The sequence below is a fragment of the Trachemys scripta genome, chromosome 6, assembly GCF_013100865.1.
Source record: "Trachemys scripta elegans isolate TJP31775 chromosome 6, CAS_Tse_1.0, whole genome shotgun sequence".
In the NCBI taxonomy this organism is placed as follows: Eukaryota; Metazoa; Chordata; order Testudines; family Emydidae; genus Trachemys; species Trachemys scripta.
In genome coordinates this window covers 57,823,556-57,960,495 of record NC_048303.1, presented here as the reverse complement: position 1 = coordinate 57,960,495, position 136,940 = coordinate 57,823,556, and the positions used below count along the sequence as shown (strand labels likewise).

Genomic DNA, 136,940 nt, shown 5'->3' with positions numbered 1-136,940 from the left:
AGCGGGGGGGGGGGCAGATAGGAGGTGGGGGCCGGGCCACGACCCCCTCCCCTAACCGGCCCTCCATACAATTTATGAAACCCGATGCGGCCCTCATGGCAAAAAGTTTGCCTGCCCCTGATCTAAAGATTAGTTTTGTAAAATGTTTATCACTTCCTTTTCAGGGAGCTTGTATTCTAAATATGTTAAGGGATTACTTGAATGCAGATATGTTTAAAGCTGGTCTTGTACAATATCTGCGGAAGTACAGCTATCAGAATACAAAAAATGAAGATCTATGGAACAGTCTGGCACATGCAAGTATTTCTTGGGGGGGGGGGGGGGTGACAGGTTCAGTCACAGAGACCCCCTTGGGACTGTCACTTGACGTGCTGAAACTACCTCCGAGCCTGTTTTCCCTGCCAGCTTGGGACTCCAGAACCCTGTCTTGTTGAGCCAGACATGCTACTTTGCTGCAGCACAGACCCAGGGTCTGAACCACGCCCCCAAAGCTGCAGACTTTAACCAAAACTTCTCAGCAGGTTTCCTATCTCTAGCACCCAGAAACTCAGCTCCCAATGGGATCCAAACCCCAAATAAATCCGTTTTGCTTTGTATAAATCTTATACAGGGTAAACTCCTAAATTGCCTGCCCTCTATAACACTCATGGAGAGAGATGCACAGCTGTTTGCTCCCCCAGGTATTAATCACTTACTCTGGGTTTAATAATAAACAAAGGTGATTTTATTCAGTATAAAAAGTAGGATTTAAGTGGTTTCAAGCAATAACGGACAGAACAAAGTAAGTTACCAAGCAAAATAAGATAAAACAAAACACGCAAGTCTAAGCCTAATACATTTAAGGAACGGAATACAGGTAAATCACACCCTCAGAGATGTTCCAATAAGCATCTTTCACAGACTAGACCCCTTCTTAGGCTGGGCCCAATCCTTTCCCCTGGTACAGACCTTGTTAATTCCAGCTCAGGTGGTAATTCCGGGATTTCTCATTACTGGCAGCCCCCTTTGTTCTGTTCCACCCCCTTTTATAGCTTTGGCATAAGGCGGGAATCTTTTGTCTCTCTGGATCCCCCCCCTCCTTCTAAATGGCAAAGCACCAGGTTTAAGATGGATTCCAGTACCTGGTGACATGATCACATGTCCTGTGAGACTTCATTACCCATTGGCTGGCACCCACGTATACAGGAAGGCTTACAAGTAAACAGAGCCATTTACAACCAATTGTCCTAGTTAATGGGAACCATCAAGATTCCAAGCCACCATTAATGGCCCACACTTTGCATAATTACAATAGGACCTCAGAGTAATACTTCATATTTCTAGCATCAGATACAAGAATGATACATTCATACAAATAGGATGAACACACTCAGTAGATTATAAGCTTTGTAATGATATCTTACAAGAGACTTTTTGCATAAACCGTATTCCAGTTACATTATATTTACACTCATAAGCATATTTCCATAAAGGATATGGAGTGCAACGTCACAGGGGGTTGTACCAAAGTATCTCCCTGTGAATATCCACCATCCAACCTAATATATTACTGAACAGATTAATCACTTTAAGCTGCATTCATTATTCATAATTGTAAAATTAAAGGGAAATAATATTTAATTTTTTCAGACTTGTCCTGTGGGTGACACCCAGGAAAGCCAACTACAAGGTGATGGCTTTTGCACCAGAAACCAACAAACATCTTCAAGTGCAGTAAGCTTCTATTTTCCTACTTATTGCTAGTTATAAGTCTGCTGTGTTACTGTACACTAACATTTAATTCTTCAGTTTTCATCATGTTTAAAATTAGTGTATTCCCTTCCTGGGAGCATGAGCCTATTGTGCTCAGAACCCTACTTGTGAGAATATAAGTTTATTGGATACTGCTGGAAGCCTGGACTTTATATTACTGTTAAAAATTTTCCTTGGGTTTTACCTGTTGAATATATACTTGAACAAAAACCTGAGATGGAACAAAAATCTATCCCCTAAAGAGCCCAATACTGATTGGTACACTTATGATTAATAGCAGTGACAGCCATATAAGCATCTAAAGGTTATTCTGTCCACCATAAGGTGAAAGATATCCCAGGCCCCAATCCAAACTTCAGTATGTAATTCCTGTAAACTTGTTTTTTCGCTCATCAGCAGTTGGTAGCTCTTATGAAGTTGCCACTCACTCATCTCTGCTTCCTTGCCAGTATATTCCATCCTCACTCTGTTCTTATGTATTTTGTTTTTGCCTCATATAAATCAGCACTGGACCAGGAGAGAGATTCTTGATGTGACGACAATGATGAACACTTGGACATTACAAAAGGGTTTTCCACTAGTAACTGTCACAGTAAAAGGAAAGAATGTCCATCTGCATCAAGAGCACTATATGAAGGGATCAGATTCTTCTCCATCAACAGGGTAATAGAAAATGAGCAAGTGATGCTCTCCGTCATAGTCTAGGCAAACTGGAAAATCCACTAGTGACAATCTATTCTGCATAGTAGTAACTGCTGTTGTTGTTCTTAAAGGAACAAAAGTTACATTTTGGTATTGCTTATTTGAAAACTGGTATAGTGTTAAGAAGCTATAACTGAGGTCCATTATAATAAGTCCATAGAAATAAAAGTGTCTTATATCTGGGCTTTCTAGGGTAATCTTCTTCTAAGTTGAGATTGGGGTAGGATACTGTAGCAAGAGGATGGCCACATTTTGTCTCAGCCATGAGAGTAATGAAGTCTGCGTAAGTCTCTCTACACCATGAATCCACATACTCCCAAGAAGTGTTCCAGAGTCAGTCACTTCCGAATCTTTGTTCCCAACATAGCAGTGTAGCTCACTACCCAAACATAGGTCCAACCTTCTCTAGAGTAGCTATTGCAATTAAATATTCTGTCACTAAAATAACCATTTTTACTTTGCAATAGGTACTTGTGGCATGTTCCATTAACGTACATTACTAGTAAATCTGACACTGTGCAAAGATTTTTGCTGACAACTAAAACAGGTAATGTCCTTTAAAGTGATTAGTCCATTTGAAGGATTAGTTACAGTGCTTGCAAAGTTTAGCCATTTTAGCTCTACAGCTATTTTGTGTGGGAGGGAGGATAAAACTGGCAGTTCTACTTTTTATTTTTGTTATCACAGATCTAATTTCAATAATGCTTTTAAAAAAGAATGGTTCACGAGGACAAGCGAATGCCAGCTTTTGGCAGATGAGATATATATAAAACAACTGACTTATATATAACCAGCTGGAAAAATTGGGTTTTGTGGTGAAAATGTTGATAGATTCCGATAACAATATTACTGAGCTATATCTCTTAATGTATTCAGAAACTATAGCATCTCTTCCTTTTACTGAAAAAGAGACCAAGACCAGCTTTAGCTATTGTACCAGGATTATTTTTTGTCCAAATTTAATGTATGAAATGGACTGTGCAAGTGCTGAGCTCTTCATCCATTACATGGTCGTCTTATCAAATAGTGTTTGAATCAATAAAGAGAGAATGGAGTTATAATTTATTTTGTTTTCAGATGTCCTCATCCTCCCAGAAGAGGTAGAATGGATAAAATTCAATGTGGGAATGAATGGTTATTACATTGTGCACTATGAAGATGATGGATGGGATGCTCTGATTAGCCTTTTAAAAGAAAACCATACAGCAATTAGCAGCAATGATAGAGCGAGTCTCATTAACAATGTATTCCAGCTTGTGAGGTAAGGCACACTGTATGAGTCTTAAAAAGGCAAATGATACAATTCATATTGTGTGTCACTAAAGCAGAAAACATTTACTCTTGTATAATTTGTTGTAATTAAATCCTTTAAACAGAGATGGGGTCAGATTCTGATCTTGTTTACAGCAATGCAAATCTGGAATGTCTCCATTGACTTCAAGGGTGTCATGTAACTGAGAATATACACTGACCTTGAGAACGTAACCATTATAATCAAAACACTGTCTGTGATACTGTGTAAGTCAATTGATTCCAGCAGCACTGATCTGCTGCCTTTTGAGAATAAGGTTTTCAATTAACCCTAAGATTTGGTGTCTTAAATCAGTCCCTTATGGGCAGTGGTTCACTTTTCACAACCCCATCACTTCAGCTCAATTTGCACTCTGGAGGGGTCTGTGTGCGACCGCTACCTTAGATACTGAACGATTTCCTGTTGCAGGTCAAGTGTTTGGCATGGCCGAGCCAGGATTTCAAGAGCTTTTGTAGGCTGAGTCTTTACCCTCTTTTGCAAGCTCCAAATATTTCTCCAAAATGTGATAACCAAGCTTCCTTTAATGACATGCTACTTTACCTCAATTCATACCTGACAGTAACCTCAACAAACTGTACAAAGTATGAGAACACAAATATGCCACACACTTAGTGACCTGAAAGAGCTGTTCCAGGCAGCAGAACAAGTGGTCAGAATTGTACCCATGCAAGGGGCTTTCTGCTGGTGCTAACCGTGCATTAATATACAACAGTACATAGATACATGAACATGTATCTTCTTTTAACACTTTTCACAGTTACACCATTTTCTAAAGAGGCTGCAAGCCTTTCCAGGCAGAGAATATGTCTCCAGCCCATACCTATGAGCTCACCATAGTCCCACTTTTGAGCCCATGAGGATGCTTTTATAGTCCTGCCCTTGTTTCGGATACATGTAGGCAACACCCAGACTTGGGGCCTACTAAACTTGTCCCTTACTGAAGCTTATGAAAGGGAAGTTTTCACTGGGAATGCACTCCTTCTGCAACACTAAAGATCACTAGCACTTCCAGCCTCACACCCTGTTCTGTAGCACAGCTAAACAGCTCCCCCCCCCTCCCCCCCCCCCCCACACACACACGCATGCTTGAATACGGGGAGGGAGAAGGTGGAATTGGATAAGCCATATCCCCTTTTCTCATTGCTGCTGAGGAAAGTGGGTGTGTGGTGGAAAATGCTCCTCCCATCTAGTTCATGCAGTACTGTCCTCCAGGGGACTGCAATCATACTACCACCATCACCACTGCAAAACAGTCAAACAAACACAAACCACAAACACCTGTCAACTCTCCCAGGTTTCCAGCTAGATCTGGGACTGATTTTAATCTCTTACTTTATAACCCATTAATTCACGTTAATCTTCACCTTCTGCTGTATCAGATACCAGAAGGTTTCATGTCTTATGTGGTTTGTTGGCCACATTTGTCTTTCAGGAGTTTGTTTCTAGGCTTTTCCATTTGTGTGATGATAACTTCAGGATTCTAAAGGAATTAAGTAGAAACTAGCTCATTTAATTTTATTTATAGTGTTTTCTCTCTCTCTCCCTCTCCCTCTTTTTCTCTCTCAGTATTGGAAAACTATCAATTTCTAAAGCTCTTGATTTATCTTTGTATTTGAAACATGAATCCCAAATTATGCCTGTATTCCAAGGTATGAATGAGCTGATTCCTATGTACAAGCTCATGGAGAAAAGGGACATGGATGATGTAGAAAATCAGTTAAAGGTAAGACAGAAAGCACCTAAAACTGGCTAACACTAAAATAGTGGCTATACCCTGTAAGCACACTTTGAAAAAAATAAATAGTTTAAATTTGGGTTTAAAATAAAATTAAAAAAACCCCACTCCACTCTACTGGCTTGCTATCAATAACTGTATTTTTTAGTCATATTTTTTTCTTTATAGCCTCTGTTTCTGTATTCATTTCCTGGCTGAAGTCAGGGAGTAGGTGGGGAAGTTGCGGTCATGATGATGTGTAGAGCTGTGACCTGGCAGCAGTGTTCTACCAGAGGTTATCCTGGGAGCCCCATCAGTCCTTACTGCTTTCTCCCTCTCACCAGAGGAGAAAGGGCTTATTTTTGCAGGGGCAATAAGGGAGAACAGAGGGAGCAGGCACTTGACAAGATGGGTGGGAAAGAGAAGATGAGCCTTTGACTGCCAGCCTGAGAATCCCAGGAGTGAGTTCCTTTCCCTGATGGCTGCATGTTTTTCTATTGTTCCAGTATCCTGGCAGGTCAGAAAAGCCTGCAGCTGCCAGAGATGTAGCCAGATCCTGGCAGTTGTATCTCTTTTGGAGCAGCCACTGTTCAATCCTCTTTTCTTTGTATGTGCATGTAGCTGGCAGGCAAATACACAATCAGTCCAAGTTCAGTGGTCCTCCCAGTGACTACAGGTATCCTACCAAGACTGCTGCCTCTGTTGTGTATCTAAAGACCATTGTGGCCCCAACACAGCAGTATCTGAGCCCTTCACAAACTTTAATGCCTCTATCCTCACAACACCCCAGTAGGGGAGGGAAGTATTATCACCATTTTGCAGATGGGGAACTGAGGCACAGGCAGAGTCTAGATCTGTAGAGCCCCATCCTTAACCTCAAGACTGTCCTGTCTGTCCTGCTACTCTGCTCTGTTTATTGTCTGATTAGTACTTCCAGACCCGGCTTTCAATTCAGCCAGGAAGGCAAGGGTTGTGAAATTAGAAGATTGTAAAATAAGCAAGAAGTGCATGTTTATAAAAAATTGGGGTGTTAAAAATCTTATTCTTTTCTCTAAGTATAGTTCTAGAGAAAATTAGATAGGTAGAATATTCAGAGCAATTCCTTGCAGAATGTTGAGATGCAATAGCTTGAACTATTGTTTGGTATTATAATTATACATTAGAAGGTGATGCTCTAGCAATTATGATTTATATTATTTAGGAAGGATGTGATTTCTTTCGATTTTGCTTGTTCCAGAATTTGCTCAGTTAACTTTACTGAACCAAATTCACCCCTGGAATAGCACTGTCTGCCCGGGAGTTACACCAGGGATGGATTTGGCCCACTGATTTTACACACAGCACTGAGTTGAATGCACTAGTTCCTATGGAGTGTAGGCCCCAATCCTGTAATCAGATTCACATGGGTGAACCTTTACATCCATGGAGATGCCCACTATCATAGAATATCAGGATTGGAAGGGACCTCAGGAGGTCATCTAGTCTGACCCCCTGCTCAAAGCAGGACTAATCAGATTTTTATCCCAGTTCCCTAAATGGCCCCCTTAAGGATTGAACTCACAATCCTGGGTTTGGCAGGTCAATGCTCAAACCACTGAACTAGCCCTCTTGGGCTGCTTTTGTATGCCTGCATGTACAGAGAGGGGAGAATTGAATGGTGGCTGCACAGGGGTCCATCCACGTTGGTCTGCTTGTAGGATCACGGTAACAGATGGTGAAGTAGTTGAACACTGAAACTACTTGTCATCCCATTATATTTAAAACTGATGAATTAAAATAATGGATGGTTGGTATGGCACAAAACCCTGATTTTCAGAGAGACAGATATGAACAGCTAATAAGTTAATTTTTGCTAAATGTTGGTAAAATTTGTAAAATGAAAATATTTAAAAAGTGACATGGGTTTGAAGATTTATTGGAGGATTTAACCAAAGATAAGTGGTTTAGATGTTGATTTAAATTACTAGTGCCAACAACAGCATAAGTAATACATTTCAAGAGGCAGTATTTATACGTAAGTGTGTTAAATAAAATCTTTTTATTATTAAATTGTTTTAGGGGTACATAGTCAATCTGTTTAAAGACCTAATTGACAAACAGTCCTGGAATGATGAGGGCTCAGTGTCTGAGAGAATGCTTCGCAGTTCCCTACTCCTGTTTGCGTGTGCGCGCAAGTACCAGCCGTGTGTGGACAAAGCAGAAGACTATTTTATGAAATGGAAGGAATCCAATGGAACTTTACGGTCTGTTTTCATAGTAAATTCAGTAGAGGTGAAGGATGAATTAATGTTTTCCCTTTTGATTTAGTATTGGTGAATTGATCTAGTAATAAAGCAGCTGCCCATACTTCAGCCCTTTCAGGGAACCAAATATTAACCTTTTTTAGTACTTTCTCATCTCAGACTCCCAATTCCCTCTGGACTGGACAGCTATTGTGTACTCACTGAGAGCTCATACACCACTTTGTACTTTGGACCTTGTTTTACTAAAGGTGAAAGGGAAAAGGGAAATTAGAGTTATGCCCCTTTGTTTTGCTTTTTTATGGTGGAGAAAGAAGGTCTGAAGGGTTTTATTTATACACCATATACTTTCAGGTCACCTGCTACTCACTAACATTTTGGATACAGGCCATCTTTGTTAAAGATTCACTTTCTCCACTCCTTAATTTAACGAGTCAGAGTTCACAGTAAACATGCTGAGATACCACCAGCAGGTCATTTAGCAAAACCAGCATTCCTGATATTTCCAATGTGAAAAACACCCAAATAATGAAACAAGACCAATTTTAAATAAAACTTTTGCCAGCCATCTTTGGGAGAGGGCTTGTTGACCAGGACAGCTCTTTCAGAAAGTGACATAGGATCTGTAACTCTTACATAGGTAACATGATTACTATTTAAACATCTCTGAATGACTAACATCTCTTAATAAAACTCTTCCTTGGCAAAACAGGATCTGCTCTGGAATGAGTCTTGAACCCCGGTCTTCTAGGTTCAAAGTAGCGTGTGCTGCCTACTGAGTCTCACTAACAATAAATACCCGGATACTTTTAGACTGAAGGCAAACTCCTCCTTTGGCAACACTTAGGAATCATGAATAGGGACAGACGGAGAAAAATTAAAGGCCTAATTCACCCTTTTGTTATACCAGAATGATTTCTAGTGTACAACTGGTGTAATGGGATGGTGAATCAGAATGGAAGTATCCATCATAATGGAAATATGAAGTAGAGTGTAACTTGGTTTCCAATTTGTTGCAGTTTGCCCAATGATGTTAAAACTGCAGTATATGCTGTTGGAGCCCAGACAATCGAAGGTTGGGACTTCCTTTTTAGTAAATACAGGCTACCTTGGTTCAACACTGAGAGAAATCAGATTGAAGTTGCTCTCAGTATTAGCAGAAATAAGGACAAACTTCAGTGGTGAGTAATTTACTGTTTTATGAAGGAAGTGTTTGTATGGGAGTGGAGAGGGAGGAACCAAACTTGAGTGAAATGTGAACTACAGCAATGAGCACTTTTCTAGCATCTTCAATGCACAGTATTATAAAATGCCTTATAAAAGAAGGGGAAGTTGCAATTTAAAACTTGACACCAGAGGCTGGTGCACACACACGTTTGCATTTTCAGCTGTCAATTGGAGAAAGGCAGAAACAAGTGACTATTTAAGCACTTGATTACCTTTTGCATGTAAAGTTACTGTAATTGCAGTGTACCTATATATTTCTTATGCATGCAAGGGGGGGTTGACTCTTAAAAACATTGTCCCTCAGTGTTTTGAGAGAGCTCCAGCCACAGTAGATACATGCCCTCTCTCCTTTTAGCATCATAGGAGGAAAGGAACATTTAGAAATGTTACAGCTACCATTTCTGCCACTGATTTGCATTGTGAAACCGAACAAGTCATTTCACTGTGCGTTGATGCTACCAAGAGGCACTAATTTTTTTTTTAATGAATAGTGCCTCAATTTCCTGATCTGCAAAAAGGGGATGATACTTATCTATCTCTCAAGACAACTAAGGTTCACGTTAATTTTGAAATTGTGGGATGAAAGGTGCTGTTAAAGTTCAAAGCATTATGTTGATTTTATTCTAGATTTCCTGAAATGGAGATAATCTTAATAACTTTCATGATGAACCTCATGGGACTAGGGTGATGCAAGTGGCTCAGAAGTCTTTTGCTAAAGTAAATTTTATCTTAAAGTAAAATTGAAATTAAGACAGTTATAGTGTTTAGCCAAGGTGTTAAGAAATGTAGTTTTAACAAAGTAACCCATCCGTCATTTCTGCCTAACAGTCTAGTTACCTTTTCCATTTCCATCCTCATTGGGGATTTTAGGATAATGGATCAAAGTTTGCTTGGTGATGTAGTAAAAACCCAGGATCTTCCACATATCCTTGTGTTTGTTGCTAAAAACCCTTCTGGCTATCATCTAGCATGGAAATTTTTGAAGGAAAACTGGAATAAACTTGTACAAAAGTAAGTTGCACAGATTGTTCTACTCAGACCCTTATGCTAGCTATATTTGACATCTATTTCTCTGTTTTAAATTAAATCATCCATTTAATAAATCTTTAGTAATTGTTTTTTGGCTTTTTCGCTAGGTTTGAACTTGGCTCACCTTCTATAGCCCACATGGTAATCGGAGTGACAAATCAATATTCTACAAGGGAACAGCTTGCAGAGGTGAAGTGTCTTACTTTCAGATCATGCATTCTGGCTGTGGTTTTCAGAGCTACCTAAGGGAGCTGGATGACTAACTTCCTTAGACTCCTTTGGAAATGCCAGAGTCTGTTTTATGTGCAGAAGTAGTTTTATGAAGATGATAGGCTTAATCACAGGTTATACCTAAGGATCATGTAAATATTGGAAGTTAGTAAACATTGAAGTAGTACTGTAGCTCCCCTGAAGCTATACAAATGCTATACAAGTTGTGGGTTTGAGGACCCTAAGCATAGCAGTATATGCCAATAGCAAGGGAAAGAATGGACCTGTGGTTATAACACTGGGTGAGCGTCAGGTGTTTGTTGCCTGCTCAGTGTTCTTGTCTCCTTAATGCCTCTGGGCCTCAGGTTTTCATCTGAAAAGTGGGAATAGGAAGGCTTGTCATTTCCGTACCACTTCTATCAAGTTTAGCCTGGCCAATTTTATTTATACACTCTGCCATGGTGCTCATCTTAGTACCTCACAAGCATTAATATGTACAGTATCTTCACAACATTCCTGTGAGGTTGGGAAGTTCTAATGCCACTTTTCAGATGAAAACCTGAGGCCCAGTGCAAAATGTGGGCACTGTTACTGTATTGATTATATTGTTAGTTTTAATCTTCGTTGAAAGCCTCCGTTTTAAATCTAAATGGAGCTTTCCCACTAAGCTGCTACGGACTCCAAGGAACTTGCTGCAGAATTTAGGTCTTGCTTGCAGCAAACGACACATGGCCTTCAATATGATATTACTGTAGGACAGGGGTTGGCAACGTTTGGCATGCGGCTCGCCAGGATAAGCACCCTGGCGGGCGGGCCAGTTTATTTACCTGCTGATGCGGCAGGTTCGGCCGATCGCAGCCCCCATTGGCCGTGGTTCGCTGTCCCGGGCCAATGGGGGCGGCGGGAAGCCACGGCCAGCACATCCCTCGCCTGTGCCGCTTCTCGCTGCCCCCTTTGGCCTGGGACAGCGAACCGCGGCCAATGGGGGCTGCGATCGGCCGAACCTGCCGCGTCAGCAGGTAAATAAATTGGCCCGGCCCGCCAGGGTGCTTACCCTGGCAAGCCGTGTGCCAAACATTGCCGACCCCTGCTGTAGGATGAAGCAGAGGTCATGTTTTCAAACAAACATTAATATAGTCAATAAATGACAAAATGACTTGTTTTCCCACAGTAACTCTGTAAAGCATGACTCCTCACATCTCAATAAGGAAAGTCTTACAGTGACCTTTGGTAGCACTTGTCTGTCATTAAAACTATCTTTTGCCTCAGTGGTTGGGACTCTCCCTTAAAACACTAGCTGGGAAGTAGTCGTTGGCTGAGAAAGGTCTGACACCTTCACTGCAATGGGGGTGTGATGTGAGGAACACAAGGGCTGAGAGCTACCATGGGGGTTTCCATGCTGAGCCCCTAGCCTCCAGTTGACTTTGCTGTAGGTTGGGATTAAAAAAGTTTCTGAAAATGATCCACTGTTGCTTACACTGATGCCACTGCTCTGAGCTGGTTTAATTGAGATGGTATTAAAAAATGGTTGCTGCTGTTTTAGCTGCCTTGTCAGCACTAGGTGCCTCAGTGTGGCAGAGCTCTGCTTTTACCAATCGTGTGAAGTTTTTTAGAAAACTGCTGTCATGTAGACAGTCACAGTAGTTAAGAGACTTACTATAGGTCACACTGGAAACCTGTAGTTTTTTAAACTTGTGCACTAGTTACTAGACTTCACTGCCTCTTACGCATGCATCAACTGTTTGTTCTAATTTTTTCTGATAGGTGAAAGAATTCTTCAATTCTCTGGAGGAAAAAAGTTCACAGCTCCGCTGTGTCCAACAAGCTGTAGAAACCATTGAAGAAAATATACGTTGGATGGACATAAACTTTGAAAAAATCAAAATATGGCTACAAAATAACATGTGAAGGATTTATTATTGCATCTGGCTTTGAATATTTGAATTTGAATTACAAAACAGTGAAAATTTCAAAAAATCTAAAGCTTTTTTGTTGTTTTGGGGTGTGATTTAATTAAAGAGGTGATGGCATGGGCCCCATTCTGTTCCTTTGTATGAGATTGACTATCAATTTCAATAGGAGTAAGATAGGGTTCTATATGCACACCTTCAATCCAATAATAAACCATCATCCACAATTGTTGAGCAATAAAAATTGGTCACTGTGGCCTGTGTAAACTGGGGATTTTGAATTCTAAAATTGGAATACTTGAATTCTAAAAAATGGATTTACTATTCTATTTTGAGGAAAAACTAATTTGTGAAATGACAGAAAATGGATGAGAACACAACTGAACTATAAATGGAACACTCCACATATGAGATGGCATAGAAGTGTGTATCCCCTTGCCACACACTAGGTACGGCTAGCAATTTCTGCTCAGGGTAGCCCAGCACTGGAATATTTATAGGGATGCTAGTTTAACATGAAGATGTATTGAAATTATGAAGGTGGGATGATTTCTTAGCACCTACTTTTTACCCGTATTTTGTGAATCTGCAGTCAGTCAATCAATCAAAATAATTTATGTAAAACACCACAAGGAATTTAATCCTTTCCTATATCAAGGTGTACAGTATTAGAGTATATATTGCAACTGTGATTAGGATTAATACACTTCAAAAGTAGAAGTGATAAGAAGTGCAGTTGAATAACTAACTTATTTTTCCCATACCTCCTCTTTTTATAATTATATGGCTATTGCTTCATGAGAGCATTTTTTAATTATGCCTTATTTGACTGTGGAAAGTGAATTACTTGCTTACCTTTATATTAAATCTTATACTCCTTTTTAATATAGAATTACATTAGAGTAATATTAGAATGTGATCTGAATCTGAAAGTTCAACAGGATCAGAGATATTTAATATTTTAGATCAGTATAATTAGTAACTTTTTGATAGGGTCAGGGTGATTTCAGTATTTGCTGTTAATTAGCTCTTCCAACTAACAAAAATGCACTTTTACAAAATAAATGTCCTTTTCAGAAGATTAACCTGTTTAAAAAGTGATTACTAAATATGACTCATTTTTATTATAACGGGGCCTGTTCTCCTATTACAAACCTAAGACAAAGAAGAAAGATGGTCAGGTGCATAAAGCATGACATCTAGGTTGCATGTTTGGCTCTTTCAGAAGTTTGTATGATCTTTACAAAGTTCTTTTCTGTTGTGTGTCTTTCTTACAGTAAAATGGGAAATGGAGAAACTGACTGTACACAAAATATTGTCAAATGCATAATCTTAAAGTGAAAACAGATAGATCTGAGGAAAAACTAGTCAGTTGTAATAAGGTAGAATGGGAAATATCAGAAACTTCAGACAGAAGTGGGATTTCTAGGTTGCTGGCAATCCTTGGTCAGGGCTTTAGTATCCTATCTGTAAAACTGGGATACTTCTGCTTACCTACTTCACTAAAGTGATGATGCTTATTTAATTAATGTTTGTAAAGGGCTTTGTGCTCTTCAAATGGAAGTGAAAGTGTTAGTGGAACACTGAAGGAAAGGCTGCTTTCTTGTTGATTATGATGTCCTTCAGTAACTGTTAAGAAATACCCTCACCATTGGTCACTGTTACTAAATTCATACTAAAGGGAATTCTGAATGTGCACCAGGGAAGAACAGACATCCACAGAATTATTGCAGTAAATATTTATAAAATTGATTTTATAACCATACCAGGAAACATGTTTGACAAGCTGTTTAAAACACAAATCTGCATATGTCAACTGAATTTTGCAGCTCTTGCAATTTTGCATTTGTAAACATTTTAAACTGATGTTCTCTCTCTCTCTCTACATGTCATGGAGAGATGTAGTTTGAAATTCTGAACTAAAAATAAATAGAAAAAGATAGTTTGTTTTAATTATTCTCAGAGTAATTGACCCCAAAAAGGAAATTAACAGAGATGCAAAGACTAACACTTCAGGGCATGTTAACCATCACTCATTTAAGAAGTGTTACTTCTGACAGTTGCATGTGACCAACATAAATTTAATCAATTTTATCTTTGAACATTAGAGTGTACAGTGCAATCATGATCCTCCAACACTATGAGAAAAAAAGTCTGTGTAGATTAGCTGCTGTATGCTATTTATTCCCTAGAATTAGCATGACCTATGTAACAGACTCTGAATTTTACTTTACAAGTTAATTAAATAGCGCTTTAGGATCTATGCACCTGGTCACCTTCTGGGAAACAAACAAAAGCAGTTGTGAAAATCCATCTCAAAACAGTATTTTACTAAATACTCAGGTTCTTAGTATTTAGAAAAATTGAATGAATCTTCAGTCTCCTAAATATGTCAGAATGATTTTTTTTTTCAAACAATTAACAAAGTTAAGTACCAGATTTTCAAAGCCTTAACTGAATCCCAGTTTTTGTCAGTGCAGTTTTGCATCTGCAGTTATTTGTACTCACAGTCTAGGTCCTTCTGGGCTGGATCCTGCAAGTTGATTTCAACAGAAGCACCTCTGTACTTGCCTGAAACCCCTTGACTTAAGTGGGGCTGAGGGTGGACCCTGGGATGAGTCCAAGTGGATCCATTTGCAGGATCTGGTCCTTAATTTTTAAGTGACCTAAACTGTAGTCCCAAAAATAGTGCTCAGTGACTTAATTTGTTCCAGTATGGCCATGTTCTGTAGTCAGCTTAAAGAAAAACAGAAAAAAAATGTAGCTAGATCTTTGGATTGGTTTTATACTCAGAGTATTAATAAATTTGTTTTTTTTTTGACTACCTGATGACTGCATTTATAGAATTCATTTTTTGAAGTTTACTTGTTAATTTTTTTATAAAATCAACTTTGTCTTCTGATGATGCTACAGGTAACGTATGACTGGAAACAGGAAGATTCAAACCCAATAATACGAACATAGTAAGACATACTAAAGAGTTTATTTGGAGTGGTACTGCCACCCACTACAGTGTAGTATACATTTTACACGTTGTCAGCAAAAATTCTGATTGGCCTTCATATTACATCTTGATAAATGGGCCATCTGAAAAACTAGCTACTTGGAGCCCTCTGCTCCCATCCTGTGAGAAGCAATTAATAAACAAGCCCATGGAAGCTGGAGGATGCAGCATCGACAACAGCACCAAGAACAACCTTGTGTTTAACTCTGCAGTGTTAGTACCAGGGAGCAGCTGCTCTAGGTCACCTATTTCCCAAGCAGATCTAATTCATGGAAGTATAGCATTTAAGTTTACTCTGCTTCTGTACCCACTTCAGTCTGCCAGAGGAAGTGGGGGGCATTGTTGCAGAAGTGATGGACTTGTGCTGTTTTGGAACTCCCATGCATTTAGAATCCATATGCTGTTACTCCTCCCCACTGAGATAGTGGAGCATCAAGGGAGGGGTGGGTGCACATCTCAAAGATCTACACTTCCTGCACGGGTGACATTTTCATCTTTGAGTAGCGTCCTAGGGGTGCTCTACATCAGCAGTATCCTAAGAAGACGGGATCCAGCACTAAAGACAGTACTGCAGAGCCAAGAGCCACATCGGACCTGATGGCACAGAGCAGGGCATAATTCTTTGAAAACAAATGGACAGAAATCCAAGTAGCTGCTCTACATACCTCAGATGCTGCAAAATTCTTCAGAAATGCTGTAGATGTTGCCTGGGATCTGCTTGAATGTGCCCCGTGGGAGGGCTGAGCGCCTGCAGACTCATAAGAGGTATATTATAAAACCTGATACCCATTTTGAAAGTCTGAGCAGAGATAGGAGCCCCTTAGATGTATCTGCAAAGGATATGAAAAGTCTAGGCGATCGCCTAATTGCTTAGTCCTATCCAGGTAGAAGCCCAAGGCTCCTCTAACTTCCTGTTGAACTATGAGGTTTTGGAAGCTCAAAAACAAAACTTAATAATGCATACATGCAATCTTTGTAAACTCCCTCTCGAAGAAATATTTTATACCCAGATACCATGAAGATAGGTAGTATACAAGAACCTAAAAAGAGAATGAATCTTCAGTCTAAGAACATCAGGGTGTTTATATTAATCAATGGGAAAAGCTAGCAGATTTTCAGCACAATCTCAACTGGGTCCTCATTTTCGTGGGTGCAGTTTTGTGTGTGCAAATATTTGTGCTCATAGGTTAGGTAATTTAAACATTTACATGACCTAAATTGTGCCCACAAAAATGGAGTTCTGCAACTTAAAAGCTGGCTCTGACTCTCTTCTGGAGTTATTTAAAAGCAAAATGAAAAAAAAAATTGTAGCTAGATCTCTGAATTGATTTTGTGTTTATGGTGTTAATATATTTGGTTTTCATGAAGATCTGATGACAGACATTTTACTGATTTTGCACAAAGCATTGCATTCACTTTTAATACCCAAAAGCCTACTTTTAACGATTTCTAGTGGACGCACTTCTGTTGTCTTTAGTGAGTTGTTCAATAATACACAATTGGAAATAGGATGATATAAACAATAGGACACACACAGTAATACGTTCTAAAAACTTTATTAGTGTGACACAGGCTCTCAATACAGACTGTCAGGTTGTCATAATTCTGATTATCCTCCATATTAGCTCTCTGGAAAATGGTTGTCTGGAACACGAGATAGATAGGACCAGATTTTGAGATCCTGGCTAATATTTCATCTACCATTACCTCACACTGAGTAGTTCCTTGAAGTCAATGAGACTATTTATAGTGTTACTCATTGTTACTCATTGTGAGTAAGGACACCAGAATCTTGCACTTATAGCACTAAGCTTTCCTCTGCTGTGAGGCACAAAGAAGGGAAAAACCCACAGAAATTGGGGGAAGTAGCACATCTACAACAGCTCACAGAATAGCCTCATCTTCAGCGTTGCAATGTGGTTGCCAGGGAATGGCTGCTCTTTGCCAGCTGTTTCCCTGGGGACTATGTAAATATAGTTCATGGAAGTTAATACCACCCCTTATAGCATTAACTTCTGCTCTGCTCCTGCACCCATTTTGTGAGTCTCAATAGAGGGTGGAGAAGCAGAGACTTGGTATTATTGCAGAAGTGCCACCCTTTCTGTTGACGTGGAGCTCCCATTCATTTGACTCCTGCTAAGTTTCAGGGGCCCCCTTTCCCTCTCTTGCAGTATGATATGACCAGGAATGCAGGTGACTCGCATTAGTATCTGTAGTCAGGAAACTCCTGGCACAAAGAGGATAAGAGTACAGTTGTGGTGACATAATTTGAGAGAGGGGAGACTCTTTTTTACACTGTAACAAAGGCACAGTCCAGACTTTTGACATTTTATTATTAGGAGTCCAGATGAGATGATACATCTATTAATTTGCTATCCTGTAAATATCTGTGATTGACCTATGATTTCTCACAAATAATTCACCCAAAAAAATACCTTATACAGCCAGCCTAGAAAGGCCAAGGTTAACCAAAACTCATTACATTCTTAGAATGCTTAATGCATTCTTTGCAATGTTAAAAATGCTAGCTCATACCTAGAGAACTCTACTGACATTTACAGGCACTATGTGGAGATTATGTGCAAAAGTTTGCAGGCTGTTTCTGGAATTGCTATTAAGTTCTTATGAAATAGACTTCTTACAAATATAAAGCATCCTTTCCCACTCAGAACTGAAGAAATTACAAAAAAAGTTTCAAAATGTATCAATACAATAACATGAATGGTTAGAAAAAAACACCCCAATTCATTCCTGGAAAAATGATATGAAAAACCTCCAGCAAATAACACTGTACAAAAACCACCCAGAATAACCTCACGCTCTTGCATTAGCTTTTGTTCTTTGGGAATAACTGTCCACCAGCAGAATGAAGACCTTTTACACTATGTGCCGATCACCTAGAAGAAAAAAAAAAGGTTCCAGAGAAGAAATTCAGTAAAACATCTGTCATGTAAAAGGAAATTCAACTTGAAAAACATAAGCCACTTTATCTGAGAATAATACACAACACAGAGAAAAGTATCAGAGGGGTAGCCGTGTTAGTCTGGATCTGTAAAAAGCAATGAAGAGTCCTGTGGCACCTTATAGACTAACAGAAGTATTGGAGCAGAAGTGGGTGAATACCCACTTCGTCAGACGCATGTGGTGGAAATTTCCAGAGGCAGGTATAAATATGCAGGCAAGAATCAGTCTGGAGATAACAAGGTCAGTTCAATCAGGGAGGATGAGGCCCTCTTCTAACAGTTGAGGTGTGAACACCAAGGGAGGGGAGACACGAAAGCTTATGCTCCAATACTTCTGTTAGTCTATAAAGTGCCACAGGACTCTTTGTCGTTTAACACAGAGAAAGAATTCCAGGAAGAAGTAATACCAAAAGTGATTTAGGTATTATCTGTAGTGTACTAATGCAAAAAGAAACAAAGGGTGGCATTGGGCTGCACATACAAAAGTGATAATCCTGTCTATGGATGAAATCCTGGCTCCATTGAAGATAAACTCTCTCACATTGGACATGAATGACACATAGATCAACATGTTAGAAGGGACTCAGAGAGCAACAAACATGATTAAAGGCTTTGAGGACAATATTATGAGGAAAGATTAAAAGGTCTAAATATACACCATATAACTAGGGCCTAGCAAATTCACAGCCTTGAAAAAGATGCCAAGGACCATGAAAGCAGACCTCCCTATGATATCTAGCTATTAGAAGGGAGTGGCAGGGGCAGGGCTTGGGGCACCCCAGCTGGAGGCTCCTACCAGGCTCCAGCTGCTAATCCTGGCTGGTCTGGGGAGGGATAGGACTTCCTCTTCCCCTGCATGGCTGCTCTCAGGGGGAGATCAGACCCATCTCCAGGTACCTCTGAAGGCAGCACAGAACTGAGAGTGGCAATCCCACAACCTCCTGTAACAGCTTGGCAACCCCTCCCCCACGACCTCCTTTTGGGTCAGGTCCCCACGGTTACACCACCATGAAAGTTCAGATGTAAACATCTGAAAACATGAAATCAACTAATTTTAAAACCCTCTGGCCATGAAATTGACCAAAATGGATTGTGAATTTGATAGGGCCTTACATATAACTAATTGATGAATAAGAATTAATATAATTGTCTGTGGCTATTTTAAGGGTGTAAATAACAAGATAAAGTATCATCAGAGTATATCTAGGAATAAAGAGATAAGAGGAAGTTACTTATCTTATAGTAACCGGAGGTTATTCAAGATGGGGGACCTATCTGTATTCCATTGTGGGTAGGTATGCGCTCCACAGCCAGAGAATTTTGAAAGCATTTTCTGTTGGCCCGCACACGCACCCTTGCTCACCTTATGCCTCTGACCCTGGAGATAAAAGGGAGCAGACAGATTGCCTCTCCAGTTCCTTTTCCACTGTGAACAAAATGGTGATCTGAAGCAGATGGCAAGGAGGGCAGGTAGTGGAATACAGATAGGCAACACACGGATCAAAGCACCTCCAGTTACTATAAGGCAAGTATCTTTCTCTTCTTCTGCGAGTGCTGGTCCCCCTGTGTATTCTGCTGTGGGTGACTGACAGCTGTACTCAAATAGGAGAAGGGTGCAAAGATGCAGATGGCTGAGCCGAACGAAGGACTGCCATTACAAAGGATGCATCAGCGGAGGAGTCAAACGCACAATGTGTGGATGGACGAGAGGGAGTGACCCAATGGAGCAGGAGACACTGAACCTGGGAAAGCGAAGATGTCCTCAGGAGGAGCGAAGGTCTCAGCTCTTCCCAGAACGTGAGGGGTCCTGTCTGCCTGAACTAGAGGAGTCACAGCAGAGACAGTCTGTGTCACAGCCATGGCAGACAAAGTCAGTACCGCAGATAACTGATGCTCTTGGTGACTGCTCTTCACTGGTGCCAACAGAGCCTAGGGTTTATGTTTGGGTGGTAAAGGAGGCACCACTGCTGCCCAGTCACGATTCAGTGCTAATGGAGCCCTAGACTTTTGGTCTCTCTTGTCATACCCTTAAGAGTTAGGGCATACTAAGTTCTCTTGCGCTGAGCTCAGAGACTTGTTCAGTTTAGGCAGGGGTTGAATCTGATTTCTTCAAAGTGCATTTGAAGGAGGATTTAGATTCATGCCTGTGAGAACGCTTCCTGCTCTCTTGACAAGACGCCAACGAGGCATACGTGGGGGTTGACTCCCTCGCTCCTGAATTGGATCTCGTGGCACGAAGCACACTTGTTGCTGAGTCAGGCAGATGTACAGGGTGGGATGAGAGGGTTCCCTGGCCTGGGTCCGATTGCGGCCTCATGGCCTTTTTATTAGGTGCTTCCTAAAGTGATGTTCCTGCCGTTTGTGCGTATGACTGGGGAAGTAATACCAGATAGCGGAAGGTGGCGCGTTGTGGGCTTTCCCAAGGCGGTGCATACAGTGTTGGTGGTTGTCGCTGACCGAGAAGGATCACGAGCAGGAAGCACAAATTTTGAAGTCCTGTGTCCTGGGCATAGTCCAGTACCCCAAATGAAGAACGGTAAGTGGGGCTCCTCACGACAGGGCGGCTAACTAGCTTTAGTGTCTTATGGTTATCAGATAAAACTATAAACACTTCAAAAACTATTTACCGATAAATAGACATAGATATGTTCACAGAAAAAGGAGAAAGCTGAAGCTTTGGACACTGGAGGTTCCAGCCTGGACCCATGTGGTGCTGAGAAGGAACTGGAGAGATGGTCAGTCTGCTCCCCACCCCCCACCACCTCTTTATCTCCTCAGTCGGAGGCATGGGGTGAGCAAGTGTGCATGTGTATCCCAACGGACACTGTTTTCAAACTTCTCTGGCCGCATGGAGCACATGCGTGCCCACGATGAAATACACCAAGGGACCAGCACTCGAAGAAGAAAGACTGTTTATATAGAATATTAGGAATAACTTTTTGACAGTGAGGGTTATTAGTCTGTGAAATGGTCTCACAAAGGAAGCAGTGGCATCACCTGAGATCTTTAAAATTAAACTATCCAAAAGCTCTTGAAAATTAATTGCAGGAAGCAATTCTGTTCTGGTTTGGAGGGAGGTGAGAGGAGCGTGTGCTAGAGGAGATAGCAGGGCTTTCCTGTCTAGGATTCTCTACAGTGAAGTCCTGCGTATTTGGTCTAAAAGTGAACTACAACTTGGTTCCAGCTGGCCTTGTGAAATGGTCTCATCTCATTAATGTAGATTGTCTTTGTGGTAACTAAGAGAAATCTTACCCAATACTGTAATATTAAAGTTTAACTTGTTTTTTGGCTCTCAGGTTTCACACTGGAGGACTGCTCCTTTGCCTAAAAAGGAAAAGTAAAACAAAGCATGGATGAGCTATAATTTACTCTTTCAGATTAGAAATTAAAATAACATAACAATGATAGATTAGAAGTGATAATGACAGCATCTAAATGATCTGCATCTGTGAGACATGCTAATTAGCAGTAACAGGGAGGGAAAAAAGGCGATCATTCAGCAAAATAACAGAGGGGTAGCCATGTTAGTCTGAATCTGTAAAAAGCAACAGAGGGTCCTGTGGCACCTTTAAGACTAACAGAAGTATTGGGAGCATAAGCTTTCGTGGGTAAGAACCTCACTTCTTCAGATGCAACTAATAGAAATCTCCAGAGGCAGGTATAAATCAGTATGGAGATAACGAGGTTAGTTCAACCAGGGCGGGTGATATGGGTCCATTTTTCCTTATTTTTCCCTATCCCATATTTTATTTTGGTATGTGTGGCTGATCTCCTCCCTCACTATTATCTTGACATCTACTGGGCCATAGCTATAGGCTATAGCTATCGGCAGCCAGACAACTTTTAACGTTAGAAAATGTCCTCCTAACTGGTAATATAAAATGTTCCTGATGCAATGCTTTTAAATCTAAATTTGCTAGTCAGTTCAACTGTTGTTAAATAAAAGCCTTGGAAAGCAAATTTCCTGGTAAAGAAAAATGCTGTTCATCACAATCACTGAAAAAATATGATATACATGATGTTATAAGTCTGGCTCAAAGGAATAAATGGATGGATCAGTTTACTAACTGGGCTAGGTTTTTTCCATGTCTAATTCCAGTTTCTATGATCCTTTATGGGTTGCTGAAAATCCAAGCAACATTTGGGTCCTTTCTGCTGTTTTGCTCATATTAAAGTATATATCCATCTATAGACATGCACTATATAAAAAATTAACACACCTTCCCTCTCCACCAAATTCATTCTGCATACGTATTTATATACAGGCACAGATTCTTTTATTTAATGATTACATAAAACATATGACCAAAGCGGAGAAGACGAGGGACTTGACCTGGGAGAATAAGGTTACTGGAAGCAGGAGAGGAGAAAGGTTACTCCAGATAGAGGAGATGAAAGAAAGGGTGGAATCACAAGTGGGAGAAGTAGACAAAGGAAGTGGGGTGAGGAGGGCAGCGACAGACAAGAACAGGGCTGTGGGCAAGAAGCTCTGAAGGTGAGAATGAGGAGTCTGAGTGTCTTGAGGAACATATGAATACACAGAGCCCACATCTACCTGGTATGCTGTATGGGATTTACCCTCTTTTGAAGCAGACACTTTTTTAAGCCAAAACAGGTCCACAACATCTCCTGAAATAGTTAAGTGCCACTCCCTTGCATACATACAAAAGTGAGTCAAACAGAACCTATTATTTGAGAACACTTTCCCCAAACTCTAATGCCCAAATAAAATGATTCCAGATCCAAGTTGCCCATCTCCACACTCATATTGTTCAACAATCCAGCCCTATCCATATTAGGACTTGGTTCTACCGTTTTAGGATCTTCAGGTTTTCCACCGTCCTTTGTGGCTGGTTTCGTGGTGGCAGCTTCCTTTCCACTTTTGTCCTCTAATCCTGACACCTGTCATCAGAAACAAATTCACTTTCAAACAAAGAGAAAGAAGAGTTACCGTCCTCCAGAATCAAATGGAGTCTAGAATATTTGGGCTAGATCCCTGTCTAGCACTGAGGAGCCCCCTTGTCTGGCAGCAGAAAGGGCAGAAGTGATGAAGCTGATTGTCTGCTGGCCTATTGTACTGGCTATGTGGCCAGATTCCATCTTCAGTACAAAGCAGGTGCACTGCACCTGAGAATCTGCCCCTCACTCCACAGACAGAAACTGTATTTTATGGGACTTGTTCCATTTATTTAAACATGGTATCCTTAGATGGCTTACTGAGGATGTATGGTATATGTTGTGCACGCATGCTGAGGAAGAAGGAGTTTTGGAAAGATAAAGAAATAAGTTACTCTCATTTAGCTTTGTTGATTACTCAAGGCAAAGAGTTCTTTTCAAGGATTAGGCGAACGCTTGAATCAGTTATAATGTGAGAAAGGGTGGTTAAATGAGTCAGGGTACAGAGTCATAAAATCAGTGCCAACAACTGTTAAGAGATCTGGGACAAGTCCAAAGAACAGCCCCAAACAACCACATTTCTTGTCCTAGTAGAAAAAAATAAGGTTATTTGGAGGAGATGAAAAAGATGCATTCTCAAGCAGTGAATGAGAACTAATAAATTAGTATTTACAGTTCAGGAATACATTTTATTTAATGTACTTAGCAATGGTTGAACTCATGTAACAAAGGGAATTTTGTTGTTTATTCTCCTATCAATGGTGGGGAGTCCTGAGAAAAGTCCTCCATCACTGCAAAGAGAGATGTAGTTAAACTTTGTCTCTGTCTCCAACCCGAGGCCAGGAGGTGACCAAGCAGCTTCCTATTGTTCTACTTTAGTCAGCGGGCCTCTCTAGAAACAGAATCACCTCCCTTTTTGGGAACTGTATCCTGCTTTGTACCCCTCAGTTTAATAGGGCATTTCTTACTGGCAGTATGGAACAAAAAAGAAATCACGTGGCAGAATCACAGTAAATGTTTTAAATGGGAGATCACTGGTACCTGCCTCTCAGTAATTGGGAGTTTATGTTTTAATCTTGAGAAAACTGGCTAACTCACAGGGGTCACTTGTGAACTGGCTCAATTTTCAAGGAGGCCAATAGAAGTTCCTGTGCTGGGCAGGAAAATTCATTTTTGACTGCTGGGACGCCAAGCTGAGTTCAGACTCTCAGGTGGTCAAAATCTCAACCATACTTGCCTCTTCCCAGCTGAGAATCCCCATACCTCTCCCACACTGTGCTCCTAAAGTGACACCCTTCACTGCTGCCAGTTCCCAATTTGACCCTGAGGCTGGAAACAAGCAGGGGAGGTGGATCACATCAGGTTGCCAGGAGTGAGGCAGGGAAGAACTGGCATGGAGACCGTGCTGTGACTATGGGAAGCCAGTGGAGAACGAAGGCTCTTCACCAACTCAGGTGATGTGATTTCTTCCGGCTGTGGGTGAGGGAGCTAGGGGGGTTATTTATCAAGGGGAGGGAGAGGTAGCAAACGGGAGCAAATAAATGGTTATAGGGGTTGACTAAATGAAGCCTAATTTAGCCAGCAGTGATCACTTCTAGAAAATCTAACAACACAGTTCATGAATCTTAGCACTCAATATCCCCCAATCACCTCAGCGTGTTCTGGTCACGTAAAATGAGCCATTTAGGATTAATCCATTTTTCCAATGATACAAAAGGCCATGAGAGTGCTGTTTTGCTGGCACAGCCCAAGTGAACTGATGGGGACAGCAAGCATGAAGGAAGTTTGACCTTCACAGTGCTTTTCTCCAATTCCAGATTTAATCCCTCGTCTCCGTCTATATTCTCCAGAGCAGCAGCATCCATTCCTATAGATTTAACTATGGCACCATCTCTATGTGCCTGACTCCCAAATGTACCTCCCTAACACCCGCCTTTCCCATCTACACAGTCTCACATCTCCACCTGCATCTCTGACCATTCCAAGTGAATGTCATACCACAATCTCAAACTCAATATTATACAAACTGAACTATTCATTTTTCATCCCAAATCCTCTTCTTACTTCTTCATCCCTGCTGTCAACTCCCTTATCCTCCCCAACAAATGGGCTGACAATGTTGATGTTGTATTTGAAAGAAATGTAATGCAAACCTACGCCTGTGGGGGTCATGCAAATATACTATTTTGCAAATCCTTCGGGAGAAAATGTCTTACCTTTGAGTGTTGTGGTGTGGGAGGAGTTTTTGCACAATTATCAAAGTCCCCTGATAGAGCATCAATAGCTGCAGAATCATCTGTAGGCTTCTGCAGTAGAAACTATCATTAGTCAGAGTATAGAATGCAAAAGGAGTCACGGGATTGTACTCTACAATGATCAACTACAGCAAAAAACCAACTGACAAAAATAAAAAAATAATAATAAATCCTTAGCACTTACACCCAATCCACAAAGCTGTTCAGACAGCATAGTTCTGTTCCCAGTGTAGCTGCAGCTCCCTGAAATCATATGGCTGAAATTTTTAACAATTGATTCCCAAATCCATATTTAAGGACCTAACCCAGTTTCCTGATTTTCAAAAAGTGCTACTATTTTGAAATCAGGAAGAGCAATTAATGCTCAGCATTTTTTTGAAAGTCAGGCTACTTATTTAGGTTCTTAAATATGCTTTTAAGAATTCATTTTTGAAAATCTTGGTCCCCATGTTCTTATTACAGTTGAAGCTGGTAGTTCGGCCTAATTTTGATTGCCAGACTGCATATGCAGCCTTAATTCTGGCATTTCTGAACTTTTCAGTACTTGACTTTACAGCTTTAACATTCTTTTAATGTAGTTTTGTATGTGTAATATCTACATTGTAAGTGTTGCCCATTTGAAAGTCTTTACTCTCACTTAAAGAAGCACAATATTTCTACATCTATTCAACAGAATTTTGAGAATTTGCAATATATAGTGCTATGAATCAAAGATAACATTGTTTAGAACAGCATTTGATTCAGAGCATAGTCAGGAAGGCATCAGTGCAGAATAAAACTGTAATGACTTTTACCTTTGGTTCTTTGGGTTTCACATCCTCTTTTGCTGTTGGCTTTACTGGTTTATCCTTAAAAAACAGATAGGATGAAATGGTTACATTTATTACATAACCCTTAGTTTGAGCTGATGAATCAAACTGAAAGTAAAATAGGCTCTTACATTCTTCACTTGACACTGCTAGTTATTATTCACAGTAACTTTATTTATGATGCTTTACTGTCCTATCCACTTCACAATCCATTTATTATACCTACACAGCCTCTTTCATCAGATTCTTGTGATCGCATGTTTTTTCCCTGCTTTAACGTCCCCCTGAAGGCCTTGCATCTCACCCTTTATCCTTCCAGTAGAGGAGAATTGGCTGGGACTAGGGTGACCAGATGAGAGACATGAAATATCGGGATGCGGGGGGGAGGCGGTTGCCGGTGGAGCAAACAAAACAAACCAACCAAGAGCCGGCGGCAGAGGAGAAAAACAAAAACAAAAACACAACCCCAAGAGCTGCCGGAGCATAGGAAAAATTGGTGGGGACTGAGCCACCGGCAGCTCCACGCCCCGCCCCACTGCACCAGCTCACCTTCGCTCTGCCTCTACCTCCCCTGAGCAGGCTGCCGCGTTCTGCTTCTCTCCCTCCCTCCAGCGCTTGCGCTGCCATACAGCTGATTAGCGCAAGCCTGGGGGGGGGGGGAAGGGAGGAGGAGGAATGCTTGGGGAAGAGGCAGGGCCAGGGCAGGGATTTGGGAAGGGATCCAATGGGGCAGTGAGGGGGCGGGGGTGGGGGCGGGGCCAGGGTGGGGATTTGGGGAGGGATCCAATGGGGGAGGGAAGGGGCGGAGTCAGGACAAGGCCCGGGCAGAGTTGGGGTGGGGGGCATGAGCCCCCTCCGCCTGTGCGCTGGAGGGCAAAATATCGGGACAATTCGCATCCCAACCGAACATCGGTCGGGACGCGGGACAAATAAGTAAGTATCGGGACAGTCCCGATAAAATTGGGACTGGTCATGCTAGCTGGGACACACTTTGTCTGGCTCCCATTTGTTGAGCAAGATCATTCACTCCCTTGGCATAGCAGTGATTCAGTAAAATGAGTGACAGCTTCACAAGACTTTATTCTGCCAGGTTCCACAAAAACAATAGTACTTATGTAATGTTTTTCATCCACAGATCTTACAATGCTTTACTAAATGAGAAGGGAATAATAGTCACGGTGATTTTAAGGCCTAAGTTTTCAAGAGTGGCACTAGTATTGTGCACCTTGTTTTGGGTGCTCAACTTGAAACACCTTGAAACACCTTGGGCCTGATTTTCAGCCACATGGATCCCAGTACTTCCTGGCTACATTGATCGCTGATGGCTGTTTGAAGTGGCTTAACCATTCTGACTTTGATCAATGTAAAAGGAACAGTCCATTTTTTTTGCATCAAACACATAATGGTTTGGGGATTTATTCTCCTATCTTCAGTGTGGGGATTTATATAGGTAACTCCAATAGATATGAGTCACTTATGTAACTTATGTAACTCCAATGGTTGCTCACACAACTCTACTGATGGGAAAACTGACTTGCTGCAGTGTTAAGATGACTGAATCTAAATTCATAATGCAGCCACTGAGGTATTTGGTTCTGTTTACCTGCTCATCTGAATCCAGAATATGCCTGTAATCAGGAGGGATTGTATCATCTCTGTCCCCAAGTTTGTCTTTGTGTTCAGATTTAGCACCTTCCTAAGAATATGAAATAAACAACACTATTACTGATCTCCTCCATTAGAACAATGGGGTCTAGTAAGAGTAATCTGTAATTTACTGCTTCTGTAATTGCGTATCACACAACAGGTGACCCAAACTAATAGATATGCTAGGATGACTTTATTAAACAGAGAATTTTTTGAGTGGTAGGTCTTATAAAAGTACCTTTTTAGATAAATGTTCTAGGAGAACAACAACATTTTTATATGCTAGAATTCAGGATCAGTGGAAATGTGTACACATTTGTTTAACCATGAACCTTGTATTTTGGGTATAAAGCTTGAAAAATTCTTGCCTCTCAACAGATATACAATTTTAATATGGTTAAAAATTCCAAAAATGACAACAGATACTATTTTCTTCAAATACATTTTCAGTTCTGCTTCTCAGCTAGATAACAACTCAACTGCTTATTAAGTGTTCAGCACATTATGCCACCACATTAGAACTCATCCACCTACTGCACTAGTTCAAACACAAGGTTAACACTCTTATAATGGCATTGCTTTGTGTTGCAGCTCCCCAGCCATGCTCAGAATGTATAAAAATGCAAGGTTCTTGCCAGCCAAATATCACAAAGGTCAGTAGTCTGTCTCGCTTATTAGTTAGGAAACAGTCAGAATTAGCTGCAACCAGAGATGGTTTTAAACATAAATATGATTAAGATTAAGATGATTAAGATCACAATTTCCTGAATACAATATGAAAGAGGGAAGCATTCATTCTGCAATCAAATCTGTATGTTTTTGTTTAGGCTGTTTTATGTGGTATTTGATTAGATATATGTATATTCTTCAGCACATATTAAAAAATAACTAGCCATTTACAGTAAAAAAAAAAAAAAAAAAAAAAAAAAAAAAGACAGTTACCTTTTTCCGTAACTGGTGTTCTTCAAGAGGTGTTGCTCATGTCCATTCAACTTAGGTGTGTGTGTGCTTGCCACATGCACCGGTGCCAGAAGTTTTTCCCTCAGCAGTATCTGTAGGGGACCGGCTCCGACGCCCCCTGGAGTGGTGCGCACATGCTGCGGTATAAGGGACGCTGCCGGTTCCCTGCACCCTCAGTTCCTTCTTGCCGGAAACTCCAACAGTGGGGAAGGAGGGCGGGTTGAGGAATGGACATGAGCAACACATCTCGAAGAACACCAGTGATGGAAAAGGTAACTGTATTTTCTTCTTCGAGTGCTTGCTCATGTCCATTCAACTTAGGTGACTCCCAAGCACTACCCCTCAGAGGCAGGTAGGAGTTCATGGATGTGTAGATTGCAACACAGCTCTGCCGAACCCAGCATTGTCCCTGGCCTGCTGGGTGATGGTGTAGTGGGCTGTGAACGTGTGCACCGAGGACCATGTCACGGCTCGAGAGATGTCCTGGATCGGGAAGTGTGCCAGGAAGGCCACCAAAGATGCCCGTGCACTGGTTGAGTGGGCTCTGACGATCCGCAGTGGAAGGACTCCCACTAACTCATAGTAGGTCCGAATGCAAGAAGTGATCCAGTTAGAAATCCTCTGCAAGGACACTGGGAGGCCCTTCATCCTATCAGCTGTAGAAAAGCTGAGTCGACTTACGGAAAGGTTTTGTCCAATTTAGGTAGAAAGCCAGAGCCCTTCTTACGTCGAAAGTGTGAAGGCACTAGTCTCCTGGGGCTTAGGGAAGAAGACTGGAAGAAAGATGTCCTGGAAAGCGGATACCACCTTGGGAAAGAAAGCCAGGTGGGGCCGGAGCTGGACCTTGTCCTTATAGAAGACCATGTACAGCAGTTCTGAGGTCAGGGCTCACAGCTCGGAGACTCGCCTCGCCGACATCACCGCCACCAGGAAAGCTACCTTCCTCGATAGGTAAGACAGGGAGCCCAAAGCCAAAGGCTCAAAGGGCAGGCCCATGAGCCTGGACAGAACCAAGTTGCGATCCCACTGAGGGGCCGGGGACCGGACCTGAGGAAAAAGCCTCTCGAGGCCTCTAAGGAACCTGACCATCCTGTCATGGGAGAACACAGTCTGTCCCTGGATTGGCAGATGAAAGGCTGAAATGGCCACTAGATGCATCCTGATAGAGGAGTGCTCTAGGCCCTAGCTTCTTAAATGAAGCAGGTAGTCTAAGATCGACTGCACTGAAGAATGCATAGGGGAGCTGCCCCGTTTGGCCACCCAGTGGGAGAACCTCATCCACTTTGCCAGGTAGGTCTGCCTAGTTGAGGGCTTTCTACTCTCGAGGAGGACCTTCTGGACCCCCTCCGAACAGGCCCATTCCTCAGTGTTCAGCCACACCATGAGGTGGAGGGACACGAGGTCGGGGTGCAAGAGTCGACCGTGATCTTGTGACAGCAGATCTGGTTGATTCAGCAGAGACCAGGGAAGGATCGCTGAAAAGCTTGATAGTGTCCCGAACCAGTGCTGGCGAGGCCACGCTGGGGCAATCTTGACTTTTGCTAGGACCTTGCTGATGAGCAGAATCGGAGGGAACGCATACATCAGGTTTTCTGCCCATGGCAGGAGGAAGGCATCTAAGAGGAAGCCCTTGCCCAGACCCCATCTGGAGCAAAACCTGTGGTACCTTCTGTTCTGCCTGGTGGCGAACAAATTTGCTGGGGGAGTTCCTCACCTCTGGAAGATCGTGCTGGCTACCTCCGGGTGGAACCCCACTTGTGATAAGAGGAGAAGTTGCTAGCAGATCACCTCATTAGGATGTTCTTGGAACCCAGAAGGCGATGCTTCTAGATGGATTCCGTGGTCGAGGCAGAAGTCTCAGAGATGGAGTGCCTCTTGGCAAAGGGCTGAGGATCGCGCTCCCGCTTGTCTGCTGATGTAGAACATTGAGGCTGTGTTGTCCGTCAGGACTCTGACCACTCTGCCTGACAGGTAAGGAAGGAAGACTGTGCATGCTCTGTGCACTGCCCTGAGCTCTTTGACGTTTATCTTTAGTGTCAACTCCTCTGGGGACCACGTATCTTGGATCTGGAGGGTGCCGAGGTGCGCCCTTCCCCAGCCGAGGTCCGAGGCGTCCAAAACCAACTCGACTGAGTGAGGAGTGCTGATGAAGGGAACTTCTTCCAGGACTTTCCTGGGGTCAGTCCACCATTGCAGCGAGGTAAGTACTGTATTTTCCCTGGGATGGTAACGACCTTTTCCAGGTGGTCCCTGGACTGGGAATAGACCGTCACCAGCCATAGCTGCAGGGGTCGCATCTGGAGTCTGGCATGGTGCACCACATATGTACATGTTGCCATGTGACCTATAGGTGCAGGGAAACCCTAGCCATGGGTCAGGGGAAACGTGGAGACTTCCGCGATGAGGTCCGTCAGTGCCCTGAATCTCTCCAGCGGCAGGAACGCCCTGGTGCAGGTCGAGTCGAGCACCGCTCCAATGAACTCTATCCTCTGTACCAGAGGTAACATGGATTTTTTGTTGTTCACCAACAGGCCAAGGTGACAGCAGATGACTAACAGCATCGTGACATGCCTTTGGACCTGGAGCTGCCCTTGACTAGCCAGACGTCGAGGTATGGGTAGATCTGGATACCCCGATGTCTGAGGTAGGCAGCCACCACTGACATGCACTTGGTAAATACTTGCGGTGCAGTCACTAGGCCAAACAGGAGGACCGCAAACTGATAGTGGTTGGGACCTACCATAAACTGGAGAAAGCATCTGTGTCCTAGAAGATGGCAATGTGAAAGTACACATCTTTCAGATAGAGGGCGGCATACAAGTCTCCCGGATCCAGGGAGGGGATGATGGAGGCCAAATAGACCATGCAGAACTTCAGCTTCGCTAGGAAGCAGTTCAAGTCTCGCAGGTCCAGGATAGGTCACACACCGCCCTTGGCCTTTGGGATTAAAAAGTAGCAGGAATAGAACCCCTTGTTCCTGTGCTCTGAAGGAACAACCTCCACCGCACCTAGCTGCAGTAACCCCTCTACCACCTGTGCGAGGAGACTCTCGTGAGAGGGATCCCTGAAGAGGGACAGGAAGGTTGGGTGGTAAGGAGGGTGTAACTGAAGGGTGTAACCCCGGGCCACCATATTGAGGACCCATAGGTCTGATGTTCTAGATGCCCATGCAGGGAGGAAAGGAGAAAGGCGGTTGGCAAAAATAGAGGAGGAAGGATCCTGGGAACAGTCCGGTAGGTCACCCTCGGGCTTACCCTCAAAACGAGCGCTTGCCTGTCTGCTTATTGTGGGTCGAGCTCGACTGAGAGGCTTGCGAAGGCTGTTGGCTAGGACGTCGCTTGTAGCCTCTGGATTTCTTATGGGGAGGCTCCTGGCGAGGGTGGCTCCCCTGACCCTGAGCCTGCTGCGGCTTAAACCGCTTGCGGGCAGGGCCAGGAACATACAGGCCCAGCGTTTTAAGGGTCGTGTGGGAGTCCTGTAGGCCATAAAGCTTATTGTCCGTCTGTTCCACAAATAGGGCTTGCACATCAAAGGGAAGGTCTAGCATTGACTGCTGAGCCTCCATGGACAAGGCAAAGAGGAGCAACCAGGATGTCTGGTGCGTGGCGATGGCTGAGGCTATGGTTTGGGAGGCAGTGTCCACCACATCCGCCGCCTGGAGTGTCGTCCTGGCCACAGATGTGCCCTCCTCCATAATAGCCCAGAACTCCTTCTTAGAAGCCTCAGGAAGAGAGCCCTCAAACTTGGCCATGGCTTGCCACATGTTAAAATCATAGCGTCCCAAGAGGGCCTGATGGTTGGCCACCCTCAACTGGAGACTAGAGGACGAATAAACCCCACGCCCAAACAAGTCTAGTCTCTTGGAGTAATTGTTTTTAGGGATAGCCCCAGGTTGACTTTGTCGCTCCCTGTGGTTAACCACTTTTACCACTAGGGAGTTGGGAGCAGGGTGGGTGTACAGGTAGTCATGGCCTTTGGATGGCACGAAGTACTTGCGCTCAGCCCTCTTGGAGATGGGTGGCAGGGAGTAGGGAGTTTGCCACAGGGCATTAGTGATCTTAGAGACCCCATGATGAAGGGGCAGCGCCACCCTGGCTGGTGCTGTGGAGCAGAGGACATTGAAAAGAGTCCAAAGGCTCCTCTAGCTCCTTCGCCTAAAGACCAAGGTTGGCAGCAACCCTCTTCAGTAGCTCCTGGTGTGCTTTAGCAACCTCCAGAGGAACCGGGGAGAGGGGACCCCGTTAATGACTCATCTGGCGACGACAAAGATGATGCTGGTGCTGTAGGGTCCTCCACAACCATTGGTGGTCCAGTAGCTTGTTCCCCTGTTCCCTCTTTGACCTGTGGGGTCCTCGCACTCGAGGCTCTGCGCACCGGAGGAGGGTGAGAGAGAGAAGCAGGTGGTCTCTCCGACTCTCCAGGCAGCCTGGGAGGGCTGGGTGAAACCCCACGGGATCCATGGGTACCACGGCACTGGCCACTGTGCCTGAAGCCATGGGGCCAGTTTCGGTTCCGACAGGATAGCCGGTAGCGGAGCTTGTCCTGCTGTCAGGGAACCTTGCTCCAAACCAGAGCTGGATCCTGAGCGGTTGCTCCTAGGTGACTGGGACGGTGTGAAATGGTGGCTCTGTCCCGACGGGTGCCGGTCACTCCGCCTGGAGTCCAATCTAGAATGGGGTCTTAAGGACCCGTGGCGCTCAACGGATCCACGACAGCTTGGAGCTGGTGATCTACGTCTTGCGCTTGATGAGTGGTACCAGGATGAGGACTGGGAGTCAGAATGGGCCTGGTGCCGGGAAGTGCCCGCAAGCGGTGATGTCCTCCTAGGGGATTGGCGATGATCCTAGGAATGGTATCATCGATCCCTCAACGGGTCCCTGGAGTGGTACCACGGTCTTGGAGATACCAGGTACCAGGACCAGTACTCTTGCCGGGGGTGCATGCCTCCAAAGGTCTGTGCCCGGTGGCCGTCGAGCTGCGTCTAGAGCCTCTCTGCCCAAGGTCCAGGGACCGAATGGGGCTGCGTTGCATCTGCCTATCACGTCAGATGTGTGGCAGCTATGGGAGGGCGAGTGCTGGCGGGACGTCCCCTGCAACGGGGAACGGTGCCGCTGAGGTGGGAACCGAATCAGTCCGAACGCAGGTTTATCCCGTGACCAGGGAACTGCAGGAGCCGGTGGAGGTGGCGGGGGGGGGGGGGGGGGGCCGGACATGATCCCCTGCGCGGCCTGCAGGGCCTCCAGCGTGGACGGCACCCAGAGCTGATGGAGGCCCCTCCGCTATCCGGGGTGGCTGGAGGGGAGCGGGTTGGTCTACATCACTCCACTGGAGCATGGGCCCGAGATCCTGACGTGGGTGGAGGGACGTGGGTGAAGAGGGATCTTCCCCACACCCAGTCTTATCCTTTCCCTTGTGGGAGGTTGGAGACCAGCCTCGCCCCGCCTTTTGGGCTTCTTGGTCAGAGCCACGGATGGGGACCAGTGCCAGCCAGTGGACGGTCCCAGTGGGGCGCTGTGTACCAAGGTCACAGTACTCAGCGCTGAGTTAGAGTGTTGCTCTAGGACTGGGGTGAGGGCCGACTCCATAAGGAGAGCTCTTAAATGAATATCACACTCCTTCTTAGTCCTTGGCTTGAAGGACTTGCAACTTTTGCACTTCTCAGTAAGAGAAGTGCCCTTCACTCATGCAACACAGACAACTGCTGTGTGGATCACTAATGGGCATGGGCCTCTTGCAGCAACCACAGGGCTTAAAGCCTGGGGACCGGGGCATGCCCCGTCCCGAAGCAAAGTCCCGTTCGGGAGCTATGAAATCTCTAACGATAGCTAAGGGATTTATAAACATTAACAGAAAGCTATATACACTATAATACAAGAGATAACTAGTTCGTACAAATGAGCAGCAACAGCACTAGCTGAAGCAGCAACAGTTCCAGCACTGTCACTGGCAGCAAGAAGGAACTGAGGGTGGGGGGGAACTGGCGGTGCCCTATATACTGCAGCATGTGTGCACCACTCCAGGGGGCGCCAGAGCTGATCCCCTACGGATACTGCTGAGGGAAAAAGCTTCTGGCATCGGTGCACGTGGCGAGCACACACACCTAAGTTGAATGGACATGAGCAAGCACTTGAAGAAGAATTTAGAGAATTCTCTTTTTTACTGGAAAACAAAGCATCCTAATTTGTTATAAACATTTTCTGTGTTAAAAAAAGATATAGCAGTTAACATACGTGTACTGTACTGTGATGCAGAGATACCAAGTTTTGGACTTGATGATTAACACATGCAAACTCTCTCCAGCCCATGGCTCATGCTGTCACTTACCAACATTAACAATATAATTAATCTATTACATCAATTCTTAATTTGTTGGACACTCTTTGGGGCAATTTATTGCAGGATATTTAATATCACTGCATACAGTACTTACTTTAAAAAATGATTTAAAAATTAGGGACCAAATTCTGCACTTATTTTTAACCTGTACAATCTTACTGGTGTCAATGGCTTTCCAGTGAGTGTATAATTTGGGCTTATTTAATGTGTCAAAAACATTTATTGTTTTGAGCTGCTAAGAGGAAAAGCTAAGGATTTAAACCAGGGCTCCTTGTTAACATTCGGAATTAAAAGCTACAGGAGGTAGATAACAGAACTGAAGATACCAGAGAGGAACTGGTTGTCATACAACCTATTTGGCCAAAAATATCAGGAACTGAAACATCCTGAAAAATCTGGCTGTGTGGGCTGATAGCTGCAGAGCAGCAGTTTTCAAACTTTTTGAGCTGAGCCCCCACTTTGAGTTGCGCCACCCCAACCCAGACAAAAAGAGGTGAGTTAGGGGGTGGAAGTGGCACTCCCTCCCTGAATCCTGCTGAGCTGAACCCCGAGCCATCTGATGTCACCACTCACCCACCTGAGTGTTCCTCTGCGCCCCCCTGCTGTAGAGTGTGCAAACATATGGACAAAGCCAGTTTGGCAACTTCTTAGGCTGCTAAAGATTATAAACGTTGTACACAGAAAATAAAAAAAACTGTGCCATGGGCCTACTCCTTCCCCAGTGAAGACAATGGCAAATCTCTCATTGACTTCAGTGGTTCAGGATTGGGCCTTTAATCCCTGCAGTTGGGAGCAGAGTTTTGCATTATTTTCTACTAATAACCTTTAGCCAACCAAAAAAATGGCAGGAAGAGCATTGAAGAATATAACACTCTATACCTAAGGAGTTGGTACAAGGTAAAGTCTCGACAAGTGTATGTGGGGGTAGGCTTGAGCACACACATCTGAAAAGAAACCCCAGTAGAACATGAATTTTTCATTTCAAGAATATCATTAACAGTCTATTAGTTTACTCTGCTATGTGATAAAACTCAATTTAACAACAGGAGATCAAAGTCACTTTAGAAATGAAGATTAGAGAAGAATCTGAAATTTAATCACAGAAATAATTGCATAGGGCCTGGATTAAATACTTTTGATTTTCTTCTACAACATACTTCAGCTCCTAATTGTTTTCAATTGTCTGGGATGGCATCAAGCAATTATGGATTCGTCACAAAACTTAAAAAAAGAATCTGAACATGACTACCCTGGTGTTTAAATCTTTTAGATTTACAATATGAAATGAATTGGTTAATTAAGCATGTAACTTCTTGAATAAAACATGCATAAATGAAGAATAGCATACATGCATACTTTATCTTCACTAAAATTATTCTTGTACTTGAAAATGATGCACCATATTCTCTTCTATGTAAAATAAATAAATTAAAAATAGACAAGGCAGACGTTCCATTTCTTTTTGGTGGTACAAGTTGAGAATATTTTAATACCTTTACTTTATCCACAACTGGTTTGTTTTCATCAGGATCAGGTTCTCTTTGGCCCAGTGAACCAGCCAGGAGGTCTAGGGCATTGTCTTGCTCTTTCCCACCCTAGCAAAATGTAAATGTATTCAAGAAAACATATGTCACAAAAAATCTTCATTTAAAACAAGGTATAATAAACACTAACTTCATCCAACACAAAGTCTACTCTGCCTTTGAAATACCATAAATAAAATTAATTGCAATGTAGTGACAACAGTTAGAAAATTATTGGATGTTCAGAATAAAGGAAAAAGATTACTTGGAGTAGGCAAGTGGAGTAGAGATTTATTTGGCATTCTGCTGCTACAAGCAAACTAATTCTAATTTAGGAAAACATCTACACTAGAAACAGTTTTAAAATGGATCATCTTAACAAACACATGCTACCTCATTCTGCCAACGGTACAACTACACAGTAATAAAAAACCTGCAGCACAAATGTGGCTGGCCTGGGTCGGCTGACTTGGGCTCGTGGGGCTTGGGCTGAAAAATGCAGTGTAAACGTTTGAGGTTGGGCTCCAGCCTGAGCTCTGAAACCCTCCCTCCCTCCCCTCTCCTTGCAACCTGAATATCTACACTGCACTACAATTTTAGCCCCACAGCCTGAGCCTGAGACTCGGTGCAGCAGGTTTTTTACTGCAGTGTACAGGTAGTTACTAAACAAGTGCCAGCTGCATAAGTTAAAATTCCCTTTCTGTTTAATGTTTCCATTAGCATTTGAAAGGTTTTTTCCTTCCAGAAAGTGCTGTCCTTTGCTTATACACGTAGGTTTTACCTACTGAAAACTTTAGCTTCTCCAGTTAAGTTTCTTTTCTTAACAAAATGTGAGCCACAGGAGTTTCTCCAATATAGTGGTTAAAATAGACAAACAGAAGTGGGAGCTTTCACTGAACCAGCCAAGGAAGGAGTTGGGGATATGTAAGAGCACTGCTTACCCTAGCCAAGGAGAGCCCGCCTCTGCTTTTAGCAGGAGGGAAAGCAGCACTCTTCCCCATTAACCCTTACTTTTCCTGCTGTTCCTGTAGAAGTGATTTGTCACCATGACACTATAGTATTCTACTTTTACTTGCATTTTCTGCCTCAACACCGCCTGCAGAGGCCTCACAAAAATCACAGAACCACATGGTCCTGCAAGGGTACACCATGGGGATCTAGCTTGTATTTTTATTTAGCTGACCAAACATAGGGTTAAATTCTGGCAGACATAAGAAGGAAAAAAAGCGTAACAAGCCTCAAAATTGTGCACATACACACTGCAAAAAAATAAGGTGAATGTATGCTCCTATTCTGGCCAAGACCAGTCCCTCTCACAGATCAATTATAAAATCTATTCCAACTCAGAGCTGAAAGGGGGCTATTCATACAGACTATTGCTGAGTCTTGCATTAACATGTCTACATACACAATCACAGCCCATGACTCCTAGGTCACATCTAGTTATGCCTTCCATGTTTCTGAAGGAACCAGAAAAGGGATGGACAACCCTACAGCCTTCATTCCTGGTGCTAGCCAGGGGGGTTTCTGGAATGTGCATATATGTAACATAAGCCAAAATTTGGGCCATAGTGCAAAACTGTACACAAAATGCAGAAGCCTAGAATTCTTTTCCGGAGAAAAATCTATCTTCTTAATAGCCAGTTTCAATAGTAAAAGATTCAATTTTACAACAGGCTCCACCTTTAAGAACTACTCTAAAAAGATCTCCTGTTTCCTTCCTCTAACAGGTTTTAGTATGACCATCCCCATCAACAACAATGAATGCTGCTTACTGAGGTAGCAGCTGGAGGAGCAGCTGAGTGCACTGCAGAAGCTGTAGTGGAGGAGACAACTTCTTCAGAGGCAGCTGGAGAAGATTTAACAGCTGTGGATTTCTAAAATAAAAAATGTTGTTACCAGTGTATATAATACTATAAACATACATAGGAAATCCCAAGTTTCTGGGATGCACAACTGTTTTATTTTCATCCGTACAGTGCTCATCTGGGACTTGATTCTTCTAACATACTGTATCTATTTCAGCCTAATTTACTCCCCTCCCCATCCCCATTAAAGGGCATAACAGTTCTCAAGAAGTCATTTAAACTTATGTTTTCTACATTCCATACCTCAAAAGTAACTTGTTCAACTCAGCCTAATAGAGTTAAACACATACTCTCCATTAAAATTAGTGGGTGAAATCCGGACTTCACTGAAGTCAATGGGAACAATCATAGTGATTACAATGGGTCTAGGATTTCACCTCACATGTCTAAATCCCCTAGATTGCTTTGAAAAGTCTCAATAATTGTGTGTTACCAACACTATCATCTGTTAAATTAGACACAACAATAAAATACACCCAATTTTTCTCATCATTTAAGAAAGCCTGGGCCTATTTTTTTTCCTTCTACGTTTACTATAAAAATCATGGAAAATACAAGTTATTTAAACAACTTAAATATAAAACAGAATAATACAGATCAAGTAAATTCAGAGATCTTACGTTAGGTGTAGCTAGTGGTGCAGACGGTAATGTTGCTGGGGAACTGTCAAATCCCTCTGACAAAGCATCCAAGAGATCACTTTCATTCATGGGCTACAATTTAAAAGAAATGACACCAGCTTTTTTATCCTTTGTTTTAATTCTGTTGATTGCCCTCATTATACCTGAATAATTTAGAGAGTCAGAATACAGCTAAAAGCTTAGAGAATAGGAAATCTTTTCCTTCTCTGTTTAATGAATAACAAATGGAAAAGTGAAAGATTTTCTGAATATTTACTCACTGACCTGGGGTTTTTCTTTAGATTTTGGCAAGAGTGGTTTTCCATCTTTATCCTACAGAGAAAACACTGTTTAACAAAGTAGTTCTCTATGACCACAAAACACAAGTCTTTTGGTAACAGTGGTTAAAAATATACAAAATGTTATTACACTGCCTCCCCCCCCCCTCTTTTTTTTAAATACAGCCATTGGTCAGGTTTTTGACTGAATTTAAAATATAGTTCTACTCTGAAAGAGAGACTCCAAAAATGTCATTGTGAACTTCCATGCTCACTGTCTCTCCATTGCCATATCAAATATGTTCAGTTTGCAAATGAAAGCCTAACTTGTAGCCAGCCCTCCATAATCACTCCAGAACTTAGGGTCAAGAAGGGTAATTTCCTAACATATCAGCAACAAAGGGTTTTGCAGGCCTCAGTTATGCCTGTGCAACTCTACTGTCATCAGATTATGCCCTTGGTGACATTTGCAAAAATTCACTGGGTTACAGCGACATAACTGATTGGAACTTAATAATTATTCTTGTGAAGCACAAATAGTAAATAATCCAATTCACCCCTCTCAGCCAGAGTTATTCACATTTGGGTGCATAAAGCTAAACCACCTTTACCTGTATTTAGATATCTAAATAAAAGTTTCCTAGTATTCAGATATGCTGATGAACCACAAATTACAATGAAGCCAATCATTATATATTACTGTAGTGCCTGAAGCAACATTCAAGAACGAGGAAAGGGGTGCAAAGAATACAGGAACATATTAAAAGGAATTACCTTTACTTCTATTAACCTGTATTCAGGAGGGATAGTTTCTTCATCTTCACCCAGTTTTTCTCGTTCTTCTTGTTTGGCTTTCTCCTAAGGGGGAAAACAAAAGTGGAACATTTCTCAACAGAAATGTCACGAGGCCTTACATACTGCATGTGAGCAAGTTTTTGACTCTCTTCCAGTACAGCATCATTGTAGGCAGATGTTCCCTTGCAAATGCAGTTTAATTATCAGGCAAAAATCTCATGCTTTCTTCTGATGAGTCTTAAGTCTGATTCTCCACTCACTTATTTCAATATAAAATGAGGAGTAATTCATTTAATTTTAATAGCATTATATTTGGTATAAAACCGATAAAAAGTAAACATGAGAGTAAGTATAAACCAACAACAATAAAAACACCCATGGGCCTTGATTCTGTTCTCTGTATGAAACATGCTGACAGCTCTGATTCAGGACTGCAAGGTAAGGCTACACAGGGGCAGGATTAGGCCTAGGGAAGCAGGGAAGGTAGCTGGGGCAGAAGACAGCAGCTTTCTGCTGGCTGAGAGTTCCCATGAGTCGGGGTAATTCTCCACCAGCTATCTTTGGCTGCTTTAAGTAATACCTGACCCAGAGGTCATAAGGTTTTACAGATTTTTACGGTTGACAGAAAAATTGTGAAGATGTCCAACAGAGTGAAAGATCCTTCTAGTAATATATTGAACCCTGTTGTTTCAATCATAGAACACCTTTACAAACAAATGTAGCTTTGTCTTTATGTTCAAAAGAAGGAGGAAATTTACTTAAATAATAAACCAGCACAAAATCTAAAATTTGGTTCCTTTTAAGGGACTAATTGATTTTTTTGTTGCTGTGTGAATGTAGAAAGGATACTGTGTTACCAAATATTTCATTCTTAAGGTATATATGCATGCCTAAAATGAATTTTGAAAAAAATCACTTATAAATCACTCTGCACTAATTTATGCTAATAATTTTGTGAAACTCTACCCCCAAGTAGCACCCTGGAATCTGCATATTCATATTGTGATATGACTATGATATGTTTTGTACAAGTATGCCTTGTGAGGTATCATTTTAAAAGTCTTGATCTGTTGAATATTAATATCATGTTGAATTATATGCACTATCATTGTATGTGAAGTTATGAAGGACTGCTATATGTGCTACTGAAATATGTTCTGAGGTTGGGAAATGCCCATAGCAGGCCTTTCAGTTGCCACAAAGGAGATCAGATAGGTGTTGATGGCCAATCAACAAGAATCCACTCTCCCAGGGACTCCTCAGAGAAGGCAAGTACGCCATGGGGACGGACTAACCCACATCACAGCAAGGATCTTTCGAGCAGCTGGAAGAAAATATAAAAAATAGGAGCAGTGACATCATCATAATGAAAGAAATACCAAACCATGATCTTGTCATGGTTATGGGATATTTTAATTCCCAGATCGGAAATGAAAGAAGAGGTTGGGAAACAATCAGCACACATACAACTGGAACAACGACAGACAATGGCACAAGACTTATTGTTTTCGGCACAAAATTCAAGTTGAGCATCTGCAATTCTTTCTTCCGATATAAAAACGTACACAAAAAGACACGGATTTCACCAAATGGCTGTCCACAAAATGAGATCGACTATATCTGTGTTAGTCAGAGATGGCGAACATCAGTGTTAGACACAAGCGTATTCAGAGGAGCGGATACAGGGAGTGATCACTATTTGCTGAAAGCAAACATCAAATTGAAGTTTAAAGCGCTTAAAAAGAACACAGACTCCGATTATATTCAATACACAGAAACTACAAGGTACGAAAAGAATACCAGATAGAGGTAAAAAAGATAGAGTTTGAGGCCCTTAAAGATCTTGAAAAAAACGAAGTGGAAAAATACTGGGATCTTTTCAAAACAGCTATGCTAGAAGCAGCTGAAAAGATAATTGGTAGAAAGAGAGGAAGCAATAAAAAACAGTGGATCTCAGAAGAAACATTGAAAATTACAGACAAAAGAAGAAAACAAAAGGCTCTAGTACTACAACATGGGACTGAAGAAACAAAGCAAACCTACAATAACCCCTCACTTAATGTTGTAGTTATGCTCCTGAAAAATGCAATTTTAAGTGAAACGATGTTAAGCGAATCCAATTTCCCCATAAGAATGAATGTAAATGGAGGGGAGTTAGGTTCCAGAGAAATTTTTTTTTGCCATACAGTACAGTACTATAGTTGGGAGATGGCCCCGCCTTACCCCACACAGGCACAGCCCACTGGCACTGGAGACAATGAGGCAGGCAAGAAGGCTGAAGGTGCTGCAGGCTAGGAGAAGCACATTGCGCAGCGGCAGCTTCCCCTACTCTGCAAACAGCAGGGGCGGGGGGGGGGGAGGTTCACGCCACCCCTTCCCCCAAGCCCGTACCCTTAATCCACCTCTTCTTCCCCCTCTCCTCCCCCTTTACTCTGCGCGCCGCATCCTCGTTCCTCCCCCCGTCCCTCCCCTTCCCCCTGCCCGCGGCAATCAGCTGGTTTGCGGCATTCGGGAGGCAGGGGAGAGAGGGGGAGCCTGCGCTGAGTCCTTGCTCCTCCTCCCTCCCTCCTGAACACTGCAAGCCAGCTGATTGCAATGGAGGTGAGGGGAGGAAGGGGAAGACGCTGATCCATGGGGTCTGCTGGTGGGCCGGAGGCGCTAGCGGGGGGGGGGGGGCATAGGAGAGCTGATAGGGGGCTGCCAGCTATGGACAAAACAGGCAGCCAAATGACATTATAGCAAAGCACTGCACAACTTTAAATGGAGCATGTTCTGTAATCGAGCAGGGACATAACATCAAAACAACGTTAAGTGAGAGGACATTAAGTGGGGAGTTACTGTACAGGAACCTTGACAAAGCAGTAAAGAAACAATGCAAAAAAGATAAGCAAAACTGGATAGAAAGTAAGGCTAGTGAAACTGAAGAAGCAGGGGAAAGAAATGATACAAGAACAGTCTACATGATCCTGAAACAGTTAACACAATATGGATCAAAATTCAGAAGTGTCCCAGTGAAAGGGAAACAAGGAGAAATTTTGAAAACACAGGAGGAACAAGAAAATAGATGCGTGGAACACTTCAAAGAAGTGCTAAACCAACCAGAACCAATTACAAGATTGGAATTTAACAATGATAAACCATTAGACCTAGATATAGATGTATCTGAGGTAAAAAGCTAAGTAGTAAAAAAAGCATTGCAGAAGCTGAAAAACAACAAGGCACCTGGGTTTGGATGGCATTCATCCAGAGATGCTCAAAAATGGAGGCGAAGACGTGGAATCAGTCATCTGTTCCCTGTGCAACAAAATATGGACGGAGGAGAAAGTGCTGGAAGAACGGACCCTCGCTATCATAATAAAGTTACCAAAGAAAGGTGATCTAAACAATTGTTCAAATTGGAGGGGAGTAACACTTCTAGCTGTCAAAGGTGAAGTATTAGCAGCAGTCCTCCTGAACAGGATGAAAGGAAAGATGGATACCACCCTACGTGAACATCAATCTGGATTTAGACAAGGGAGATCGTGCATAGACACTAGTTTCACCCTGAGGTGGATTATTTAGAACACAATGGAATTCCAAGAGAATCTTGCCATCAATTTTGTGGACTTTCAAAAGGAATTCAATAGTGTAAACAGAGAAAAAAATGGGGAAAATTGTGGAACAATATGGAATTCCAACAAAATTAACATTATGAAGGCATTCTATACCAACTCAAAATGGTGCGTTAAAATGGAAAATGGATTCAGCAAGCCATTCAGCATCAAGACAGGTATAAGGCAGGGGTGCGTCCTGTCTCCTTTTTTGTTTATGCTAGTCATCGACTATGAATTAAAACAATGCAATAGTGATACATATGGCCTAAAATGGAACAATTCAAGGCTATTTGATCTAGACTTTGCTGACGACGTCGCTCTTATCAATGAAGATGCCAACAGACTACAAAAATGCATAAACCAAGTAAAAGAAGTAATGGAGAAGATGGGTTTGATACACAATGCAAATAAATGTAAAATCATGTTAATGGGGAATATAGGGACAGAAATCAAAACTGAAGATGAGAAACTGGAGAAGGCAGACAATTTTACGTATCTTGGAAGTACCGTCACCCAAGATGGTACTAGTTCCGAGGAAAGAAGAAGAAGAATCGGGAGGGCAAACGCTGCATTTGGAAGATTCAAAAACATCTGGCAACTCAAAAACATCTCCCTCAAGACAAAACTGAATGTGTACAAAGCAATTGTTATCGCCATTACAACATACAGCAGTGGGACATGGCAACTTACCAAGAAAGAGACGCAAAAGCTGGATGCATTTCATCACTAATGTCTGAGAAGAATGTTGGGAATAACATATAGAGATAGGAAGATGAATGAAGAAGTCAGAAAAATGACTGGACAAGGCACCCTCTCACAAATAATCTACAAAAGAAGACATCGGTGGCTGGGACATGTGCTGAGAATGGAAAAAGAATGCTTACCAAATACCGCCCTTGAATGGAAGCCAGAAAATGCAAGAAAGAAAGAAAGAAAGAAAGAGAGGAAGACCGCGAATAACATGGAAACGAACAGTTCTGAATAACATCAAGCACCTCAACATGAAATGAGAAGATTAGGAGAAAAGGGCAGTTGACAGGCAAGGATGGCAAATGTGGATAGCCCAATGTGCAGCAAAGCACAGAATGGACTAAGATCTAAGGTAAAGACATCATAATTTGGCCTCTTTCCCCCCACATCTCAACACCTGAAAGATCATCTGGAAGACACTGACTTTGAACTAGAGAGATTGGACCCTCTTTCAGCCTGGGACCAGTCTGTGTATTGAGGAACTGTAAGCTGCTTGTGTCATCTAGGATGGGAGATGGATTCAAATCTTGCTTAGTGTTTTTAAATTAGAATTAAGAGTGCAAATTTAGTTTTATTTCTTAGGTAACCAACTTTGATCTCCATGCCTGCACGGGCGAGGGATGTGCTGGCCGCGGCTTCCCAACGTCCCCATTGGCCCGGGACGACGAACCGCAGCCAGCGGGGGCCGTGATCGGCCGAACCTGCCGCGTCAGCAGGTAAATAAACTGGCCCGGCCCACTAGGGTGCTTACCCTGGCGAGCTGCGTGCCGAATGTTCCCGACCCCTGGTCTAATACAATATAACTCAGGATAACTACTTTTACAAAGTGTTTTTTGAAGGCCTGGCTATTTTAATACCTTCACTTTATCCACAGCAGATTTGTTTTCTTCTGGGTCAGGCTCTCTCTTTCCTAGACTACCACACAAGGCTTCCACTGCCTCATCTGACACACGTCCAGCCTACAAAAGCATTAGATGTTATTAGACACAACTGCAGTTGTATTGACATTAAGCTGTTTCTGAAGATACGTATTCAGAATTTCTAACCACAGATTATAAACACAATTTTACTTTGCAACCAACATATATGAAAAACTCGAGAAGATACAACTATCCATATTAATAAACTCAAAAATTATAGATAGGGCCCTACCAAATTCATGGCCATGAAAAATGCATCATGGACCGTGAAATCTGGTCTCCCTGTGATAACTGGCTATTATAGGAGGGTCACGGGATTGCCGCTCTTACTTCTGTGCTGCCTTCAGAGCTGGGCAGCCGGAGAGCAGCAGCTTCTGGCCAGGTACCCAGCTCTGATGGCAGCACCACCGCCAGCAGCAGCGCAAAAGCAAGGATGGCATAGTATGGGGGGGAGGAGGTCACTTTTGGGCTGGCCTTACAGGTGGGTGACCGCCCAAGGCACCATGGTTGGGGGGCACCGTGCTCACAAATCCCACCACACGCAGACAGTCCAAGCGCTGGTTCCAGAGCTGGGGACGGGCTGAGGCACCCCAGTAGGAGACTGCTACCATATGCTGGGCTCTAGTTGCTAGTCGCAACCTAGCTGGAACATCCTCTTCCTCTGCATGGGCTGCTCCCAGGGCCAGGTCAGACCCACCTCTGGGAACCTCCCCCAGTTGCAGGAACCTCCACGGCTGCTGGCTGGGAGCCCAGCTCTGAAGGCAGCACCACTCAAGTAAGGATGTCAATACTGCAACCCCCTACAGTAGTCTTGCGACCCCCATCCCCAATTTGAGTTGGGACCCCTTTGGTTACAATACCATGAAATTTCAAATTTAAATTTCTGAAACCATGAAATTTAACATTTTTAAAATCCAATGAACATAAAATTTACCAAAAGGGACTGTGAATTTGGTATGGCTCTAATTATAAATTGCCTTTCCCCCTAAAGTGCGTCACTGAAGCACAGATTGTCTAGGACTTTGGCAGAGTGTTCTCCAGGTAGACATGATTAACAACTAGATACTTCCACAAGTTTTGATTTATATACTCCATGACTGCAGAGGTAGGGAGGTCTGCCAGTAATATAGTCTTCCTAAATACATAGGAGTGCAGTTGTTTTTTTTCATAAAATGTTTTATTACATTTATCTTTACTGGCAATAAAAAGTTCATAAACAGCATCATCTTAAAAAGAATTTAGGAAAGCATGTGAAGCACATACTCTCAAGCATAGCGAAATGATTGTCTCTTTCAAGAAAAAATGCCAGGGGTCATCACAAGAGTTCAAATCACAGGTGTCCCTTCGGAAATTCAATCTATATCATATAGATAAACCATGAAGAGATTGTTCTGAAGTGCTTGACTGAGAAGTTTGCAATAGTATCCCACAAAGCCATACTTCTCTAACTTTTCACAAAACAGCTTTGTGCTTTTACTTTAGCACCAATTCCGATTCTCTACAGGTTACTCACTGAAGTAGTAGTTGATGGAGCTGATGATTGCACAGTAGAAACTGCAGAAGAGGAGACAACTTCCTCTGCAGGAGCCTTTGCAGGTGCAGTAACTGCAGGTTTCTGAAAGAAAGAAATGCAGCGAACTTTATTAATGCACTGAAGCACTAAGCGATGAAAATCAGAAAAAGAACATGGAGATATAAACCTTTCAACAGAATGCAGCGGAGAACAGCTCATGGAGAAAATAAAAATGAGGAGATTTTTCTGGGAAGAGAATATTATGGGATACAGAAACCAGAGAACCATGTAGTTTTTTTTTTTTTTTAAGTGTTCTTCTATCCTAAAATTGTCCAGTGAAAGTGAAATTGAACACTGAATATTAAGATGATTTTTTTTACTTAAGATCAAAGAAGACTTACTTACTTTAGATGTGTCGGTGGGTTTAGATGGTTTAGATTGGGCTGCAGGTGGCGCAGGACAGACAAAGTCTTTTGAGAATTCATCAATAAGATCAGATTCACTTACAGGCTGCAATACAAAATGGACACAAATGCGGTACAAAGTGACTGATACAATTGTTTTTATTTTACAAAAATTCTAGATTAACTTGCTTGGTCAGCACCTTTTACATTTTAAAATATACTACGTAGGCATAGTTAATGAATATTTCTTGAGAAAATCCTTTCCAGAATTTGTCTAGTTTTGTAATTAAAAATTATTTTTACTGGAATAACATTCCATTTTAAAAATAGTTTACAGTGTTACCGAAAAGCAAAGTATAGCTTATTTCATGAGAGGATTCTAAGCTTTTAAAAGCAATAGCATAAATGACTTAGGCTATGTCTACTCTGTGCGGTCTACACTGACATAGCTACAGCAATGTAGCTATGCCAACCTAACCCCGTAGCATAGGTGCGGCTTATGGTGAGAGAAGGCATTTTTCCATTGCTGTGGAAACAGTAACTCCCTGAGGGATAGTAGCGGGGTCCACAGAATCATTCTTCCGTCACCCTAGCTGCATCTACACTGGGAGTTAGGTCAGCATAGCTATGGTGCTCAGGGGGGGATGAATTTTTCACACACCTGATGCCGTACCTACATTGACTTAAAACTTAAGTGTAGATTAGGCCTAACATTTAGTATGACAGCATACTATTATAACGTTTCAAGTACAGATCACGTATAGGCAATGGGAGGAATATGGTATCAGCTTTTATTAGCATTCATGTAGGTTCTTTTATTTTTTTTGATGTTTTGTCTACATTTCTTTTATCTTAAGAATAAATGTGCTTACTCAGAAAGAGCTGTGTGGTAACTTATACCTCCGGCTATTACATTGTGTATCATCTTTGAAGAGAAGGCAAAAGAAGCCTGCTTAAACTGGGGATATCACAGTATAGTCAGGGGACTCTGCAGCCTGGAAATAACCCAGCCTGGTCAGGAGGGAGAGAGACGTATGTCTCCACCCAAGAGAGACGTGACACCTGAGGCACCTCTGTGGAGCCTAGAGTGGGTGCTGGAGGCGGACCACAGTAAAGGGGGAATACAGATGTAGTTGCCCAGAACTGCGAAGCATTTCAGTATTACTCAAGATCTACCTACAGAACAATAATATTCAACTTCAATATCAGAGACAGATGGCTAGAAAGTAAAAATCAGTTACACTTATACAGTGTGTAAACAAGTGCATCTATAAATAGGGACCAAGACTGTGTAGTTATACTAGGAACATAGGAGAATAGAGGACAAAAAGGGAAAACAAAACCAACCAACAGGAAACCACCAGGATATCTAGTGGCAATCCTATAATACTGTTACTTTTCTAACCTTAGGCTTTTCTTCAGGTTTTGGCAATAATGGTTTTCCATCTTTATCCTGCAGGGAAAAACATAAATATTGTTGTTAGTTTTTTTCTATTATTATAAAACATGGCTTCCATGCCATTAAACAATTGCAAGTTTAAGTTATTTGCAATGGGAAAGGTATCTAAACACGTACCCAGGAATTAAAGAAAACAAATGAAAATACACATTCAGCAAAATCTGTGCCATATCACATTTGATGACATGCACTAACAATACAGAATTCCATGGACACAGCATTTTATCTTCATGGTACAGGGTAGGAGCAGCAGGTCTCCTCACCCCCTTCCATGGGGCCTGCCAACAAAGTGAGGCCACAGAAACTGTGACTAGGCACAAAGTGAGCCAGAATATATTTCAATACTATTCTGGCAGGCCATTCCTACTACAGCATTTAAGCTTTCATTTACAGAAAACATTTAGTCCCAGATTCTCTGCTGCACCAACTTTTCACTCAGTGCAGCAGAGAGGAGAACATCTGGGAGCCTGTTATGGCTTCCTGAGTCTCAGGGCCCATACGTGCGGGCTACAGGACCACTGTAGGTAGAGCAGACCTAACCAAACAACAGCTGGCAATGGTCTTCAAGGAACTGTATGTCAAGTGGGGAAAGTAGGAACACATCTCATTTTGGCCACACCACTGACATATTACGCCCCATAAACACAGACACCTAGGCCAGGGAAGGGATGACATAGGAACCCGGGTATACTGGCTCTGCATCATCTGAAAGAACCCCCATATCAGGGGAATTCTCAGCTGGTCAGATACCGCTGCAATACCTGAGTGGCAAAAAGGAGTCAGAACACTGCTGAGAATCTAGCCCTGAGGTCAGTCACCACTGCATTACTCCAGTTTTATGTTGGATTAACTCAATATCAATTTAAAACAGGAGATAACTCAATAGTAAGTTAGGTCCTAACTCTGTAGTCTTTATGGCTCTGAAGAAAATCTTCTGAATGTCAGTTTATTTAGGTTAGCTTCCCAGGTCTGCAATTAGACACACAAAGTCTCTGAGAGGTAAAAACTGCTCCATTCAAAATGGAATGTGCTACTACTGAAACCTAATGATGACAGTTGAAATGTATACATTGTTAACTGCATCAATATTGATAATTTTGAACAAGTCTCCTTCTCTGTGTGCGCCCATTGGTAAAATGTGGATAATACTTCTCTATTGTGTTTGTCAGGACTTCATACTACATGAATGAGCCCCACAGACATATTTATTTATAGATATAAGTGACACATCCAGTTGTAAAATGGTGCTTCTGGCACTTTCATGAGAAACTATTCCAAATAAATGCCAATATTGTTTGCAAGTCTACATGTTCCTTTCCTCAACATCCATCACATTACTCTGAGGGACAGTGGAGAGTTCTAAGTGAACCCTCAAGCTCTCTTAATGGCTCTCCATGCGTCTCTGGACCCTCTCAGCTGTCGGGCTTGGACGGAAACATTGCCTGAGGGTAGTGAGAGAATGGGTTATCGGTGAGGTGGGGGTGGGCGTGAGCCCGGTCAATAGAGGCAACCCCTACCAAGATCTGAGCCTTTTCTCACACGCCCGTTAGAGCTCGACATTATGCTGTTTGGGACCCCTCTTTGAGGAAAGCCTCTGGATTGCAAGTCCAACCGCTACCTCCTCGTGGTGAGAGTCGGTAACTGGCTTGGATAGCCAGGTGGATTGCGGAGGACGAACCCACCTCCCACATTTAGTGGGGTGTGGGATGGGGTTGGGCAGCCCCATATGGTGCCATATGGATGCCCCCCTGGTAAGGGTAGCCTCCCCCAGGTACGGGTTGACTCCCCCTGGTAAGGGTTAGATTCCCCCTGGTAAGGGTAGTCTCCCCCAGGCACGGGTTAGTTTCCCCCTGGAAAGGGTAAGTTTCCCCCTGAGAAGGGTAAATCTTTTAGCTATGGAAAAAAGTAATTTATATTTTTATACCGGATTAGCGCTGGACCGGGTTAATAACGCCCCCGCTGTTGGCTTTGATGCCCCGGCTGACAGTGTTAAATATATTAGGGGTGTGATCAGGGTCGCTGGACCAATGGATAAAATGGTGTGGACTATAATGAAGTCTCATGAGCATGAGAGTGAGAATCAAGTCCTCCCAGTGGAGCATGGAGAGGAGGTAGAGGAGAATGTTTGTGATGATCATGGTGAGGAGATTTTATCTATCTTACCGATGGTTTTTACAAGGGACACTTTTAATGATTTAACTATGGACAGTTTTAATCCAGATTTTAAGTATTTAAGTACATTTGATGATCCATATGTTAGGGAATCAAGTACTGATTTTAATAGGGATCGTAATAAGGATCTTAACAGTACTGGTAGTAATATAAATATATTAGAAAGTAGTTCGTGGAAGGATGGGGTTTTTTATTTAGAGTATCCCGTTGATAGTTTTAATTGTCCAATATGTCCCCAGATATTACCAACATTTGGTAAATGGGCCAAACACATTAATGTGGTTCATAAAAGTAAAGCCATACGAGTTGTATGTAGTAAATGTGGAAAATCTTCTCAATATCATAATATAGCTTGCCACTACCCCAGGTGCATACCCAAGAAGGCGGATACCCCAATGAAGAGCCATACGTGCTCGGTCTGTGGGCTTGGTTTTCATACTAGATCTGGATTGAGCCAACACTGTAGACAGACACCCTGCTGTGAGGAATGAGCAAAGAAAAGAAGATATGGCTGCTAAAAGTAAGATCAAAGAGGGATCGACTAGATCTCGTATATGGACTAAAGATGAGGTTGCGCAGCTTATACAGTTGGAAAGGAAATATATTGGGAAAAGGAATATAAATAAATGTATTGAGAGCGAGATGAGGACCAAAACGAATAAACAAATATCAGATAAAAGACGAGAATTAGCAAAGAAGAAGTTAGTGGTAACAGGAGATAGGGAGGAAGTGACTGAGGTAGAGGACATTAGAGTAAATATATTAGAAATTCCGCCCCCAAGAGAGAGGATTTTCCCACTAAAAGGACATCCAGAAGTGGATTTAGTGGAGAAAATATGTAAACGGGGAAAACAAAGTAGGGAGGGAAGAGAAATAATAAATAGTTTAGGGGAAATTGAAGGATTATTAAAGGAGGATTTAACAAAAGCTCTCGGATGGGCAATGTTGGAAAAATTATGTTATTCATTAGTAGAGGGACAGGACCCTAGAAATGAAAGTCAAATAGAGTTGAGGAATAAAGGAAAAGGGAAGATTAGAAAGGAGGGGAGAAGGAAGCAATTTAATGCAATTAGGAGATATGCTACAAAGAAAGCTAAGTATAAATTCTATCAACAATTATTTGATAAGGATAGAAGAAGATTGACTCGCATTATAATGGGAGAGCCAGATAAGGCTAAGTGTGCTATCCCTATGAAAGAAATTGAGGAATACTATGTAAATATTTTGGGAACAATTGGACATGGTAATATGATAGGGTGGCCATCATCCACAGAGAATGCGGATAATGATATATTAATGAGTCCGATCTCTGTGGATGAGATTAGAATAGCTTTAACAGAAATAAGAAAAGATAGTGCTCCTGGCCCAGATAAAGTAAAAGTGAGCAATTTGTGGGATATTTTTAATTTAGACTCCTTAATACTTACAAAAATTTTTAATATATGGTTTCTAAATAGACAGGTACCAGATGAATTTAAGAAAAATAGAACGATTTTAATACCAAAGACACAAGATGAGGAGGAAATGAAGAAGTTAACATCTTGGAGACCATTGACAATTGGGTCAGTTTGGATTAGACTCTATACCAAAATATTAGCAAAAAGACTGGTGGAAACAGTTAAGATATGTAGTAGACAAAAAGGATTTATATCCGCCCCTGGGTGTGAGGAAAATATTGCTATATTAGATAATTTGATTAAAGGGGCTAAACGAAATGGGAATGAAATTGCAATAGTGTTCGTAGATCTGGCTAAAGCATTTGATTCTGTGGGACACGGACATATAATAGCCGGGTTGAGAAGATTTGGTATAGATGAACATTTTATAGATATTATTAGGGACCTTTATGATAATTGCACAACTAGGGTATGGGTGGGTGATGAAGCTACTGAGTCTATTTTAATTAGGAGGGGGGTCAAGCAGGGTGACCCGTTGTCCCCAATTTTGTTTAATATTGCTATGGATCCCCTTTTAACTAGATTAGAAGTAGAAGGAAGTGGTTTTTATGTTAAGGGTAATAGTGTCACGTCATTGGCTTTTGCCGATGATGTGGCAATTTTAAGTAGCTCATATAAAGGAATGATCAAAAATTTGGGTATCTTAGAGGAGTTTTGTAAAAATACTAATCTCTCTGTTAATGTGAAGAAAACGAAAGGCTTTCATATTTTAACTAAACATAAAACCTATGTAGTTAATCCTAAGGATAATTGGCAGATAGTGTCAGAGAAGATTGAATATGTTCAACCAGGGGATTTTGAAAAATATTTAGGGGCTAGAATAGATCCCTGGATAGGTGTAGGGGGACCGGTACTTAAAGAAAAATTGAAAGATTGGAGTGAGAATTTAATTAAGGCCCCATTAAAACCGGCCCAAAAAATATTAATTTTACAGACATACATCTTACCGAAGCTATTTTATAATCTTCTTTTAATAGAACCCCCTTTTAATCTTTTAGACGATCTTGATGTGTTAGTTAGAAAAATAGTTAAAGAGATTTTACATTTACCTCAGTGTACCACAGATGGGATATTTTATTCTAGAGGTAGGGATGGTGGTTTAGCTCTCACTAAGTTTAGTGTGCAAATCCCAAATATGTTAATTCGTAAATGGAGGAGACATATTGTCTCGAGAGATGATTGGATGGACCTATCTTATCTATATGCAGGAGAAAATCTTGTGGATAAAATATTGTCATTTAGTGCAGTAACATCTCATCCCAAGAAATGGAGGGAAGAGGATTTTTTAAGATGGTCGGAACTGAGATGTCAGGGAATAGGGATAAAATATTTTAAAAATGATTTAATTAGTAATTCGATTTTTAGAAACTCTAGTAAAGTTAAATCGTCAGCGTATATCGCAGCATTGCAGCTTAGGGCAAATATTTATCCTACTAGGGAGACATTAGCAAGAGGAAGAGGAGGTGTGAATGCTCTTTGTAGATGGTGCGGTAAAGTGCGGGAGACTGTTCCCCATATCTCAGGACAATGTTATAAGACTAAGAATGCTAGGATAAAAAGGCATAATAGAGTAGTGGCTGCAGTTGTAGATAAGGTTGGTAAATTAGGGTGGAAGGCAATGATAGAGCCCCATTTGAGAAATAGTAAGGGTGAGTTAAGAAAGCCGGATATTATATTTATAAAAGGAGATACAGCAGTGGTGGTTGATGTTACAGTGCGATGGGAGGATAATGCCGGAAGTTTGGAACAAGCCCATAGTGAGAAGGTGGCTTATTATCTTGAGTTAGAGGAAGAAATTAAAAACTTAACGGGAGGTAAAAATATCCACTTCTTTGGTTTTGTGCTTGGGGCGCGTGGCAAGTGGAGTGAAGGTAATAATGATTTGTTACAATTATTGGGAATGGACAGAAGTAAAAATTTTAAGGAGAGTATATGTAGACTTGTTTTATATTCCACTATTGGTATGATGGCTATATTCAGTGACAGGTAAACATCCCGGAGTTTCCATTCCGTGTATCTTGCCAAAACTAAATTTTAGCTATTTTGGTTTCCATGCTCTAAATTTTCAAATTTTTAATACTGTTTTGAACATTAACATATTTAGTGTTATTTAATATCTGCCCTTCAATAGAATGGTTTTAACTATATAATAAATACTTATTAATGGATGAAATTCCAATTTAAATTATTAGTTTATTTATTTATTTTTTTAACTACTGGATGTGGATGCGGACTGGCCGCGTATAGTAACCAGGAAAGGGCAGGTAGTCACGCCTGTACATAAATAGGGGAAAGGGCTGGGGGGATACAGGAGCCATCCAGGCAGGGTGCATTCAGAGTTAGTCATTAATAGAGTTCCACCACTTTTTACTTTCCCCAACTTCACTGCCTGTGACACAACCACACAGCTAGTCAGACACCTATAATTTATATGAGAAAAGTAGAGATGAAAAATTACCATTGCTGGTTTCAATCTGTATTCTGGAGGGATTGTATCATCACGCTCACCAGCCTTATTTATTTTTTTCTCTTTAGCTTTTGCCTGAAGAAAAGGATACAAATATAGATGAACAGAAATTCCAGGAAAAACCACCAACAGTCCCTCTTCAATAAAGAAGATCATTCCAATCTACATTTTCTAAATGGCACTAAAGTCAGATTAAGCCATTCTATGCTTTGATGTCCTCTATGGTCTATTCATGCCAAATTTAGGTTAAAAAAACCCCATTGTTTTGAAATTAACACTAGTGTAGAACATGGCCATGATGTGTTACACTTCAAACACAACCCAAAGACACACAGCAGAGACATTAATATCACTGGCTACTGCCTCAACAGGCCTTCAGGGGGCGCAGTACAAAGCTCCCAATTTTCCTGGCAGCCTCCACCACCCTGGCCACATCAGTAGCAGAAAGAGATAAAGGATGAGTAGCAGTGTATCCCCTTCTCTACTGAGCAACCACCTGGAGACATGGAGTCCCAGCAGTGCACCCCTTTATGCCTCCAGAGTCCTTCCATGAGCTAACAAAGACTCAGCTCTTCTAGAGGCCCTCCCACAATGACTCTAGACTCTCCTGACAGTCAGCTCTTCTGACATCACATCATGCCTTCTATCAAGTTCAGAACCATCCTGGCCACCATGGATGTAGAAGCACTTTATACCAATATTCCACATGAGGATGGACTACAAGCTGTCAGGAACAGTATCCCTGATGAGGCCACAGCAAGCCTGGTGGCTGAGCTTTGTGACTTTGTCCTCACCGACAACCACTTCAGATTTGGGGACAACTTATACCTTCAAGTCAGTGGCACTGCTATGGGTACCCGCATGGCCCCACAGTATGCCAACATTTTTATGGCTGACTTAGAACAACGCTTCCTCAGCTCTCGTCCCCTAGTGCCCCTCCTCTACTTGCGCTACATTGATGACATCTTCATCATATGGACCCACGGAAAGGAGGCCCTTGAAGAATTCCACCTGGACTTCAACAATTTCCACCCCACCATCAACCTCAGCCTGGACCAGTCCACACAAGAGATCCACTTCCTGGACACTACAGTACAAATAAGTGATGGTCACATAAACACCACCCTATACCGGAAACCTACTGACCGCTATACGTACCTACATGCCTCCAGCTTCCATCCAAGACACATCATACGATCCATTGTCTACAGCCAAGCCCTAAGATACAACCGAATTTGCTCCAACCCCTCAGACAGAGACAAACACCTACAAGATCTTTATCAAGCATTCGTAAAACTACAATACCCACCTGGGGAAGTGAGGAAACAGATTGACAGAGCAAGACGGGTACCCAGAAATCACCTACTACAGGACAGGCCCAACAAGGACAATAACAGAACACCACTGGCCATCACATACAGCCCCCAGCTAAAACCTCTCCAGCGCATTATCCACGACCTACAACCTATCCTGGAAAATGATCCCTCACTCTCACAGACCTTGGGAGGCAGGCCAGTCCTTGCTTACAGACAACCCCCCAACCTGAAGCAAATACTCACCAGCAACTACACACCACACCACAGAAACACCAACCCAGGAACCTATCCCTGTAGCAAACCTCGTTGCCTACTCTGTCCCCATATCTACTCTGGCAACAGCATCAGAGGACCCAACCACATCAGCCACACCATCAGGGGCTCATTCACCTGCACATCTACTAATGTCATATATGCCATCATGTGTCAGCAATGCCCCTCTGCCATGTACATTGGCCAAACCGGACAGTCCCTCCGCAAAAGAATAAATGGACACAAATCGGACATCAGGAATGGTAACATACACAAGCCAGTAAGTGAACACTTCAATCTCCCTGGTCATTCTATCACAGATTTAAAAGTCACTGTCATTGAACAAAAAAACTTCAGAAACAGACTTCAAAGGGAAACAGCAGAACTAAAATTCATTTGCAAATTCAACACCATTAATCTGGGCTTGAATAGGGATTGGGAGTGGCTGGCTCACTACAAAAGCAGCTTTTCCTCTCCTGGAATTGACACCTCCTCATCTATTATTGGGAGTGGACTACATCCACCCTGATTGAATTGGCCTTGTCAACACTGGTTCGCCACTTGTGAAGTAACTCCCTGCTCTCCATGTGTCTGTATATAATGCCTGCATCTGTAGCTTTCACTCTATGCATCCGAAGAAGTGAGGTTTTTACTCACGAAAGCTTATGCCCAAATAAATCTGTTAGTCTTTAAGGTGCCACCGGACTCTTTGTTGTTTTTGTAGATACAGACTAACACGGCTACCCCCTGATACAGAACTAGCACCAGCACTCCAGACACCTTCAACAGCAACTAATTCTCCACTGCCTTCCTGTCACTCCCCTGCTTTGTGCGATTACTGAATATGGAGAAGGGATAAAATAATGTAAAGCTAATAGGCGAGTGGTGTTAGATGTAAAGATAAAATTCAAAACATGCAAGGATTAAATACCAAATGAGCACTAAAGTTAAGAGACATTGAATACAAAAATAACAGGAAAAAAAGTCAGACAGGAACTATTTACAAGAGAAAATGCTATTAATTGTAACTCCCCCCTCCGACCCCCAAACCTAACAACTAGAGTTAAAAGGAAAAATAGTCAGAGAAAAGACAATGGTTAGAAATATATTTAAGTGTAACCAACAAGAAGCACACCAGTCATTACTCTGTCCCCTTCTCTGGTACATTGTATCTCATTTCTACTCTCTTTGTCTGTTTTTTGTCACTTAAGTAAGTTCTTATAGTGATCTTATAGAGATATAGTGCTGATCGCTGAAAATACAGTCCAGCTTGAGAGAATGTTTAAAAGAACTGAACGCGAAAAGTAGTCAAGTTGGATTAAAAATGAACCAGTCGAAAATGAAATATATGAGATCAGATGTTCTGCCAAGAACCCAAATAACTCTTGGAGGAGAGCACATCCAAGAGGTCGACAAATACGTTTATTTGGGCCAGGAGATCAACATGCGCCACGATCAGAAAGGCGAACGGTCACGCAGAAAAAAAGCTGGATGGTGCGCAGTCAACGACATCAGGGACATCCTCCAAGGAAAGATCAGCAAAACAACTCGTGCGAATCTTTTTAACTCAACCGTGCTTCCAGAGATGCTATATGGCAGCAAAACATGGTCGCTGACGAAGACTGAAGAACATCAACTGTCTGTCACACAGAGGGCAACGGAACAAACATTTTTGGGCATTTTGCTCCGCGATCACATCCCCAATGAAATAATTAGGCAGCAGTTTGGAGTGCGAGATGTTGTTGTCGAAAGCAGGCTCAGCAAAATGCGGTGGGAGGGACATGTGGCCCGACTCAGTGACAACAGATGGACTGCAGCTATATCTGAGTGGTATCCATGAGAACTGAAACGGCCACGTGGTTGGCCTCCAAAGAAGTGGGATGATTTCCTAACAAGGAGATATGGACAAGCATGGTGAAGGATGGCCAGAGCGAGAGAAGATTGGAAGACGTATTGTGATCGGCTCAGTCTTAACTGATGAAGGACTGACAGTCTACGTAAGTAAGTTCTTTGGGGTATGGATTGTTCTCCTCTTATGCATTTGTACAACACCTAGAAAAATGGAGTTTTGGGAGCTGATACAATATAAATTTAATTATACCTCTGAGACTTCTACAATGGAACCAAGGTCTTCTTTGGGTTCAGGTTCTGGTGCCCCAAGAGTATCAGCAAGGGCATCTAGTGCATCATCACTTATTGCTGCCTGGATTTAAGAAAATGTGCAAATCATATTGTGATTATTCATAAAAAGGCACAGGGTTTACCTTACATGTGTCTTCCTCTACACTCTGCATGGAGCTAAGCAGCATGCTAGTGTGTCTGCGCTCAAAAGAGATAAAATGGCATTTTTAATTTCTGCTCTGCTTCACCACATTTCCTTAACATGAGAGGGCAGCAGATGGCAACCTCTGATCACACCAGCAGCTTTTAATCAAACTAAAAACTTCCTCAAAGAGAGGAAAACAGAGACCCCAACACTACAGACAGGGACTACTTCACTGCATGGCCTTAGCTGAACTAGAAATTACCTTATCTCTCCAGATATGGGAAGGAAAGGTCAGTTTTACCAATACAAGGAAATGAAATTATCCTGATATTAAATGCATCCCACACAACTAAAAAAAGCAAGCTCATTTTTGTAGCCAGCTCTTATACTATGTTTATCGGGCCTATGGGAGCCCTGCAGATGACTCCATAAGCAGAATTATTTGACCCATGCAGGCCCAATCCTGTAACATGCAGAGAACACCTCCTAAGAGGCTCTCAGCACCTGCAATTTCCCGTTGTACTTAATATATTCAACAGCATTTTAACTGAAGCCGAGGATGTTCAACTTCTTGCAGGATCAGGCCCACATTTTGGCATGAAGTATGTTAACTACAGATGCATCATAATAATTAAATTAGTCAAAAAAGGGAGTATCTATACTTCTTCCAGTTTTGGTTTCTTCTCCTTAGGAGGAGCTGAACTCCTGACTGAACTTGTTGACTGTGCTTGTACAATTTCTCCTTCCTCTGTTGGCTTCTGTTATGTAAGGAGAAAATGAAACATTTGGTTACTGGCAAAATTTGCAAAAAGTGTAAAAAAGATAAAGTTAAAAAATTCTCAGTTGGCAAAATCAATACCTCTTTAAGAGTTGTCTTCTCCTCTCCAGGAGTAGAAGTACTGCAGGTAAAATCAGATGACAAAGCATCTGCAATATCATCATCTGTCATTGGTTTCTAAACAGAAATTGCATAGTAGGTTATGGTTAACATTCAAAGGTCAATGGCTGTCAAAACCTAGTTTATAATTCATGTGCACTGTGTGCTTACTGAAGTAGCAATATGTATTTAAGGGGTCATTGTTATACTTTTGTCTCAGGAAGAAACACTCCTACACTTCCTCATACACTTCAGATCAAAATGCAGCCTTTCATTTTATTTAAGGTGTAAACTTATAGTGAAATCGAACTCTAGTCCAGGGATCAGCAACTTTTGGCACGCGGCCCATCAGGGAAATCCGCTGGCAGGCCGGGAGGGTTTGTTTACTTGCAGCATCCGCAGGTTCGGCCAATCGCAGCTCCCACTGGCCGCGGTTCGCTGTTGTGGGCCAATGGGGACTGTGGGAAGTGGCGGCCAGCACGTCCCTCGGACCACACCGCTTCCCGCAGCCCCCATTGGCCTGAAACGGCGAACCATGGCCAGTGGGAGCTGCGAACGGCCGAACCTGCGGACGCTGCAAGTAAACAAACCCTCCCGGCCCGCCAGCAGATTTCCCTGATGGGCCACGGGCCAAAGGTTGCCGATCCCTGCTCTAGTCTAAAGGAATGACAGTCAACCTGCCAGCAGATGTTGTGAAGGCCAAGACTATAACAGGGTTTAAAAAAGAACTAGATAAATTCATGGAGGATTGGTCCATCAATAGCTATTAGCTAGGATGGTATCCCTACCCTCTGTTTTCCAGAAGCTGGGAATGGGCAACAGGGGATGGATCACTTGATGATTACCTGTTCTGTTCATTCCCTCTGGGGCACCTGGCATTGGCCACTGTCAAAAGACAGGATACTGGGCTAGATGGTCTGACCCAGTATGGCTGTTCTTCTTATGACCTTGCTAAGCACACAGATTTAAGCATTCTTTGCCACACAAAGTACTCAAGGATTCCTGCATCCATAACTGTCAATAGCTAGTTTAAGATTATCAGGTTCAATTTCTCAGAAGTATTTGGTTAAGTTGTTTCAACTTCTTTCAGTTTTCCAAGACCATGTATGTTAATTAAAAATTCGGTGCCAAAACTCCAAAAGCTTCCCATTGACTTCAACAGGAACTGCATGTGATCAGCACCTCCTGGAATTTGGCATTTTCTCATGTCAGAAGAAGTTAATTAGAACTTTCCCAAGAACCAGATGATGACCTATTTTTACCTTTTGAGATGTAAATCTAACGTTACCTGAGGTGGTGGTTCTGTTTTTTCTGGGGGTACAGCTTGGTCATCTCCTTTACCCTGAAAGAAGAGTTATTTCTGTGGTGAATGGAAGATAATCCCACTACACAAGCAGAACTATTGCAGGTCTTATTTTGCTCACTTTACTTACCTCCAATAATTTTCTGTACCCTGGAGGTATAGAACCCTCCCGTTTACCCAGTTCTTCGATATATGCAGAAGAACATGAATCCTGCAACAAAAACAAGTAGTAAATATTGTTGTATTAAATGTTTGTTGAAACCAAATTTAAGTTACCAATTTACAAAGATAACTATATAAAATGGCATTCTACCCTGTAATAAACTGGCCTTCTCCCAGCTCACAAAGAACCCACTACCATACTCAGAATCTCTTTCCAAGCAGTTTTATTCTTCTAACACAGGCAAAATTAACAAAACCAGTTCCTCAGCCCACCCCGGGCTACAGCTCCCAGTGCACGGTCCCCTTTGCCTCTTTGTCCTTCCTTCAGGAATCTTCCATGCTCTGGTTGCTGAGCCCCACATCACCCAGAGCTTTTTCCCTAGCAGGTTCCCACTTCCTCCTCTCCTTGCGGGACTGCCTGCTGCTCCTGCTTCTTGCAACTTTCTGGCTCTGACTCATCAAGTGTCTCCCCCTTGCCCAGGTACCCTCTTTTAAATCTCATTGAGGTCAGCTGACCAGTCACAGGTGTACTGGCCCTGCTCCCTCTTCAAGGGGTCAGCCACCCGGTGATATACTCACTAATGATACTTCTGAGAAAAAAGAGAAAGTCAAGTACAATAAATGGTCAATCTCAATCTTTTAATGTAGATACAGATAAAATGTGAATTTTAGATATTTTTGGAAACACCTCTGTCTACTCCACTCTCTTACTTCTCCATTACCCTCCCCATCAACTGCGATTGCAACCTCTCTTCTCCCCCCACATCCACATTTAGAAATGAACGTCATAGTAGAGCATTAGGAATCTGAGACAATGTGACAAATAAAAAAGTAAGTAGAGAGAATTCCCTTCACCTATCCAAGCTTTTTTCTCTCCCCTTTCAGCAGCTTTGATAAAAACATGTTCTTTTGTAAATCTGTCAGACAAGCCCATATCTGGTGACCGATTCAAATAGCAACTTTTTTCCAGTTTGCTAACACTTCACCATTGTGTTCTACCGTAGATCTATAGTTGCAACATTTCTTAACAGCTAAAAACAACACTAGTATCGTGTGGGAGGCATTCCTTATGTTGTACAGAGAAATTGTGAATCTATTTCAAATGTTATGAGATCACAGGGATAATTACTCAGCCCGTATGATAACAAGTGAGGTAAAAAATTCAATACCGTAATTTCTGGACCAGTGTAGACTGGACTGGGAGGGACATGTTCTTCAGGTCCTCCTAGTGTATCTATCAGGTCATCTAAGGCCTTATCTACATCAAACTAGAAAAATAAGCAGACAGATATACAAGTTAAGGCACTGCACAGCATGTAAAGATGTATCACAATGTGTAGCATTAATGTAAGACTGCAAAGAAACAGAAAAAGACAAAAAAATAATCTCTCCTTAAACCTAACAACAACAACAACAAAATCTACATTTAGGTTATTATGCAAATACAGGAGTATACAAAACTTTACTGTTGTGCCTGTTGGCTCCACACATGCATACAAGGGAGTTCACTGAAATTTACAAGAATTTCTCACGTCTTCAGTCAACTCTCAGCAAAGGGAAGTACTCACGTCACATGAGCCTGGGATCATAGAAATCTGTCCATTACGTAGAGTCAAATCCAGTAGTCTATTGCTTGTTAATCAAATATATCAGTCATCTAGCTCCTCTTTATTTAAATCAACTATTACAAGTGACACCATCATGATTAAATTAATGTAGCTTTTATAGAAGGTCTTTTTTGTGTTATTAACCATGATAGCGACCCATTAAGATTGGCCTACAGCGAGGCAGAGATGTGAAGCCTGGCCAACTTCCAAACTGCAGGGGAGCCAAGGTCAGGATTTGGCCCAATAGGAAAAGCTAACATGCAATAAAGAACTGTTCTAGCTCTAGACTTTTCAACTGCCCCCTCTCCAATAGATGCAGTATCAGTTTTGTTTCTAGTTCTACTGGTTTAAAAGTGTGGGAGTGTGAAATTCTACTGATTTTCCCTTAATCTGATAAAATAAATAAAGATCAGATAAGACTTTGATATGGTGCAACAGTGTGTCAAAAAGCCACAATCATAAAGAGACTGATTATTTCTGCTAAAAAGGAGAGTAAGAAAATCTATGGTGGACACCCAAAATTTAGCAGAGATGCAGCAAACATGATCTTAAAGGCTCACCTTGCACTACTAGGAACTACTACAAGGAAACAAAACAATACTGAGGGCAGCTACCACAGATGGAATGAACTTCAGTGTTGTGTGTGTTTGCTTTTCCCCCAGAAGGAGGCATCTAGCCTCTCTGGTTCAATGCAGATCATTGCAATTTAGGACCTTGATGGAAGAGTGTATAAATGAGACTTTTTGGGGGGGGGGCAGGGAGAAGGAAACAGGATCCTTTGCAGAGAACTCCTGGAAACCAAAACTAGAAACCTGCTCTGAATAAGTACAAGTTCAACAGATATTAAACATTTTCAAAAGATAATTGTTTACCAGTTACCTCTCAATTTCAATAACAAGATTATTTGTAGTCAGCTGATTAATTAGTTAATATTTTGTAAAGATTTATTTTTAAAGATGAAACATACTGAAGTATTATTGATAATGTTAGATTTTGGGAAAGGCATTAAAAATTGGGAAAGTTGTGTTTTATACAAGAGGGCTTATATGTCATTATATTGTTACCTACTTTTTCAGGTGGCTTAGTAGGTGCAGCTTCGACAGCAGAAGATGGAGCTGCTGATTTATTTTCTTTAGTCTGAAAAAAAGGTGAAAATAGTGCTGAAAGCCAGTGTAAAGGCATTAGGTTAATACAAAGCAGTTGATTTGTGTTAGACTATAGTTACCTACCTCAGCACTTGGCTTATCAGCTGTCGCAACCAAACCAACAGCAGTGACTGCACCAACTGTAGCTGCAGCTGCACCAGCTGCACCACTCGCTAGTGATTTATTTTCAGTTTTAGGCTAGGGGGAAAAAGTAGAAGAGTGTATATGGCTTTGTGCTAACAATTTTAAAAAGAGAACTATAATGGAAATGTTCTATCCTAGTATATATCCTACATTACTCCAATTGTCAATACAACTTTTGTGCAAATTTCAAGGACAGAACAGGAAAAAGATTATTAATGCTGCTAAGCAACATTCTGTGCTGAAGGAAAGGTGCCGTTTTAGTGGGATTCTCTCTTTCGTTCCTTTGATAACATTGAGATAGTATAGCTTACGACAAACGACACACTGATTTCTGGTGCAGAAGGAGAAAGTTCATTAAAAGCAAATGGTACTAAAGTTTAGTAAGTATTTTATAAAAAGATTATAAAATTCTACCCAAAATGCACTAAAATAGGTAATTTTATTCTGCTAGTTTATATTTCTTCATATGCGGGGTTCACTACAAGTATAAAACACCAAGATGGGAAGCTGAGTTCTGAGTCTCTGAAATTCTCATTTACTGCAGCTTCCTCTGAAAAAACGCTAATTCACTGAACTAACCGGAGACTCAGTAGATGACTGAAGTCCAATAATAGCAGCTGGTGATGGAGAAAAAAAGATTGCATTTTACATTATGCAGTCTCAAGTCTATAACATACACTAAAATAGTTTGTACGCAGTGTTGTTTTAAACGCATTGGTCCCAGGATACTAGAGAGAGAAGGTATTTGAGGTAATATCTTCCATTGGACCAACTTCTGTTGGTGAGAGAGACAAACTTTCGAGCTTACACAGAGCCTGAAGAAGAGCTGTGCGTAAGCTTGAAAGCTTGTCTCTCTCACCAATAGATGTTGGTCCAATAAAAGATATTATCCCAAACACCTTCTCTCTCTCTCTCTCTCTCTCTAATCAAACAGTTTATTATCTACTAAAATATTTGGTACTCATATGAAACTGAATAAACCAAAATTGGTCATGCTATTTTTTAATAAGCAGTAAGTCTGGCAGCTGCTAGTTTGTACAGATTCCATGACTCTCCACAAACACTGCCTACGCCCCCTCCCAGATACACTTCAAAGTTGAAGACACCCTGGGTGTAAAGAAGCTCCTAGTAACAGAGAAACATGGTATATTCCCCAGCCTTGATTTTTTCTTCTTTGGAGGGGCGAGAGGGAGGAGTTTAGGGAATCTTCCCCCAAAACCTTCCACTGCCTGGGAGCTGCAAGGAGCAGCACAATCTGGCACAGCCCACTCCAGATGCAGATCCATCTCCCTAAAGTAAGATCTGTCGAGAAAGGGAAGCCATGAAGGCAGCATGAGAGGCTAGGAAATTAAGGAAGTAAAACAAAAATACAGGAGGTAAAATAAATTTGTAAAATCTCAGATCTCAAAATCTGCCACAAATCATGAGAGATTTTTACCCACAATTTTCTAACTCATTCCCCTACAAGTAAAACATGAAAAATGTGGGGCTTTACAGTCTTCATGCTTCAGGTGTACAGGGAATGATTTTGGCCTCACACTCCATGTTATCTAGTCTGAGTCACCGAGTCCCAGGATACCTCTACACTGCAATCAAAGGTGTGACTGCAGCTCAGGTAGGAATGCCAACACTAGCTTTAATCTAGCTAGCATGACTCCATATAGCAGTGTAGATGAGCAGCACAGACTAGCAACGCAAGTATGTACCTCAAGTTCCAGACATGCTTGTGCAGCCCAGGTTGGGGTCCATGCCACTGCCTCTACCCTTATTTTTAGCCATGGGAGCTACATTAAAGCTAGGGGGGTATGCCAGCTGGTGCTGCAATTACACCTCCCACTGCAGTGTAGACATACCCTAAATCCTAGGCAGACATCTGAGAGAAATTTACCCAATGACAGAGTAATCTGAATGTTTATTCTCCCACTTTGCTTTCTGCCCTCTTTTTCCCCTTGACCCCTCTGAATTTACTCCTTCTGTTCTTCTTTCCCCTCTCCTTAAGCTCCCAAACAGGGCTGGCTCTAGGCACCAGCAAAACAAGCTGGTGCTTGGGGTGGCACATTTTTAGGGGCGGCATGGCCGGCGCCAGAATGCCGCCCCTAAAAATGTGCCCCGGCCGCACTAGCTCACCTCCGCTGCTGCTGCCACGACGCGCGAAACAGCTGATTCGCGCACCGCTACTCGCCCTCCCTCCCAGGCTCTCAAGCCTGGGAGGGAGGGGGGGCAGCGGCGCGCGAATCATCTGTTTCGCGCGCTGTGGCGGCTCGGGGTCTCCCCCTCCCTCCCAGGCTCTCAAACCTGGGAGGGAGGGGGAGATCCCGAACGGCCGTTTCGCGCGCCGCTGCTCCCCCTCCGTCCCAGGCTTGAGAGCCTGGGGGGAGGAGGCAGGGCTGGGGATTTGGGTAAGGGGCGGAGTTGAGGCGGGGCCGGGGTAATTAAAGAACGGGGGGGCAGGGGGGGCGGCCAAAATTGTTTTTGCTTTGGGCGGCAAAAATCCTAGAGCCGGCCCTGCCCATCAGTCCTGCAGGCTGTGGGGAGTGCTGCACATCTGCATCCTGCCAGCTTCCACATTTGGACCAGTCGTTGGCACTCAAAAATCTGCCTGAAACACTCAACAGAGAAGGGAGCCAAACATCAAGTAGGGCAGCGCTCATGTATTAAACAGAGCAAGGCACACACCCTTGATTGACCCTAGGGTCCCCAATCTGCTCACGTGTTTTATTAAGGATGGAAAGAGAGGAACAAATTGACAAAGGGTATGTTTACACTGCAATGTAAGCCAAGGGTTCAGACTCAGGCTCAAGCCTAACCCCTCTTCTGTCTACACACAAATCTTGCTAATGCAGGGCTCAGACCCAGGGTCCCAATACCCCATGGAGGTGGAAGGTCAGAGCCTGAGTCAAGCCAGGACCTAGGGTTCAAGCCCTATTGCTTTACAGTGTAAATGCAGCCTTACTGGACTTGTGCTCAGAGTCTTCCAAAAGTATTCCACAATCAGACAGGAACTTGCTTTGTCCTCTGAACAGTCAAGTTTGGTGACAGGTCAAGTTTTCCCACACAGCATCATGAACAAAGGGCTAGAGCAACCACATTTTGGGAGGATGCTAGGAAGTCTGGGATAAGGGTCATTGGACTTGGGCCCACATAATGCACTGGAGACACTGGGTTTATGACCCAGGGGTCAACAGTTCCTAACCTGGGTTATAACGGAGTGTATATGCTCAAGCCCTAGGTTAACAAAACCAGGGTCTTCTAACTTGAGTTCTACTAACCCTGAGCTTACATTACAGTGCAGACATACCCAAAGAATGGCCTGAGCAGTGAGGAGTTTGCAGGGGAACGTGACAAGAGTCTCAAATGTGCAGTACTTCTGGCTTAGGCAGGCCTGCAACTGCCAGTAATTTTATATGGTTCACCTTCAAAAACATCCACGACACCTTACAAAGCTAAGGATGGCTTAAGAGAGGATCTGAAGCTTGACAGAACACCCTTATTACAGAATACCTATTAAAAGAGGCTGTTTCCAATGAGATGTTCAGTCATGTATATTCTGAAGACAATGCTTGCAACGTTATTCTCATCAGTGCTTTTGAATCAGAACATTCAAGGTATTATTAAAGTTAAATAAGCAAAATGCAAAGGACCCATTAACTCCCAAACAGTAAAGTTTTATACATGCTTAGTGTAGCTTAGACTGTAGTTTAATGCAGCACAAAAAGCTTTGTCACACATACCTTCAAAAAGGCAGTCTGTCTTTCGGACCAGAACTGTCTTTTTGTTCAATGTTTGCAGATGCCTAGCACAATGGGGTCCGTGACTAGGGCTAGTAGGTACTCCCTCAATACAAACAGACACACAAAGTAATAAAGGGCTCGCCACTTCTGCTTTACCTTTGGTTCTTCTATTGAAGATACTTGCGTTGACTTTTCAGTCTGACCGGTGGCCGCTTTTCCTGGACTAGTTTTTTTAGAACTTTTCGCTACAGAAGGTTTGGATGGGCTTTTTGCCTGTACAACCATAAATATGCTATTAATATAATAGGACAGATTTTAGTATTCTTGTGTTTTTGTTTTGAGAAAACTAACAAACCAATGAAACAAACAAAAGCAGAAGAACATGTAAATTAACTCACCCCACCAGGTTCCTTTTGCTTCTCTTCAGACTGATGTTTAGTTTGAGAATCAGCTGGCTGTCAATAATACAGATATATTAGAATATATTAGAAAATATTTAACTGTGAAGAGGTATTCAACTCAATGGATTTTTAGTCTAGTTTACTTAACATACATGTAACTTTCATCTGTTCGGATAGACAATTTAGAGACACAGGAAATTATTATTTTCTGAGTATCAGGGCTGCACAAACAAAGGAAGATACTATTCCTGCTCCAACCAGATTACACACATCCTACAGGCACAATCATGTGAACACTTATCTGTATAGGACTAAATATACTAGAAAGGGGAAAGCCATGTCTGGGAGTAGTTGTAGCCAGGCTTTAAACACAAAGAGGTCTTTCAAAGGGTTGTAAAAATATTTCTCTCAAGTTATTTATATCCTTTTTGTTAGCTATACATTCCCATTTGTTTACTTCATAGTGATAGTTTTTCCTGTAGCCTCTCAAGTAATCTCAAGGAAAGGCACAGTGCATATTCAGCTAGCTCAGCTGGCGAGTTCACACCTAGGTGCCATATGAGAAAAAGCATAGTCCAGGTTTGTGGAAATGAATTTTTCTTCATTCGTTCACTGTTTAAAGTTTGAGAGAAAAGATCTATAAGTATGGGTTATCTTTCTTTGTAAATGTGTATTTTCATCTTCAAAAATAGTAATGGGCTGAAACTTTGCATATGTCCTTGCAAAAAAAAAAAAAAAAAAAAAAAAAATTCAATGTACTGGAATCATTCTGCCTTGTTTTTACTTCAGGGTTGTTTAAAAAAAAAAAAAAAAAAAAAAATTTTTTGTTCTTTCCCCTCCCTACTGAAGGAGAAAAAGAAAAAAAAAAAAAAAAAAAAAGAAATAACTTTAAAAAAACCTGTTATTTACTAGGCAGATAGAGCTACCTATTCCTCTCCCTAGGAAAACTCTGCAGGAGAGAAAGCAGTACGCAGGAGACTATATCCTTGTGAATTCTGAGGCATCCATGCAGCAACACAGACTCTGCATCAAGTTCTATGAGCACCTCCCCCCTTCCCTGAGAATCAGTGAGGTCAGCTTTCTCTGTTCTTTCCCACCCACACATGCCCTAAAAGGTGCAGGGTGGATTTAATGCTGGTTTCTGCTTAGAAATCTGCTGGTAGAGGGGAAGCCCAACAGAGTGTCTGCTCCCCAGAAATGTGCTATGTCAACTCCTAACAGCGGAGCTCCTGTTCCAACTCATCTGCAGGCAGGTTTGTTTCCTTTCACCATATGAGAAGATGGGAGCATCTGGTCCAGTAGTGGCAGAATTTAGCTTATCATTACTAACTTCTCTGAAGAAGAACAACGCACAATGATTAAATAAAAGTAGTAGCTTACCTTTAGTGACTGTGCTACTTTTCCAGGTTCTGTTTTTGCAGTTTGTGTGCTCTAAAATATATAAAAAAATTATATTCAGAACAAAAGATCAAAAAAGCAGCTTAGTTCTTTTTATGTTTTAAAACATATTGCATATTTTATACATACACGATCACTCAAATATATCTGCATTATAAATAAATAATGCCCTCATCCTTCAATTTACAACACATGGGCACAGAACCCTGCTCATGCATTGTAAGTTACTGGAGCAGAGTCAAAACACAGCAGATAAACTCTCTCACACACACACACACACACACACACACACACACACAGCCAATGGGAGCTGTAGGGGAGGTGACTGTGGACCGGGCAGCGCACAGAGACACCTGGCCACGCCTCTCCATAGGAGCCAGAGAGGAGGACATGCAACTGTTTCCAGGAGGTGCTTGAGATAAGCACCGCCCAGAGTCTGCACCCCTGATCTCCTCCTGTGCCCTATCCCCCTGCTCCAGCCCTGATCCCCCTCCTGCCCTCCAAACCCCTTGGTCCCAGCCTGAAGCACCCTCCTGCACCCCAAACCCCTCATCCACATCCCAGAGCCCTCCCCCCCGCACCCCAACTCCCTGCCCCAGCCCAGAGCCCCCTCCTGCACTCTGAACTCCTAATTTCTGGCTCCGCCCCAGAGCCGCTCCCACACCCCCTCCCACACCCCAACCCACTATTTTGTGAGCATTCATGGCCCCCCGTACAATTTCCATATGCAGATGTGGCCCTCAGGCCAAAAAGTTTGCCCACCCCTGTTCTAAGTCATATCTGCTTACTTTATTGAGACCATGTCAGTATAGTTATACTATGCTGACAAAGCACTCCCAGTGCAGACACAGCTATACTAGCATAGCTGTGCTTTTGCTGGCATAGCTTATTCTTCTCCCCAAGTAAAATAAGGCTATATCTACACTTAAACTACTAAAATGTAGAAACTTACTACAGTGATGGGAGAGGTTCTCCCATCGCTATAGTAAATCCAGCTCCCCAGAGGCAGTAGCTAGGTCAACGGATAAATTCTTCCATCAATCTACTATCATCTCCACAGGGACTTAGGTCAGCATACTACCATAGTCCAGCCTGAGCTATATCAGTAACAGTGCAGTTTTGCCAGTATAAAAACATTTACCCTTGAGGCTTCTGCCAGCACAACTATGTCTGTCACATATCGCGTCCCTGAGCAATACAGCTATGTGGCAAATCATTGCAGTGTACACATGGCCTGACTTTTTTATTATTATTAATTTTAGGTTTTTTACTGTACTCCTTCAAAGTTAACATAGCTATTGGAGAGTTAGGTGGAGTTTTCAGTGGATCATGTATCATCAACAGTATTTTTTCTAAGTTTTAGCTGCATAATTATTGAGTGAAAGCCTGGCTCCAGTAACCATACGGCAAGTTGAACTTCAAGCCATCAGTTAGAAAACACATTTTTACTTGGAAGGTAGGCATACTTAGAGACAGAGACAAACTAATAAGGACCCACATTTTTATAGTCACCTGCAATAGAATCACCTTTAAAATAAAAAAATTGATATAACCACTTGACTATTATTTAAGCATGCAATTTGTCTACTGTAATTTTGCAAGCTTTTTTGTTTCACTTGAGAGGCATTATAAACTATTATTTAGATGTATTTGGCTTTTACATGGATTAGTTGACCCCACCGTGAAGTTTACTGAACAGTTCATTACTCAATATGCAACGATTAAGAAAAAAAAGATCTATATTAAACCCATGCACAGATCCACAATAAATTTACATGTGAAATTCTGAGGTTGTGCGTGCATGTGCACATGCATGCATCGGTGCAAGCGACACAAAGATTTTGAAGCCGCAGATTAAGGTATATAGCACCACATCATAATGTATGCAGTAAATAATCATACAAACCACAGAAACAGGGAATACTTTGGAGGTAGGAGTGAAATTTCCTGTACTCCACACTGAAAATAAATCACTTCACCTCATAGACCATATATTTTAAACATATTGATACTTTCTAGACTTTCCATGTAGTTTAAAACTGATCAAGAAGTTTTGTTTCTCAGATACATTCACAGTCTGCATGCATGCATTTACACACTACAGTATAGCCTCGCTATAATGAACCCCCTGGGGATCCAAGCCATTTGCTTGTTATAGGCCGAGGTTCAAGAGCCCTGCCACTGGGGCGGGGCTGACACCTTGAACCCTGCGGCTGCCGTGGCTGGAGCAGCTATCAGCCCCCGTCATGGCCCTGGGGCCAGAGGTAGGATCCAGGGACCAGGTTCATTATAGTCAAAGGTTCACTATTATGAAGGGCATTATAGAGAGGGTACACTTGTATACCTACCATATGTATGTGTGCATGCATACAAATACATGTACATATTCTGAAACACGCACACTTAACACCATCAATCAAGTAAATCAGTTATCGAAGCAAGTATCCTAATCTTCCAGGACTTCTGGTCCAAGAAGATTGTGTGTGTTTGTGCAGAGATGAAGCTAGAAATTTTGTTTTAACATTATTACATTATCAATCAAACACATTTTTGCCATGAGCTGCCTTTAATTGATGGTTGGAGCAATAAGGAAATACAGGTCTGTCGCATCTTACATGCATTTAACATGCGCGATTTCAGCTTTACGCTGTCGGCAAAAACAAAAGCAAAAAAAAAAAAAAAGAGAAAAACAACAATTTTAATACTGTACCTATAGTGTGGGGGGTTCCGCCCGCCATTCAACTCAATGTAATTTTGACTATACGCGGTTTTCGCTTTACGCGCTAACCGCGGAACGGAACCTCCGCATAAGATGAGACTTGCCTGTACAACCGACGTGAAGGTGTGAGGAACTAGAATTTGTTTTTGATGATTGATCTCCAAGGTGTGTTGGGCCCATAAGGAAGATTGCAATGTGAATAAGCATGATAAATGAAAGACTCGTGGTGGAAGTAATTAAGGGGTGAAAACATGCTGCTGCTGTGACTGCAGACAGAGACATAGTCAATTGTGCATCACCTGAACTTTGTGTCTCTTCCTGCTGTGAGATTGCTGTCCACTGGTCTGGCTATGGCTTGAAGTAGCCTGGTATTAAAGTACAAATTCAGGTTTTTTAAAAATGCATTTCCCAAGAAACGTAGAGAGACTTGCAGGAAAAATGAGACAAAATATTTTACTACCATTTATGTTTGTACATGAAAACAGCCTGTACTGAAACTGCTAGAGATATCTGTTACTGAGAGTTAAATTCAAACCTCTGTGCTGCTCACTTTACCAATATGTTATTAGTAACCATATGTGACAATTTTCTTATAGAGCAAGTAGTCCTTTCTCGCAATTTGATTGTATATTTACTGGACTGTTTATGTTTTAAATTCTAGGGGGGAGGGTTAATGTATTTTTTTAAATTAATATTAAACAGAATTGTTCACAGTAAAAATGGCATCAGATGTGTAATAGTTTGATTTAGGAAATAAAATCTATAGCCAGATGTGTTTTCGCTTGCAAATGCAATTTCAGCTCTTCTGGCCTGTTTAGACCTTGTAAGCAGATAATAAAAAAACATATCAGGATCCTGTTTTCAGAGTTCATCTAGGGTGACCAGATGAGAGGAAGAAAATATCAGGACATTTTGGGGGGGGGGGGGGTTGGGTTTAGAGCATGTTAGGAGTGAGTTCGCTCTTTGATACAGGTTCATAATTAATCTATCATCATCAGGAAACATCTTAAATTAGTGACGGACAAACAACGAATCTCTAAATTTATGAGTCGTGATGATCACGCAGGATTAGACAAAGGATTAATAAATTGTCCGGTTTATTGTCAGGAGTATAGTAGCTAGGTCTTGTGGACTGTGTGTGGAGATTAAGATTTATAAATTAGATATTTTGGCATCCATTGTAGCTGCGACTGTTAAAAGAGCTGAGTGACAAACATCCTTGAGGAATTATAGCATAGCACTATTTGAATTGGCAGAGGTGATACAAAGGAAAAGAAGGAGAAAATTGCTTTTTACCAAGAAATATTCTGACATTCATAGATTCATAGATTCTAGGACTGGAAGGGACCTCGAGAGGTCATCGAGTCCAGTCCCCTGCCCACATGGCAGGACCAAATACTGTCTAGACCATCCAAGTAGTTGGTGATTTTAAAGGTGCTACCGCTTTGAAAATTTTGCTGTTTTTTTGTAGAAGTTTGGCAAATGAGCTTCACTTGTTACATCAGACTTCAGACTAAATTAGAATGTTGAAGTGGATTCTCCTGTAATGCTAATAAACATAAACAGGCTGACAGTGGACTTCAACCTTAAAGTGACATGATTGAACTTAGACCTACCAGTCTGGCATTAGGGTCACATATGTATAACATTAGAAAAATCCATATCTTGTACGACACTACATTGTTCCCTACCCGATCTGGTTCAGAAAGCTGACAAGTTATTGAAATGAGCAAAAACCCTATTCTGGAGGGGAGGATTTTTGTCAGTTTCAATATTTTGATCCTGAGCAAGAATGTACAGCTAGGCAGAGAGGAGGGAAAACATCATTGTTACATTTTTTATATTACGATAGTGACCAAAAAGCCTTAATCAGGATTAAGGCCCCTTTCTACAAAGGCATAGATGAAACAGCCTCTTGCCCTGAGGAGCTTGCAACCTTATTGTTGTGCTGTGTCTTCAAGTGTAAAAGACAATAGGAAGGAAGATAGTAGAGAGGAATGAGGGTATCATTAACGAGAACATGTGATTTCACATTGACTAACTCAGGCCCAAATTCTTCATTGGGACTATTCACATAAATAAAGTTACACCTGTAATTAAGGGTTTGCAGGATCAGGGCCTATATGCATAACTCAGAGGTTCTGAAATAAGCTAAAATGTTATATTAGTATTAATTAATTTAATCCACAGTCCTCACAGTGTTTTGCATAAGAGGACAAGTGTCTTTATCCCTATTTTGCAGATGTGGAAACTAAGGTACAGATAAGTGACTTCGTCAAGGTCATATATTGAGTCAGTGACAGTCTGAAGTAAAATCCTGGTCTTCTGACTTATAAATCGCGAAGATTCATTCCTTAGGACTACATACCTTTGTTTCAGTGGGCTTCATATCTGATGCTTTTGTTGCCATAGTAGAAGGGGGCTGTGTCTGGGGGGAGAAAAATCAAAACGTTACTTCAAAACAATATCACCTTCACATAAAATGTTAAGACTATTATTAATACAGACGTTTGTATCATGCAAGTATATAGGTTTGTTAAAATTCAGGCTAAAATTCAGGGTGAGGATTGGAGATTAGGCCTATCACTTTTATTCTGATTCTCTGCCAAACTAGAAAACATTCTCCTACTCTGCTTCTCTGTGAGTAGGTAGGGTTCCCAAGGTATAATGTAGAAACAGCCTCTTCTCTTAAGTATGCTAAAAGCAGATTTCTAACTGAATATTGGAATATATAAGAATCCTGCTCTCCAATGCTGAAACATCTATGGATATATTACGTTGCCAAAAATAACATTTAATATACACTCTTAGCTTCATAGATTTTTAAGGCCAGAAGGGATCATTATGATTTTCTAGCCTAAGCTCCGATGTAACACATGCCACAGAATTTCATGAACTGGTTCCTAAATCAAGCCCATATCTCATAGTTGAGCTACAGCATATTTTGTATTTTTTTTCAGAAAGACATTCAGTCTTGATTTGAAGACTTCAAGTCATGTAGAAGGCACCAATCCCTTTGTAAGTTGTTCCAATGGTTAAATCAACCTCATTATTTAAAAACTGTGCCTTATTTTTAGCTTGAATTTATCTACCTTCAGCTTCCAGAAATGGAATTAGTATTCCAGTAACTGTCTCAAAACTGTTGCACTATTCCTATTAAATATTTCTCTGTTTATACAAACAAGAATTACATTAGCCGTCTTAGCCACAGCATTGTCCTAGGAGCTCATATTCAGTTAGTTATCCACCAAGACGCTAAACTTTATCGTGAACTGCTTTCCAGAATACAGTCCCCAACCCGGGGAATGTTATCTAAACTCTTTTTTCCTAAATGTAGGACTTTGCACTTTACGATATAGTTCACATGAACACAGTGGCAATGTCACTTTCCTCATTTACCTCTTTTCTCCTAGAAGACTTTCAAAGAAAAGGAAGAAAAATTTAAGGTTAGTCCATGGTGAATGTGTTGCATTAAGCACTTCCAAAATCTTCCAGAATTTTTCATCACAGAAAAAGATAGGACAAAATTAAAGGAAGTTTAAAAGGACACAAAGCAATTTCTAAAATTGCTTAAAAAAAAAAAAAAAAAAAAAAATCTAAATCTGTCCCTGATCCCTCCTGCCAATTTGGGTGTGTCACTGGGTGATTGATCTCTTTAAATCACACCAAGGCTGTAATTAATTCCCTGCTTCCCAGCCTGAGGGGGCAGGACTAAGAAGGGTCAGGTGATAGTTTAATGGACACCTGGGCCTTATATAAAACGGCTGAGAGATATCAGTCTGGGAGTGGAACCACAGGCAGGAGGCCAGGTACTCCAGGTGAACTAGCCTGGGAGCTCAGTGCTCTGTACTAGAGCAGGGAAGGATACATGGAACAGAACCACAGCAGCGGCAGAGAATGGTACTCCAGGGGAACCAGCCTGGGAGGCCAAGTACTCTATCCCACAGCTAGAAAGACTAATCAAATATAGCCCAAAGGGTGGCCTGAAGAGAAATCCTTGAAAGGCTGAAGAACCTTCCTTTTTTGTTGGGATTTTTACTTTGACTTTTGCTATTCTGAAAGGAGTTATGTTTGTTTGTGGGTCAGCTGGAGGGCTAAGTCACATCTCCAGCACAGACCAGTGTATGAAGAGACGGCAGGAAGGAAGGAAACTGAAGGCGGCTGGTAGTGCCACACTCAACCAGCAGAGTACACTATGCGGCAGCCATGCCCTATCACACTGTGGATTTAGTCACATTTTTCTATTTTCAAAAGACATTTTTATCTCCCTGGTCTGCTGTATAAAAGACGCACACCGAAGAGGAAAAACTGTACAAGATAAACAGTGAAACTGTTTATAACACAAAGTGTCATCGCAATGCACGAAGTAAACAAACTGAGTAAGTATAGGATTCTCAGATATTACGTATAAAATTTGTGGGTAAATATATTTTCAGCAGAAATAAAACAAATGAATAGTGTCACTTTAATTAAGGCAATAATGGAGCTATGCTGCACAACTAACTCTTACAAGCAAGCTTGTACTCCACTCCTTTTCTTATATCCTGGACATATTTGTCACAGGTTTACTTTCTCCAAATGCACTTCGGATACAACATACAACTGACCTAACTATAGAAGTGTTCTGAGTACTGTATGTAAACAAGTCCATTTTTCTCTCCAGAATGGATGCAATACAAAAATGGAAAAGTAAAGGCACATTCTGAAAACAAAATGCATCATAATCCATAAAGATGTCTACATGAAGGGTTGAAACAAATATTCCTTTTGGACAACCTCTTTAATATATCTCAGGTAACAGAAACTCCAGGGGATGACGCCTCTATATCTTGTTCTACAACACAATACCCTGAGGCAGAAGCAGATTACACATATAAAGTCACCTCAGTTCTTGATACATGACTAACAAGTATCTGTGCCACCCCATCTCATAGTAGTCACCCTCACTGTGATGTAGTAAAGACGCACATTAACACAGATGAGCACACCACCCCCAAACACATAATGCTACATACACATCATCACCACACTTCTTCTGAGTCACCTTTTTCTCACTTACAATACACAGAGAGAGTAGTTGAAATACATGCAATAAGCATTCATATCTTCCTCTCTTTTAAGCACTCTGTGTGCACACAACATTGTAATTTGTGCTAATAACGGACAATGTATTCATCAAGTGCTTTTACCAAAGGCAGTCTGTTTAATGTGACTATGCCAAACAACAGCTACTGTCTCCATCTCTTGTCAAAACACCTCACAGAACAGTTTCACTTAGTGTTGTGAATGTCTGTTTATTTAAGGACGACAGATGAAGGGGTTAATTCTTCAAGGAGAAAAGTCTGAGAAAGGACTGGCTTTGGTCTTGGTGGGTCAACAATTATGTGGATCCACTAGCTATTCCCCCCTGAAAAGGCCTGAGCGTGGGTGGCGTGGAAACCAGACCACTACCTCAGTGGCCTGAAGCACAGGTTGTCCCCCTGCTGCAGGTGACTTGCTCTACAGGATAGCATGGAGGGGGGTAGGACAGTGCTATCAGGGTCTTCCTGCTCCTTCTGGGCCATAGTGTAGCCTGGGATGCACTGAAGGACCCTCCCACCTGTGGTCCCCAGAGATCAAGGGCTTCAACTGCCTCAGGCACTTCCCTTGAATGGGTATTACAAGGCAGTGGAGGGAGATTTTTTTATCCTCCCAATCCCTGTATCACACAAGGACTTGGCACAATCTGACCCCCTTATCTGTGAGCAAAAAAAAAAAAAAAAGCATGTTAATAAATAAATATGTAAAAGTGTCATGCTTATTTGATATCTGCTAGACCACCTATATAACAAGTTGGCTGTTTAACGTGAGGCAATTTTGGATGGTTTCATTTTACTGTTCTTGATGGTGGTGTGTATGTCCATGTGTACTAGCCAACAACATGCTGCTATAAAAAAAAAAAAAAACCCTATATTCTCCATTTACCACAATCTAAACGTACAGAACAGATCAAGTTTTGTCCTCTGATGCAACACAAATGAATGTCAGGCTTGGAGATAAATATTAAAATGTTACCTAGTAACTAGCACAATAGCTGACTGATTCATGGCTTAAATAGAACTTGGAGAGGTTTTAACATGTTTGGAGGCACACCCTGTTATAGTATGAGAATATTGAGCTCTTGTTGGTCTATATCAAACAGGACACATTAAAAAAGATTACATAGTCAAACATATATGGTCAACACAAAACAGAGTGTATTTGCTTCAGAACACTATTGTTATTTCAGTATTATCACAACTAAAAGATAAGTAATCAGAAGCAGGCAAAACAAAGTGTACTCCAAGTGCTTATTATAGAGTGTAATTCTGCCTTCACTTACATCCAGGCAATCCCACTGATTTTAGGGATTTCAGTTATGGTTGTGTATCTAAGGGCAAAATTTGGGCTGATAGTACTTCTGGTAAAGCTGTTGCTGCTTCTTCTGACCTGGGGCTCTGTCATAGGCTCACTGCGTGGCCTCAGGCATGTTATTTAACCTCTTGTCTGACTCTCTGTAAAACGGGGACAACAATACCCACTTCCAAGGCTACTGTAAAGGCTAATTGGTTGATCGGTTAGTTAATATTTGAATTATATTTTGAAGGTACAAAATGCTATGAGCTAAATTTTTCATTCCACCTGAATGGATGAAAGAGATGAAAACCTGGGTGATCACCCCAGCCACCTCCATCTCGCCTTCCCTGGACTTGTGGAAACCTTTCAGTTGGTGAGAAGGGGCCAAGAATTGGACCCAGAGACAGCTGTCCCACACAGCTGTCTCCATAAACCTATGGGGATTCCCCCAAAAAGGTAACGCTTACTTAACACTATGCTCTTTTATACACACACAATTCCCACTAACTTCATGCTTCAGTTCTTCAGCCAATCACCCACAGGGGTCAGGAAGGATTTTCCCTCCTGCAGTGCACAATGGGCTGGATGTAGTCTGTGTGGGCAAGTGGCTGTTTTCTTATTCACCTTTCTCTGAAGCACCAGCTATTGGTCACAGCTGAAGACAGGTCGCTGGACAGGGTGGACCAGTGTTCTGAGTTGGTTCAAAGAATCCTCTTTCTAGATACATAGCTGGTGTGTCTTGCTTAGGGCTTGTCTACACTGGCACTTTACAGCGCTGCAACTTTCCACTCAGGGGTATGAAAAAACACCCTCCTGAGCACAGCAAGTTTCAGCGCTGTAAAACTCCAGTGTAGACAGTGCACCAGCTCTGGGAGCCATGCTCCGAACACTGGTAGCTACGCCCCTCGTGGAGGTGCTCTGCCGTGACTACACAAGCCACGTTAAAGCGCTGCCGTGGCATGGCCAGTGTAGACTAGCCCTTATATGCCCAGGGTCGTGCTCACCAAATTAGGGATCTGGAAGGAATTTTCCTCCAGGTCAGACTGACAGGGAACTTAGGTTTAAAAAAAAATAAAAAAAAAAAAAACCAACATTCTCTGAAGCATTGGGTGTGGTTTATAGGATGGGATCATGTGAACATATCTTCCATCCCTGTGGCACACAGTTTAGACTCCTAAGGACTGAAATACTTTAGTCTAACTAATTTGGCTTAAGATAGGGGTATCTGGGTGAAATGGAATAGCCTGTGATATACAGGTGGTCATACTAGATGATCTACTAGTCCCTTCTGACCTTAAACTGTATGAAACTGGGTTTTCTGAAATACATGCCCGTCTATTTCACAATGAAATTACTGGACTATGTGGAAGTCTGTACATGGTTAAATACTCAAAACAGAAAGTGATAGCAGAAATTTCAGACCAAGTACCTGAAGATTATGTAAATGAAAAAAAAGTACCTATAATATACTTCTGGATTAAAGATTGCTTACTTTTGTGGGTTTCTTTAGTCAGGTACTATGTAGGAATAATCAACATGGATTTTTTTTTCCTAACACTTCCATTTGAATTAAAGCTACATTCAGGAGCGTATCACTAAAAGAACCAACCAACAAAAAACAAACAAACCTGCAAGAGCATAAGGCCAGCACCTATCTTCTCTGTTTGACTTTACAACCTTGTATGTTATAAACAAATCTTTTTATTTGTCATGCTGATTACTGGGGAGATAATCCAAGAAAACTGTAAAAAAAAAAAATCACTGGAGGCAAAAGTTAGTCTCTTTATTACTAACTTCTGGTTTTCTGCAGAAACCTTTAGTGGTCTTCTGCTAAAATCATACCATGAGACTAATTCTGGCCCCAATTTAGCAAAGCACTTAAGTATGTGCTTACGTCTCATTAAAATCAATGGGACTTAAGCATGTGATTAAAGTTAAGCAAGTACTTAAAAACTGCTTTGTGGAACAGGCAAAGTTTGCTGAATCATGACCTTACTGGGAAAATTCCTTAATAGACATTAGATTTTGAATCTTCATATAATAATGTATTCTAGATATATTTACTGTGTTTATAATTCAACATAAACATTCATTATTAGCTTAACTAATAAACAGAAGACCTCCTTGTTAGAAAATCATCAATGTACCCAATATAATTATTCACACAGAATTCCATAAACCTTCCACAACTTTAAAGAGTTCACAAGAAAAATATTTTTAAAATAAATCGGCTCCCCCGTAGGCAATAAGAAAATCAGAAACTTGTTGTTTTGAGACCAGAGCTCACAGTCAAGAACATTAAGAATGAACTAAATATGGTAATCTGCAGTGGGCTGTGGTTTATTAAAGTAAACAACTCCAATATTTAATTTAACTAAGCCCAGAATTGAAGTTGCATTGAGACTACAGTATTCTCTTGTAACAAGAGAGGGTGAAAAATCCAAAGGAGTAGTATGCACCGAGAACACTAGGTGGAGCCCAACATGAGGATAAAACTGAACTGACAAAAATGTCTAATCAGCAAATTCCATTCTTAGTTGTGAGCACTAGGAGAGCTAACTCCATCTGGCTAACTAACCCATACTACACCACACGTATTGTATGCATGATATTATAAACAAATGCAAATACGGTGTTGTGCACATATTAGGTTCATGCTCTTACTCTGTTCTGCGCATCAAAAATTCAAATATTGAGAGTTATCTGTAGTGAATCATGCCAAGCAGATAAAGACCACTATGGTTACTAGTCCTGCATGATCAAAAAATCTGTGCAGGACTGAACTTGAAGAGGAATCTGGGGGCATTGCCATGGCCAGGCCAAGTTTAAAAACTTCCCCTTCCTGCAATTTTCACATCACAAAGAACGTTTTTTGCAATAGGTATCCTTTCAATACGGTAATGTTTTGCTAAGTGTGATCTAGCATATTCTTTTTCTTATTCTAGCCTTTTTATTGGTGAATAAAAACAGATAAGGCCTAATTCTGACTCACTCACACACACACACAGAGTCTAGATCTCTCATTCATAATTCAAGGAGGTTTTGGCCAACACAGTAAATCAAGTCTGATTTTGTGGGTGCACAGATTTTGGTCTGAGTCCGAGAACAAACTTTAAGGCCCATCCTGCAAAGATTTACACTTGTGCTCATCTTTACATACTATGAGTAACCCCACTGAAGTTAATGGAACTACGTTGCATAAAGTTAAGCACACACAGTAATCTTTCCAGCACTAGAGTCTAAGGTTGTACTTGAAATTTTACTATTTCCTATCAATGCAAATCTGGATTATTCTTTTAGAAAAGTGGTTAAACAAGAATTTAAAATGATCTGAGTTACAGTATTTCACATGTAAATACTGCTAAATAAACAAATAATAATTTAGACATCTGGTAAGGTGAGATCTATAAGAACAGCTGCATTATGAAAGCTTTTACTCTGAAATGACAACATTAAACTATTTGGTCTCTTTTCCACAAATGGGAACTCTGAATTGCAGAATCTGTTGCATCAGGAACTGGAGTTTGAACAAATATGAACCTTAAAACAGATAATGTCTGTAAAGAATTGGCTTTTTTTAGGATATTACATCTTTACCAATAGTTTGAACTCTTCTGTTGTTCTTGTTTTTTAGCATGTAAAGTACTTTGGATGAGTCGTATATTTATGCAGTAGGTTATAACCACCAATATATTCCTTCTTTTATAAAAGCTTTTCTGAGAGACATACTGCGTTTTCCCTGAAATATATTATTTTATTTAAAAAACACCTTAGAAATAAGAGATGGAAAAACCTACTTCTAAAAATATTCAATTCTAAGAAAAACTGAAATCAAAGTATATTTCATCAGGTATTTTAAATAGTGTGTGTGTGTGTGTGTGTAGATATATCTATATCTATCAGCTCTGTCGGAAATCTCAAATGGATGCCAGTAGCAAAAGTAAAAACAGTATACATTTGCATAATACTTTCTAAGTGGATTTCAAAATACAAGGATGAATCTAGAATTATAGAGAAAGAGGAATGATCTTTGTGCAGTAACTGAGCAGGCAGACTGCATAATAAATAAGAGCTATATTACGGAATATCAGATCATGAAATACACTTGAGTAGAAGAGCCACAGGAAGCTAAAAATAAACTGGCTATACAAGAAGGTCCCAATTTTTCACTCATATGATGTGGACCTATAAAAGCAACAGTGATTCAAGTCAGGCAGCTTTACGGGACAAAAGAGACAGTAAAATACTAAGTGATGTTGCATTCACTCTGCCCATAGACAACAAACTGACATTCACCTACATTCCAAGATATTAAAAATTATAAAGGAAGTAAACAAGGCAAGTAAACAGTTCTACACGAATAAGAGATTGATACAGATATTTAAGGGTGTAAAATAGATATGTCGTTATCTGTTGATAGAGTGTATTAGGAATCTGTTGAATAACTTGAGTGCCTTACTTCGCATTATTTGATTTGAAATGATTTAACTATGTTAAGGCTGCTTTATTTGAATTTATTGCACTTAAATGACTTTCTAATCTTTTTGCTAAACAATCACAGGAGAGGTACAAGGTACATAAATATGAAGAGCCTTACTGATCTCTATTAGTGTGATCTTCCTTAGAGCAACCACATTTCCACAGTTAGGGTTGCCAGGCGTCCAGTTTTTGACTGGAATGCCCAGTCGAAGAGGGACCCTGGAGGCTCTGGTCAGCACCACTGACCAGGCCGTTAAAAGTCCAGTCGGCGGTGCAGCAGGGCTAAGGCAGGCTCCCTGCCTGCCCTGGCTCTGAGCAGCTCCCAGAAACGGCCCGCATGTCCTGCGGCCCCTAGGTGCAGGGGCGATCAGGGAAGCTCTGTGTGGTGCTCCCACCCCAAGCGCCGGCTCTGCAGCTCCCGTTGGCTGGAAACCGTGGCCAATGAGAGCTGCAGGGGTGGCGCATGCGGGTGCGGGCAACGAGCACCACACAGAGCCACCTGGCCACCCCTGCGTCTAGGAGCCGGATATGCCGGTTGCTTCCGGGAGCTGCACGGAGCTAGGATAGGCAGGGAATCTTGCTTAGCCCCGCTGCACTGCCAACCGGGAGCCACCTGAGGAAAGCACCTCTCGGCTGGAGCCCGCACCCCCTCCCGCACCCTAACTCCCTGCCCCAGGTCAGAACCCTCTCCCGCACCCTAACTCCCTCCCTGAGCCCACACCCCAACCCCCTGCCTCAGTCCTGAGGCCCCTCCCACACCACAAACCCCTCATCCCCGGCCCTACCGCAGAGTCCACACCCCCAGCCTGAGCCTGCACCCAACCCCTCCACCCACACTCTGAACCCCTCATTTCCGGCCTCACCCTGGAGCCCACACCCCCAGCCAGAGCCCTCACCCCCTCCCACAGCCTAACCCCCTGCCCCAGCCCAGTGAAAGTGAGTGAGGGTGGGGGAGAGTGAGTGACAGAGGGAGTGGGGATGGAATGTGTGGGGGGGCAGGGCGGGATCTCAGGGAAGGAGGGGACAAGGGTGTTCAGTTTTGTGCAATTAGAAAGTTGGCACCCTATCCACAGTCCTGGTTTAAATTAAAAACAAATGAAAGGGTTTTTTGTTTGTTTGTTTCTTTGAAGTGTTGTTCAACTCAGACCTAAACCAAAAGGTCAGTTGTATATAAAGATTTAGTACTGCTCAGCCCTACACCTCTTCTGGATGAGGACCGCACCTGCTTAAAACTGCATTGTGATTACTGATAGTACTCTGGAAGTGGTCTGGAAAGCAAGCCAGCATGTGTCTGATGTGAACTTCATTCTCTACTCTCAGTTTATGAATACATGACTATAAACCACTTCATTTCCACTAAGTGCTTGGAGTAGAGCTAAAAATAAAATTGCATCACAGATCCAATTCTCCAAGAGACAGTTTTTCAGTATCAAATTCCGTTTGTGTTGTTTAATTGCAAAAGGTTTCTTTTGTCCTGTTGAAAGTTTACAACGTATTTCATTTTCAAATTTAATTCTTTGTGCATTTCACTCAAATTATTACTTAGATTTCCTTTTTTCTTGTCATTTTCATGAACAGTGATGTAAAAAAAGTCTTGAAAAATTGTGTGTGGCCACAAAGCATGCTGATCAATGTGTTATTTCTTAGGCTCAATCCACAGGAAGTATTCAGAGTCAAACCACATTTTAAAAGTGTTGAATCAAACTCTCTCTATAACTCCATTGAAATCAAGGGAATTATCACATAGATCATTTCTTTTTATGCTCTCCCCTAAGAGCCTGAGTCTGAACATCTTCAGGATACAATGCAAGACATTTGTTTTGCCAAGCTACTGGGTAACAGTTCTGTTGTGTCTTGCTTTGTGTTTTATTCTTTGTAATAAATGTAATAGCTACTCTAGCTGCCACAGCAAACACAGCTGTAGAAATCTGTAACAATAGTAGTTACAGAATATTTGCAAATAATCCTCAATATCAAAGCAACTCTAAACAGACAGTACTATTTTCCATTTTTTTCAACTGAATCCAGCTTCAATTAACACCTTATACCTCCAAGTATTGGAAATACCTGGTTTATCTACAGTAAAGTGATTCTAATTCATGCAAAGGCAAAAAAGTCAGAGATTACTCTGGAACGTCACTGTATAAAAGCAGGGTGGATAAAAAAAATTTTTTTTTTATATTTAAATTGGATTTTTGAGGGAAAAAACCCTATCTAAAGATAGTTTTAATTAAGATACATTATAGCTCAAAGATATCTTATCGTGGAAGAGGGATTATAAATTCTAGTTCTATAGTATTCAATATATTCATGTAACATTTAAGAAAAATTTTGTAAATGAGTTCCAATAGTTCATGGATTAGGGACCCAATTTTATGGGGTTCCACAGGCTTCTGTATAGCTTATTTAGGTTAATCTTTCTATCTACCCAATGGGACTCAATATCTTCTAGACTGAGCACTATCAGAGATGCTTAGTTCTCAAACTGTAGATTTGTGTCTCCAGAGGTAACATGCTTGTTAACGGCAAAAATGTTTTTAAATAAATAATATATATAGGTGAGAAATACCAGACCTCAACTCTATTGTCCTTCTGCAAATCTGTATACACAGAGTCAATCCTTTACCTCTCTCTAAAAGTGCAAAGTTTCAAAAAGTTCAATGAATAGAAGATTGTTGGGGGCAGACTAGATCTGGACAAGGAGAAGAAGTCTGGAGATAAATGTGAGAAGCAAGGGACATATGCTTGTTTTATTAAAATATTATATGTTTCCTGTTGAAGAAAAAAGATCTAGAATACTTAACGTTGTTTTAGTTAAATAAAACAATTTAAAATGTCTGTCTAGTGATGTTCTCCTAATATAGCATGGCAAGAAAATCCTCCAAATATTAATGATTAACCTGTTGAATTGTAGATAGTTCACCTCCCAATGACTTCATAAATATCTGCTTCAATTATCTTTGGTAAATGAAATAACCAAACATTCATTTTCTGATATAGCTGTAAAACTAATCTGAAAAGTTTTCAAAATAAATTAATGTTTAAAAAAATATAGTGTGCACCTTCTAAAAATGAAACCTACATCTATCTGAGTTGTGAAGAATATGTATTAAGGTTATAACAACCACCAACAAGAATGCACTTTTATGTCGAAAACCATGATTAAACCATGATTAAATAGAGTCTTCCTGACTAGTGATTTAAATCAAATCCACCCTGATAAGAAGTAGCTAAATACTTACTTTATTTACAAAAAATATTACAGAAATGATCGTTAACAACATCAAATATTTCAAAGTGCTTTCTGAATCAATGAATTGCAAACGGGAAAAAGAATTTACTTTCAGGAAATAAGTGTGGGTGGCCATCATGCATCAGTTTAAGTGCCACATTCAGTTGGGTTTGTGTCACTTAATCTGGAACACTGCTACGGATCAGTACAAGAAGCCTGTAACATTTCTCAAGGAGAAATTAAACAAATATACTGTATTACAGAAAGATTTGGGTAGTCTGTAGAAGCCAGAGGAAAGCCCAACAGAATAAAACTGCACACATAACTAGACACGTTAAGATATAGGTTCTAAGAGAAGTAATTTCCAACATAAACCTAGCAAATTTGGCAAAATTCAGAACTGTCAGTTGGTGTTCACAAGAATCAGCAGAGATATTTTGACTCAAAGACTGGATTTTTTGTAGAGTGGGGCAGGAGGATGTTACCACTAAGGTAACAGGAACTGCACATGTGCTAGGTGACAAAGACATCTGTTACCAAAGATGAAAAATCAACAAGGCTTCAGAAGCCATGGTTATCTGCACAGAACTTGGAGAAAAATAGCCAATAAAATAAAGTGAGAAAAGGAAGCTACTTTTGCCACTTCTACAGTAACTGTATTAGCAATAACTGTGATTAGACATGGGATCATTAGCACAGTCCAAACATCATTCATTATTAGAAGTGCTTCTTTGGAGTCATGCTTTAAAGCCTTACAAATGATGTCCTGGAACAGAGGAATTGCCATACCTGATCAGACCAACTGTTTATCTAATTCAGCAACTTGTCTCAGCAGTGGCCAGCACTAGAAGCTTCTGAGGAATGGGTACAAAACCCAGCAGTAGACAAGAGTTCTGGTTTTTGTTCACTTTAAAAAAGACCCTTAACGTTATTTCAAAATTAAGTCTTACATTTAATGTTTTACTTAAATTATGCTATAAAGTATTTAACATGTACACTAACACTGTACATATGTACACAAGTACATTTGTCTACTGTAAACACAGAAGTCAAATGTGATCACTACTACTGACTGACTAAGAATTATGCACGTTATATTGTTATCCTGTTTGCCTCAACCCATCCCAGCCTGCTTGTTTCTCTCATCCATCTATTACATCTTGTGTTGTAGACTGTAAAATCTTTGGGGCAGAGAAACTGTATTTTTTTATGCTTGTTCATCACCTAACACAATGGGATCGAACCTGGTTGTGGACTTTAATATTTATATTGTAAAATTACCTAAAGAAGAAGAAGAAGAAATAATGACTAGCACTTCCAAAAAACTGACTAGGAATTACTCTTAGCAAGAGACATTTTAAAAATCACATAATAGCTCATATGTTTGTATGTATGTTTTTATAAGATGATGGGGTCGAGACTATCAGTTCAAAGCACTTCCAACAGAAAATAATTTTAAAATAATCACCTTAGTTCTAATGATACACAGCCAGTTTATATAGTGCTCCACATGCTCAACACACTTTATAAACATTCATTACATAAATCCTCACAACATTCTGCGAAGTCTGTTATTATCCCCAAATAAAGTCACACAGCAAGTCAGTAGCAGAGCTCAGAATCTCCTGACTGCCAAACCCATGTTCATTCCTCCAGATCACACTATCTACCAGTCTACAACACCTTTGGAATTCAATACAACACTGACATTTAAGATCTGTATATCATGCCCGATACAGCCTTCTTCCTATCAGGGATTTGAAATTGCAGGGTTTCCACTAGCTGAATTTTTAAGGCATTCATCCACCAGGGGAGGGAGGGAGAGAGAGAGAGAAACATGCAGTATCCCCTAAAGAAGAAGCAGGGAGTTGCCTCAAACTCAGATCTTCAGGGACTTGCAGAGGCACAGAATTATCTGTACATTTACATTACATCTTTGCTCCTCCTAGCAATACATGTCCTGCAAAAACACTGCTGTCAGGGACCCCCTTGCAGCCACTTTCCTCCAGCTCAGGAATAGTTTCTGAGCACAGATAGGGTACCATGGACAGGGTCAGATTCAACACTAATTTACCTAAAAAAAGCCCATGTTTTTTGAGAAAGGTGAAGTAAGGACACTGTGGATAATTTATTCCCCCAAACTCCATTCCTTTTTCTATCTTCCCAGAAACAAAGCCCACCTGGAAGAGGTGGTATACATTAAGATGATGCCATGGAATTAGCACTCTTGCTTTCTGTGTCCCTCTCCCCACTCTGGACCTTGTCCCCGATATCACTTTTTTAAAAAAAAAAGCGAATTTGTTTATGAAGAGAAATTTTCAAAGTAAAATTGGTCAAATACTTGGAGTTCATTTAATCTGACCTTTAGAGTTCTGCAGTGGCTTCTCCACAATGTAGATCTAGCTATGGAGAGATCTCATGGCAAGGTGGCTCATCCTTAAGGCTGCGCTGGGGCTAGAGATAAAGGATTTCTAACCCCATGTCACATCTAACATGGAGAATGATTCTTCTTCACAGCTAAATGTTTGTGACTAAATGGTGATGTTTTGTATCAACTGGCTACAGGACAACTGATACCACCTTAGATACACCCCAGTTTGCATATTACTGAAGAGAAGAGAAACCATCTACTTTAGGAATAAAGAAAACACCCTTCTGTCTGAAAAAGTTTTAGCTAAGATATTTATGAGTAACACCTAATACTGCTAGAGAAAAATATTTCTCTATATTTTTCAATTTTTTTGTGCATTAGACAGCACCTTTGTGTAAAGTCATTTCACTATTCCCCACATAGTCAGTTAAGCCCCAGTCCTACAATTAACTTTGTGTGGGTGGACCGGTGAGCCCATGCAGAGCCCCAAAGGATGCGGTTGGTGGGCAGGCAGGAGTGGGGCATGTTACCCAGCTTCCTGTGTTATTTGTGTAGATCTTTAACACAGCAAGAGGAAAGAGAAAACCCATTTACACAAAGAGGAAAACGTGTTCGCAAGACCATAAAAATTGGCATGGGGAGGAAGGGGCAGATGTGGTACCTGAAACTATTCTTACAACTTTTTGCAACTTTGGCTAGATTTCAAGTTGACAGTATCCTTTCACATGCAGAGCTACAGCACAAGCCAAAATATGACCTAATGGGGAAATTCAACCTGATACATATGGCCAGCTCATGCACTTAAATCGCAGAGCAGTGCAATAGGCCTTCAGCTGGTCCTCTGGATAGAGATTAACTTCACCTTGAATGCACATTCAGTTATTTCTTCAAAATATAAAATATCTATGTTATGGATAGATGGCATGAAATACTTCAGTTTAGAAAGCAAATCCTCCTTTTATCTAGAAGAAAGGCTGAGAAGCCAGTAATTTTTATAACAAAGAAGTTTCCTCCCCTACGCACAAAATGTGATGAAAAAGTAGAGTTTTTAAGCAATAACACCATAGAACAAAGCTGATTAAATTCACCCTCAAGCACCTCTTTGCTAGGTAAACTTGTTTTCACTCTTTCAAAGTAGATAAAGGAGAAGTGGGCATAACACAGCAACTGAAAAACCTCACACCGGGCAGGAGCCTGTTTTCCCAACTAATCCTTTTTATTTTGAGTTTTAAACCAAGCAAAGGAATTTATGGTAATGAATCAATGGTTTTATTTACAATGAATATAATGAAAAATTCCTAAGAAATATTAGGTATAACCTATACTAAGTCTACACAATAAATCTCATCTGTATTACTATGGAAACAAAAATAAACAATTTAATGACTTTGCTTCTGTTTCTTCTGCATGGACTTATTCTGAACACTTGTGTGTTGTTATGGATATCAATACCTAAACATCCTTCAAAAAAACCCACATTCTTTTGTACAGATTACCATGCCCTGACTATGCAATATTTGGTACATTTAACAACCACGTTAAACTTTGCATTCATGCGTCAAAAAATATGGGCTTCTGACGCAAAGGCACTTTAAGTTACTAGCATGGGCGTAGTTTGGAGAGGGTAGGGAGGTGCGGCTCCCCAACTGAAAGCCTCAGGCAGGCACAGAATTTGCCCCCTCCCCCACATGGCCCATTGGCCTGATTGAAGTTGCCTCCCCCAAATAAAGAAGTCAAACTATGTCTACGGTTACTAGGAACATAGAAGCTGAACCTAAAGAAACTAGGTTGATTAAATCCCCTGCCCTTCTCTGCCTCCTTTAGAATTTAGCATATGTCTCATAAACTGTATATTTTGCAACTCTGTCCCCAAAACAAATATTCAGAAACACACAGAGAGTACAAACAGCCTTTCTATCCAGAAAGGCTGTCCCCCTGTTAGCTCTGAGCACTATGGACACAGTAGACAGTTTTAGAACTGAGTCACTGTACACTCAGCCTGTTTGGGAATGCTCCAGCCCAGATAAAAGAAACATCTCATAAGGTCAGCAGCTCGTTCAGAGCACTGCTAGAAGAGAAGAAAGAAGAAACTATATCATGTAATTAGCCTGAAGCAGAGACAAGAAGATAGAAAAGCAAGTCAGAAAACAGTACTCACTTTGTACAGTTGCTTTATATTCTAACTTCTAGTTAATTGTAGCACAAGATCCTTATGACAGAATTGTTTTTGTTTCAGCATACAGTCCTGTCCTTGGTTTCAGTTGTAATGAAATCCTGGCCAACCCCCTTTTCACTTGAGGATGACACAGCCAGTTCCAACACCGCATAGGAGGATCCTCCACCCAGCAGACTCAGTTGCTCCACCTCTCTATTAGTTTGTTGTTGGGTGTGGGTTTTTTTAGTGTGTAAACAGGCAGCTCTCTCTGTAAAGATTTCCCACAGCTACAATAACTAATCCAAAGTGAAAAAAGAAAATACTGCCTGTGGAAATACGAATGTTTGTGTACCACTGGTTTATCATAAACAATGACAGTATGTACAATGTGGGGAAAGGACAGCTCAGTGGTTTGAGCATTGGCCTACTAAACCCAGAGTTGTGAGTTCAATCCTTGAGGGGGCCACTTAAGGATCTAGGGCAAAATCAGTACTTGGCCCTGCTAGTGAAGACAGGGGGCTGGTCTCAATGACCTTTTGAGGTCCCTTCCAGAACTAGGAGATTTTTTATTTTTATATTATATATATCTATATAGATATAGATATATCTATAGATATAGATATATATATAGATATATATATAGAGAGAGAGAGAGAGAGAGAGGGAGAGGGAGGGTTAAAACTCAGCCCTGATTTCTGTGTAACTCTATTGAAGTCAGTCAAATTGCATCAGGAATGATTTGAACCCATTGTATTTTATACCAATACTAAATACTCCTTTTTCCTTCTTAAATCAATGTCTGCATTTCTGCACAGCTCCTAGTCCCATCTACTACTATGGTTTCTACAGGAACAGTGCTGACTGGAGGAATCCAATGCAGTCCAATTCACCTTAATTAATAAATAGCAACTACTATTATTGTGGACTGCTGAGGTGAGAAGGGAGGGACTCAGGAGGCAAGACTTTTAAATAATTCCAATTGAGAGACAGGAGATGGTTAAATCAGAGGGAGGGGAGGACAGGACTGGACTGAGTTGTCTAAATCAGGTAGAAAGTGGGAAAAAGAGAGAAAACTGGGGGGCAGTAAGGGAGAGGAAAGAGTGAGAAGATGATGGGACCATGTGTATTTTGGGCATATGGACTAGCAGTCAGCAGCAAATCAGAGACATAATGACTATACAATAATTCTGAAACAAGCCATGTATCAGTTATGCAAAATTCCAAATCTGACTGACTACTCCTGTACCTCAGCCACACAGCAGTTATCTGAATACTATTTGATTAATAACCACACATTGTCACTGTATAATATCCCTGTGCTCTGATTGGTTGTGACCATAAATGTAAGTATAATAAATCCATCTGCTGTACACCAATTTGGTAGTTTTAAAAGGTATTATCACAGAAAGACATCAGGATACAAGGATAACAGCAGCAACTTACTTTTTAATTTCATATCTGCTTATAAAATCAAATTCTTGAAAGTTGTGTTTTTTGTTTATTATTTATTTATTTGAAAGTAAAGAGCTTCAATGCTCCTTTCATATCAGCTTCTGGCTCATCACATGTCTGATAAATATGGAAACCTCACATCCCCAAGGTGGAGATCAACCAGAGAGGGGGAGCAAGGGGGTGGTAACCGGATGGCCTTCCCCTTTAGGTATGTCTAAACTGCAATTAGAAACTCACAGCTGGCCCAGGCCAGCTGACTTGGGCTCATGGGGCTCAAGCTAGTGAAGATGTTCTGGATCCAGCTGAAACCCACCCTCTGGGACCCTCCCACTTCACAGGGTCCTAGAGCAGAGGTGGGCAAAGTTTTTGGGCTGAGGACCACATCTGGGTGGGGAAATTGTATGCAGGCTCCCTGCATGCCCGCCCTGTCCCTGACCCCGCACTGCTCCAGGAAGCACTGTGGCCCCTGGGGAAGGAGGGGCGGAGGGCTCAGTGTGCGCTGCCCTTGCTGCGCCTCCACGTACCTCCCCCAAAGCTCCCATTGGCCATGGTTCCCCATTCCCAGCCAATGGGAGCTGCAGGGGGCGGTGCCTGGAGGCAAGGGCCTGGGGGTCGCAGGGATGTTGGACTGGCTGCCGCTGAGAGTGGTGTGGGGCCCGCAGCGTCATGGGGAGCAATCCCATGGGCCGGATCCAAAGCCCTGAGGGGCCGGATTCGGCCCGCAGGCTGTAGTTTGCCCACCCCTGTCCTAGAGCCTGGGTTCCAGCTGGAGACCGGACATCTACAAACGGAGTTAAACAGCCCCTTAGCCTGAGCTCCACAAGCCCAAGCTGACTGGCATGGGCCAGCTGCGATTTTTTATTTGCAGTGTAGACATACCCTCAAAGGCCAGAAGCCTGGAGCTGGCCAGTCCCATACAATTAGGAATACATGGCACACATGAGATGTGGGATGGGGTTTAATTAGTTGAACCAGCTTGGCACATAGGAATTCATTCCCCTATAAGGGGCAACAGGAACCTAGAGAGAGTCAACCCACAGAGACTGCTAGGAGTGAGGAAGCTCCAACAGGAAACCTTGAGTTGTCAGGAAAAAGGCTCCAGATAAGGAAGGCCTGGAAGCATTGACTTGATGGGGATTTAAGTACTTTCATTTTGATAAATGTTAATAAATCCAGCTCCAGGGAAAAGAATTGCTGAATTAGAAACGTTTATTTTGGTAATTTAATTGAGAGAGCCCTGAAAAGTGGAGACGCTGAGGCAGTGTGCTTTTGGACATAAGGGGGTGCTGGAAAATGTCCAGCCCATTCACATGGGCAAAACTTCCAAAGATAAGCCAAAGACAGTGTTGTTCTTTGCAGTAAGGTACAGAGTTCATGTGTTAAACAATTATATTATTTCTATTTAAACACTGCATAAAAATGCAGTGAGAACCTATTGTTTTGCTCCCTGCAGTCCATAGCCCCTTCTTCCACAATGGAAGATGACGATCTCTGGTATTTGCAGCCACAACTTATGTTTTTATGCAACAGGAACAGATGCTCCAAGCAGGAAGGAGGCTTCCACTACTCTATTATTCCCACAGCTTTGATATGTTAATGTTGTGCCCCCTGAACAGCTCTACTCTGCTGCTGGAAAGCGGTGTCCAGAGTTCAACAAGGGACGTTGGTACATTGGAGAAGATTCAAAGAAGAGCCACAAGAATGAGTAAAGGACTGGAAAACATGCCTTACCGTGATACACTGAGGACACACAATCTATTTAGATTACCAAAGAGAAGGTAAAGGGGTTACTTGATCGAAGTATCTACCTGGGGAACTAACATTTGATAATGGGCTGTTCTATCTAGCAGAAAAAAGTATATCAAGATCCAGTGGTTGAAAGCTGAAACTAGACAAATTCAGAATGGAAATAAGATGTAAATTTTTAACTGAGGGTCATTAACTACTGGAACAATTTACCAAGGATCATGGTGGGTTCTCCATCACTGGCAATCTTTAAATCAAGGTTGAATAATTTTTTTTTCTTTAAAAAGATATGGTCTAATTCAAACGGAATTATTTTGGAGAAGTTCTGTGCCCTGAGTTATACAGGAGGTAAAACTAGATGATCATAGTGGTCCCTTTTGGCTTTGGAATCTAGGAAACAATGCTCCAGGAGGCAACATGACATTGACAGGTCCCTATATGCCACAGCCCCACTATTTGCTAAAGAATTTATCCCTTGCTACAGAACAGTGCCCCACAATACAAGCACTCTTTATTTGTATTTATTTTAAATGTTTATAGCCCTTATGGTTGCAAAGAGAGCCTTCAAAATGAGAACTGAGGCAGTGATATTCTCTTCAGTCTACAGACAGCTTGAATCAACAGTTCTAAGTTCTAATTAACAGTGCTAATTGCCCCCATTCACATCATCTGGTGCATTAAGTCGGACATATAGAGATAATATCTGATGAAATAGGTTTTAGCCCACGAAAGCTTATGCTCAAATAAATTTGTTAGTCTCTAAGATGCCACAAGTACTGTTCGTTCTTTTTGCTGATACAGACTAACCCGGCTACCACTATGAAATTTAAACATTAGCATTGCTAACTATTTTATTGCTGATAAATTAGCAGTAACAGCTAAGTAATGTATTTACAGGGCAATTCCAATCCACTTCACACAATTATTCAGAGGCCAAAAGCCCAAGTTATTTTCTACCCAGTTATTTCTTCCCTCCTACAGCTTTTGCCTGTACAAAAATGTATTGAAAATTATAACCTCAAAATGTAATAGCCAAGTGAAATAGTGAATTTAATATTAAAAACAAAAACAAAACAAAAACAAGGGACACTATGCTGATTGTATTAATTATTTTCAGGAAACCCTCCCTTTTTTAAAAAAATTTTTTGAACCTGGCACATAAGTTCCGGAATGCTACACAAAAACTAAGGAGCCTGCCAAATTATTTTAGTTCAGCTGACCACAGCAACTGCTAACAAAATTCTAAACACCACCATCCAGAATCTTCTCCATTTCATGGGCAGATGCTCAGAAAATTAGCAGCAGCAGCATCAAAGCTTGCATTTGGACTCAAGAAAACAGTATTAGAGACTAACAAATTTATTAGAGCATAAGCTTTCGTGGGCTACTGCCCACTTCTTCTTAGGCTAGGTCTATACTACCCGCCTGAATCGGCGGGTAGAAATTGACCTCTCGGGGATCGATTTATCGCGTCCCATCAGGACGCGACAATCGATCCCCTAATCGGCGCTCTTACTCCACCAGCGGAGGTGGGCGTAAGCGCCGCCAACAGAAAGCCGCAGAAGTCGATTTTGCTGCCGTCCTCACAGCGGGGTAAGTCGGCTGCGATACGTCGAATTCAGCTACGCTATTCACGTAGCTGAATTTGCGTATCTTAAATCGACTCCCCCCTGTAGTGTAGATGTACCCTTAGGTTTCTCATTTTACTACTGGAAGCAGCTTTTAAGAACCAGGCATAAATTTGGGTTCAAATTTTAATAATTTGGGTTCAAAAGCAGGAGCCTAAAGTTAGATCTTAAAACATATATTTAAGCAGCTGCTTGATTTTTTTTTCCCCAAAAGTCCCAAGTACCCCATAGTTCCAACTGACCTCAAAGGGAGCAAATGAGTACTCAGCACTTCTGGGTATCTGCCTGACTTTAAAAAAATCCTAATTTGCAATCTTTTTGAAGCTCCTCTGTTTGAATAGCTTAGCCCTAATCAATCATTTTACTTTCCTACATCATCACTTTTACTTTGGGGGACTCACTAAGCGCATCATCCTTCTCCCATCCCCTACGTATCAAAAATGTCATGACTGCTGGGAGGTGGGGAGTGGAGGCAGTAACCTGAAAAAAAAAAAAAAAAAATCTTGAGTATTCCTCAGACCATAAGTGGCTCTTTTGGGGCAAAAGTGCCATTCAAGACATCAGTCCAAAAAGCAACAAAAGGCGCTAAGATTAACTGTTCCATACATAAAATGACAAGGGGGGGGGAGGGCTCAAAGGAGAGAGACAGAGAGACACACAGATCTCCAATAGTGTCAGGGAAGTCCCTCCTTGGTGAATAGAATAGGTGTAAAAGGATCCCTCTGATGTATTTTCTTTTAATCCAGGCTAGAAGTCTTCCATTGTCCCTGATGTAGCTACTCCAATACCTACTCAAAGGGCTGGAGTGACTTCCACAGACTGCTTGAAGTGAGATAGAGAAAATGGGCTTAAGAACGTGAAGTAGTGAAGCATAGCTAGAGAAAGTTAGTTAATTTGCATGGGTTCTCCTGAGTTCTTCCTCCACTTGCTGTTACACAGCTTTTATGAGGTAACTAGGGCCCTACCAAATTCACAGCCGTGAAAAACATTTGCTATCCCAATAAGCTACAATATGGCAATGAAGAATATAGTGATGAATTGCTGTGAGTTAGAATACAAAGGACAAAAAACAAAAAAGGGAGCAAGAACATTTACTAGCTGCAGACTAATAAGACAGGAGAACAAAACATTCTTGAACCAACGATTGGGATATTCTACGTCATAGGATACATAATCTTTGGGGATTTTTAACTACCCAGATATCAGTTGGACATTAAGCACAGGCAAACAGACATCCCAACCAGAAGAAAAGACATCTGAATCTACTGTTTATCAATAAGGCTACGATTATGTCATTGAAGTCATGGAATACGTGACTTTCATTGACCTCTGTGACATTTTCTGCCTCGGCTGGGCAGCTGCAGGGAGTCCCCGCTGGCTGGACAGGTGCAAGGAGTCACCCCACCGCCCGCCATGGCTAAACAGCTGCAGGGAGTCTGGCGGACCCGGCAGCTGCCTAGTCACCATGGGGGGCAAGGGACTCCCCACAGCTGCCCAGCTGTCCTGGGATGAGGGGACCCCGCAGCAGCCAAGTCCCTTGGGCAGGGGGACCCCAGAACTCCCATGCACTGCAGCAGTGTGGGACCCCGGAGCCTCAGCAGCAGGGTGCAGAACCCACCTACCTCTTTTGTCAGGGATATTTTTAGTGAAAGTCAGGGACAGGTCAGGGGCTGCTGTGAATTTTTGTTTATTGCCTGTGACCTGTCTGTGACTTTTACTAAAAATATCTGTGACAAAAACTTAGCCTTATTTATTAACAAACGTGAATTGACTGAACACTGGAATAAAAGCATTAAATTACTTTATTTCACTCTGCTAAGGAGTGAGTTCACAAATGTAGCAAAACTAGGGCAGAAATTTTTAGAAAAAACACATTGGGGGGGTATTCAGAAATCTATTGGGTAGGTGCATTGAAAGGAATTATTAACATTTACCATTGTAAAGTAAGCCCAGGGAATCCAAAGAGATTCCATAACTAAGGCACAACACAATACGATTCCTCTGAATGGAAGGAACAGAGACGTGTCATGGTTGAATTAAAAATAACTGGTAGAAGATTTTTTAGATTAAGTTAATAAAACATGCATTGTAAATGGAAAAGATGAAAAGACACCAAACAAAAGACAAAGTTATTTACAGACTCCAGGGAGAGGAAAAGGCAAGAAAATAGAATGAGTTATTGTTAGCCAAAGGAGTCAAAAAGGGGAGGGGGGAAAGAGAGAGAAGGGTACAATATATGAGAGAGAGAGAGAGCGCGCTCATTAATAATGTCCAAGTAATCTAGCTTTAACAGAGGAAGGCACTGAACTTACTGGCTCAAGGTTTGCTGACAATGAACTGGAACAATAAATACAGAAGGGAAATATGATCTATTAGGAAGTAATGAAAGTTATTTTTTAAAATAGTTATTGAGGAAAAGCAGGTAAGAGACTATTGGCAAATGTGAATATATACAATTCAGTCAGGTTAGGTTTCATGGAAACACAATCAGGCTAGCAATCAGATGCAAGCGGTAAGAAAAGTTACCCGTGAACACACAACAAATGCCGAAGACGTGCTGGGAGTATGGAAGAAGCATTTTGACAAAGTGCTGAACCCTGTAGTTCATCCAGATGCAAGCATTTTAGACGTGCTAGATAAACAGGGAAGCTTGCAAGGCAGATTGGATATCAGCACTGAGCTTCCAGCAGAGGAAACAGAAAAAGCAGTGAAGTTGTTAAAAAATGGGACAGCTGCAGGATCAGAATAATTATAGAGGTATAAGCTTATTATCAGGGAAAAATTATAAAAATAATTGTAACACAATTAAGGCCAACTCTAGAGGAAGCAGGAGGCAACGAACAGTGACGCCTCTGACTAGGCCGAAGTTGCATTCACATGGCAATCATCATCCTGTACACTTGATTTCTATCCTTAGTAAAAGAACTGAAAAATACTGTAACCCCTCTTTCCCCCCCCCCACCAAAAATCACTAACCATTAAGAGTTTAAGAGAAACAAAAGTAATAAGCAACAAGGATTTATAAAGACCAAAGGCTGGCTTTATGGATTAAAAATACAAAATTAGAGAAAGTACCAAAAGTGGTAGGTACATTTGGATATCAGTAAAGCACGTGATATGAAATTCTACTATAAAATTAGTTTCTCTCCAAGCAATTTGAGCACTATCCTAGGAATTGAACATTGGCTGATAAAGTTCATAGGGCTAGTCTACACTAGAAGCACTACATCAATGCAGCTGCACCGCGTAATGTGTCTGGAGAAGATGCTCTATGCGGACAGGAGAGAGCTCTCCCATCGGCACAACATATACACCTCTGCGAGATGCAGTAGATACCCAGGGAGACAATCTCTCCTGCCGACATAGCGATGGTGCTTAGGTCGGTGTAACTTATGTCACTCAGGTGGGTGGCCTATTCATACCCCTGAGTGACGGAAGTTATACCGAAGTAAGGGGTAGTGTATACCTGGCCATAGATAAGCAATATGGTCAGTTTGTGAGGAGGGGGAGAAATGTCTTGTCTGGTACCACAGGTATCACGTTAGATTCACATTATATGCTGTTTAAAGAATAAATTAATGTGAACAAGGGACCTTTCAGCTCATGCCCACAGCATCCACATGGGGGAGTTACAGCACAGCACTTTGGTGCTCACTGACATTCGCACCCCATCCAAACTGCAGAGCAGTATCAACACGCACTTAGAAATGAGTCTGCAATAAGATACACAGCATGAGATCAATGCAATCTGAGGATCCATATGCAGAAGCATTATATAATATGTGTAACCACACATGGAATACTGCATTCAGTTTTAGCCCACATCAGAAAGATGTAGAAAAGCTGGAAGGAAGTTAGAGGAAGAACAAAAAAAAAAAGATTAGGGATTCATGAGGGAATACACTGATGAGAAAAACAGAAGGAGTTAAATATGTATATTCTAAGTTTGTCACAGTTAGGAGGGAGACAAGGCAAGACTTTACAAATACTGAATGGATGTAAAACACCCGGGAAGAAAAATAATTTAGGATAATACAAGAATATAGCTAGGAATCTTTATTATTATTATTTTGCAGTGGAATGAAGTTAAGAATGTGAAAATGTAATCTGATAGCAGAAACACTTCTTGTCAATCAGGCACAGAAATCCCTCTGGGAAAGTGGGGTAGAAGCCCAGCATTTGAGACAGTTGAAACTAAACTAAACAAAGAACTAGTACATGTACAACAGGAAATAACGCTTCCTGAGGAGGGAGACCAATGACCTAACAGAAGACAGAAGTGAAAAGATCTCAGAGATTCTATAAAACTAGTGATCCATAAAAATAAAAAATGCACACTCCATATGTTTTAGTTTTCAATTCAAAACACAAATAATGAACTCAATGCAGGGAATTCTTGGGAATTAATGGCTTTCAGTTGTATGTTGGGGTGCAGACTCTTCCCAGCCAATTATTAGGCCACAGAAAGTATCCTGGACCTGCCAAGCTTCCTGAAATCAGTAGTCCCTAATTCAGTTTATGAAAGTGCCATGAACAGAAATGAAAGGGGAGTTTAAAGGCGATTTTCTATGTATTGCTTTACTTTTATCACTATTGCTTTTCTTAGTACTACACATCTTTATAGTCTACACTCCATTTGTTAGCATCGGCCTCTATTTTGGCACTTAGCGATCAGATCATTACAATTATCGGTACTACGATCTTGTCAGATCCCACAGGATCAGACCCATACTTGGTGTGCAATCCTGGGCCCCACTGAAGTCAATGTAAGAGTTGCCATTGACTTCAGCAGGGCCAGGATTTAATCCATAGATGGGAGACCTCCAAGGAACACAGGTCCTGCACAAAATGGTATTGGTGGCATTTCTCGACTCAATACTGGATTAAAGTCCTGGCATACTATTAGTAGGCACTGGCACTCTGCCTCAATGCGCCTGCAATTCCAGCTCAATAAGAGTATTCTTCACTTCTTGTCCTAACTAAAATGTTATTGAGTGCTGTTTAACAGCAGTTGCTTTCCACCCCAGACACCCTCTGTCTACCTAACAGTGGTGCAGTGAGCTCTAATTCAGTGCTTGCACAATGCTATGAGGTCCTCAGAAACAAAAATACTGAAGTGTTGTTGTAGCAAAATAACAAGTATAACGAAAGCTTATGCTCCAATACATCTGTTAGTCTATAAAGGTGCCACAGGACTTTGTCGCACAGATCCAGACTAACACGGCTACCCCCTGATACTTGAAGTATAAGTCAGCTACCACATCCACTTGCTCTGGAAGTTGAACTTTTATTTCACTTAATACAAAGTATAATTAACTCATATGTTTTTTTCTGAGATTCTTCAACATTTATCACTTCATAGCTTTACAAGATTTTTACTTATCTTCGTCTTTATTTATTTATTTAATAGATCACTCAGTTCACTTAGGGACTCCCTTTGACATCAATGGGCTTTGGATCAAAGACTTCAATGTTTGAGGGCTTTTTGTTAATGAAGTTAAGAAAATTGTACCTGAATATAATTTCCAAAGTAGATTTATCTATTCAAGCAAATCGTTATATTTCAGTCGACAAAACAAACAGATCAGTTATGTCAGAATTTGTTTCTGAAAATATGACTATTCTTCTTTGGATAACATATTATATCTGCATTATGCTAAGATCCAGATTCTCAAAACGTCAAAAAGGTATTTAGGCACCTATTTCACACTGAAATCATTGGGAGTTAGATACCTAAATGCCCTTGAGGATTTGGGCCTAATCCACAAAGAATACATTTTTTAAAAACCCAGAAAACATTAGGATAAACAGATTAATTCTACAGATTCCAAAATTTAGAATAACTATTTTTAAAACTAAACCAAAAATGTATTTTTAGAGAAGCATATAGTTAAATCTCCAGTCTACACTGAGGTTTATTATAACTCTCATTGATGCAATTATTGTTAATCCCTATAGCAAGTTTATCATCTCTGAAAAATGCACGTTACCTTACTGGCGGAAGCAGCTCCACTTGTATGTGTTTTGGGAGGCTGACTGGCACTAGCGCTGGCAGGTTTCTTCTGTGAAATAAAAGCAAAAATACAAAAGAAAGGAAAAAAAAACTGTCAGAAATAAATTATTGGTAAAGAGGAGCAAAATACTGCATTAAAAAAAGATTCTCTGAGGGTTCTGTTTCTTTACAAGTCATCTGAAGCAGTCTTCAGAGTTATAATTCAGGAATTTAGATCACCAGAGATCATTTGAGATGGTTTTCTTGTGAGCAGAGCAGTTATTGCAGACTGAATTATTTCGCATACTTCCATACATCATATATTAATCTATGGTATTTCCAAAAACTGAGGTGCTCATTTTGGTTAACAGTGAAGCCAAATGTAATTATCTGTATTTCATGATACTTCAAGAAAAGTAACCGCTGTAAACTGAAGTCAGATAGCTTGATTTTTTAAATTAAAAACAAAACACATACAGTGCAAGCTTGGAAAAAAAATATTTAAACCTGCATCAGCAACATGCCCTCGTTCCTTCACATCACATTACTGCACAGAAATTATACGGAGGAAATTGTCTTCAAAACAGAAAAGCTTACAAAAGCATCTGTGGCAAAGTAGTGTGGATGCAGCAATAGTTTCCCTTCTTGATGGCATGTGAACAAAGTGGTGCAACATGCGGAGAGGGAGAAATGAGGCAAAGAGGTGCACACACATGCAAATACTGGCACACAGAATTGAGGGCAGATGGGACAAAAAAAAAAAACCCACAGCAAGTAATTAATTTCTGCATGACTCCAGTTTCATGTTAGTGTAACTCCAATGATACCAGTGGAGTTATATTGGTATACAACTGGAATGAAATTGTGATAAAATCAGAAGTGGCTAGAAAAATCAACCTTGAGCAATGAATGCAAAGAAATGATGGCTTTTCAGAAGGGGCAGATAGAGAAAACCTACTTAGAGACAGAAGACCTCTCTCAGGTAAGTGGACTCATGAGATTTTACAGCAGAGTATTTTGAATGATCCCCTAAACGTAGAGAAGCCTGCAGGCTGCTCGTTCAGAGGCCTGGTAAGGAAATTACTATACAAAATGAAGAAACACCAAAATTCAGACCATCAGACATAAGGGAACGTGACAGATTAGTAGCCTCAAACAGGAACAAAAGATCTCATTCATAAAGATAAAAGCCACATCATGTTCTTTCCCTCTGACTTTAGCACCAAAACACAATATAAACAGAGAGAATTTCTCCCACACAAACAAAATTTGAAATTACGAAGACTAAAGCGGCCCTTCTGCAGCTGAAGTCGTTAGTGAACCAGTGCAAAGGGCCATATTCTGTTCACAGATACATACATAATACACCACTGAAGTGTGGCCCCAGCAGTACATTTTCCGAAATGTGTGTACAGGAGGAAAATCAATGGTATTTTCTTCAAATATTTCAGGCTTGGATTTAGCATAATGAAAAAAATGAAAACCAAATGAAGCACAGTATCATGTGACAAAACCAATAATACTGTTAGTGTGATGATGCTTGTACATTTGGGACAACTCCCATTCATTCATAAAGCTATCAGCTTAAGTGTTTAGAGGATCAGTGCCTTGCTGGACACCTAAAAAAATTGCATCCAGTCACAGTATGGCTGCACAAATTTGTTTGCTAGGACACAGTACATTTGATGTTCATTTTGGAAAAGAAATGTAGTGCTGTATCACCGTTAAATACCACCAAGGAAATCCTGAAATTTAGATTTTCAACAAAGCAACTTTAAAAAGAAATGACTTTTTAATCCCAATTAACCTTAGTGTCCTTTCAAAACAAAGTCAGTTTCCCAACTGTTCTTGCTTTAAACTGAATTGTGGCATTAATTAGCTAATTAGAATTAGCAGCAGCTCTTCTTTTTCCTTTATGCCACTTTTCCTGGTGAGGGTTAAGGCAGCAGCATGGACAGTAGAGAGGATCAGGCCTCCTTTTCCTCCACAACAGGCAAGCTGGGAGATTTAATCCCTCCAGTGTATCTTGGGTCAGCCTCGGGGCCTCCACCCAGTGGGACATGCAGAGCTCCAACAGAAGCCTCCCAGGGAGCATCCTTATCAGGTGCCTGAACCACCTCAACTGGCTTTGTCTGATCCAGAGGATTAGTGGCACAGCAAAGGTCCTCTTGAATAGCTGACCTCCTCCTTAGCAGCTCCTTATTAGCAGCAGGTATTTCGTTTAAACTTCTTGAAAACCTAGCACTAGACCAGGGGTCGGCAACCTTTCAGAAGTGGTGTGCCGAGTCTTCATTTATTCACTCTGATTTAAGGTTTCGCGTGCCAGTAATACATTTTAACGTTTTTAGAAGGTCTCTATCTATAATATATAACTAAGCTACTGTTGTATGTAAAGTAAATAAGGTTTTTAAAATGTTTAAGAAGCTTCATTTAAAATTAAATTAAAATGCAGAGCCCCCTGGACCGGTGGCCAGGACCCAGGCAGTGTGAGTGCCACTGAAAATCAGCTCGCATGCCGCCTTCGGCATGCGTGCCATAGGTTGCCTACCCCTGCACTAGACTGTAGACTTTGCAGGGCAGGAACTACCTCTTGCTATATGTAGCGTATAGCACAACAGGACTGCCATATCTGTTGGGGCCTCTGTTTGCTGCTGTAATAGAATTGTACTCACTTTAATACATTTGTTAGATGCTCAGATACCATGGTGATGGTCAGATTAGATCTTTGGATTACGGCAGAAGTTTTTGTGATATTTTACTCTGTATAATAAAATGGATTAGTCTTTCCCAAAAAAATATGTAGTTAATTATACAAAGCAAGGTAAATCAAACCATGTGAATCAATTCCATACACAGCCGAGCACCTGAAAAAAAAATCATTATCCAGATGTTAATCATGCAATAATACAGGAGATATGATCTGTTTGCATCAACATAATGAATTACACAATGTGATTATGTACTAAAATGTATGTTAGTGCAGTGTCAGATTTACATTTAAAAAAAAAAACAAACAAAAAAAAAAAAAACAGACACACACATCCAGACACCAATTTTCCTATTACCATCCTAGGATAAGAAATGTTGCTGAATGCCCCCAACATCCATGGTCTTCAGTAGGTACTGAGCACTTCTACAGCATCAGGGACATTTTAAAGGGACACTATCAGTTTCAATTTCTTAAAATTCACTATACAGTCAATCAGTTTAACTAGCTTAAAAATCATTAATCTTTTAATTCTTTTTTAAAAATGCCTAAGGGATTTTCAATGGAGTTACTAGCAGTCGGCAACTGGGTACTCAAGATCAGAATCAGCATTCTGATGATTATCATCAGAGGCTGGAAAACCAAAAACAGACATCAGACATATCACCTCTATTCTTGAGTTCCTACCACAATAAAAAGCCACTAACTTCCTTCCCCAGATGCAACTTTCAAAGTATACTTCTAATCATGACAGATTTTTTAAGAGAATTCCCTGATGAATTCAATTGGAGGATCTCAAAAGACTTGCATGATATGATGCTCAATTACTGTATATTTGGAACTTACTTCTTCTGAAATATTAGACTAAATGCATTTTATCCTAAATTTGAGGTCAAGCATCCAATGTATTGATTTAAAAACATTTTTAAAACAAAAACATAACCTTTCAAAAACATCAACAGGGTAACCCATTTTGACAAATGTACAATATTCTTGGGAATGCTTTAGTATTTTGAGTGACTGCACAAGTTCACCTATCATGGGGGATCCAGAAGTAGAAGGTATTTGTAATTTGCATATTCAGCCAAACGGCATCACTATATTTCTTGCACACAACTGTACATGAGCAGCTCTAATATGACCCTAAGGACTTGTTTGTATAAGGTGATGAATGCCCACCTCCACTGTAAGTCAACAGGAGTTCACTTTACTTATCACTAGAGTTGGTCCAAGTTTTTTCAATTTTCAGTGAAAAATTGTTAATTTTTTGTGTGACTTTTTTTTCTATTTTTTCCACCATCTGACTCTACTCAGCACCGTGCTGGATTACAATCTAAAATTAATGGAGAACAATCTAAACCCTTTAAAAGTCTAACATACAGCTAGACTAACCAGTAAAGTGCATGCACCTGACTTGCATATTCACCTTTTGATGTACTCCATTTAGCACTAACAGAAGTTACACACGCTGGCCAGCCATCTAAGGGCGCATATACAAAGAGGAATAGAGTGGGCACACTCCCTCTGTGCCCCATAGTGTTCTGGGAGGCCCACTGGTTGCAGCAGGAACCAAGCAAAAGTTGCAGGCACTGCAGGTTCCCAAATCCCCTCCCCTTCAGGAAGAGCTGCAGGAGAGAGGACACTGCACTGAGTGCAGGTTCTGCCTGGAGGGAAGGAAGTAGAGGAGCAAGATAGGCAGAAAGAGTGTAGGTGCTGATGGGGAAGGGATTGGTGAGACAGACACACACACAGAGAGTAGGTATGGGCTCGTGGGGAGGCGAGAAAGAAGGCTGCTCTGCACCATTTTCTTCAATGACAAGAAAACACCACAGCAGAATGGATATCCCTGGATCCTGATACTGGCCTCATCTGCTTGTTGTTCCTGCTTCAGTTAGCTTCTTAGCTACCTGTGGTACTATACCTAGCTCAGTCATCTCAACCTGGTAAGATACATTGGAAGAAAAACGTTTGTAAATGAAGAAGTCACACACTTGAGCTGCTGGCTAAACTACAGGCATAGCACAGCACAGGAAAGAGTTCAAGGGTGAAATCCTGGCCTCACTGAAGTCAATGTCAAAACTCCAATTGACTTCAATGGAGTCAGAATTTCACCCTTGAATTTTTAAGCTCCAAAGACACCCGATTCTTCCACTTAAAGAACTGTTTGGACTTTTAAGTTATTCAGTGTGGTCTAAAACATTTATGATGCAATCATACAGATACATCCTACTGTTTTAAAACAACTTGTAAAATCTGGGACCCAAACAAACTCTGGTAGAGACCTGATAAAATTAGCAGCAGAGACCTACGCTCTCTTCCTCATGCTATAGGCGTATATTTTAGCTGGTGTCATTATATATATATATAAAGTCATGGACTAATTACATAAGCAGTCTACTATGATTATCAGAAATATCATTAAAAGAATTATCCTCACACTGCAGGCTCTTAACACCCACCATTAGCACCAAAAGATCATGGAATAAAATGCTAGAAATGGAAAAGTCTTACAGAGTCATCTAGTGTACCTCCTCACCTACATGAGACTATGCCTTACCAATTGCTCTCTACAGTACAATTGCTATGTTTTTTCTAGTCTAGTTGTCAGTGTCCCAAAAGAAAGGACTTCCACTCATTTCCCTGGGAGATTATTTATACCTTAATAGAGTTCATAGGCTAAACTGTCCCTTTCTTAATTTTATCTCAATTACTAGAAAACCCTCTACTACTCTAAATAATTCTTCTCTCTCTCTTTGGCATTCCCAGAAATTTCCAAGCAGAATCACATCCCCTTACAGCTACTGCTTAGCTAAATTACACATATGTGATTTTTTAAATTCTTCTTTCAACATAAACCAATTCCTCAGGACTCCCAATCATTTTTGTTGTGCCTCTCTTTATTCTGCCAGTATCTTTCTGATAACGAGGTAGCCAGAACCAAACAAAATAGTCTACGTGTATTTAACTAACATTCTGCTGCATGATATGAAACCTCTGCATGTGCAACTCACAAACTGCGCTGACCTTTTTTATTGAAATATAGCATTTCAAGCTAGTTTTCAGTCTATAATTGCCCACAAGAAACCTGAAAAGTAGGTCATATATTTTGGATTATTACTTAGTTCCACTTTTAGTTTTTTATTTGCAGAATTCCAGAGGTACTAGTTATTGCTACTAGAACTAAAGTTGTTTATCAGGTTAAGTAAAATAGTATTCAGTCCTTGACATTTTAGGTATTTATCCACAGTGGAGCGGTCATTGGTGAGAGAGAGAGAGAGAGAGAATATGAATGATTCTGTACTCCAATGGTAAGGGCACCAACCTGAGAGAAGGGAGATCCAGGGTCCTGTCCCCCTGCTCCAATCGTTCTTTCATTATTTATCCAGAGTGCAATCACTTCAATTGGAGAGACTGAGGGAGTCCCACACCACAATATCCCATAGTTCAGTGGTTAGAGCACTCTCCTGAGAGATGGAAGACTCTTGTTCAAATCCTTTCCTCCCCCTCAGGCAGAAAAGGGGGGGGGGGGAGTTGAGCCTGGGTCTCCCACATCTCAGGTAAATGCTCTAACCATTGGGCTAAGAGCTACAAGGTGGGCAACAGTAGTGGCACTACCACCACCAGGACAGAGTGGGACAGGCAGCCAACTCACTCCTTCAAAAAGCAGTTTAGGCGCCTATACTGCCTGATTCCAGGCTGCTGGTTCCTGTCTGTGGATCTCTAGGCACCTCCCTGTAGCCCAGACGTAGGTGCCCATCTCTGAGACAGGGGTGTGGCTCAGCACACACTCTGGTCAGTATCTCCTATCGGCTACCTTAGGCTGCTCCCTCGAGTGTCCTGGCTTTTATGGATCGCATTCTGAAATGCCTATCAGTCCCCATTCATCGTATAGGGTGCCTAACTTAGCTTTGTAGATTCCGGTGCTGTTCATGTAATTTTCTAGGTGCCTCAAAGTTAGGTGCTGTGCCGCTCACTGTTGCAACACATAATTCCACCCTGATGTCTCAGAAGGTACACACCCACCAGAGTTAAGATCCAAAACCTGCACAACGTTTTCTCAGAGTAAGAAGTTTAATAATAGCCTTCTACATAGTCTTAGCTAGCTAGAAATAGATCTTTTCAGCAGGAACGCCAAATTTCAAATTGCAGGCTCTCAACTCTGATCATTACCACCAAGAGGTCATTTTTTCTAAATTAAGAGTAAGAGCTCAGCTGGGGAATTTGGCATCAAGCTGAAAAGATATTCTCAACTCACAGAGGAGGTGGAAGGATACTGTATAGGAAAAACCTAAACTATCCTGTAAAGCCTAGAGAAAAGGGACAACTGGGTTCCCAGGCTGCACAATTCCTTCCTGAAACCAAGCAAGAAAGGAAGGCACTTGCCTAAGTCACCCATGTAAGCACAGTCACAGTAGAGAAGGATTTTAGGAGGATCCAAGAGTCGATCCAAATTATATTGTATATAATTCAGTTGTAAACAAGGGCTAACATATGTTTTACAATGAGTTACTTTTCAGTAGCTTTTCCTATATAATAAGTATTAGATGTACCTGTTCCTTCTGTTGTTTCTCTTTATATTTTTTTATTTAACAGTAGCTTTTAAGTGTCAAACACTGTAATAAACTTATCTCTGAATCTCTCTATTCTTGTGACTGTTACTTACCAGCTATAAAGAAATCAAGAACCAGAAAGAGGACTAATCTTAACACTAATTAGCATTTGACAACATGCTAGTCTGGTACACTTAATGCAGAGGATCAGGGAGACAACACTTTGCCCTAGGTAATTTATACAAAGTAAGCATTTGATAACAGCATAAGTAAGTTTAAATTAGCCTCCAAAGAAAACTCCACAAACTGATTCTGACCTATCTTGCCTTGGATGCGATAAGCACATCCTCTTTTCCCCAGCCTCAGGTTCATTGCTCTAAGTAAAATAAGCACCTCGCTGCTGCTGAGGCAAGAATGGGAATGCGGAAGTAGCTATACTATAGCCTGGAAAGTGGCAGTTATAAGTTTAAGGTCAGGCATATATGCTTGCTGACAATGAGCTGTTGTACATTCTTAAAGCAGATGAGTTCATGCAAGAGCTTAGCTAGAGATTCTGATGGAGACAATGCCCATGTACACTTCAGTCTCTTGGACAAAGGATCTCTCTAACAATATGGCACTTATTCAAAATTAGCATGTCCTTTATACAATTAATTTCATTATGCTGCATTTATTTCTTTAACAAGTTATTATGGAATGTATATACCACCTCCCTTCTGTAGTAGGAGCACTGACACTAGAACAGAGCACCCTCTTCTTACAAATCAGACTGTTTTAATCTTAATATTTTTCCTCTTTTAGGGTAACTCTTGTGTTGGAGAACCCGGGTGTCACTTTTGATCATTTCCTTGCATAGACAAATGTCCATGGTCATAAACTGTTTTGAGTTGTAAACCAAAGCACTCTTAAAAGTTAAAAAAAAAGAAAAAGGTAATTTGAGATAACCCACATCACATCAAACTGTTTAGGTTTGGCAACACAGCACTGGCTATAAACAATGATTCATACCTTACAAGCTGGGGGACTTGGGCATAACAACCTTTACCTTTATTCAAGTAGGCTGGAAAAACTTGGGCACAAAAAGGAATGTGCAGACAGAATCAGAGAGGGTGTATTATAGTAACAATTGTTCCTTCAAGCAGCATCATATTTAATCATCTGGCTAAAACCAGCTTAAGTAAAACAGAAGACCTCATGTTACAGGCAAATTACCATTCATCTGGGAAGTGTCGAAGGCACCACTGAGATTTAACCAACACAATCACTAGGCTGATTGAAATTTCAGTTTTCAGATCTTTTGAATTAATAGAGAGATATACAATGTTTATTACAATATGTTTGGTATTACATGAATTTCATTAGGAGAAGTATTTGGTGTGACCCAGAAGGCTAGTTAGATATAAGTTTAAAAATCTGTCTTTTTAAAAGCACCCTACGAGCATGTCCCAATTTATCAGCGTTCAGAATACTGTTAAAAACACACATTCAAATCCACGGATAGTCTGCCCACCATGTGTAGTGTCCTCCACACACAAGCCTGGCTTGGTTGCTGTGCTGCCCTTAGCTTCTCCATAGGTGACACTAGCAATAGCAGACACAAAGTGCCTAGTGATAGTTAAACGCTGCTCCCAGCAGCATTAGCTTCCATGGATTTTTCTAAGTTAAATGGAACAAAATATGCCACACAGTGGCACAGCCAGGATTAGGCAACAGGAGTTCTTGGCTCCTGGTTCTGAGCTCAATCTTAGAGACCTGTCTGGACTGCTGAATTACAAATATAATTCCAGATAAAGTAGCATTTGCAGAGATAGGGTACCCTTCTAAAATAAATACATGAACCCTAATTCTCCACTCATGCCAACAGGCAGATTTGAAGTGACAGGGGAATCAGAGCAGAGCTCTTTTCACACAAAACTGAACAGCACAGGATAGATTTATATTTTTTTTGGAAAATAAGAGCTATTAGTGAACACCACTAGTCAGCTGTCTTCAAGCTACTACTTTGCTGTTTAAAAACAAACCACCATAAAAATGATCACAGAACGAGTAGATGTTCTCGGCTATATAATCATACATGCTGGAGTTCATTTTAATATAATACGGTGCTTTGCATTTATTTACCTCGGTGACTTCTGATCCTTTTTTATCTCCAGATTTAGAAGATGCTCCACTTTTCTTGTCACCATGCTACAAGATTAAAAAAAAGTCATTAATAAAATTAATAACTAAATCTTATACTGCATCTTCTATACAAAGAGAATCTCAAATGCCTTACAGACAGTACATGTCAGGAACACATCATTCATTGTAATCAAGATCTCCACAGAGTGAATCATGACAATTATTCATCACCAGTAGACAACAGATAAAGTTTTTAGGAGACAAGAAGCATAACTTCAAATGAAATCACAAACAGAATTTAGGCAGACAGAATAGTTATTTTCAGTGATGGAATCTGGCCAGAACAGTAAGCTTAACACTAGGGCTCTTGTGAAAACTGCTACAAGACATTCAAATACCTGAATCTGTTTCATAGCTCCTCCTCCAGCAATTCAGTGTTCCTTAACTCTATTTTGGTCTTTAATTCAGTATTGCTTTAAATCCTGATCTAACTCCCGCTGACTTCAGTAGATGTTGGATAGGGTGCTTAGAGAGAGTAGCACTACTCACTGAATCATGAACACTACTTCCAACATCTATGTTTTCCTTGGAGGCATTCCATCCAAGTTTTCACCAGGCCCGCAGTTATACTGTTGGTATATGACAACAATTCCTGTCACAGTTTAGAGCTAGCTGCACATTTGACCTCTCTCAGTCTCTCTCTATCACTCTCAGGAGTTAAGCCTCTTGCCTTCAGCAGTCCTGGGGTGGAATCCCATGATTCTCCCACACTTAGATGACCCCAGGCACCCCCTTATGTACCAACCATGATTACTCAGCAGGCCTGAGTGGGTTCAGGTCCAGCAAGCCTTCCCTTTGGAAGTTCTGATCAGTGCTGAATATCAACACAAACAGCCTTTGCAAAACAAAGTAGTGTTTAATCATAACAACAGGAATAAAGCATAACACGAGAAAAGGGGTTTTAACACAAGAAAGAGGTCCACACACATATTTCCATTACGTAAAGCTTGGGCAGACCTATCTTATCCCAAACCCTAGGGACTGAGCTTGTCTGTTCTCCAACTCTCTCTGCCTCGCTCTCTCCTTTTCTTCAGGGACTGCCTATTAATCAATTCCAAAGTCCTTTGATTCAATTCCCTCCCCCCCACCAAGCCCCACTCCTGCTGGTTACAAGCCAGCCAATGGAACTCACCATGAATAGAGATGAAACTTCACACAAATGGCATCTACACTGTCCCTTTAAGTACCAGTATATGAGACTATCTGAAGAATTTGTTTGCTTTCCCACATAAATACAGTTAGCTCCTAGTGGAGTTAACCCACAAGACACACCAAACCACCTAGTCTTTAACGGATCTGAACCTCTATTCTGAGCTGAATGACACCCTAAAAGGTATACACCATCCTGAATCCAGAAGTGCAGGTCCCATTGACATCAATGGCATTTCTGTACTCAGACTGAGTGCAGTATATGACTGTAAGAATGAAGTGCATGCAATACCAGAACAATGCCCAGCTTTTCAGATAAGATATCTGTTCAGACGAAGGCTGACTAACAGTTCTTGCATTGCTTTACTGTACCTCCACACAATCTGTGTTTTATTGCTTTTGGCGGTTTCTTTAGGGTGGGGAATAGCTTTAAAAACAATATAATAGATTTATAGTCCAGTTTAATTTTTGACTATGGACTTGTTTAGCTGCACCTCTGCCCCCTTTCTGGTTTCTCTGAGCACGCCCCTCAAGTCCCCTCTCTTTGTCCTTTACCTATTGTGGGGTAGAACTTCACAATTCTTCCACTCTTAGACCAGACCCTGAGCTACAGTACTGTGTGTATTAACTGTGCTTAGCTAGCAGGTATGACTGAGTTCAGACACCCCTGGCTTTTCCCTTCAGGTATCCATGACCAGTGGGGTATACAGTGGCCGGCCAGCCAGCCTTCTTAAAACCCAAGTATTGTATATTTTAACAGTAGGAACAAAGCTCTTAGAAAACAAAGGATTTTAAAATGTACACTTATGTAGGCACATGTCTATCTTATCTAAAATCTTACCATCACCTGAAAATAAGCTAGGCAGGCATAACTTCTTCAAATGCCCCTGGTAGGTGCTGAGTATCAGTCTGGTTCCCCAAATAACTCCCCCCTTTTTGACAGAGACCTTTTTTAAACTGCTATAGTCCTTTTGGTCTTCTGTGTTGCTAGGCTTTGGTCCTCTGGACAAAACCAGTCCAGTAGGCTAAGCAGCAGATCAAGTCACACTCCTCAGAGCCAGTTGCTCTGCCTTTGTCCCTTATCTCTACTTCTGAGGGAATTCTGCACACAATATTTTAAAATTCTGCAAATGTTGTCAATAAATAAATGTGGAGGCTCCAGCATGGCAGTGGGTAGCACAGGCAACTGGCTGCACGGAGGTGGGAGATCACACTGCAGCCCCCTCCCACTCCCTGGGACATAGACTTGGCAATGAGGTGCATTGCCAGACACAGCACAAGGGCCAGGCCTGCCCCAGAAATACTCCAGGGACCTGCCCCTCCATGCCAGGCACACCAAGTGTGGGCAGGCAGGCTCAGCCCAGCAGGATCCAAGTGTGGAATGCCTTAATGTGAGGGGATCCCAGTGTGGGGTAAGAGGATTCTGTGTGGGGCAATGTAGGTGTTGGCAACTCGGGGGGGGGGGGGGGGGCGGGGGGGGGGGGGGGATCTGGATGCACAGGAATTCATTGTGGGAGCTCCAGGTACAGCAGCAATGGAATGCTGCAGGGGGGTGGAGATGAAGGTGGTTAGGGCTCAGTGGGGGGGGAAAAAAAGAGTGTCTGGGTGTGGGACGATAATACTGCCCCCTCAGCTGCCCCAGAACCTACATGGGGCATATAAAAAGCATCTTCTAATAGACACTTTTCCCCTGGGCATGCTGGGTCTGGGGAGGGGAGGCGTGGCTGCGGCTGCCCCAGAGCTCCTCCAGGCAGAGGGGAGATTCTGGGCTTTCGCCAGCCCAGGGCTCCTGCGGTTGGGGTGTGGCACGTGCTCTGGGCTTCTCCGGAGGGGGAGGCTTGTGGCTCTGGCCGCAGGGGGTTTCAGGGCTCCAGCCATGGGGAGGGCGCGAGTGTAACCTGGGGCCAGCCTCCCCAAAGGGAGGGCTCCACCCATGCCGCCCATGCAGGGAGGGTCTGGGTGCTGGGGAAGTGGGGCTTGGTTGTTTGACTTAAAACAGTGACTGAAGTTGTATAATTAAATTATGTTCCAGCAAACTTTCTACAGAGCAGATCTGATGTAAATCAGGATTAGCAATGTCATGGATTTCTCATATCCATATATAAATTTAGCAATTTAAATGATTCAGAGATTCAAAAAGTCACCTTATATAAAGTATATTTTGGTGGTGTAAATCAGTGGCATGCAAATATTATAATCACAACTTATGTACTTTACAGGTTATAGTGAAATCATAAAATAATAAAGTCAGAATGCTTCCCTATATGTCTAACACATTATGTGGAAAGACCAGACTTGCTAAAAACATGCACATAAAGGTTAGCTAAAAGTAGATACACTTATCTCATAGAACTGGAAGGGACCTCGAAAGGTCATCAAGTCCAATCCCCTGCCTTCACTGCAGGACCAAGTATTGTCCTTGACAGATTTTTGCCCCCGATCCCTAAATGGCCCCCTCAAGGATTGAACTCACAACCCTAGCTTTAGCAGGCCAATGCTCAAACCACTGAGCTATCCATCCCCCAAAAGTAATCTTTGGTAGCTCAAGTATAGCTAAACTGCCAAGTTCCATCAAAGAACCATGGCTTACTTAGGTAGGTTCACACAAGTTAGTTCAAAAAAAAAAAAAAAAAACCTGCAGCCAAAAACAATTTTATGAAAATTTGTACCAACTAGGACTCTATTCAGAATGGGAAAGAAAGAATCCAAAATTAACTTAGCCTTTTAAAAAATAATTAATCCATCACTTATTAAATTGATTATGGAAGTCCTTCTGAAACGGCAAGGCATGTATTTTAATGGACTATATAGAGAAAATATAACTGGACAATATTTCATATTAAAATAACATCAACTTAAAAATTTCAAAGTTTCAAATCACATCTTCTACACAAAAGTATTATTCTTTACTAATTTAAGATGAACATAGTGAGCACTTTAGTTACTTGATCCATTCATTGTTATTTACTAGATATTCTCCTAAACAACAAAACCAGTGCATCAGTGTCTAACTTAATATGAATTCAGTGACTCCATAGTTCTTGCTTGATATAGCTGACAGTTGCTTCCTCATTCCTTCTCCTACAGTCCCACATACTGTAGCTACCTTTTAAAACGTGGAATACAACATATCCAAGCTACAAAAGTGAGCTAGACTGTACGTCACACATACCAGAGCAGGGCGAGTTTCCCCAAATAGAGGGTGGGGCAAATGCACCCCCCTGTAATTTTACTGAATGCAGTAGAGTTACACAAGGAATGCATTTGGCTCTATCTTTAAGCGTCTAACCTTCAGAACTAATGCTCTCCCATTCCCTACACCCGTATTATTGACACACTCGCTGGCAAGAGCCACACACGCAACCCAAGAGATTCAAATCCACTCTGTCAGTAGCAGAGCTGGCTAGATTTACCGTCGCATACCACCAGCTTGCAAAAGCCATGGCCGGAACGCGTTCCTCCTTTAAGATAATCCTTTCCCTCCAAGCACAGCGGAGCGTTTCAAAGCGCACAGGCTCAGGACTGTAGAGCCAAGCTGGGGCTGACCCAGCCGCTGGGGCGGGCGGCGCTCTGGCAGCGGGGCGGGGTTGGCGCTCCAGGTTGGGTGTGCCGCCCCTGCAGGGCAGGAGCAAGCGGAAAGGGCTGTTGGCCCGGCCTCGGCTGCGCCCCTCCCACTCCCCAGGGCTTTAGGGACTGCGGAACAGCTCGCAACGCGCCCCTCATTGCAGCGAGTCTGCCCTGCATCAGACCGGGGGGAAGGGCTGCGCTGGGCTGTTCCGCTCCGCCCCCGTGGCCCGCAGCGGGGCTGCGCTGGGCTATCACCGCACCCCCCCCCCCCCCGTGGCCCGCAGCGGGGCTGCGCGGGGCTGCCCCCCCCCCCCCCCCCCCCGACCCGACCCGACCCGAGGCCCGCATCGGGGCTGCGCTGTCACACACACTCCCCCTTCCTATAGCCCGCAGCGGGGCTGCGCTGCGCTGTCACCGCCCCCCCCCGACCCGACCCGAGGCCCGCATCGGGGCTGCGCTGTCACACACACTCCCCCTTCCTATGGCCCGCAGCGGGGCTGAGCCGGACAGCCCCCTCCGCTAACCCCGCGCTACCCTAGGGGCGCTCCCCTCTTGCGGGCGGCGCTGGCGCATTCCCCCGTCCTGACACGCAGCAGGCAGGAAGCCCAGTTGGCACCCGGAGCCCTGGCGCGGCGAAGCTTCGGGCGCCGCCCTTGCCCCGCGCCCTGGTTCCGACACTTACCGCTCTGTTCCCCTTGCCCGCAGCCCCCGCAGGCTTGGAGGAGGACGACTTCTTCCCTTTATGTGGCTGAGACATAGCCGCGGCGGCTCTTCGCTCGGCGCCTCTCTGCGCAGTGTTTACGGGGCGATGTAACGGGCAGGGAGAGGGGGGTAGGTTACATGCAACTGCGGAGCAGCTTTTCCGAGACAGCCAGAGCCAACTCTAGGCTGCAACCTAGCAAGTCCCTCCTCTTCCTGCAGCCTCGGCTGCTGGAACAGCTGCTCTAACTGCACCACTCCTCTGCCCCGGCTCATCCCCGCTGGGCTTTTGCTGACAAGTAGGGGACGCTGACTGGAAGATGCTTGGTGGTGGTTTTGCTGCTTGCCAGGACATACCTTGCAGGCTTACTTGCAGAATGGGGACTGGGCGTGGTCCTCTTGTTTCTTTTAGGTTTCATAGCTGAGCTGGGATTTGTTCTCCTTCCTGTGATAGAAACTACAGTGGGGGAAGCCATAAAAACTCAAACCAAACTGGAACTTATTTTGAGGCTTTGAGAAAAACACTGGGGGAAAAAGTTACCATTTAAGGTATATATTTCTTGTGCTCTTCCTGGATTAAGCTGCAAGTGGAAATATCAAAAGCAAATTTATTGTGAGATTTCTATCTGAAGTTTTTCATCATATCAGTTTTAGTAAGCATCCCACTTGAGGCCTGCTTCTGAAGAGGTGCTTGAGCCATTTACAACTTCCTTCTTAGGATCATGCCCTATAATTGTTCAAAAACTCCATGCCTTGTTGAATTTAACCCAGTACTTGTTCCAGATTTTACGTTCCTGTAGATCAAAATCATCAATCATTTAACCTTTAAATTTCTACACCAGTGAATGCAAAAAGGTTCTCTCTAACTAACTAAATGTTTTCTGGTGAGTATTAGTTTTAATGGGTCTGCCCTGTATCCTGCAACAACAACAAAACCTTCCCTTTTGATTATTAAAGAGTAACTATTAAGTTTCAAATTTACATATTAAATAAGTTTTTAACCTTTGCTGCCACAACTTAGATTATTAGTTCTGAAAGAATTTTCAAAATTTAGTTTCAAAAAGGTAAATTCTAAATGCCCAACTCCTGCAAACACTTATGCAGAAGGCTTGGCAGTCTATGACACACCAGCAACTTCTCTTAGACAAGGGAGGAACAATTTATGGTCAATCAAAAATCCAGCAGGACCATCTGAGCCTGATCCAAAGTCAGAACATTATTATTTGTGACTCTGAATGCATGAACGCAGCCCCAAAATAAGAATTTAAGTTAGTCTGGATCTGGCGGAGATACTGAGGTGTACCTGTAACTGAAAATCCATCACTTTAATTATTGCCTTCCAAAATAAAGGGAAATTAAAGACACAAGATTAATTGGCAAGAATATAGGAAAGCAACTTGTACACAGCTTGAGTAAAATAGATGTGTGCTTGGGGAGCTCTAGGCCATGGAGCAGTAGTGGAGCCTCTCTACTCCCCCGAGATTAAATTTTGTACTGTAGAACAGGCCTGAGTGTGCTCCTTACATCCTGTGCCCATCCTACCACATCAGAATAGCATCAGTTTCACCACATTCAGGACCTTCCACAGTTTTTACATGGGCTTGAGGATTTGGCCCAAACCAAGGCATTTCACTGAGTCTGGCAATAACAGCAACACTGTCCTACTTTAAGCTTTAAACAGCCAAAATGGGAAAGGGTTGGACCTGCAAGTGGCCCATCTTGGGAAACTCAGAAATGCTAGGCATTCTTATCAGAAACCATATTGGTTCTAACTGAGTGTGGGGGACCAGTCCACCAGGAGCCCAACCCTTTCTATTCTGAAGAAGCAATCAGAATAACTGACATATGGATTTCTCAAAGGTTGTAGCAAGTTGGATGTAATTAATAATTTGGAAGGAAGTAGGAGAACCCTATTCCAATTGTTTAAGTACACTTTGTTCTGTTATATTGCTATTCAGTTCTCAAATAGGAAGAAAAATATTTGCATTAACATGAGACTGTATTAAGTTCTCATTAATACATATTTAATATTAAATATAGTAAGTTTACAGATAAGTTTATTCTAAGTGTTAGCTTTGTAGAAATTATTTTATAATACAGTTCAAAATATTGAATATATTTTAAGTGTATTGATGAATACTTAAGAGAAATATAAGTACATATTTTATATGCTGAAATGACTGTGATTGTCTTATATAATTGCATTGATTTAATGTAAAACTTAATAAATTTATCTTTAAAACTTTTTACATTTCCAAGAGAATTTTGACTGTACTCTAACCATGCTTTCAGAAAGAGATAAAAGTACTGTGAGTAACAGTTTGAGGGTCCGATTCTGATCTCACTTACCCCAGTGTGAAACTAGTAAGAGGTGAGTCAAACCTTGTGTGTCTAAAACAATTGTACCAGGCTAAATGCAATTGAGAGATGAGTGTATGGGTGAGATGCAGAGGCGGATGGAAGGTTGAAGGACTGGTTTAATATATGAGTTTAACAAGTGTCTTTTGTGTTTTAATTTAAAAAAATAACCCCTTGGGTCTCACCAACAGGTCCAACAGATTGTACTGCATTCTTGAGGCTGCAGTGCATAGGATACTCCCTGCTGGCACTTCTACAGGAAAAGGAGGAAGCCTGTTTGAGCACCACTCCTTTAATTGCTCTGCTCCTGATGACAGTCATTTGCAGGGGTGGCTCTATGTATTTTGCCGCTCCAAGCACGGTAGTCAGGCGGCTTTCGGTGGCATGCCTGCAGGAGGTCCACCGGTCCCGCAGCTTCGGTGTACCCGCCGCCGAATTGCCGCCGAAGCTGCAGGACCAGCGGACCTCCCGCAGGCATGCCGCCGAGGGCCGCCTGACTGCCGCCTTCAGAGCGACCAGCAGGCCGTCCCCCGCGGCTTGCCGCCCCAGGCACGCGCTTGGTGCCTGGAGCTGCCCCTGGTCATTTGAGTGCAGTAACAGAAATTAGGGAGCAAACAGTAGCATTCATGATTAGACAAGAATATGTGAGAAAACCACAATAATTTAGGTCTCAATTCTGGCCGGTGCTCAGCTCTCTGGTCCTGATCCAGAGGTAGTGCTAGCCCATTGGGGGGAATAAGCAGGAATATTTTTGGCTCCCCCCAATAATAAATAATAATAATAATAATTATTAATAAAAAGCTGCTCGATGGCCCTAAGCAATTGCTTAGTATGCTTATGCCTAGCACTGGCTCTGCCCTGATCCAGCAAATCACCTCAGTACAGTACATGCTTAAATAAGAACAGCCATACTGGGTCAGACCAATGGACCATCTAGCCCAGTCGCCTGTCTTCTGACAGTGGCCAATACCAGGTGCTTCAGAGGGAATGAACAGAGCAGGGCAATTATCGCATGATCCATCCCCTATTGTCCAATCCCAGTTTCTGGCAGTCAGAGATTTAGGGACACCCAGAGCATGGGATTGTGTCCCTGACCATCCTGGCTAATGCCCATTGGTGAACCTATCCTCCATGACCTCATCTAATTATTTTTTTGATCCCAGTTATAATTTCGGCCTTCACAACATCCCCCGGCAATGAGTTCCACAGGGTAGCTGTGTGTTCTGTGAAGAAGTACTTCCTCTTGTTTGTTTTAAACTTGCTACCTATTACTTTCATTAGGTAACCCTGGTTCTTGGGTTATGTGAAGGAGTAAATAACACTTCCTTATTCACTTTCTCCACACCATTCATGATTTTATAGACCTTTAACATATCCCTCTTTAGTCATCTCTTTTCCAAGCAGCATAGTTCCAGTCTTTTTAATCTCTCCTCACATGGATACTGTTCCATATCCCTAATAATTTTTTTTTTGCCTTTTTCTGAACCTTTTCCAGTTCTAATATATCTTTTTTTGATATGGGATGACCAAAACTGGAAGCAGTATTTGAGATGTGGGCATACCATAGATTTATATAGTGGCATTATGATATCCTCCATATCTTTTGGCCCAGAACAATCTCAAACCAAGATCTATTAATACACTGCAGCCAAGATTGCCAGGAGGAGGGACAAGGTCCCTCACCAAAGGCTCTGATGTAAATTAAGCTGCCATGGGATAAAAGGGAAGGTCCTTTCATGGATTGAGAACTGGTTAAAAGACAGGGAACAAAGGGTAGGAATTAATGGTAAATTCTCAGAATGGAGAGGGGTAACTAGTGGTGTTCCCCAAGGGTCAGTCCTCGGACCGATCCTATTCAACTTATTCATAAATGATCTGGAGAAAGGGGTAAACAGTGAGGTGGCAAAGTTTGCAGATGATACCAAACTGCTAAAGATAGTTAAGTCCAAAGCAGACTGTGAAGAACTTCAAAAAGATCTCACAAAACTAAGTGATTGGGCAACAAAATGGCAAATGAAATTTAATGTGGATAAATGTAAAGTAATGCACATTGGAAAAAATAACCCCAACTATACATACAATATGATGGGGGCTAATTTAGCTACAAGAAGTCAGGGAAAAGATGTTGGAGTCATCGTGGATAGTTCTCTGAAAATGTCCACGCAGTGTGCAGAGGCGGTCAAAAAAGCAAACAGGATGTTAGGAATCATTAAAAAGGGGATAGAGAATAAGACTGAGAATATATTATTGCCCTTCTATAAATCAATGGTACGCCCTCATCTCAAATACTGCGTACAGATGTGGTCTCCTCATCTCAAAAAAGATATACTGGCACTATAAAAGGACAACTAAAATGATTAAGGGTTTGGAACGGGTCCCATATGGACGAGGAAAGATTAAAGAGGCTAGGACTCTTCAGCTTGGAAAAGAGGAGGCTAAGGGGGGATATGATAGAGGTATATAAAATCATGAGTGATGTGGAGAAAGTGGATAAGGAAAAGTTATTTACTTATTCTCATAATACAAGAACTAGGGGTCATCAAATGAAATTAATAGGCAGCAGGTTTAAAACAAATAAAAGGAAGTTCTTCTTCACGCAGTGCACAGTCAACTTGTGGAACTCCTTACCTGAGAAGGTTGTGAAGGCTAGGACTATAACAGAGTTTAAAAGAGAACTGGATAAATTCATGGTGGTTAAGTCCATTAATGGCTATTAGCCAGGACGGGTAAGGAATGGTATCCCTAGCCTCTGTCTGTCAGAGGATGGAGATGGATGGCAGGAGAGAGATCACTTGATCATTGCCTGTTAGGTTCACTCCCTCTGGGGCACCTGGCATTGGCCACTGTCAGTAGACAGGATACTGGGCTAGATGGACCTTTGGTCTGACCCGGTACGGCCTTTCTTATGTTCTTATGAGGCTTTGGAGATGGATTGGCCATGTGCTTCGGATGGAAACTGATTCCATCACCAGAGTAGCAATAAGATGGACACCTGCAGGCAAGCGAAATTGAAGCCGCCCAAAAACAACATGGCAAAGAGCTGTGGAAGCCGAGCTGAAAAACCTGGGGCACAACTGGGGAACCATTGAAAGACTTGCCAGAAACAGACAGCAGTGGAGGAGGTTTACTGCCGTAAACGCCAGAGGCGTAATGGGAACATCATGATGATGATGATTATATTTGCTGTCTTATTATCTATCCTTTTCCTAATGGTTCCTAACATTCTGTTAGCTTTTTTGACTGCGTCGCACATTGAACGGATGTGAACTGTCCACAATGACTCCAAGATCTCCATCTTGAGTGGTAACAGCTCATTTAAATTCCATCATTTTGTATGTATAGTTGGGATTATGTTTTCCTATGACCATTACTTTGCACTTATCAACATTGAATTTTATGTATCATTTGGTTGTCCAGTCTTTCAGTTTTGTGAGATCCCTTTGTAACTCTTCACGATTTGCTTTGGACTTAACTATCCTGAGTAATTTTGTATGATCTGCAAATTTTGCCACCTCACTGTTTTTTTTCCAGATCATTTATGAATATGTTGAACAACCGTGGTCCCAGTAGAGATCCCTGGGGCACACCACTGCTTACCTCTTTCCATTCTGAAAACTGACCATTTATTCCTACCCTTTGTTTCCTGTCTTTTAACCAATTACTGATCCATGAGAGGACTTTCCCTCTTATCCCATGACTGCTTACTTTGCTTAAGAGCTTTTGGTGAGGGACCTTATCAAATGGTTTCTGAAAGTCCAATTACACTATATCCACTGGATCACCCTTGTCCACATGTTTGTTGACCCCCTCAAATAATTCTAATAGATTGGTGATGTATGATTTCCCTTTAAAAAAGCCATGTTGACTCTTCCCAAACAAATCATGTTCATCTATGTGTCTGATAATTGTGATCTTTACTATAGTTTCAACCAATTTGCCTGGTACTGAAGTTAGGCTTGCTAGCCTGTACTTTCCAGGATCACCTCTGGAGCCTTTTTAAAAAATTTGTGTCACATTAGCTATCTTTCAGTCATCTGGTATCAGAAGTTGATTTAAGTGATAGGTTACATACCACACTTAATAGTTCTGCAATTTCATATTTGAGTTCTTTCAGAACTCTGGGGTGAATACCATCTGGTCCTGGTGACTTATTACGGTTTAGTTTATCAATTACTTAGCTTTAAGTATGTGAGAAGTCCTAGGTTAGTTAGGCATGTAAATACAGTTTGAAATATCTCTCAGAGCTCCCACATATCTGTAAAGTTTATCAGATAAATACTGAGGGCCAGTTACTCTAAGAGGTCTCAAGTTAGTTCCAGATTATTATTTCTAAAGTTGTGCTCCTAAATTGTATGTGTGTGCTAACAGTTCTTACATGTCTAGCACAAACAAGTGTTATGTGGATAGCAAACATCCACACCCATGTTTAAGTGTGCAAAAACTTGGACAACTGAAAATTGAGTATAATTTTAAGTACAAATTTGGAGGACATTTCTGAAAATTTGATCCTGAAAGCTTCAAAAATCAACATATGCAGCTGCTAAAATTTCCAGTAATAAAGCTACCCAAAAAGTAGGCATTCAGCTATCAATAGTCACATGCCCTGTGTTCTTATTCTTCTATGAGTAAATACTGTGCAAACATAGTCACACTGAATTGTGATGTAGATTATGTTCTGTAACGTATCAGCACCGTTCTGTCTCTATTTGTAGATGTGTTCCATGAGCCAGTCCATGCATCAGTGCAGCCATCAGTAAGCAGGTAAAGCAATAAAATGCTCATTCGCCTTAAGTAACGGAAGAAAGTACCATATAGCCTTATGGCTACTAGTCTTTTTTTCTAATGTAACTAGTTCATCCACTGAACTGTAGGTACATAATAACATTTATATGCCAATACATTTTCATCCATAACCCTACCTCTTCGTTGTAGTAAAAATTACAAATAATATAAACTGATACTAGAGAATTTCTTTTTGAAAAGGAGTAAATTGAATGGTAACCACTCTTATCTGGACCTTGAGCACAGGGTAATAAGATTTGCAATAGTATCTAGTATTATACAAACAGTCTGCACTGGCCATTTTGGATTTTCTCCAAGCCTTTACATTTCCTTCGTTCTATTCTTTTTATGTAGTAAGTATTGTGTGTGCATTTTGAACAGCATTGCTTCTGAAGTTTTAGCAGAGTCTGTCTTCTAACACATCAATGCAAACACGTTACATTTAGTGTCAGTCTTATGCTGGAGTCATTCAGAAGAGTTAGTTGTTTTGGTGGTGCAGTTGTTAGTAAACAGATAAATCAATCAAATGCTTGTAACCCTTAGTTACCAGAAGAGTGCATTTTCTCTTCAGTTGCACTTATGTAACTTTTGATATATACACCTTCATTGTGTACCTCCAAAGACATATTGGTTTGCTATAGCATTTTTTTCTACTTCCCCCTTAACTTTGTAACCTTTTATTGTGGATAAAAGTATCTAAAAAGAAATCTTTACATGTTTAATATTCATCCCCAGTTACTAATTTCCATGCATGCTTTCAAGTTTAAGAGTAGTTCGTGGCTTACACTTTGTCACTTACAGAAGGGCATCACATCTATATATGTACTGATATAGCTCCTGTTACTTTAGTATCTGTGCACCTCACAAACAGCAATGAATTTATCCTTGCAACATTGCTGTGAGCTCGCCTCATTTTGCAGCTGAGATGTCTGGCACTGAGATGTGGAGTGACTTGCCCAAGGATACACAGTAAGTTTGTGACATGGCCAGCATTTGAACTCAGAACCACAAAACCATCCTTCCCCTCTCATCACAGGCTACTGTATTCAGACCTTGAAGGCTTCAGTAGAGGATGGATAAAAAGATACTAATATGTATTTGATCTTAAAATCCTAACAAGATCCACTGAAATATTTTCAACATTTCAGACATTTGTATTAATATTTATACTGTGGTAGCACCCAAAATGTACAAGGTGCTTTTTAAACTCAGAGAAATATTAAAATTAAACTTCTGGGAATTAATACAAAACACGTTAATGATTGAGTTTCTGATAGGGCCAGTCTTGCATATTTTGAAAGGAACTGTGAGACTCACTAAATGCTAGTTTCTTCAATCCCTTTCTTTCTCCTTCCCTTCTTTCACAAAGAAGTGCTTGCCGCTCTTACCCCTTCCTTCCATTTTCTTCCTATTTAAAAACAAAAATCTTTCTTTCTTATGACTGTTCCCAACCACAGTATTTGCCTGGGCACTACAAGCACTGTGCAACCACATAACTGGATGACCATGAAACCTTACAGCATGTGAAGAACACTGTTTGTAACCAATATGTTTGATTTTTTGAGCACCTATGTCTAACATTTCCTTAAAAAAGCATTAATATTTATATTTATATATTAAGAAGGAGGAATTAAGGGTGCTAAGTTTACAGATGGGTAAATAGACAATCTGCAAAATAATTTTGAGTATCTACAATGTTTGAGCCTGGGCAAGAAATATTACAATGTTCAAAGCACTTCATCTCAACCCTCACATCTACTGCACACTGCTTTGTTTGCAGGGTCCATGACTTAACTCTGTTGTAAAATGTTCGCAGAACTCATCTCATGGCTGACAGCAGAAGGTATTCTTTGATCATGTCTTAACCATTATTTCCTTCTCATAGGTCAAAAACCAGGAGTTGCCTTTCTCACATCATTCATGGTATATGACCCCACCCTTCAACAACCGTAACTAAAACTATTTAATCTGTTCTTCTACATGCTATTGTGCACAAAGCCTCCCAGTAAGTAGGAACATTCTGGTTTTGTTGGTAAGGACAAAGAATTTGATACTGTCTGTGAAACCTTTCAACCCTGTAGTTCTAGTATATATATTTTCTATTTGATTATATTAATTGTATGTCTTTTACATTTATAACACCCATGTCTGACTCAGTCCCGGTGCCCACTGGAAACTTCCCTTCCATAGTTAGGCATTCCAATTTTTGACCATAGCCAGGAGAAAATTAGGGATAGGAAGATTCTACTATTTTTTTAAATCATCAGATACTGTACTGAGCATTAATTTAAAAAATGAATGCAAAAGTGTGCTAGATGCTGAATCAGAATTTGACAAGTCTCTATGCATGCAAAGTTTTGACTTCAGCACATTGACTTTGCCCTGAACTAAAGCTTCAGCACATAAAGTCTTTAAGCTTCTGCAGTATTCATCACATAAAGACTTAAGTGATTGTAACCGAAACATCCCTGTATTCACACACGGTTGTAATAATCTGTATAAAATATGTCTTGTGAGGTATCATCTGAAAACTAATGACTCACTAGTTAATAATTTCATGGTGGAATGTATGTAGCACCAGTTTGGTTTGAGCCAGACACGCTAGTCTGCTGCAAACCCAGACCCAGGTCTTAACCACGTCCCCTAAAAGCTGCAGGCTTAACTGAAAACAGTTTAAGAAATGTTCCTGTCTCTAACACTCAGATGCCCAACTCCCAATGTATATGTAAAATTATGAATTCCCCCAGTATGATGCTATTAGCAAATGTTTGAAACCAAACAGCCCTGCCGAGACAAAAGTTGTTAAACAGGCCTACCCTAAACAAAGGAATGTGTGTTTATCTCAATTTACCTATAAGTAGTAAACAGGATCCTCAAGGCACCAGGGAGACAAGATGGCAGGAAACAAAACAATTTGAATTTTAGCTAACACAAGTGGGGGAAGAAAGAGCATGGAGTCTCCTTCACCGCCAGACTCCATGTCACTTTCCTTAGTGCATGGATTAACTTTCCTTTGGAGGGTAACCTTCAGAAGAATCTACTTCAGAGGTTCACTGGACTATAAAAGAAAGGGGCAGAAAACCCCAATTACTCTTGCATCTAAGAAGACAAAGGCACCAGCAGCACCTTCCTGCCTCTGGGAGAGATCTGGACCGAGGAAAGGGTCAGTCACCCTCTTGCTGGAAGATGGTAGGTGAGACAGGCCATCTTCAACAAGTACCTTGAACCAAAACTTGCTAGTTAAGTTTTAGATTTTTAGATGTGTGTTTTTTTGCTTTTAACCATTTCTAACTTTATCTCCTGTACACTTAAAATAATATCTTCTTTTGTTAATAAATGTGCTTGATTTTTAATCTAAACCAATCCAGTGCCGTGTTTAAACTGAACTGCTTGGTAACTCCAGTCGAAGGAACAAACTCGAATATTGCTTCCTTACAGGGGCAATACACCTTAATATCTGAATTATTCAGGAGAGTGCTAGACAGTGCAGAACGCCCATTTCTGGGAAAATTCAGGACTGGGAGTGTGTTGAGGTCACCCTGGTGTGTAGCTGGCAAGCTGCTGGGGTCGGATCAGCTGCACCGAGGCTGCAGCTATACACAGACATTCAGGGTGTGACCTGCATGATGTGAGCAGCCCAGGTTGGAAGCTACAGCAACAAAGCATTGTGAGGCACCCAGGGTTGCAGGGCAGTTAGAGACACAACCCCTCACTGGTCTGGATCACATCCCAGAATGTGACAGTGATGAAGTCATTATGTGCTGAAATATTCACTGCACAAGGACTTCTTTCCCCCATCCTGCCCCCTTCTCTTCAACCAGCTCATACTGTAGAAGCCAGCCAGCGCAGAGAGAAGAGTAGGGTATCAGGTTTGAGGAGGCAGGTGTGATGGGTTGGATCACAGAAACCCCCTTGGGGCTGCCAACTGATGTGCTGAGACTACCCCTGAGCCTGTTTTCCCCTGGCAGCTTGGGACTTCAGTGCCCTACCTGGTTTGAGCCAGACACGCTAGCCTGCTGCAAACCCAGACCCAGGTCTGAACCACATCCCCTAAAAGCTGCAGGGTTAACTGAAAACAGTTTAAGAAGTGTTCCTGTCTCTGACACTCAGATGCCCAGCTCCCAGTGGGGTCCAAACCCTAAATAAATCCGTTTTATCCTGTATAAAGCTCATACAGGATAAACTCATAAATTGTTTGCCCTCTATAATACTGATAGAGAGATATGCACAGCTGTTTGCCCCCACCTCCCCTGGTATTAATACATACTCTGGGTTAATTAATAAGTAAAAAGTGATTTTATTAAATACAAAAAGTAGGATTTAAGTGGTTCCAAGTAATAACAGACAGAACAAAGTGAATTACCAAGCAAAATAAAATAAAACACGAAGTCTAAGCCTAGTACAGTAAGAAAACTGAATACAGATAAAACCTCACCTTCAGATGTTTCAGTAAGCTTCTATCACAGACTAGATGCCTTCCAGTCTGGGCCCAATCCTTTCCCCTGGTACAGCCCTTGTTCCAGATCAGGTGGTAGCTAGGGGGTTTCTGATTGCAGCCCCTTTTGTTCTGTTCCACCCACTTATATATCTTTTGCATAAGGCGAGAATCCTTTGTTCCTCTCTGGGTTCCCACCCTTCCTTCTAAATAGAAAAGCACCAGGTTAAAGATGGATTCCAGTTCAGGTGACATGATCACATGTCACTGTAAGACTTCATTACCCACTTGCCAGCACACACATATATAGGAAGACTTACAAGTAAAACAGAGCCATCTACAGACAATTGTCCTGGTTAATGGGAGCCATCAAGATTCCAAACCACCATTAATGGCCCACACTTTGCATAATTACAATAGGCCCTCAGAGTTATATTTCATATTTCTAGTTTCAGATACAAGAGTGATACATTCATACAAATAGGATGGACACACTCAGTAGATTATAAGCTTTGTTATGATACCTTACAAGAGACCTTTTGCATGAAGCATATTCCAGTTACATTACATTCACACTCATTAGCATATTTTCATTAAATCATATAGGGTGCAACATCACAGCAGGACAGAAAGGAACCAAGGGGAACCAAATGGACTATGCCAAAAGTTGCTATAGCTATGGACTAGGAGCCATTTTTGGTGCCCAAGTTTCGTGATGTTTTTCTGTATCAATATGAATGCACCTATTGGCAAAAATGCTGCATTTCTATGGATGTGAAATAGATATATATAACAAAGAGTTCAGACTGAAAACCAGAGTCTTAAAGGAACTTTCATTTGACAATCTAGGCGTCACCCAGATGAATTCCAAACATTGTAACCACGAGGGAGTGTCTGACCTGCTGTTAATTTTTTTTTTTTTTAAATAACTTTCCTGAGAGAAAAATATTTTCAAGAGTCTTAAGTAAATATTATTAAATGGCAAGGAAATCAGGCCAGGTTATGAGCCCTCTGTAAATCCAGAGGAACTCTACTGAACTCAAAATTTACATAGGTGTAAACGAGAGCAAAATGTGTCTCTCTTCCCCTTTTAAATTAGTTCACAAATGGATACTTCAGAAATGAAACTCTGTAAGGGCAGGGTGCGAGGTAAACCAGCATACACTGCATGATGAGAAATTACCTTTTCTATACTTATATACTTGGAATTCTCAACATCAACAAAAAGGCACTCATAAGAGAATAAATATATATCTTATAAAATACCATTTATGTTTTAAATATATACTAAACTTTGTGCTAATGGCATAAATGTCAAAGTGAAATCCATGTAATAAATTGTATTTTTCATGCACTTTTGACCACTCTACTGCAGTCAGCCCATTTAATCAATTTCTACTTGGACTCATAACAGTCCAAATCCCTGAGCATTCCCCCCCTTCTTAATCTCAATCTACCACAGAAATATGCCTCCTTTTCCCTGCTAAATATAGAATTCCCTCCACTTCCATATTACACTAGCCTAAGGTGCATGGTAGGCAATATCTGTCCAGGACCATTGACAAGTTTTTAGTCTGATACCTCTTGGCCCCTCAAGGCTAGAACCAGAGGTTTATTCCATTGGAAAATGGAATGTTCCCAACTTTCTAATACACAACACTTGCTTTTAGACCTGGATGGTTCTGAGAGTTCAGATTTTATAGCTGTGATATTTTAGGTAATTTTTAGAGGTTTTAAAACTTCATTAGTAAATAATTTAGCTTTTCCTCAAAGGTCTGTATACTTGGATTCTTGGTACTAAAGGAGTCTGACTTTACAGCGGAGGGATAGGAAAATTAGCCAAATATTTAAAATAATAGTTTTCTAAAATGGTTTCTATAAAATATATCATATACACAGTATGTGATGATGGGATGCGGTATAAAGGATTTATTTACACTTGTTTGTAATGACCTTATAACTGACTCGCAGGTTTGCCATTTGTGAGTACTGTGATCATCCAGAATATAGTATACTATATCAATATTAAAACTGTTCCCAAAGATAATAAAGACCCATTCTACAGATTAAAGAATATGAGATAAATAAAATGAGAAACAGAGGAATAAACTCTATACATGAAATGTACACTACAAAAATAATGAGTTTTAGGATACAATCCCATCTGAAGTCTCAGAAAACCATTAGGGTTAAGTTGTGGGTAGCCCTACAATGGTGTTCAAGAGAATGGAAAGAGTACAGTGGTCCTCCTACTAATGTCCACTCTACCTTCACAAAAGTCAGCTACAATCTCAGGGCTTGTGTACTTGGGCACACTCAGAAAAGTTAAGGCAAATCAGCTACAGGTGTGAAATCAACGTGCATAAGTTAATGTACATTAAATCCTGTGGGGATGCTCTCATTCAGGGATAAAACAGTCTCATTTAAGTTACAGTGAACTAAGGCCATTTTACTCCTGAATGAGAGCATCCACACAGGTTTAACCAGTGGACTAGAATCATTCACTCTCTCTCATTCTCCGGCCCAAGGATTGTTCCACTGTGGACAAATATTTAAATAGTCATTGGGCCAGACTGAGAATGACTCTTTAGTCCATTGTGACCCAGGGACATCTTCATGCCAACTGGCAGAGGACACAGGGGTAAACAGGGTTTTACAGGGATCCCTTTGGGTGAATAATAGTTCACCCAGGGTAGCATGGACGGTCTCTACTGAGAGCCGGTAGCCTGCTGGTCACCATCAGGGCCGGCTCTGGCTTTTTTGCCGCCCTAGGCAAAAAAGCCACCCCCCACCCCTCCCGCCAGCGCAGCAGGGAAGGGCGCCGAGCAATCCCCCACCGGCCAGAGCACCGGGGGGAGGGCGGCAAGCCCGCCGCGGCTCTGCTCTCCCCGGTGGCCAGAGCGCCGGGAGCAGGGCGGGGAGCCCGGCCGGGGCTCTCCGCTCTCCCCGGCGGCCAGAGCGCCGGGAGCAGGGCAGGGAGCCCGGCCGGGGCTCTCCGCTCTCCCCGGCGGCCAGAGCGCCGGGAGGAGGGCGGGGAGCCCAGCTGGGGCTCTCCGCTCTCCCCGGCAGCCAGAGTGCCGAGGGGAGGGCGGAGAGCCCCCGGCAGCAGGAGCGCTGCGGGGAGGGTGGCGAGCCCAGTCACGGCCCCGCTCTCGGGCCAGAGCGCCCCGCCCCGCCGCCCCCATCCAGGCGCCGCACCAAGCACATGCTTGGTGGGCTGGTGCCTGGAGCCGGCCCTGGTCACCATAATCATGAAATGAATGTACGGATAATAATTAAGAAGTTATGTATCTATACTGAAAATTATGGTCTTAAGGCAGTGTTTCTCAACCTATTTACCATTGTGGGCTGCATCCACACAATATATATACTACCAGTATGTCCTGAGGATGTTACATGGGCCGCAACTGTGTGCTGATTGGGCTGCAGGTTGAGCACCACTGTCTTAAGGTCCTGAAGATAAGGCAGGTCACCAGGAAGTGACTGACCTTGGATAAGCTCCTTTCAGACAGGAGGTAACAGATGCTTTTCTCCCTGTCTGGTCATATGTATATTGTCTGCTTCACAACAGAAGTCTAAATGCATACTGAGCCCAATGCTAATCAAGAGATTACAAAATACGTAAGAGAGGAAAGTCACAGGAAAAAAACTATCAGTAAGGGTTGTCTTGTTTCTGAATCAGGGAAAAGGTGGCCAGGACCCGGGCAGTGTGAGTGCCACTGAAAATCAGCTTGCATGTCACCTTCGGCACACATGCCATAGGTTGTCTACCCCTGCTTCATGCTTTGTTAAATAAACTTAATCTTGATTTCACTATAAACATATCTAAGTGCTGTGTGTTAAGTGGAGCGGTGATCTGAGGTGGAGCTGGTAAGCTGGGGAGTACTGTTTCTCCCAAAGCAGCAGATCTGTGAACGCTGTGAGTATCCAGTGGAACAGGGACTGGACACTCCAGGAAGATGCTCAGAGGTTGGAGTGTGCCTTACACTAACCTGTAGAGAGTGGGGCCTGCGTAGGCCTACAGGGGAGTGCTTGTGTTGCTGTGGCTAGTGGAGTTGGGGAACTGACCCCTGCTAGGGACAGACAAGGCTTCCTTATGCTAAGGGAAGGTCGTAAAGAGGTGTCTCAACTCTGGGTACCCCTGGGGAAGTGTCACTTTCAGTGGTTAGGCCACCCTTGTGGGAGGTGGGAGACCAAGGGTCCAGTCCCGCTGTTCTATCACTCTTTCATTATTTATCCACAGTGAAACAGTTTCAACAGGAGAGACTGGGGGAGCCCCACAGCAGACTATCCCATAGCTCAGTGGTTAGAGCACTCTCCTGAGCAGTGGGAGACCCCTATTCAAATCCTTTTTCCCCCTTCTGAAGATAGGGGGGAATTGATTCCAGCTCTCCCACATTGAGGTGATTGCTCCAACTACTGGGATAAAAGTTATAAGATGGGCACCACAGGCACCTCCTCTGGGGGTGATGCTGGTAAGATTTTGAATGGGGCCTGATCCAGTAGGCGGCCTCTGACCATGCCTGCTGTATCAGGCCCTGCATGCGATTTAAGCAGACAAACTTCCCCTGGTTTGTGAATTGCTCTGGGGCTTACATGGGAGATAAGTGTCTGGATGCCTAGACTGAGGCAGCAGGGCACATGCCCAGAGGTGGAAACTTAGGCGCTGAAGGATCTTTGACCCTGAAAACTTAGGCACTGAGTAAGTTTAGGCACCTATATTGTTGGGCAAGAGTTTTGTGGATCTTAGTGGAGCCTAAAACTTGGATTTAGATGCCTAACTGGAGATTTAGGTGCCTAAATCTGGGGTTTAGGCACCTAAGTACCTTTGTGGATTGGGGCCTAAGTAACTTTCCCCAGTTCACACAGGAAGTCTGTGGAGGAGCAAGGAATTGGAACCAGGTCCTGTCCACCACTACTTATTTCTACACTGTTGCTAAAGCTTAAAACATAGTCAACTATCAACACTGAAAACAAAATGTATTAATAATTTCAGTCGGGGTCCTTTCCTCAATCCAGGGCTAAATCTACTCTGAGCACTGTTTTCAACCAAGATCACAATCATGCATAAATGAATAATCAGTGCATTTTAGAGCCAAACAAAACAAAACAAACCACTTTGTTAAACTTGTTCTTGTTAGCAGTGAAGTCTCTTGTTAATTGGAATAAAGTCAAAAGATATTTTTTGCTCATAATAGAGCATCACACAGACCTCCCCCAAATATAGGGCAATTACTTCACCGGGAGCCAGTAGACATTGTTGTGCATTGAGCAGCCTTGGTATTAGTTGCCCTGCTCACATCATGCCCCACTTGGTTAATTAGAGCCATAGGTGATGGAACATCAAAAATACCAGATGCTAAAACCCATATGAATGTTAATGACTATGACTCCAAACAATCGTCATTATTCTACTGGTATCCTAACATTCCTGAAACCATCAAAAACCTTCTGCCTCTTTGCCCCTATTCTCATGCTCTAGTATTCCCAGTTGTACAGCTGAGGCTCTTCTTCTAAAGGAAAATGTGCTGAGTACAAAATTTAATCTCATCTGCAAATATCTTTTTCTTTTTTATTACCTCATTTAATGCATTTTTAAAAGAACAAGTTCAATGTAAAATAATTAACAAAAATGTCAAATTAGATGAAAAAAAATTGTCAGAGGCTTTATGGACCATGGTAAATCTGCTTTTCAATTGCATTCTTGCCTCTGTTTCAGAAATGGAGGAAAAAAATAGCTAGGATTGTTTGGAAGGGAAAATGGAAAATGTGATTGATGTTTCACAGTCATGCACAGCTTTTGAAATAGGATATATGTTTTTGTTGAATCATCAAAAAATGGGAGAAAAAATAATTAAATTAATATTCAACAGAAATTGATTGCACAAGAGATAAAATCCATGAACATTTCTCTTTAAATTATAAACTGAAGGTATATCTAACTTCATATCATGGTGGGCTAAGATTGTCCTTGTTATTGTTAGAGTTAATAATACATTTTATTTAGATAGCTCACATCTATCGGAGTATCCTGGGAGCTATACAGTAAAACAGGCCAATCAATATAAATCAATGAAGCAAAAGTAAACATACATTTACAATACACATGCAACACATTTTAAAGCAAAATATATTCCTTTCCTTTCTGTAAACAGCTGCACAGAACTCTAATATAGTGAAACCAGCACTAAGCATTACTTCCAATAATCATTCCTTGCTCTTAAGTGATCACTTTACAATGGCTCCAGAGGTTTCCAGTATAGTTTTATTTGACCTTTAGTTAAAAGTATCTAAGCAACCAATTTATTGCTGGGATCTTATGACAGGTTTCACTGTGCTCTATATTAATTGCTTCTACTGAAATACATGATTGCACATTACTATTCTGTAACTGCAAAATACCATAGTAATACTAACAACTCTTCTCTCCATAAGTTGAGCACAGCCCTGCTGCATCCGTTTCTGCTAGCTCCAACAAAGGATGATTCAGCATGTAGCAATGCCTCTGACATACCAACTCTGTTTTCTGCTGAAAGCCTGTGGGCTCTTGTTTTTCTCAGCTTACACTGCTTAAGCCAGTAGCGCTGGTGAAGGGTTAGAGCTTCTGCTACATGGTTCTCCGCTGTGTCTGAGGCTTTAGGATCTCTCCTCTTTGGATAGACTTCTGCATAAACCGATGCAGCAAAAACTGATTTTAATAATGGATTACGTTCCATTAATTTCTAGTGCTTTCTCTTGGAAGTAAGTGTAATTTCTATTTTAAGCCTGCAAGCTATGTATTGGTTGCACATGCCTCCTAAATACTGTATTATGTGACAGCACTGCATTGCGGGGAAAAGTGTTTCCACATCAGTGCAGGAATTGGTTAAGTACTTGGCATCAACACAGTAATGTTTGCCAAGTTGAGGGAATTCGGTTTGCTTTGAAATCTCTTAGAACAATCACTCAGACTATTTACTTCCAGCAAGTGTGCAAAATATTACTATTTATTACTTGTGATGCACCAACAATATGTTTAGTTCTATACAAACCCCAAATACACAGTTCCTGTCCCCAAAGAGCGTGCAACCTAAACATTGTGCTACATTGTGCTCTCAGGGCCAGCCCTGTGTGCAGCTATTTAAGGCCCCAAATGCAGCAAAAATACAGTGTATTGGGGGTAGGGAGAAGGTAATGGAGAGTGTGTGCAGGAGAACTCTGCACCCTGTGCAGGAAGGTCGGGGGTGTGGGCGTATAGATTTCATGGGTGTGTCGCAGTGGTGCTACCAATGGATCAATACTCAGTGTTGCTCCACAAACTCAAAACCTACTCCTTTTTCCATAGAAGCAATGGCCTGGTATTACAGTACACCAGCTGTATTTTGGGGCTGAGGATTCTACCCCGTGTATTTTCCTAAATAGACAACCTGGTTACTTGGAATTTGTACTGATTTCCAGGATTTGACCCTCAGCAAATAACACAGGAGCTATCTCACAGGGCAGTTGGATTTTTTTTTATTTGTATTAAGAAGGCAGTTGCTTCCCCACCCTTACCCACAATGGGCTGAGACTTTAGAAGCATATTAATTACTTCATACCTCTACTCTGAATCATCAACAAATGTTGGATAAGAAATCTGCTCTGCTCGCTTTGCACTCCTCTTGAGAGGCCTCTGGCCAATTGCAAAACAATTTAGGGGGATGGGAAATAATCTAAAGAATAAGTGGATAATTATTTGACATGGCAAAGTCTCATGGCTCCACCTGAGAAAAATAAACACTGGCTGAGGAAGCAAGACCAACTACATCTCTGATCTTGACTTGGACTTTTCCTTCTACTCTCTAACCTTCTCCCAATCCTCTCTCCTTATAGTTCCCTTTGTCTCCTTCCAGTCTTTGGTATTGCATCTTTTGTCATGCAGTCTTATTTGCTTGAACTGTCTTCAACATTTTACCTGCCAAGCACCCTTTTCCTTCCTCCTGCAAATCTTCCCTTAAACCTCACTTCCAGGAGTCCTTCCAAATTTGTCCTCTTCACCATTAAGTTTCTATGCCCTCCTGCACCTGGACTGCTATTTCATGTTCTATCTTGCCTATTTTAGTCCATGTCGATACAGGGGTTTGAGCTCCTTGGGGGATTGGGGCCTTAGACTGTAACCTCTTTGGAGAAGAGAATTGGGTGGTATTCTCCATTGTGTAAAGTGTTATGTTGCTATATAAATGGTCATTAATTATAGCAAGAATGCTTTCCAGCAGCTCAGCAACAAAGACCTTATTGTCTGTGAAAACAGTAATTTATTATACCCAATTAATTAAAAAAGAGTTTAAACATGAGTTACATAGGTGTACTGGCAAAAGACTATTCTATTTGATGGCTCGTGTTGTACGCCAGCCATGAGTCTGGGGTGCTCTTGATGATAAAATGCTTTGAGGTTCTAGGAGCATGAAAGACCATGTAAAAACCTTAGTCTAGTCTAAGCATTAGCAAGAGTTTGGCATCACATGAATACGATTTATGATAAGCTAAAGCTCAGCCTCCCTAGCTCCCATTTGTTTGTCTTACCTTACCTTGATAAACTGCAAGTTACATCATCAACCCTATCCCTCACATCACCCTCGCACTGCATTTACAATATACCTTTACTTTGGTTGAAATAATCCCCCAAATTCAAAAATACCTGTGAGATTTATTTAAACCAGATCTTAGTATTTTAACTTTATAAAAGAGATTCTTTTTTCTTCCTTGCTGTAAATGGTAGACAGTGTCTCTGATTTTGCAGATGCAAGTTGAAAGGTGTATAAGACACCATGGCAAAGTAATGTATTTTCTTGATTAATAAATTAAAAAAAAAAAAAAAAAGCCTGACTGGTATATCAGGGCAGTCAGCAGCGAACCAGCTGAGCGGCGAACAGCAGAGGCTAACAGGGGGAGTTTGCCTGGGAGCTCGCTTGGGGAGAGCGCACTGAGCCCTTCATCTGCAGGTTTCTCTGAGTAGTT

The 136,940-nt window shown here is 41.6% G+C and overlaps 2 protein-coding genes across 7 annotated transcripts in view; one reads left to right on the top strand and one right to left on the bottom strand.

Moving 5' to 3' along the window:
- The window catches only part of ERAP1 (endoplasmic reticulum aminopeptidase 1), a 25,566-nt gene extending 13,165 nt beyond the window's left edge, over positions 1 to 12,401 (top strand). Inside the window, exons 9-19 of the mRNA XM_034774091.1 lie at positions 165 to 296; positions 1,630 to 1,713; positions 2,258 to 2,415; positions 2,922 to 3,001; positions 3,532 to 3,715; positions 5,333 to 5,489; positions 7,539 to 7,723; positions 8,740 to 8,901; positions 9,818 to 9,958; positions 10,084 to 10,165; positions 11,951 to 12,401. Of these exons, the coding sequence (XP_034629982.1) occupies positions 165 to 296; positions 1,630 to 1,713; positions 2,258 to 2,415; positions 2,922 to 3,001; positions 3,532 to 3,715; positions 5,333 to 5,489; positions 7,539 to 7,723; positions 8,740 to 8,901; positions 9,818 to 9,958; positions 10,084 to 10,165; positions 11,951 to 12,094 (1,509 nt within the window). The 3' untranslated portion in view covers positions 12,095 to 12,401. The remainder of the gene's footprint in view (positions 1 to 164; positions 297 to 1,629; positions 1,714 to 2,257; positions 2,416 to 2,921; positions 3,002 to 3,531; positions 3,716 to 5,332; positions 5,490 to 7,538; positions 7,724 to 8,739; positions 8,902 to 9,817; positions 9,959 to 10,083; positions 10,166 to 11,950) is intronic.
- A 4,239-nt stretch (positions 12,402 to 16,640) lies between these two features.
- Positions 16,641 to 116,600, bottom strand: CAST (calpastatin). Of its 6 annotated transcripts, none has more exons than XM_034774085.1 (32): positions 116,373 to 116,600; positions 110,915 to 110,980; positions 101,535 to 101,606; positions 74,475 to 74,534; positions 72,406 to 72,471; positions 69,370 to 69,420; positions 67,987 to 68,043; positions 67,745 to 67,861; positions 63,798 to 63,911; positions 63,637 to 63,705; positions 62,131 to 62,229; positions 60,930 to 61,010; positions 60,785 to 60,838; positions 59,479 to 59,574; positions 59,282 to 59,377; positions 58,455 to 58,556; positions 54,777 to 54,860; positions 48,636 to 48,683; positions 47,232 to 47,336; positions 46,827 to 46,928; positions 45,251 to 45,352; positions 40,030 to 40,113; positions 39,263 to 39,310; positions 38,978 to 39,070; positions 38,265 to 38,366; positions 36,460 to 36,561; positions 27,627 to 27,719; positions 26,009 to 26,062; positions 25,176 to 25,265; positions 22,876 to 22,965; positions 21,316 to 21,387; positions 16,641 to 17,997 (listed from the first exon to the last, which is right to left on the bottom strand). In XM_034774085.1, exons 1-31 carry the CDS (start codon positions 116,445 to 116,447, stop codon positions 21,337 to 21,339), a joined length of 2,523 nt encoding a protein of 840 aa, XP_034629976.1. In that variant the 5' UTR covers positions 116,448 to 116,600; the 3' UTR covers positions 16,641 to 17,997; positions 21,316 to 21,336. The 6 variants fall into 6 exon arrangements, with proteins under 6 accessions (XP_034629976.1, XP_034629977.1, XP_034629978.1 ...); XM_034774086.1 differs by lacking the exon at positions 116,373 to 116,600 and adding an exon at positions 115,537 to 115,699; XM_034774087.1 differs by lacking the exon at positions 72,406 to 72,471.
- Positions 116,601 to 136,940: the final 20,340 nt, after the last annotated feature.

Coding starts and splice junctions, on each gene's coding strand:
- CAST (XM_034774085.1), bottom strand. CDS start 116,447: ATGTCTCAGCCACATAAAGGGAAGAAGTCGTCCTCCTCCAAGCCTGCG. Junction 63,706..63,797: donor CTGATAAGCCAAGTGCTGAG/GTAGGTAACTAT, acceptor CCTTTTTTTCAG/ACTAAAGAAAATAAATCAGC. Junction 36,562..38,264: donor CTCCTCCAGCTGCTACCTCA/GTAAGCAGCATT, acceptor ACATTTTGCTAG/GGTGGGAAAGAGCAAGACAA.